The sequence below is a fragment of the Pinus tabuliformis genome, chromosome 3_1 (assembly GCF_031772625.1).
Source record: "Pinus tabuliformis cultivar Carrire ecotype Pingquan chromosome 3_1, CPIR1, whole genome shotgun sequence".
NCBI classification, from domain to species: Eukaryota; Viridiplantae; Streptophyta; class Pinopsida; order Pinales; family Pinaceae; genus Pinus; species Pinus tabuliformis.
In genome coordinates this window covers 602,966,422-603,110,600 of record NC_142301.1, presented here as the reverse complement: position 1 = coordinate 603,110,600, position 144,179 = coordinate 602,966,422, and the positions used below count along the sequence as shown (strand labels likewise).

Sequence of the window (144,179 nt, the reverse complement as noted above, 5' to 3'; positions counted from 1 at the left end):
AGTCCACAGCGATTTCGGGTGAACAAGCTATGCGAGGGTTAATGCACTTTTTGGATCCGATAGGGAAAAACTCCCAACTTATAAAAGTTCGGGTCCGCCACTTACGATTAACGCCCGATCAACTTACAGCTCGATATCCCTTGGATGATGAGGTCTTTAGATCCTACGGTTTAGATCGATAACCATCTTCTCTCTCTGCTAGTACTTAGATTGAATCTCCACCATTGATCTTCTTCCTGATCCGACGGTCCACACTTGATATCGCTTGATCGCAATTGGGAATTGCTTAAGGCCGAGGTTCGTTCACTTAAAAATTTGCGATGTGTATGGACGTCGCGATATGATCCTGACCATTGATCAATAAGATCTAACGGCTACGATGCAAAAATTGTTCATCCTTTGTCCACCTCTTTACTTTGGTTTTTATGCCATTTCTTGAGTTTTCTTTGGTTTTGGGTTTTCTTCAGGGTTTCGGCCCTTGGCTCTTCCGCTGCTTCATTAACTTCTGAGTTTGACTTATGCATCTTCTCCTTTGATCTCTTTCTCTACGGAGCTTTACCTTGTCTTCTAATGGATTCAAAGATCCATCGTGATCCTGTGTCATGCTCTCCTCTTCTCTCTGTGTTTCGCTAAATTCCGCCTACACACATCTATTACAGAATTACGATTCACTACAATTCAACACTCAAGCACACATTCGAACTCAGAATTGAGTTGATTATATTAGTAAATATAAACAATGATTACAGAATGAGATCTCTATCTCTCTGGCCTGACGTTCTAATATCAGTGGCCTATGTTTACACTTTGCCCGTAGGCTTAAAACCACACTCTAGCTATCTATCTAGCATGTCTAGCTTCTTACTTTCTAACCCTTGTCTTTGCCTTTTACATTTACATTTATACAAAGGGATTCTAAAACCAATTTTGGTTTAGATCCATAAATTCCTTAACAAAATTCCTAAATCACTTCCTCATTCCTAAAACTCCTCTCTAATCCATAAATTCATGAACTGACTCCTAATCTAAGATTTACAATCAATTCTCAAATCCCTCAATCTCTCAACTATCCTAAATCTCTCATGTTCTCCTAAATTCGAGAACATTTGCAATTATGCCTCACAATATTCAATTAAATTCTATTCTCATTAAAATCACTCAAAAGCCTAAATAATTACATTAATTCACACTTAGGAGACCAACTCCCTTGAAAACACAATACCCCTATGTCTACTAAAATACAATAACATTATTGGGTTGAATTCTCCTGCATCAAACTCCCAAAGTAGAAAATTTTCATGATCTCCTGATCATGTTTCGTCATAAGTTGATAGAAAACCTCGAGGGTCCCAAACTTTAATTTGTAGCTGCCCAAATGTCTTGCACCTTTTCTACAGTTGTACTTTTGTTGTCTTCTACTTCATCTTCCTCTCCTTGTCAATTAGGTTCATACTCTGATTGATCATGCTTTCTGCTGCTATCATTCTCCTCCATATGGAATGCTTCATCATTAACTGCCATAATTCTTCAATCTCTATCTCCAACTCATCCTTGGACTGGTCCATACTCTGCCACTTACTGCTATTTCTTTCTTTTTGTTTCAGGTTGCTGCTCCTGTCCACTAACTCTTCAAATATTGTTGGTTACTTTCACTTTGTAGTTGCTGGTTTACTTTTTCTTCACTTATTTCAATTGCCTCCCTTTCATGCTTACCCTATTTCATGATTATTTCTTTCTACATGAAATCTTGACTGTCCATCACTCTTTCTAGCAATTGAACATCTATCTTCCATGGATTGAATTCTTCCATAGAATCTTCTTCTTCAATTTTTATTTGGCTGCTCATCTGTGCCAAAATTCCTCCAGCATCTGCAACTAAACTTGCACTCATGAAACAATTACTAAAATAAGAACCAAAAGGCTTTTGCGCCTTTTCCTCCTTTGGCAACAATTCAGTTTGCTGCTCTGCCTCCTCCTCCTCTATCAGCACATCAGTATGCTGATTTGAATTCTCAAAAGAATTCATGAGACTACCAACTAGTCTTTCCTCCAAATCATCTATTCTTATGATGTCTTTCTATCATTGTTCAATGTAGTGAACTTCTTCATTCTCATTCAACTCTGATTTTACAACCTAAACACTTACTTTTTGGTCTTCTAGCCTTTTCTCCAAAAGTCTTAACTCCTACCACAAATTTGCCATCTCACTTGGAATTTGTCCCAAAAGTTCTGTACAATCCTCATTATCTTCTCCTTTGTCATAAGCATAACTTATGTACACTATTTCCTCATTCTTGATTAGAATAAAATTTTGATCCTCCATCTCTTTTATAGTTTTAGATGTTTGTCCATCACTCTCCTTTTGATCATTTAAGAAAATCAATTCCTCGTTATTCTCTTCAATAGCAAATTTCTTATCATAGGACATAACTGTCTCATCCCCACTCAAGATATTTCCTCCATTAAGCATGGAATTTATGAACTTCTTCTGTTGTAATAACTCAATTTTATCTTCATTTGAAAGGGAGTCATCATCATACTTTACCTGGCAATTTTCAGCTTCATTCAAGACATTTCCATAAACGGTTTTTCTTCTGCAATACCTGCATTCATACACAACCTGTCAGTTGTAAAACTACAAGACCTCATGACTTCATTTGATGATTCAATCACCAATTCCTCCAGCTGTTCCAAGTCCTTTACATGACTTAGAAATATTTCGATGGTCTTCTCCTCAATCTCATCAAGTCCTTTACTTGATTGCTTAATATCCTTCTTTACTTCCTCTTTTAAAACAAAATTTAGATTATGCGTGTCTTCTTCCCTCTTTATGACAATATCAACAAATTTTCCTTCTTTAGATGTTTCACCTATAAACATTGTTATCGGGAAATCTAGTGTCCACTCGGAGCTGCTAGTCCCACTAAGACTAGTAGCTATCTTAGAAACAAACAAACTAAAACTACTTTCGTTTTCCTTTAAGATAAGTAGATAAGAGTGGAATGAAGGACACCTACCTCAGTCATGCGCTTGGTTCCTTGCTCGGTTCCTCTCCCTTCTGACAGATCCTTGCCGCTTCTCCTTCGTCTACCCAGCTTCAAAGAGAACCTGCGGAATCAAAGTAGCATAATACTATCGAAGAACAAAGATCTACAATCATAAACAATATAGGACCAGATGTATATTTACCACACAAATGCATATATCATCAAACATACAAGAATGTGGAGGAAAACTTGAATATCTTTATTAATATCAAGAATATAAAAGAGGATTACAACCAATTGTTCTGACCCAGCGTCATCCTCCAGCATGAAATCCCTTCTTTCACCTCATGAAAAGCTTAGATCACCCAACACTATGATACTCCAACAAGAAACCAACAACACTTCCTTACAAGATACAAAATTCTAGCCTCTGGATCTCTGGGATGAGGGATCCATATATAGATGATTGCAGGGGGGTGATTCAGCTTCTGGGATTTTGATTAGTGTCCTATCTCTGAAAGTTATTGATTCCACTTGGAGATTGATGATCTCTTACTCAACCCTGGGTGAATTCAGAGAGGCAAGTGTCACAGGAGAAGTTTCTGGAAGATTCTGTGAGCATCCACGTTGCAAACTGTCTCTGCCATTTGTCCACTCTCACCCATCACACCCCATAGAAGGGATTTTCAGTATGCATCGCACCTCCTGTGTGCATTAGGTGGGATGCATCTCACTTTAACCATGGAGCAGGTGAGATGGTCCAGCTTTGACCAGTTCTGAGTAGTTTTTCATGGAGAACTTCTGGGAGATGATGTAATCAGCTGACCTTGTTCTTTTAGGGTATGGAACAATAGTTTTAGGGACTTAGGAGCCCTTGGTTTATGGACATGTTTGATTGGGGTTGCAGTGCCCAAAAATGTCTTTAACAGTTTCCCCCTAAAGCATGAGGTCGTTAATCTTTTGATGTCGGGTGAAATGCTTTATCATGAGGATCCAAAGTTTTTTCGAGATGGAAGGCAACCTGTAATAAGATACAATACAATACATTATCTTCATAAAAAATTTCATGATCTAGCTGAGGCGGGCATTCCCATGCTCAACTTTATAAATTCATTTTCATGTACATAAGATAGACAACCGTCTATGTGAGAGACTGATGATTCTAATAGTGTCATCATCCTTTGATTTGGATCATCATCTGTGCAACAATAATGTACATTTGATGTCTTTATTTTCCTAAATATATCGCAGCCCGGATGGATGAAACTAGATCCAGGGTCTTCAAACTTGTTCAATCTTCACTCGGAGTATAAGTCAATCCATGTGAAAGATGTTCTGGAGTCGAACATGGAAAGACATTTCCTGATTACTAGCCAATGATGTAAGCTATTAATAGGCGCAAGAGTAATCACCGATAATGATGATGGCCCTCAAGGTACTACAATACAATTCGCATGGTTTGAATAAGGGACTTGGCGTCGAAAACCACGCAAAATGTTTCGGTCGAAGGCCATTGATGTAAACCTATCGCCGGAAGTGAGAAACTTGCCATTGAGGCATGCAAGCTTCAAAGTACTGAAAGGGTTGTTCCTAAGTCTACTTCTTGGATAATGAGTTGATGTCGACAAGAAGCGACCCCACATAGGAGGGCCTTAATGAATCCAACATCTACGACATCGAACGGAGTAAATGATTTTGGAGGTGAAAACAATATGATGATACAGGGTTCAAGGTGGCAGTCATGAAAGAATGGAGCGTGAATGTATTGCAGTGGATGAGACACAGGTGAATTCTCTGAGTGACTTCTCTTAAACATACCAACGACAATGGCATGGATTGGTAGCGTTAACCCAAAATATGTATGGTGTGATGGACCAGTGGTGATATCACCAGTGAACGGAACAACCCAACCCGACTTGGATGTGGAGTGAAAGTGTCATGGTCAAAAGCGACTTGCTACCAATAAAGTTTCTTCAAGTTTTCTTCCGAATTTTTCCCCAGTCATTGCTGACCAGTACCTATTTATTTTTGTCAAGCTTGAGGACGATAACATATGCTTGTTCTATAATTTGCCCTTCGGGTAAACCTGTCGCTATATTTTAACGAGCCTAGCAACAGTGAAACTCGTTCTTGCCTGTATGGACAAGTTTGTCGATATTCGGTTTTAACGAGTTTAACGACAAAGATAACTCGGTCCTTTTCAATTTTAGAGAGTTTGAAAGGGACGTAAAGGAAACTCCAATAATCCTTTTTCGTCATATAATCCCTTAAGTCCGAAAAAGTATAAAATAATACGAAAGGGATGAATTTTCAATAATTTTAACAAGCTGAACAAGACAACCGCTTGATCTTTTTGTGTAATAATTCCTCAGTTCCAAAAAGACCAAAATCTAGAGGAGGGATAACACTTCTGTTCGCTTTAATGAGCTGGAGAGGCCAATCGCTCGGCAATCTTTTCATATTTTACGAGTCAGGTGAAAAGAGCTTAAAGGAGACTCATTTTTTAGGAACGAGTGATAATTTCAGGTAGCATCTAATTCCAGGTAAGGTTTGGAATTTTCCAGTCACGGCAGTGTCACAAGAATGGCTTACAGGATCACTCTTCGCAGCTGTTCCTCAAAATGGGTAAATAATCTAATGGAAGTGAATGATCGGCTAAAACAGAGTGGAGGTGATGATGAGAACACAACTAGGGCTCAAAAGTTGATGATAATGCATTCACAATGGTTATTTACCAGAAATTTGTTCATTTTTTAATGAGCTTAAACTTGGGGGCAACGTTTGCTCATTGCTTATGTTTATTTTTTAACGAGCTTTAACTCCACATAAAAAATGCTTGTGATAATGGTCATCGATTTAATTTCATCATTAATCACCTTGTTCCTTCAAAGGTTGTACCGCCTGTTCAATTGCTTCATCAAACTGATTAGAAATGAACAATATATGTTTCAAAATGAGTTAAAACAGTAATATTTTACTCGAATTACATGAAAAGTAATTTAAAAGTGGTTTTTTACCCCTCATTTACCATTTCATTTGAACTTTGGTTTGTTGGAGCTCTGGAGGTGCTTTTCCCCCTTTATTTTCACCAGCTGATTTTGGGAGATTCTATGGACGATTCTCGGCGTCGTCTGGACCAGCTAGGAGCTAAACCTGAGCTATTCAGTTGCATTCCTTCCTTTTTGAATTTTGTGCATGTTTCCCTATTTTTCTGAGCCTCTGGGGTTTGAAAAATTCACCCTCGCTCCATTGCACCCTTGCTATATCGAAAGGTACGATGCATACTAGCTTGGCCATTGGCCAGTCAGTATGCATCCTACCCAATACACTGTTGGGGGTGCGATGGGCGCAAAAAGGGAAATTTTTTCACTGTTTTCTCATGGGATTTTTGCCTGTTTTTTTCCAAATCAGGATCCTGACTCTTCTCTTGCTTGTTTTTCAGAGATTTATCGGAGCAAAATGGTTGTTACATGGCGAGAACACGAGGATGAAGAAGAGGACATGCTTGCTTTACGTGATCTGCTTATGGTAACTACATTGTGGAACTGTGGCCTGTTCAAGTTTTTCCGTATCTCTAGCATGAGGCAACAAATCAACTTGTTGCAATATCTTCTCGATGCATGGGATCCCACCAACTAGGTGTTTCAGATCAGATGCAAATCTATCCCCTTGACTATCGTGGACATCTATTTTTTGACCAGTTTATTGAGGCGTGGTGCCCCTCTTTCACTATCAGGTTTCGCCTGTGGGGGAGAATCCGTGAGAGATTATATTAGCCAGTATTGTAGAAAGGGATCTTAGCCGAGTAGGGATGGCAAGATCAACATCCGAGATGTCAATGACCGGTCCTTGAGGACCATTCTGTTCACTTTTGCTAGACTGGCTAGTAGTGTGGCTCCTCACGTGGCTAACAGGTCTTTATATGCAGTACGCCTTGGAATGCCTTGAACCAAAGGTGTTCAACTGGTGTGACGCAGTACTCCCTGTGATGAAAGAACATCTGACCAAGGTAAAAAAATGGAAAATTGAATAACTTCGGCTATGGTTCTATTTTGACCGCTTTCGCCTTGGAAAAGATCCCACTGATGCAGCCACAACACATTTCACTTGGCTTACCTTCACCGACTGAGCCACGGATGCAGAGATGGGTCTTCCTTATGGCCCGACATGCTGGTCAGTCCCACATTTCCTTTTCTGATACCTTTTTCGAGTGGTTCAACCATCATGAGATGGTTTTTTCCCAGTATGCATATGCTGGTATGGATTTCCGAGGTGACCCGGATTTGGTGTTGCCAATTGGTGAGCAGTGGGGTGCTATCGGTAAATTCTCTGACCATATCTTTGTTCATCGTTTCTTTTTATAATGTTCATGTGCTTTCTTCTATCAGGACTAATCAAATCTCATGTGCTCATGCATATATTGGACCATTTCGGCCAGCAGTACGTCTGAGAGTACCATCTGTCGCTCCAGCAGGAGAGGCTGTGGGGAGAGCTATCCTTCGCGACCTTGATGTGGCCGAGACTCTTTCAGCATTGCAAGATCATGTCGAGGGCCTCACTCTTGGTATTCCGGACGTGAGGATTGACGAGCTACCCCTGAGGTTACAACGACATACTACTGGCTTGCCGAGTCGATGGACTAGGCTTTTACGCATGATTGCACAGACGGTGACTTGTTATCACCAGCATCATTAGACTAGGGTGCCCCCTAGAATTTTGAGTTTTGGGTCATTTAAATGATTTTTTCCTGGTTACAGAACATTATGTATGAACCATAAACAGTGATATATATATTTTTGATTTTCGAAGCCTTATTTTGGTTGAGTTACGTGATCTTGATGCAAATATTTGATGAAATGCTTCTTTTATAAATGTTGCAAATGTCTATCTATCACATAATTTTCCAACGAGTCTGTTAATGTGTTCAAGTTTCTGTAAATATGTTGATATTGAATACAATCAAACTGCCTTTCCAAAATCTTGACCCTTAGGAACATGCGATAGATAGTTGGATTCCATACGGAGTAGATACCAGTGAGCTATAGGATGACGAGTTGTGAGTCTAGCCTAACGATTGGTCGGCATATGCCACGCGTAATGGCATCAAAGAGGAGCTCTATCAACGCGTTGTATTCAGCGATATTGTTTGTTGACTGGCCAATACATACCCCTCTAAAACTTACTAACTCATCGCTTGGATCGAAGATGGCCCAGGCCGCAGAAGATAGGTTCCGCGAACTACGACTCGCTCCGTCAGCATATCCGACAAATGATTCCAATAGGTCCGACATCTGCAACAAATGTAAAAGTGGATCACTTAACCAAAGCAATTACCCTTAATGAAAACAAAAATGTAACAAAAGCATAGGGGTTACTATCTTGAGTCAAGCATAGTAACGCTTAAGGTACAACCCGTTGCGAGGTTGCGCCAGTGGAATCCCATCATAATCTACTAACTCATAGGCTCCTTTTGGCAATACACGTTTAATAATATAGGGGCCCATCCATAATGATTTGAACTTACCTGCTCCCAATTTGTCCGATTCCTGGTCGTAAAGTAAGACCAGGCCACCTTCTGAGAAGACACGGGGTTTGACATTCTTGTCGAACTGTGCCTTGACTCGTTTCTTATGGGCTTCGTTAGCCAAAGTGCCATTACAACAGGTTTCATCTAGTTGGATTAGCTCCAAGAAACGAGTCTCTTCTTCTGAATTTCGGGGAGAAGGTCGACTGCTAGTTTGAGGGACGAGATTTCACAATGAACCAGTAAGATTGCTTCTAGGCCATACACCAATTGAAAGGGTGTAAACCCGGTTGCATTCCTCACCGATGTTCGGTATGCCCACAAGGCTGAGTACAAGATTAGGTGCCAACTCCTTTTGTGGACTCCAATCATCCTTTGCAGCATCCGCTTCAGGACCTTGTTGATTGCCTCAACTTGTCTGTTAGCCTACGGATAATACGGAGTAGAGCTGTCATGGGACAGCCCTAACTTGGCAGCCAACTCAACCATCATGTGATTGCGAAAATGCGATCCATGATCTGTGACTATGGCCTGTGGAACGCCGAATATCGAGACTACACGATTGAAAAAGAAGAGGGCAGCTGTTTCGCTGCTGTTGTTTAATGTAGGCATCGCCTCAGCCCATTTAGTAAAATAGTCTACTACTACTATGATATACCCATGCCCCCTGGCTGAGGTGGGGTTACATGTCATGAAATCTATGCCCCATTTTGCAAATGGCCCAACAGTAACTACTAGTTGCAGAGGTGTGGGTGGTATTCTGGTTTTTCAATCAAATATTTGACATGCATGGCAACTTCTGACTACTGTTATACAATCTTTAAACATTGTTGGCTAGAAGTATCCTGCTCGTAAAATCTTTTGCGCCGTAGCGTAACCAGATTGATGCCCCCCACACGCGCTTGAATGGCAATCATTCAGGATTTTTTCAGCCTCCTCGTGGGTGAGGCACCTCCTTAGAACTGTATCAACACCACGATGGTAAAGTGTATCACTGATGATCATGTAGTCTTTTTCTTGGTATTGAATGTGTCGTTGTTCTGAGCGGGAGGTATTAGACCTACATGTTTGGGTTTGGAGATGGATTATTATGTCTCCATACCACAGATTGCTTGAAGATATCAAAAAAAAATATTCTTCCACGATTGCTTCTTCTGATGTTACATCATTGGACGACGATGGGAAATCGCATAGTAACTCCACGAAAACTAGGGATTTCTTCGATTTGGATTTTATAAATTCCAGATCAAACTCTTGTAGAATTGCTATCCATTTTGAATATTTCCCCCCAGCAGCTGTCGCCACAATATATAAGTCATGGGGTTGCAATCTGACATAATGGTAGTTTTTCGAAAGAGGATATAGTGTCGAAATCTTTGTATCGCTTGAACAACTACGAGAGCTAGCTTTTCAACGTAGGAGTATTTGCTTTCTGTATCATTTAAGTTTTTACTTAAATAATATATAGGATGTTCAATTCCATTTTCTTCTTGAACTAAAACCATTGCGATGGTTGTATCCGCTGTAGCTAGATACAGGTTAAAGTCTTTTTGATAATCAGGAGCGTACATTAATGATGCTTTTATTAGGGATTCTTTTAAAGCATCAAAGGAAGCTTGCGTGACCTGATCCCAGACGAAGGGTACTTCTTTTTTCAATAGACAAGTATAACCTTTAGCAAGTTCGGCGTAATTTGGAATGAACCTCCTCAGAAAGTTTGCTTTCCCTTGGAGTTTCTGAATCTAAAGAAAATTTGAAGGTGGAGGCAAATTAATGATTGCCTGAACCTTACATGGGTCGAGACGAATCCCGTCCTTTGAGATAACAAAGCCAAGTAAATGACCAAAACTGACACAGAATACACATTTGTGTGGATTGAGTCATATCGTGTAGTGTCGGCAACGTTGAAATATCACTCTCAAATGCTGCGGATGATCGGTCCGCTTTCTCGAATGAGCTGGAAGATCATCGAGATATGGTTGAATGATGTTTTGGATGTCATGGAAGGCATAATTCATTGCCCTCTGAAATGTTGTCCCTGCTTTCTTTAAACCAAAGCGTAGCTTGCGATATGAAAATGTGCCCCACAGACAAATAAATGCAGTCTTTGACTGGTCCTGTGGGTGGATATTTATTTGATTATACCCGAAAATCCATCCATAAATGAGAAGATTTCACATCTGGCGCATTCATCAATTATCTGGTCAATGAAGGGTGTAGGGTAGTTGTCTTTCAGACAAGCTTGATTTACATCCCTGTAAATGACGCACACTCTAATCATTCCTTGTTTTTACATTACAGGAACAATATTCGATATCCAATCGGTTAGAGGAACCGGGTAAATAAAACCAGCATGGAGAAGTTTTTCAACTTCTGCCTTCATGGCAGCGGCTTTCTTGGGATGCACCTGTTGTAGCCGTTGTTGTACCGGTTGACATCTGGATACATCTTAATTTTGTGTTCAACTATGCTCGAGTTAATGCCTCACATTTCATCATATGACCAAGCAAAGACATCTCTGAATTCATGAAAAAGAGCGTTATATATTTCTAGTTCTCAAGGAGAACAAGATTTGCCAACATGAATATTCTCTACAACATCTGTTTTGGTCGAGATATTTATGGCGATAGTCTCTTCAATATTGGACAAGTTTCACTCGGAATCCACCGTGTTTACAGTATTTGATAGAAAATCAAGAACTGAGGGATGATGAAGGTCATTAGGAGTATCTTCTTTGTAATCTAGAAGATGGGAACGATGGTGGTAATCTTCCCATGGTGCCCCATCAATCATCATTGACTGAACAATTCCTTCATCTGTATAATGTACTTGCGACCAAGAATCTGAAGGGGTACCATATTCCTTAGACCTATCTATCCAAATACTTGATGAGCATTGATTTGGGTTTGCCTCCCATGCCAAAAACATTGATTGCTACAAGATTTCTATTGGGCTTGGAGGCAATACCTTCAAATGATCTGTTTTAATATCGTTTTCAAAGATTTTTTGAATAGAAGATATCATATTGCAGGTTCCCACTGTTTCCACTTCCACCAGATTGATTGGAGGCGGTAAGGAAAAAGTCCCCATTAATATACGTTCTTTTAGTAGTCCTACTTCGATATTTTGAAGTGAGTGAGGGCTTCTGTGGATCATCGGAATGGTTCCCGTAACTTGTGAACTGTTGGGGAGAAATGTCTATTGGTCGACGATTGTAATTCCTCCTTGAAAGGGAAATGCAATCTTCCTGAAGTAGGTCGACACAACGGCTACGATAGCATATATCCAGGGCCTTCCCAGTAGGATGTTGTAATCGAGGTTTCAGTCAATTACTTCAACATCTATTTCTACTGGTTTCCCCTCCAGTTCGACTTGCAAGTTACGTCAAAATCCCGTATGGGGTGTATGTTCATCTATCAAATGCTTTTAATGTTGTCGAAGATCGCGACAAGGGTGGAGATCCTAATGTTTTCCAGCAACTCATCAACATAATACATGTAGATGCCCCCTCATCAATAATTGTTCGATGAACAATTTTGTTGAGGGCTTTCACTTGAATAAGGAAAGCTAGTTGAGTTGGTAACTAAGGGTCATATCCTTTGTGATTAAAGGACACAAGATTGGAATCCGTTGGATCAATCCCACCTATCGGTGATAATAAAGCCTACTTTTGAGAGGGGAAATTTTGCAGTACCTCAAGTGTCGACATAGCGGATGGAGATTTGGCCAGATCCTCCACTATATTATAATGCTGTGTCGCTCTGGCATGAGGATTAAATGTCGATTTGTGTACTACTCCCTTTAGCGGCTTTATCATTAGTTCAGGGATGATGGGTGGCACAACTTCGGTTGAAGTTGTTGTCGAACTACTGGGTTGATCATTGGCCTTGTTGTCCGACAGGTTTGGATTCTCGTAATCTTTATTCCTTGTTGATATCAAAGCATTGTTTTGTTGCTTTCAAACTGACAACATTAGCACGTGGGACGGGGAAGCATTGTCAGTAGCAACCAGATTTGTTCCTGGATTTGGAAATGGATCAGTCAATAGTGCCGAGGTTTTTGAATTCTTGAAGAATTTTCTAAGCTCAGCTTTATATGGACACTCTCTTGTCCAATGATCCTCATCACATATTAGGCATGGACGATTTGGTTTCCTATCTCCAGAAGGGTTTGCAGAAGATTTTTCAGGGGACGACTCTTCCTCTTTCTTCTTCTTCCCTTTCTTTTTATTCTTGCCTCTTGGTTGCTTGGTTTCTTTGCCTTTGTCAGTCGATACAACATTTACTTCCGAGGTGAGAAGTTCTTCATTTGCATTTTGACCTAAACCCAAACAGGATTTATTCGACTTGGCCTTTACAGTTTTCGTGCTAGTCATTCCTATCACGCCATCCCCAGCATGAGAATCTTTGTTTGCTTTAGGAGATGGAGGAACAGAAAATTCCGGTCTAGGAGCATCAGGGATTTTATCGTAGAGCGTGCCAGACTGAGTATAGATTAAGTCTAAATATTGCGCATGAGAAATTACTTGCTCTTCAGTGACAACGCGTCCCTTTGCCACATCTTCCGTGATAGAAGGTAACAACAACTTAATAAACCATTCAGAAAATAGCTGATCAGGAACATATGTTTTTACCATTCTACGATGACGTCGCCACTCATGAATATGATTGGATATGTGAGTGGCCATTGTTTGCTTGAAATTGGTAAGAAGCTCTATTCCCGTTTCATACCTTATGGGTAACTGAAAATGGGTTAAAAAGGTTGTGGTTAGGGTACTGAAGTTATCAAATGAAGCTCTAGGTAATTCAATATACCATTTTGCTGCCAGACCAGTTAACGTTCACTGAAAAAGGCGAAGCCTGATCGAATCATCATTTAGAGTGTTAGATGAACACCACAGGTGAAAGGTCATCACATGATTCAACGGGTCTTCACTCGGATTTCCATTAAATTTAGGAATATCTGGCGGAAGTTTATGAGGAATCGCTAGCCACCAAGGGGCGTAAGCGATTGGATCATTTGTTGGCCAGTTTAGATCTGGTAACTCTAAAGTTGCCATGAAGGGCAACAGTTGATTCAGGTTCAGCGAAGCGTACCCAGGATAAGATGGGATTGCCTTAGCAGTGGGTCTTTGCATACCAGCATAGTGCATTTGATGCTGATAACTTTGATAAGGTTGATGGGCATAACCATTTTGAAATGGTTGATGTTGTCCACTTTGAATATACGGCTGCCCATCACTTGCAAAGACTTGGTGCTTAGATCCTTGGTAAACTTGTTGGAATTGTGGTTGTTGATATTGCACTAGCCATGGTTGTGAGACCATGTGTTGTTGCCCAATACTGGCTGTTTGACTGAGATGAGAGGTAATGGTACCCGTTTGAGCTTGGGTCACTCTAGTTAAGGAGCCACTAACCGATGATTGTGATGGCGTCTCAGGGACAAGGGGTTGTTGGATTGCGACCTGAGAGACTTGAGGTTGGCATACAATAGGTAATGCTTGTACTTGTTACATCGTCACAATAGCCAGTGTAGTGGGAATATTTGACATATGCATACTTTGTTGCATTGAGTATACAACTTTTGGTTGTTGAGGCAGTATTGGTATCCAACCACTGGATGTAATTCTAGCACAACCTGAATTATGTTGCGAACTCTCGTATGTTTGACCTCCCGGAGGCAACAATGAAAGGGCATATTGCCCTACATACAGCGGTAATATAGTGCTTAAAGGAATTATTTGCCTTTGAGGACCGGACTGCCCAGATTGACATTGCGAAGGATCAATTTTCTGAGACTCAACATAAGAGATTCCCGATATCATTCTAAACGAACAAACGGGAACAGACCATACCGTCAAAATAGCCCCTGGGTGGATCCCATCCAGTGATTGAGAGCTAGTTGTGATAGATGGTATGCCGGCAAACATTGTCGGAGTAACAGCAGGAAGTTCTGTCGCTGCTGTGTCAGATGACACAGTCCTAGATGTGGACGGTTGTTCAGACATATCTAGTCTATCCAAAAGGTTTCCTAGTGATTCTACAGGAACTTATGATAACAGTAGACTAATTTCTGATGAAGAAGGATTTAGAGTGACCCCTACTCCAAATTGTGATGGAGTACTAGATGGTGGATCCTCCACAATATCTTCTATAGCAATCAGACCAGGTGGAAGAGGTAGACCGTGAGGTCCGTAAAATATTTCCGGTGCCGAAGAAGGTATATATTATGCAGCGACTGATGTTTGGGGAACAACACCTTCCGAATCAGCTATGGATGGAGCTGGTTCATGTATAGAAGTTTTTACCCTCACACTAGGATCAGTTCTACTATCCTCTAGTGGCCGCGGAACTTCTTTTGTAAAGGCAGGGGTACTAGAAATGTTTGGAGTAACCGGAGTCTCTGAGGGTGTTGGAAGACTTGTTCCAACCCGACTAGGGGACTTTGAGCCGGTTAAACGAGTTCGCTTTGTCCAGAATAGTTTTGATTCTGGGGACAAAGACGGTCGACTTGTAAGTCTCCATGAATGATGGGGTTTCAATTGAATTTCTGCCATGATTGCGGATTACTTGATCAATTAAAAATAAAGGGGAAAATGTTTTCGAATTAAATGAATTTTAGATGCTTTGACACAACTTGTTTTTCAATTTTTAAGAGTCGAGAAAAAACAAAAGATGACTCTAGTCGCCTTCAATTTTTAATGAGCCTGAAGTGACAAGTGCTCAGATGGACTGTTCCTTTTAAGGAGTTTGAAAAGGAACGAAAGAGACTACTCTGGAAATTTAGACATAGGGATTACCAAACCAATCGCAAAACTGCAGAATACTTTTTACGGTACAACAATCAATCTTCCCGAATGTTGTGTCCAGTGCATTGCGATCAATATATCAGCAGACATGGCTTCATATGGATAAAGGATATAGCCTATTGTGGTCTCCCAATATATACTTGACAGTACGTGGGAGCACAAGTCCATACTAGCACTTGTCGTCTCAAAGAGGAGGAATCACCCAACCAACAGTGAAAGCGATAGTTACCAGGCTTTACGACGCCGGAATACATCTCTAGCCTAGACTTCTAGATGTTGTGCATTAGGTTCCAAAGTGTTTTTAGGTTCATTAAATTTATTTTACAGTTGATATTTCTTAAGAAATTTGCCTTTTAGGTTCACCGCCTGATGTAGATGTAGAATTCCTAAAATGAAATCTAAGATGATAAACAATCGTTTAATATTCTTTTTGCAATGAAAATCCTAGCTACTAAAGAAAGAGAGATTATATTCTTTCAACATAGAACAAAGAGCACATACTAGATGCACTGTCCCAAATCAAACCAACAAGCAGTCGAAATGAAAATGCACATGCATGCATTTTTTTTTCAGCTTTCTTAACATGTGAATGACAAGAAGAATGCTAAGTACAAATCTGAATTATCTTTTAAAAGCGACAGTACTAACAAATTTCTCTTCAAAAACGAAAGGAAGATAATGACGACACTTTACTATTTTGAATTGAAAACTGCTTTCGACACTTGAAAAAATACTAATTCAAATCAAATACAAGAGTAACTATATAATCGACCATCAAGAACAACAAAATTCTTTTCTTTGACTGAGAATGACACTTGCGACACCTTCAAATCAAAGGACGACAGTTCGACTATGCTACTACTTTGTAAAAGAGAACTGAAAATGGCAGAAAATACATAAAAACATTCACAGTTCTTTGAACAATGGAGGCGGATTGATGGAAAGGAAGGGGGTATTGACAATGGTATACTGATCATAGATAGCAAAACTCCTGAATAGAGCTGAAGAGAGTGAACACAGAAACCAAAATCTGAGAGCAGAAGAGGTCTTGTCTGATCAGCGCACCTGTAACACAGGGAAAGTGCGATGCAGCGTACCTACTTCACACGGGAAGTGTGATGCATCCAGATTCCAAAGAGTAAAAGGTGCGATGGTCCAAGGACGAAACTTCAACTGCATCCAGATCCCAAAGAGCAAAAGGTGCGATGGTCCAAGGACGAAACTTCAACTAGGTTCCGGGTCACAGTTTGCAACTCAGTCAGGGATTTAGGCTGCGCAACTGATGTACAGTAAATAGAAATCACAGGGGCTGATCTAATGAGGTTACTAGAGCCACCACTAGGGCAATTAGAAAGTTTGCAAATCGATTGTTCAATTTATAAACAAAACTCGGAGATAGACTGAAGCAGCATTGATCTACTTTGCACTTGCATAGCAAATGCAGTTCGAAGGCTAGCTGGCTTGACTTCAGGCTCCATCTGTAAGTTTATAAAACAAACAAATATAGACAAACAAACAATCTATTCGCTCCCCAGTGGAGTCGCCATTTTGTTATCGGGAAATCTAGTGTCCACTCGGAGCTGCTAGTCCCACTAAGACTGGTAGCTATCTTAGAAACAAACAAACTAAAACTACTTTCATTTTCCTTTATGAGAAGTAGATAAGAGTGGAATGAAGGACACCAACCTCAGTCTTGCGCTTGGTTCCTTGCTCGGTTCCTCTCCCTTATGATAGATCCTTGCCGCTTCTCCTTCATCTACCCAGCTTCAAAGAGCACCTGCGGAATCAAAGCAGCATAATACTATCGAAGAACAGAGATATACAATCATAAACAATATAGGACCAGATGTATATTGACCACACAAATGCATATATCATCAAACATACAAGAATTTGGAGGAAAAATTGAATAGCTTTATTAATATCAAGAATATCAAAGAGGATTACAACCAATTGTTCTGACCTTGCGTCATCCTCCAACATGAAAGCCCTTCTTTCACCTCATGAAAAGCCTAGATCACCCAACACTATGATATTCCAACAAGAAACCAACAACACTTAATTACAAGATAGAAAATTACAGCCTCTGGATCTCTAGGATGAGGGATCCATATATAAATGATTGCAAGGGGGTGAGTTAGCTTCTAGGATTTTAATTAGTGTCCTCTCTCTAATAGTTCTTGATTCCACTTAGAGATTGATGATCTCTTACTCATCCCTGGGCGAATTCAGAGAGGAAAGTGTCACAGGAGAAGTTTCTGGAAGATTCTGTGATCATCCACCTTGCAAACTGTCTCTTCCATTTGTCCACTCTCGCCCATCACACCCCATAGAATGGATTTTCAGTATGCATCGCACCTCCTGTGTGCATTAGGTGGGCTGCATCGCACTTTGACCATGGAGCATGTGAGATGGTCCAGCTTCGACCAGTTCTGAGCAGTTTTTCATGGAGAACTTCTGGGAGATGATGTAATCAGCTGACCTTGTTCTTTTAGGATATGGAACAACACTTTTAGGGACTTAGGAGCCCTTGGTTTATGGACATGTTTGATTGGGGTTGCAGTTCCCAAAAATGTCTATAACAAACATACAAAAATTACCAGTTTTAAAATCATTAAACCTTTTGGTCTCACTTGAAGTTTCAGACTTCAAGTCTTAATCTTCACCCTGCTCTGGTTCATAAACGGACACTTCCATTTCCAAGTTATCTTCTCTGAGTTTTTCCATCAGCCACCTTACTTTCCTTTGTTGTAGCCTTCTCTATAACTTATGCCACTTTACTGGCTTCTTCTTTAAAACCCAACCATGTCGCTAACTTTCCTTTAGTATGCTCACCAATACATCAAGTTTTTCTCTCATTTTTGCAATTTCCTTATCAATTTCCTTGACTCATCCTCTTGCCATTTGCCTTGGAATTCTCCTCCTTCATCTTTCTTCTATTGTGGTCTTCCTTAGAACCTCTGTTATGAATATTAGTAGCCATCTTCTTCTCCATCTCTATGAGTTCCTCACTCATTCATTATGAGCTGCACTAAAGCCTCTACAACAATAAGTCCTCCTTGTTGCCACTTACCTCACCAAGCTTTCCTTTGTACTTGGTATGTTGGCAAGCACTTGGTTCTCTATCTCTAGAACCTCTTTTGAGCACTCTTCTCTACTGCCTCTAGGATTCAACTCATCTGCACCTTCTCAAGAACACAATTGTCCTCTTGTATTTCAATCACCATGAAATACTTGGTTCTGACCACTTCTTCTTTCACTTAGAAATTCTTACTAGCTTCCTTCATTACCTTGGAAATTCTACCCACATCTTTTATGGAATTACCTTTGTGATATGCAACAATACCTCTCTAGTAACAAGTCTCCTCCTTGCTACATATGCCTCACTAAGCTTCTCTCTTCTAAGCTCAGTCTTTCAACATTTCTCTGGTTCTTTCCTTTGGAACCAATTGAGCACTCCTCGCTCTAGATTGCTGCAACATTCTCATCTGCTTATGATGTTATCTGTGCATCAATATCAAACCCACACATTCTCCACTCTACAAATCAAATCAAACAAAACATGTCATCTCACCTTCAAGATCTCTGGATGATCTTGTTCCACCATTCCACCTATACTTTGAGTGGATTGTCCTATATTTCTTGCATTTGCTACACATCACCTCTGTGTACCTTCTATTTGTCAGATGAGAACATGATCCCCTCTTGCCTGGATACACATCTTAACACACATAACTCTGTTCTAATTCTTTCACATAGCAGTTGTTTAACAACAATTGTTTCAATTACAATTCTGCTCTGATACCAAATGATGCAGGGTTACCCCTGCTTTCACCCACAATATGCATGTGCCTATGCATATAGCTATTTTTCCCAGGAATTTTAACTCCCAAATGAGTTATTCCTCATTACCTCAGGTTAAGGCCCCTTTCATAAATCCCTATGCGGAATGTTTTATTAAACCCAGCATAGACTAACCCTTAGTCACATTCACTTATCGAGACTTTAATCAACCCTTATAACCCTTCATTAACTTTATGCCCACATATATATCCAACTCCACTCTATAACTATGGTAATTCATGGACTTACCAATAAAACCTCATATCACACTTTATTTCATTTATGAACTATTTATAATAGAAACCTAATAAAACATACATAACATACCTTTCTCGCACTTTTCAAAGCTTCTGCACAGTTCTCTAGATTACCTTTATCACTATCGCAATATCGGGTCTCCACAGGGTTTCGTTAACACTGGGCTCTACCGCATCCGATATTTCATAACGTAATATCAGATCTCAAATACCATTAACCCCGCCATATAACCTTATCGGGTCGCCATATCGCTTGTTGCATTCATTCACGTCAATACAACACCATTTAACATTTGCAATGCGAATAAATCTCCATCGTTGATCTTCGCTTAGTGGAACCGACGGTCGACAATGATTTTGGGTGAACAAGTTACGCGAGGGTTAATGCCCTTTTTGGATCTGATTGGAATTATAAACTCCCAACTAATAAAAGTTTGGGTCCGCCCCTTACGGTTAACACTCGTTCAACTTATGGCTCGATATCCGTTGGATGACGAGGTCTTTAGATCCTACGGTTCAGATTGATACCTGTCTTCTCTCTCCACCAGTACTTAGATTGAATCTCCACCGTTGATCTTCTTCCTGATCTGACGGTCCACACTTGATATCGCTTGATTGCAATCGGGAATTGCTTAAGGTTGGGATTCGTTGACTTAAAAAGTTGCGATGCGATATGAACGTTGTGATATGATCCTTGTCGTTGATCAATAAGATCCAACAACTACAACGCAACAATTCTTCATCCTTTGTCCACCTCTTTACTTTGGTTTTTACGCCATTTCTTCTGTTTTCTATGGTTTTGGGTTTTCTTCAGGGTTTCGGCCCTTGGCTCTTCCGCTACTTCATTCACTTGCGATTTTGACTTCTGTGTATTTTCCTTTGATCTCTGTCTCTACAGATCTTTAGCTTGTCTTCTAATGGATTCAAAGATCCATCGTGATCCTCTGTCACACTTTCCTCTTCTCTCTGTGTTTCGCCAAATTCTGCCTGCACACATCTATTACAGAATTCCGATTCACTACAATTCAACACTCAAACACACATTCGAACTCAGAATTGAGTTGATTATATTAATAAATATAAACAATCATTACAGAATGAGATCTTTGTCTCTCTGGCTTGATGTTCTAATATCAATGGCCTCTGTTTACACTCTACCTGTAGACACTCTGCATGTAGGCTTAAAACCACACTCTAGCTATCTAGCTAGCCCATCTAACTTCTTACTTTCTAACCCCTATCTTTTCGTTTTAGTCTTACATTTATACAAAGGGATTCTAAAACCAATTTTTCTTTAGATCCATAAATTCCTTAACAAAATTCCTAAATCTCTTTCTCATTCCTAAAAATCCTCTCTAATCCATAAATTCATGAAGTGTCTCCTAATCTAAGATTTACAATCAATTCTCAAATCCCTCAATCTATCAACTATCCTAAATCTTTCATGTTCTCCTACATTCAAGAACATTTACAATTGTGCCTCACAATATTCAATTAAATCCTATTCTCATTAAAATAACTCAAAAGCCTAAATAATTACATTAATTCACAGTTAGGAGACCAACTCCCTTGAAAACAAAATACCCCTATGTCTACTAAAATACAATGACATTATTGTGATGAATGCTCCTACATCACTAGATCAGTGTTAGGAGGTCTCGGGTTCACATCAATGTTATTGTTGATTTGAGAAGCCCGCTGTGTAAATCAATCTTGTTGATGTAACTTAAGATTGTTGGTATTTGTTGTTTCATGCATATTTGACTCTATGGTAGATTTATGGGTCAATAAAGGAGACTCAAACTCTCTTGGAGAGAATTGAAACAAGTGAGGAGAAAGAATGAAATGGACATATTTGTAGAAGAATATGAAATGCTTCAACCAAATGTAGATCTGAATCAGATAGAAGATTTTGAAGACACTGATGCAATACTGAAATGATTAATGCTAGTTTTGCTAATTTTCTCAGTTAAAAGTTTTAAACTTTGGGAAATAAAAATGGAGGTATTGCTTGGTTCAATAAATTTATGGAAATTTGTTCAAGTAATTTCAATAAATTCCATTGATAAAAGTAGAGCTACAGTAGCATTTCTTCTCTTCATATCAACTTTAGATGAAAACATTTTGTCTAGTATTTTGTATGAATTTGGTGAAATGTGTGATGCAAAAATTTTGAGATATTCTTGAAATGAAATACAGTATGGAGTGGAGTGAGAAAGCTTAAGTTGATGAAGGTGTTTTTTCTAAAGGTGATTATGTTGAAAGCATCATAACTAGGATTAAGGTTGAAAGTATGTTTGTAGCTGACAATAGAGTAGCATGTGATATTAAGGAAACTCCCTGTGATGCAAAGACTTATGAAGTCAAATTTGATGAGAATTATGTATCCCATGAAGATTCGTTGAATATGATGCATAAAGAGCATCTTATTGATGAGTTGTTGTTTGGTGAGAAGAGTTTCCTACCTCCATACACAAATCAAATGGATGACAACATGTTTGCAACAACAAAATTGACTAAAGAGGTTGAAGACATGAATCAAACAACTATGTCAGCAAAGGAAAATGAAGGAAGCAAAGCTCTCTTCAAAGAGCAAGATGATAAGAATCAGCATGGTTCTTTTTATGAATCTAACATTGTTTTTGAGTGTGCAGATATTGACAATTAGGAAGAAGTAGCAAAACTTGAAGAAATTGCAAGCATTAAGGACAATTATAAGTCCCAAGAACCACGGAAATGTTGAATACAAAGAACGTTAATCTGTAATCAACAAAGGAGAAGCTCCATCACTATCTTATGGAAAGAAAAGTGAAGATGAAACTACACCAACAAATGATCAAGCATGGACCCTTTAGCAAGAAGGAAAAAATGACATGTTTTGTTGTAAGCCTAGCTGAGACTTAGAGCAGCAGATAAGTTAAAGTATAGGTCGTGATTAAGGATAGGTACTAGAACATTAATCACGCCTAGACCAACAGGAAAGTTAAAGTATAGGTCGTGATTAAGGGGAGGTGTTAGAACATTAATCACGCTTGATCGTATGACAGTGATGGTTGGCGAGTCAGCGATGTCAGGTGGCAGTAGTCGGTGAGTGTTGGTGAAAAATAAATGACAGTCAAACTCAATCTATGTACAAATCTATGTTTCTGTGAATGTAATGAATAAGCTCTTTCATAGCGTCTTCATTCTTCAGTCTATTTATGTCATTACCATGTCACGTGAGCTCCAAGAACTAGTTGTCCATTTAGCCACGAAACAGGAGGAAACAAAAATAGAGAAAGGAAGATATGGAAATAGCCATTGGAGGTAACCTGTAGACACCAACATCCTTGCAGATAATCATGGAAGAAACCCGAGTGGAGTGAGGATTTGGTAGAGAGGCCCTTCTAGGTGCTTGAAGTGAACAAATAATAGGCTGTGAGAGCCATAAAACTGGGTAGTTACCTTTACCAACCTAGAATCTCTAGGCGTTGTCACTCGTAAAGGTAACTACCCAGTTTTATGGCTCTCACAACTTGTTATTTGTTCACTTTAGTCACCCAACCTAGAATCTCTAGGCGTCATATATCAATGGTGATGAAAGGACAAAATGTCTCTTTGTCTGTGTGGTAGAAGGGTCAAAAAACCTAGGAATGTCGGCAAGGCATTAATGCCCAACTGTGTTCAACCCTTATTAAAATTTAATCAAATGTAATTTTCAATATTTTGGAAGGAACGGTCCATGTACAGTGATTTTCGATAAAATCATGATATTAACCAAACCACTATTGTAGATATGTAGTGAGGAAATAAACAAAACTACTTAAGATTATATATATATATATATATATATATATATATATCTATATATATATATATATATATATACACATATATTAATTAACTTTGTTACCTTTACTCATTCAGTATATATATATATATATATATATATATATATATATATATATATATATATATATATATATATATATATATATATATATATATATATATTGTAGCTTAAATATATATGACAATTTGGCAAGAACAACTATCCTTTAAAATATATTTATCTATGCTTTAGACATAAAATAGAAAGCCTTCTAGACATTCTTCTCAACAAGAAGATTATCACTACTTTAAGCCATTATTATTTTCGCTGGGTAGGATTGGATTATCACCACCACAATGCAGAACTACAATTAACAAAATATTATCACTACTTTAAGCCATTATTATTTTCACTAGGTAGGATTGGATTCTCACCACCACAACACAGAACTACAATTAACAAAATACCTCAATATACCAATCAATAAAACTTAAAGTGATTGGATTATAAACCTTAACACTAGCTTGAATTCCACATTTTACTTTAATTTAGCTATATTTAAACTAAGATGTAGGTACTAGATACTATGCACTATTTGTCAAAATAGAAATATCAAATTAGTTATTGGGGAATGGGAAGAAATGACACCTTCCACTTCATATGAGATTGTTTGTAATATCCCTAGAACCTAGACATGCATATTAATTTTGAAGTCAACCTAAACACGCATATTAATTTTGAAGTCATGACAAATGATGTTTATTTTTTCAACCATTTAAATTTATCTTCACTGACTTTAATTTTTTTTAGTCATTCAAGGCTTTAATTGAACAAACAAATTGTTCTATTTTCGTTGATAGAGATAAATATATTATCCTTATTTGTCATTTTAATTTGAGCAACCACATATATAAACTAATTTTGGATGTATAATGGTTGATTTTAGAATCTTTAACATATTAACTTATACATAAAAGACCCATTACACAATCCCTTGATTCATTTCACACGTTAACATGTATTAGTTTTTAATTTCTTATTTTCACTTATTTTTGTGACTGTAAAGTAACGTACAATATGGCAAAGAGATTGGCATTAAATATCCTTATGAAGGATTTACTTGACGTACAGTTATACATGATTATTTTCAAGTCAACTCACAATGTTTTTGATGTTATCCTGAAATTGTGTTGATTACATGAAAATTCCATATATCACATCATAGAGTCCACAATATCACGGTCATTTTCATTTTATTTATTTTAATAATGAAGGGTGGAAAGCCTACCATCAAATATCATGAAGGAAACAATTCCTACTACCATCCCCACATGGAAAGATGCGAGCAAATTAGATACACCAATTTAGATTGTAGACTTGTTGAACATCCAGCTTTAGCTTCATTTACTTAGCACCAAGAATAAGTTTAAGAAACCCCCTTCTTAGTTCTGGAACGATTTTCAACTACCGATTCAAGGAATATATGAGGAAGGAAGGATTCCCTCGCTCGGTGATTTCAAGCTTTTACTCATTGCCATTGCATTAACATCCTTTGGATTTTTTTCCTTTTCTTGTTCCCACAATAGAGATGGAGTCTCAACAGCAATGGGATACTCCCAATAGCTCTTGAAGGTTGTGAAGGATGAGATTGAATTATTTAAGTTCACAAAAAGGAGCATTCACAAGTACCTACAACTGTGCTTTAAGGAATGAAACACTAATTCTCTAATGGAGCATTCACAAGTACCCACAACTGTGCTTTAAGGAATGAAACACTAATTCTCTCATTAGAGGGGAGTTGGACATAATGAGGAAATCATATGTGACCAAGTTTGTGAATGCCTACAAAAATTATGGATATCAACTTACATGTTGAATACATTTTTCATTTTCAACATTATCATTGTTATTATTATACGATTGCATTGCATTTTTCAAGTCTTAGGTTATTGAATTTGAATACATTGTAGATGAAATTTCTTAGGGGAATTAAAATGTTGATGCCAATTTTGTTTATGATTTCATGCAGCGATGTATTATTGTATCATATGACATGGTACCAGTATCACATCATATGCTAGAAGGAAACAATGTATTCAGGGACTAGGCCATCAATATAGAAGTGAGTTTATAATTATTTGTACACTTACTGTTAAAATGTACAACTGTAGTCAAATTTCACTTTGGAAATATCATTTAATCTTCAAGAGGGAGATTATCACCTGTCATTGAAGATAAGTCTTTTTTGACTTATGAGGCTCTTTTATATATTTTCTTTTGACTTATGGATCTAATTATTATTTTGATTATTACTTACACCTCCTGCATGTATATTTGAGTATTTGTATGCTTCTAACCTCTTGATGAGTTGTGATAAGTGGATCCTTCTTGAGGATCATGGCTAATGTAGGAAGATAAGAGATAGTAAAGATAACAAAGTGCTACAAGCTGCCTATCTTAAATAAGAAGGTGCATAGTTTGAATACTACAAGGTATGGATGGTATATTATTCCAATGTTATGTTTCAGCTGCAATACTGATGGCAAGGTAGTCCCTAAGGTTTGATAATAATTTTCCCTTGACAAATGGTCCGTGCATATGAAAATGATTTGGATTCATGATTCTTATGATGAAATGGTACAGTTGGTATTGAACAAGTTTCTTACTTCTTAAATATGATGAATTTCTTGATTCTATGAAGCTACTTAATATTTATCTTTGATATAGTGGTATATTTGATGTTTTGCTAACATCTATCTTTTTGAATATCCTGATCCCATAAAGAAGGCTAGCACCTTCATTCTAGTAAATAGTAAGTTGACACTGTTGATATTTTTTGTGAAAAGAATGGTAGCCATGATGATAGAAGTATAACAATGAGATTGATATTTAGGATCTTTTGTTGACCATGGTTATGTTTTGATGTATTCAGTGATTATGGAATATGGTTAATTAAATTTCTTGACATGATGGATTGAGTTATGTGACAAAGAAGTAATGGCGTGATCATGACTCTTGAAGTATACTCCTATTATCTATTTAACTCGAAACCATAATGTAAGATTGATGTCATGATTTAATGATGAAATAGGTGATTCTGTCATGTTACAACCATGATGGATATATGCTTCAATTTATTTTTAGCCTCTCTCATAAAACAATAATAAATCCAAAAATAAATTAATTAATTAAAAATTCCAAGTTAGGAATTTGTGCCTAACTCTTGGGTTGTTCCTCTAAGATAGGAGTTAGTTTAGGTAACTCCTATATTGGTGTGTCTGGGGAGAAATTATCTCAACCAAAGGTGTCTAAGATAGCACACACTATCTTGAGAACACTATATCTCATCTATTTATTTGTAACACTATATTCAATTATTTTTGTAATGTGTAATGAGAGAGAATACCTGAGGAAGCATGAGGCTTCAATGTTTTTCCGCCAATATTTTGTGTCTGGGTTTTTATGTGTGCTTTACATATTTTCTGAGTTAATTTCATTTTCATTATGTGGTATCAGAGCTATAGAGTCAGAGGCTTGTGTGTTGTCTTGTGATAAAATTCCTAGAGCTGAGATGCGCTTGCGTTCAAGAGATGTTTGCTCTGCGTTCTGGACAGCGTATTCTCCATTTTTTTTAAAATTGCTGCTAGTGAGTACATTTGAGGCACTGTGTATCTACATAAGCCCAGTAAACTGATATTGCAGAGGGTAGAGTCAGTGTAAAGACATAAATTGTTGCCGCTGTCCATTGAGCTATGTGTTCCATAACGTGTTTTCAGCTTCAGTCTTAAAATCTGCGAGAACACTATTCAGTTACAGCTCAATTCAGATTGACCAGGAGGGATTTCTGTATCGGGGAGGCTTCATTTATCTTCGCAATCTTTGATTTTTTTTATTCCATGAATCGTCGCCATGCCTGATTGTTGGCCGCAAGACAGTTCGAGTTGACGTAAGAATCGGAGCTATCCAAGTCCCCACCCTGATTTGCATTTACAGTCTCTATTATTCGCTTAATTTGTTCTCCCATCTGCTCCATTTCTCTTTCAATATACTCTGCCTGTTCATACATTAAATCTCTAACTGATGCAGCTTCATCTTCAGTAATGGATGGCCGCTCCTCCTTGTATATCCTCTCAGCCTCTTCTTCCATGCTTTGTAAGGCCTTTTCTACCTGTTGTTGATGAGTCTCAATCAGCTCAAGTTGTCTTTCCAAGCTATGTTGTGACTCTACCACTTTAGCAACTTCACTCTCCAGCTTTATAAGTACATTTCGATTCCGTAAGATCCTCCGATCCCATTCTGCTAAAGCCTCAGCTTGCTTTCGGAATTTTGTAGTACGCTCTTGTAACTCAGAATTCCAATCTTTGATAATCTCCTCAACAGTTTTTCCAGTTATTTCAGAGGGAATTTGAGGTGTACGAAGCGATGAAGCTATCACTGCAGATCCTGTGTTTCCTGAAGTTGTTCCAGCAGTAGCAGCAGATGACACTTGGACCGCACTAGATGCAGTAACTCCAGCAAAACCAGAAAGTGGCGTACTAGTTGTAGATGCAGTTGTTGTCGCTGATGAAGTAGATGCAGTACTAATTAACAACGGTGCAGATGTTATTCCTGTTGTGAAGACATCTATAGGAGGCACCAGGATTGTTGGCCGTCTTTGTGCTGGGAACAAAGATGGTCTTTTGCTGCCAAACACAACTACCGACCAAGAGCTTCAACACCTGAGGAATAGTTTGCCTGATGAAGTTGTGGTGCAACGTGTTGAAGAATGACTATCTGCGCTTGGCAATTGTGTGATATGCCAGAGTTCCTCTCCTTAATGACCCGAACATGGCGTAGAGGACCCCACTGTGCCAGAGCCTTCTTCTGTATAACAATTCGATAACTGTCTCCAGATTGAGTCTCAAACCGAGGATCAACCTTCCGCTGTGTCTGACTTCCAAGACTTTTCTCTGCAGGCTCCACGTCTAATAGACTGTCTGCAGCAGACGATGATCCATAAAGAATACGCTTTTCTGCTGCTCTATCTCTATAAACTGATTGGGGAGTTTCAGAAAACCTGCGTTTTGTTCCAGCCATTGGTCCATAAGAGCCTAACGCAGATGCATCTGTTTTGAAAGGAGTTGAAACTGTACTAGCCTCCGGAACCACGCTTGGTCCAGCCATTGACGATCCAGATAGTGCAGCTCCAGTAGATCCTGAAAAGTTCACATCTGTTCTCACCACTCCTCAGCTTCATCATCATCAGAACTATGAGATGGGCGATCCCTATATGATTCATTGAGAGACCTGAAAGAGGCCATTGAGGCCGGATTGAGAACCAGCTCGGGATCCAGAGGTTCACTGTGAAGGAGCAAAAGATTCCTAAACTCTTCCTCCAAACGAACCATTGCAATCTGAAACACATTTTGTGCCTTATGAACATCGGCCTGGGGCAGCAACACGTCCAAATGGAGTAATCTTTTTAAAGGTTTTACGCTTGGGAAATTGGGCATTTCCAAAACGTGAGTTTACAACCTTTTACTTATATTTTTCTTAAGCCCTATGCACAAAAAAGGATGAGTGGTGTAATGTGAAGCAGAGTTTTTATTATGTTTGAGTTTTAAGTGGGCATGACTTAGTTAAAGTGTTTTTTGGAGAGATAAGGAGTGGATAATATTTTTTAAATTTTTTGTAATGAGGTATGCTATTTAATGTGTAAAAATGTTTTTTTTGGAGTGCTTTGGGGAGATATAAGGAGTGACATAAGAAAGAAGATGAGTGGATAAGGTGCATTACATTTTGTAAATTTGAAGAATATTTTGTGGAGATATAAGTGTATTATTTTGTATTTGGAGTGATAAGGGAAAGTTGTTGTAATTCAAAGTATTGTTTTACTTTGAGAGGGATCGTGTCACTATCCATTCAGATTTTGAAGGCGAGTTGTTTCAAAGGGTTGTCAGCTTGGCATTATCATTGCTTCAGATGTACTCAGTGATTAATAAAGATATCATTTTTTAGTGTTGATGTGTCCTAGATCCGCCCGAAATTGAATAAGGGGATCTAAGGTACACTATGTGTGCTTGATGGCGCATGTGTTTTATGGATTCATGTTTTTGCTTTTCGATCTGTGTCTAGTTGTGACACATCAATAATTTCATCGCATACATAAAGCAAGCACAACACATAGCTGCAAGAACAACACTACAACAAATAATCAAAGTTTTCAACATCGACATTCTACCTCAAGAAACAAATTCACTCAATACAATCAAGTTCATGAATCTGTAAACTTCAACGTTTCAACACACAGTCTACATCAACATTGTTGAACTTGTAATCAAACTCAAATTACATTGAATTTTAAGGGTGCATTCTCGGTTGAAACCGGCACCCACATCTTGAATTGAGTCATTGTAGTGAATCATTGAAATCATTGTAAGCTTTTTTGGGTGCATTTTAGATAGTGTTCGACGCCCTTCCTTTAAACCACAATCAAGTGAGTCCATGAGTTTTAACTCCTTGAAAAAACCATCACAGCAACCACAACAAGTTCAACTCTAACACCAATCAAGCAAGTTGAGATCAACAAATCAAGCGAGCGTGCCATTCAAGTCCCATAGCAAGCGAGCCTGTCATCCAAGTAACAAAATCAAGTGCAACAGTTCAAAGCACGACATCTACAACAAGAGAGCCTGATTTCAAGTGAGCAAGTTCAGATGGCGCAACATATTCAGTTGTTAAACATTCTTCACAGTTTGATCATCTCTAGTGATGAAGACATGGTGCACATCAACAAAGAAACTCTTGCTCATATTTCACGGCATCTACAACAAACACATGAAACCATTGAGTTTCTTCAACTTGAGTCCCAACTTCAAAGGAATTAATTGCAAGAAAAGAGTGATACTTTCAAGTCTTTGAACCATCCAGATGATAAGTCATTCATCCCAACTACTTCAAGTGTCAAAGTTGTTCATGATCAAATTCCAATTTCTTCCACACCCCTCATCAAGCCCTGGGAAGAAATTAAAAATAACAAGAATAGATGAGGCTTAGGATATGTCACTGATGCCACCAACTTACATATCCCGGATTATTCCAAGCCAATTAAGTTTGTGAGTGCAGGATTTCTTGAACAACTCACCTCAGCAGGTTTTGAGAAAGTAGTAGTCAACCCGAATTGCACGAAACCTGAAGTTCATGTTCAACCGAAATGCTCTCATTGTCAAAGAGACGGTCATATGGAAGATCAATGTTTTGATCTCCATCCATGTTGCCATTGTGGCAAGCACAATCATTCCTCAGAAAAATGTCACAACCAAAATAAATCAGGCAGATTGAAGATACATTATGAATGGATCGATCCTTGGGAATGGTCATCCACAGTCAAATGGTTATCTCAGTTCTACAACCGACTACAATCACACATAGTGTAGCCAGCAGTGAACCGATGATGGTACTCTCATGCAATTAAATGAGGGAGTACAACAGTGAAACTCTCCTACACCTGAAGGGGGGGAGTTCAGATATATTTTGGAGAAGATTGTCTCTCCTTTCAGTTGACAAAGGGGGGAAAATGTCAATGAAATTGACAAGTGGTTGTCAGACTGAAAGTCTCGACAACATCAGCGAAGCAACCAGTGGGCATCTTCATCAGCCAATGGGCATTTGTCATCAGCAGTGAGCATTAGCAAATTCGCCAGTGGGCGATCGACAGCCAAAGCAGCAGTGAGCAGCTTTCTTCATAGCAAAAGCAACATTGAGTTGTTTTTCGACATCTTCAGCCAGTGGGCAATCATCATCAGCAAACACGCTAGTGGGCGTTCATCAAATTGTGTTAGTGGACACCGGATGCTGTTTTCAAACAAAGGACAGTTGGATCCTTTTGCGGCTTGGCACGTGATGGAGTTGTCAAGCAACATTCAGAGATGAATCAGGCATGCAACTGATTCATGTTCTCTTCAGATTTGAGTTTTTTCTAGCATCCAGTTTTGGCGGTTTTTTTCAGGCTATGTTTTTGAAGATCAACATGAGAACTTGGAAGATGGTTCCTCGTTCTTATTTGGGATTTATCATTGAAGGGGGGAATGTTATCCTCTCTCATAAAACAATAATAAATCAAAAAATAAATTAATTAATTAAAAATTCCAAGTTAGGAATTTGTGCCTAACTCTTGGGTTGTTCCTCTAAGATAGGAGTTAGTTTAGGTAACTCCTATATTGGTGTGTCTGGTGAGAAATTATCTCAACCAAAGGAGAAATTATCTCAACCAAAGGTGTCTAAGATAGCACGCACTATCTTGAGAACACTGTCTCTCATCTATTTATTTGTAACACTATATTCAATTATTTTTGTAATGTGTAATGAGAGAGAATACCTGAGGAAGCATGAGGCTTCAGCCTTTTTCCGCCAATATTTTGTGTCTGGGTTTTTATGTGTGCTTTACATATTTTCTGAGTTAATTTCATTTTCATTATTTATGGTCTAAAAGATCTGCTGATAGATAGATTGATGACTTGAATGAATATGACTAAAGTGGCTTCCCATTTAGAGGGACAACCTCTCCATAAGATCCTTACTCCTACTATAATTTGAACTATACGTATATAAGGCTCTTTACTGCTGAAATATGATTTATGGGCATGAATAGACAAGTATCTAATAGTGTTGGTCTGCAACAAAGCTTTGACTTGAGAAGAGAGATTTTTCCCTTACTCTAAGATTCAGTCACCTGGAACCAAGCTTAAGGGTGCGACTGAATCCTCTCAACGCTCAGAGGAAGGCCTATGGCTATGACTATGCATATAGGATACAACAATAAAGTTGTGTGCATAAAATCAGATGTTCGCCTGAAAGACGTCAGTCCCACAGACATGGATCATACAACAGAAATTTCTATGAGAAGGGAATTTTGAATTACTATAACATGAATATGTTGGTTAAACTTTTGTTTGCAGGTGATCGGGATATGCATATTGTCATTTATCCATTGAGGCTAATATATGAAAATATTTTATAATAATTGCAAGAGTTTGACATGATTTATTTGATTGATGTGGATAAGTAGTGTTTGGAGATTTCACGTGATGCTTGTTAATGATTTAGATCTTTGATTTGAAGATTGAGATAGGTTTTGGGCTATAGCTCTCACTGTGATAGAAAATTTGGGATTTGACCTATGACTAATGATTTTATTTGATGACTAATGATTTTCCTTTATAAGAATGCTATATGGAATTTCAGTGACTTCTATTGACTCACATCATTAGATTTGACACAATTATTGAAGTATTGATAGTTATGATTCAGTATGAAGTAATCTCACAATAAATGGATGGAACCTGCATGACTTATTCTCGGTGTATGTATTTGCATCTATTGACTTATATTATGATCATGAGGATGAGTTGATGAATTTTGGATTGATATTTCTTGCTAGATGACGACTTGGTGACATGATAAAGTCATAATTTGATATTTGGATGTGAGATTTTCTAGTCACTTGGTCCAAAGTATGTGTTACAATGATATTGATTATTTTGATATTTAAATTGCATAATATTGATCTATGTAAGGTTGAACATGTTGGTTTGGTAAAGTGTTGTTTTTATAGAAAGAATTTTATGAAGCAAGCACCTCGATCATGATCTATCTGCATTGATAGTTATCTGGTGAAGCCAGGATGATGTGTCGATATAAACCTCTACCTCAAAAGTGGTCCAAGGTAAAACTTTGATTTTGATTTTATATACTAATGGTCTACTCTTAACAACTAATGAGCCTCTCATGATCAAAGTATGAGGGGGATGGCTTCCAAAGTTACAAAAGATGAATCATGGCATGATGTATCTCATCGTGAAGTTAGGAAAAAAAAATCTATTGTGAAGCTATTGAATAGTTTTTGGAAAGTGGAAATGCAAATCCTTGGAATCTCTGATTTAATTTCAAGAAGTTGATTTGACAATTGACAATTGATTGTTCAAGCATTGATGTTCCATCTGTGTCTAGTTGTGACACATCAATATTTTCATCGCATACATAAAGCAAGCACAACACATAGCTGCAAGAACAACACTACAACAAATAATCAAAGTTTTCAACATCGACATTCTACCTCAAGAAACAAATTCACTCAATACAATCAAGTTCATGAATCTGTAAACTTCAACGTTTCAACACGCAGTCTACATCAACATTGTTGAACTTGTAATCAAACTCAAATTACATTGAATTTTAAGGGTGCATTCTCGGTTGAAACCGGCACCCACATCTTGAATTGAGTCATTGTAGTGAATCATTGAAATCATTGTAAGCTTTTTTGGGTGCATTTTAGATAGTGTTCGACACCCTTCCTTTAAACCACAATCAAGTGAGTCCATGAGTTTTAACTCCTTGAAAAAACCATCACAGCAACCACAACAAGTTCAACTCTAACACCAATCAAGCAAGTTGAGATCAACAAATCAAGCGAGCGTGCCATTCAAGTCCCATAGCAAGCGAGCCTGTCATCCAAGTAACAAAATCAAGTGCAACAGTTCAAAGCACGACATCTACGACAAGAGAGCCTGATTTCAAGTGAGCAAGTTCAGATGGCGCAACATATTCAGTTGTTAAACATTCTTCACAGTTTGATCATCTCTAGTGATGAAGACATGGTGCACATCAACAAAGAAACTCTTGCTCATATTTCACGGCATCTACAACAAACACATGAAACCATTGAGTTTCTTCAACTTGAGTCCCAACTTCAAAGGAATGAATTGCAAGAAAAGAGTGATACTTTCAAGTCTTTGAACCATCCAGATGATAAGTCATTCATCCCAACTACTTCAAGTGTCAAAGTTGTTCATGATCAAATTCCAATTTCTTCCACACCCCTCATCAAGCCCTGGGAAGAAATTAAAAATAACAAGAATAGATGAGGCTTAGGATATGTCACTGATGCCACCAACTTACATATCCCGGATTATTCCAAGCCAATTAAGTTTGTGAGTGCAGGATTTCTTGAACAACTCACCTCAGCAGGTTCTGAGAAAGTAGTAGTCAACCCGAATTGCACGAAACCTGAAGTTCATGTTCAACCGAAATGCTCTCATTGTCAAAGAGACGGTCATATGGAAGATCAATGTTTTGATCTCCATCCATGTTGCCATTGTGGCAAGCACAATCATTCCTCAGAAAAATGTCACAACCAAAATAAATCAGGCAGATTGAAGATACATTATGAATGGATCGATCCTTGGGAATGGTCATCCACAGTCAAACGGTTATCTCAGTTCTACAACCGACTACAATCACACATAGTGCAGCCAGCAGTGAACCGATGATGGTACTCTCATGCAATTAAATGAGGGAGTACAACAGTGAAACTCTCCTACACCTGAAGGGGGGGAGTTCAGATATATTTTGGAGAAGATTGTCTCTCCTTTCAGTTGACAAAGGGGGGAAAATGTCAATGAAATTGACAAGTGGTTGTCAGACTGAAAGTCTCGACAACATCAGCGAAGCAACCAGTGGGCATCTTCATCAGCCAATGGGCATTTGTCATCAGCAGTGAGCATTAGCATATTCGCCAGTGGGCGATCGACAGCCAAAGCAGCAGTGAGCAGCTTTCTTCATAGCAAAAGCAACATTGAGTTGTTTTTCGACATCTTCAGCCAGTGGGCAATCATCATCAGCAAACACGCTAGTGGGCGTTCATCAAATTGTGTTAGTGGACACCGGATGCTGTTTTCAAACAAAGGACAGTTGGATCCTTTTACGGCTTGGCACGTGATGGAGTTGTCAAGCAACATTCAGAGATGAATCAGGCATGCAACTGATTCATGTTCTCTTCAGATTTGAGTTTTTTCCAGCATCCGGTTTTGGCGGTTTTTTTCAGGCAATGTTTTTGAAGATCAACATGAGAACTTGGAAGATGGTTCCTCGTTCTTATTTGGGATTTATCATTGAAGGGGGGAATGTTATCCTCTCTCATAAAACAATAATAAATCCAAAAATAAATAAATTAATTAAAAATTCCAAGTTAGGAATTTGTGCCTAACTCTTGGGTTGTTCCTCTAAGATAGGAGTTAGTTTAGGTAACTCCTATATTGGTGTGTCTGGGGAGAAATTATCTCAACCAAAGGAGAAATTATCTCAACCAAAGGTGTCTAAGATAGCACGCACTATCTTGAGAACACTGTCTCTCATCTATTTATTTGTAACACTATATTCAATTATTTTTGTAATGTGTAATGAGAGAGAATACCTAAGGAAGCATGAGGCTTCAGCCTTTTTCCGCCGATATTTTGTGTCTGGGTTTTTATGTGTGCTTTACATATTTTCTGAGTTAATTTCATTTTCATTATTTATGGTCTAAAAGATCTGCTGATAGATAGATTGATGACTTGAATGAATATGACTAAAGTGGCTTCCCATTTAGAGGGACAACCTCTCCATAAGATCCTTACTCCTACTATAATTTGAACTATACGTATATAAGGCTCTTTACTGCTGAAATATGATTTATGGGCATGAATAGACAAGTATCTAATAGTGTTGGTCTGCAACAAAGCTTTGACTTGAGAAGAGAGATTTTTCCCTTACTCTAAGATTCAGTCACCTGGAACCAAGCTTAAGGGTGCGACTGAATCCTCTCAACGCTCAGAGGAAGGCCTATGGCTATGACTATGCATATAGGATACAACAATAAAGTTGTGTGCATAAAATCAGATGTTCGCCTGAAAGACGTCAGTCCCACAGACATGGATCATACAACAGAAATTTCTATGAGAAGGGAATTTTGAATTACTATAACATGAATATGTTGGTTAAACTTTTGTTTGCAGGTGATCGGGATATGCATATTGTCATTTATCCATTGAGGCTAATATATGAAAATATTTTATAATAATTGCAAGAGTTTGACATGATTTATTTGATTGATGTGGATAAGTAGTGTTTGGAGATTTCACGTGATGCTTGTTAATGATTTAGATCTTTGATTTGAAGATTGAGATAGGTTTTGGGCTATAGCTCTCACTGTGATAGAAAATTTGGGATTTGACCTATGACTAATGATTTTATTTGATGACTAATGATTTTCCTTGATAAGAATGCTATATGGAATTTCAGTGACTTCTATTGACTCACATCATTAGATTTGACACAATTATTGAAGTATTGATAGTTATGATTCAGTATGAAGTAATCTCACAATAAATGGATGGAACCTGCATGACTTATTCTCGGTGTATGTATTTGCATCTATTGACTTATATTATGATCATGAGGATGAGTTGATGAATTTTGGATTGATATTTCTTGCTGGATGACGACTTGGTGACATGATAAAGTCATAATTTGATATTTGGATGTGAGATTTTCTAGTCACTTGGTCCAAAGTATGTGTTACAATGATATTGATTATTTTGATATTTAAATTGCATAATATTGATCTATGTAAGGTTGAACATGTTGGTTTGGTAAAGTGTTGTTTTTATAGAAAGAATTTTATGAAGCAAGCACCTCGATCATGATCTATCTGCATTGATAGTTATCTGGTGAAGCCAGGATGATGTGTCGATATAAACCTCTACCTCAAAAGTGGTCCAAGGTAAAACTTTGATTTTGATTTTATATACTAATGGTCTACTCTTAACAACTAATGAGCCTCTCATGATCAAAGTATGAGGGGGATGGCTTCCAAAGTTACAAAAGATGAATCATGGCATGATGTGTCTCATCGTGAAGTTAGGAAAAAAAAATCTATTGTGAAGCTATTGAATAGTTTTTGGAAAGTGGAAATGCAAATCCTTGGAATCTCTGATTTAATTTCAAGAAGTTCATTTGACAATTGACAATTGATTGTTCAAGCATTGATGTTCCAACACCCATTCATATATATATATATCTATATATCTATATATATATATATATATATATATATATAGATATATATATATATGTATGTATGTATATGTATATATATATATATATATGTATGTATGTATGTATGTATATATATATGTTGTGCATAACCTAAGTGAATTCGTGATTGAGGCACTTCATACATATTGAGTTTCCCCCAAGCACCCTTCAAGATATTTGCATGGGATGGTTTTTCTTTGGCATTCTTCCTATAATATGTGACTACTCGAATGTAATGATGATGATTGGGATCGTTATTGACAAGATAACCACATCTGAGTTCTACTTTAGTATGAGATATTCCATGATGTTTTTGGATGGGACGTCCATAACTTTAAGCGTGACTAAGGTTGAGTACGATGTTTCTAGCATGGCTAGCTATACGACATGATGAAGAAGATCTTTGGAAAGATGTTTAAGCAAGTTCTAGATATGACATAGATACATTATGATGGAAAAGAGTGGGTAGTGGTTGGAAGATAATCATGTATATAGTTGGTAATGAGATACCTTCATTGAGATAGTGTTGTTGTACAAAAAATTATCAAGCTCATAGTTGGCACCTCCTCGAGAGGGAGGATGACTATGTTATCATTTTTGTGATATATATATATATATATATATATATATATATATATATATATATATATATATATATATATATTCTAACATGATATTTGATTTGATGTCCTGAATGAACAAGAGACTGCTCCTATTGCAACATGATGATTAATATAATACCAGATATGGGAATGATTATATGTTTGTGATCTAGATAGAGCAAGACTAATTGAGAACACTGAGTTGACTCTCCCCCCTTGTATGAGCTCCTAGGGCGAGGAATTGAGATGGAGGGATCCTTGGGTTGATGGATATTTGGAAAGTAGGGTCGTAGATGTTTCTCCCCTATTTGTTATCCATAGTGTTGGAGATGTTTATCCCCTATCTTGGTCTTTGCAGAGTATATCCCAGTTGGCATCATACCCACAAGCTAGGCTTGTTAGAAATACCACTCCCCGTCTAGCTAACGGGTTGAGAGTGTACTTGCAAGTGTACAACCGAAGATGATTATGATGCAGGTATTCTACCACATGAATCTTGAGGGTCATTGTTGGGAAGATCAGTAGGAAATAGAATGGGTTGATATGTTCTCCCCTATATTGCTTGTTGCTTGATATGGGGTCATAGATGCTTAGCTCCCACATGAGATTATGGGTTGAGATATACTCCCCAATGTGGTTCCAAGTTGAGATGTGCCCCACTATGATATGATATTTGATGATGATACGTGTCATATATTTGTCTCCCCATTGATATTTCCTCAATGGTAGCATTGGGCTCCCCACTGGAAAAGATTATGAGTGGTAGCAGTGCCTCCCCGATGGATTGAGTGTGGTAGATTGAGCTCCCCTCCGATGTCAAATTATTCTTATTTTATATTCGAGAATGTTCAACATATGAGAAGGGAAAATCAAGAGATAAGTATGAATAAGTAATATATGAATCAATATTAACAATGACGATATGTAATGATGAGATACTTGAGATTGGATATGATCCGATGACAAGATACACATGACATAATGCAAGTGGAATTCTCCTTAGTTGAGAGGGAGTGTTGAAATATTAAATTGTGGTCCAATTCCACTTTGGACATCTCATTTGATGAAGATAATGATTGCATTAAATTACTATTTTCGAGAGGACCAAAATTGACCTACATTTCACTCAAATCAAATAAGGGAAAGTGTACTCATGAATAAAATCTTACATATGCATATTTGATAAGGTCATCCCTATCGAAAGTTGGACACCCTTGGAAGGGTATCAATACAAGTGACCTCAACCTTGTTTGGACATCATCATTAGACATTATTCTATTCTCTTTCTTGGTTTTTGGCTCGCACAAGTCTAAGGCATGTCCATGGAGTAATGGGTTCGCTCAAAGACGAAATTGCAGTGTTCGAAGCTTGAATCTTTGATTTAGGGTTTTGGGCCCTAATCATAGGCATGACATATGAATAAATTTACCACAGTCGCTCACTAGTCAAATCATCCATGTGACATAGGCATCTTAGTCGCATGCACAACTCATCCTCTGTGCGACTGACATCTAGGGTTTTTGAGATTCAGTCGTAGACTATAGTTGTTAGCTTATAGGCTCCAGGGAGTAGCTGGAACCTTCCCAGTCCCATGCATGACTCCTCCTCCATTCAATAAGGACCTAGATGATGAAACTTCAGTTGTTTGAATATTTTTCTTAGTGACCATAGTGTTTGGAAGTTGACTGTAAACAACGACAATTCATTCGAGACATTAGAATATTTTGAGTATAAACTTGATGTTTTCATTTCATGGATATTATGTAGTTGTTTTTGCTGGATAGTCGTATGGATGAAGATATGGATCATTGTACTCTATTTTTCTAAATTATTCAATGACAATCTAATAAGAGGAACAATTTCAAAGGTTTTCCCCAAGTGGGTTTTTCCCTAGTCTTCACCAATCCTTGTGTCTCTATGCGTGAATTCTTTTCTTCTATTGCTCCTTTATGTTTCATTGCATTGATGATGATGATATTGTTCTTTCTATATAGTTGCATATGTTGTTGAATAATTATGTAAATATGAATAATCTTATGATGTTATGGGGTGAACTTAATGTGTTAATGAAGAAATGCAATTATCAAAGCAAAGGACATATAGCCCTAAGAAAAAGTAACACTTACAACAATAGTATAACCATGAATGTAGACAACTAAAATAGTTTTGTTTTACATTATTTTTCAAATGTTATTTCATTAGTAATGAAAAGAATGATTTAGTAGTAAAAGAGATAAATAGATTTATACCCATGGTTTTGCATCGAAGAGAGTAGTTGGGAACTAATACCATGGTTTTGTGAATTTATACCCATGGATTTGCATTTTTTAAATGGAATAATAGTATGGTTATTTTAAAGTAGTATTTATCTTATAATACGTTAAATGAAATAATAGTTATGGTTATGTATTTGATAATACATTTATAAATAAAAAGGTTAGATGTGGTTATAGTTTTTCTTTTATTTATGTATTTACAAGATATTTCGTTCATACAAAGATGTATAATACTTAGAAGTTATTAGTGATTTTAACATGAACGGATAGTCAATAGAGATTCAATTATTGAGATAGAAATATCTAAATTCTCTCGCATTTTGTTTGGATGAAAATTTATAATCTTTTGTGTTTTGATAATTTGATATTTTAGGAATTACTAGTAATCGTGACATTAGAGATTTTGCTAAAAATAGTGTTTTCAGTCATGAAATCATGAATTTTACAATGACTTGAGTGATAATTTTTAAACTAATATCTAGTGCAATGATTGAATGATGTTCTATAACTAATACTATTGTAGGTGATGAGAGCATTATATATAACTAGTGCTACATGCATAATGAAAAATCGTTCGATGCATATTTACAATGGGAAACTTGGCTTACTGAGATATATTGCTAACAGGTTATGGTTTGAAAACTATGATGCATAATGCATAAGAAGATACTATATTGAAAATTCATGCCACGAGGATATTGTTCCCTAAGAATAGTTGGGCAATATGTTTGAGAAACATGACAACATGTCAAATGTATGAGAATCTAGTTAATCAGGTTTAAATGATAGTTTATGTTTCTTTTGTAAAATATCAAAAATGAACGAGGGATGGACTCCCTCATTGTCATTGAGTTGAACTCCCTCACAAAATTTTTTTAATAAAGATTTTTTTTTAGGTTTTTCCCTTTGGGGTTTCTAGGGAAACCTCAGTGTTAATTTGTGTGGTTTCCTATTTGGGTAATATTAATGTTATTTTCACCTTGAATAACATTGCTAATTATATCATTCATCATGTTTTTAATAAGCCCTGATTATGTTCTAGCATTCCTATGATACCAACATTATCCAAGACCTTTTCTTCGGTTGATGTTAGCAAAATTACATAAAAGAGCATGTAAAAACCATATGGGTGTACACTTAATGATGAAGTAATATAAGGGATACCATAAAAGAAACTCACACAATAGTTTTATAATAGAGTTCATCCAATGTGGACTACATCTCATGGTTGTGTTTCAATAGTGGGAAGACTGCTTCATTCATCTCGTGAAAAGGAAAGGCAAGTACATTGTGTTAAAATTTTGCAACTCAAGGATGAATTTCTCCTAGAAGAAATGACATCTTTCATTTATATTTGAACCTCCTATAGTAAAATTTCATTTTTAACAATCCTAATATGACTTTCCTAAAATGGTAATACACATCTCAATTTGGAAGTGACTTTCCCAAAATAGAAAGTCATGTCTAAATGATCAAGGATAATCTTGATATATGGAATCCACCTTAAAATCAAATCAATCATCATTATACAAGTCAAGAATTAATATTTTATTGTTACTAGTATTATTATTATTATTATTATTTATAAAATAGTCTAAAGACATTCACCTTTAATGGATTAATAAAAACAAATTCTCAATAGTCTCATGGAATACATCAACTAAAATGAGAATCTATTACATGGAAAATCGAACCTCTCTCTTGGAATAAAATTGTAACTCCATGCTTAAGAAAATGTAACTCTCCCTAACTAATTCGATGTATGGAAAGAATGTAACTTCTCACTAAATGCACTTGTAACTCCCTCACTCAATTTGATTTGTAACTCTCAAAAAATATTCTCTCATGTCTAAGTGTAACACTCTCTCTCCCTATTTCGAATTGTAACACCTCAAGCCAGGTGTACCTCTCTCTCTATTCTTGGGATGAGTTACACTTCTCCTCAAATAACTCCTCCCTCATGGAATTTGATTCTCCTATTGTTGGCTCAAGGCATGAATTCATTTTATAATTCCTCTCCTCTCTAAACTATTTAAGAAATAGGAAGTTAGAGTTGAGAGTAGCATGTTCACACTGAAGAAGGAGAGCAAGTGTTTAGTGTGTGAAATATAAGTTTGAGATAAAGAGAAGAGCAAGAGCAAAGGAAGAGTTGTTGCAAGCATAGGAGTAGAAAGAAAATATCAAGAGCACTTTAGCCGCAAGTTGATCAGAAATTGCCTACTTTATTCATTCTCTCTCTCCCTCTCTCTCTGCGTTTTTAATTTGCTAAACAATTGAATAAATCTAATAGAAGAAGAATGATTTGGGTTTTCCCCCTTGAGAGGTTTTGCCTAGGTCATTGGACCTAAATCTCAATGTCTCATATTTGTGCTTCGATGTCTTCATATGATACTTAAGTTTATGTTTTATCTACAATTGTTGATTTAAAATTTTTTGAAATGAAAATATGCATTCTAAGTAATTGTAACAGCATAGAACATTTAGTTTTCTGTAAATTACTTTCAAGTCCCAACATAGAAAATTTGATTTTTTGTAAAGTACATTTAGTTTTTTGTAAAGCACTTTTAGTTTTCTGCAAAGCGAATTTATATTTATGCAAATTATATTCAACTTTTGGTAAAGTACATTAAGTTTTTTGCATAGAACTTTCAAGTTTCTGCATAGAACATTCTAATTTTAACATGGTATCAGACCCTTAGTGAATACAAGTCCAAGGTGACCAGAGATCACCTGAAGAGACCCCACTTTCTGCCAAAGTTTTTTGGTCAATATGACTCCTTCCTACTTCATGGTAGAGGAGAAGCTAAATGATGCTTCAAACTTTGGTCCATGGAAAACAACATTATATCACTCTTTGAGAAAATATCTTTTGTTCTATCCTGAAGGAACAATAGCTAATCCACAAAAGAATACAAGTGTTGCTTTTAAATCCAAACGTAAAAATGGTGAAATCAAAGCTAGGAAAATTACCTTTGATTCTCTTCGTCAAGTTCTGTTAATATTGTTTGAATTGGGAGCTTGTCACTTATAACCGTCTTTAAGGATGAAACATGGAAAACTAGGTGCACTCGGGAAGCTACAGGGAGCTCCAATTTGTATGCCATAGTAATAATCCTTTTCAACACCTTGTATGGACCATAATACTTTGGTGATAATTTATTATCCTTCTTAGCTTGATTGAGGGGAATTTGTTTGTATAGTTGTAGCCGTAGAAATACCCAGTCATCTACATCAAAACTTCTTACATTGTGATGTTCATCTGCATGTTGTTTCATTTTATTCTCCGCCAAAGTGAGGTTATTGTTTAAGAGTTGGAGAACTTGTTGTTGATGCTCGATGTGATCTTCCACTACTTGAACCTTAGAATTTTCTCTTAAATATGATGTGACGGATGGTGGATGAAATCCATAAAGTGCCATAAATGGGGTTATTTTTTCTTCATTATGGAAGGAAGCATTACACCACCATTCAACCAGAGGCAACCATTTGACCCGTTGTGTATGTTTATCAGATACAAAGCAAAAAATATATGCTTCCGAGAATTTGTTTATTATCTCAGTTTAGCCATTATATTGAGGATGATAAGATGAGCTATGAGCTACCTCAGTACCCAGCTAAGAAAATAATTCTATGAAAAACTTTCCAGTGAAAATGGGATCTTTATCGCTTACAATAATCTTTGGGTTTCCATGTAGCTTCTGACTTGTTTCCATAAATGCAATAGCAAATATATTGGCCTTAAATGGATGAGATAATGCACAAATGTGTGTATACTTGGTAGTTCTATCAACTACCACCATGATGACACTCTTTCCTTCAAAATTGGGTAAACTTGCGATAAAATCCATTGAAACCTGCTCCCAATGTTGACTTGGAATGGATAAAGGTTGTAATAGACATGTGGTCATAATTGTTTCAACTTTATTTTGTTCACAAACAAAACATTCCACCACAAAATTTTGAATATTAGATTTAAGGCCATCCCAAAAAAATTCCTTCTTAACCCTATGGTAAGTTTTTAAAAATCTTGAGTTCCCTCCTAAGGGAGAGGCATGCAATTCCATAAGAACATTTTGTTTGAGTTTGTAATTCTTACATAGGTATAAGCGATCTTTGTACCATAACGAATCATTTTTCCAACTAAATGTATCCAATGTACTGGGATATTGTTGTAACTCTTGAATGAGTGCCCACAATTTTTCGTCATTCTTCCGTTCATCCCTTGCTTCATTTATCCAATCTGGTTGCATAATAGGAATGGCACAAAGCAATGCTTCCACCTCCTCATCCTTTATGGAGAGTGCATCTCCAACAACATTTTGCTTCCCTTTTTTATAGATGATTTCAAAGTCATAACCCAACAACTTTGTGGCCCATTTTTGCTGCTCTTCTGAAGATAATCTTTGTTCTAAAAAGTATTTAAGACTATCATGATCTGTTTTTGCGTTGAAGTGTCTTCCCATTAGGTAAGGTCGCAATTTCTTAAGTGCATGTAGTATTTCTAACATTTCCTTCTCATAAGTATCTCTGTGTAAATACTTTCCTTTAATTGGATGACTTTCGAAAGAAATGGGTCTTTCTTATTGCATTAAAACAACACCAATTCCATTTCTCGAGGCATCACATTCCACAATATTTTTTTTGTGAAACCTGGTGTAGCTAAGACAAGTGTTTGGCATATTTCCTCTTTAAGATGTTCATGAAAATTCATCTTTCTTTAATAATGTTGTTAGAGGTGTTATCACTCAGATTTTCCTTAGAAGTTATCGAAAGAAGGAAAGGATCCAAGGTAACTACAAGCCAACTTTTAGACTTAGCTGCTAGCCTGCCTTGTCCAGAGAGGGCTCTTTCTTTATGATTTAGCTATGTTTGAAATAATTTTAGGCCAGTATTAATGTTCAATGAGGTTGTTTTGTTTTAGATTGGTGGAATTCTAAAAAGAAATGGGCAAATTAGGCTTTTAGGCTATTGGGCTACGGAGTCAATCAGAGATAATTCACTAGATTAAGTCAAATTGTTGAGGTATGAGTTCAATAGGTAGGATAACATAGTAAAAATAAACTTTGGGGCTTGAATGGATGATATTTCTACTCAAAACTAGAAGGAAATAAAGAATCCTCAAATTAAGATTAGAAAGAGGAAGGGAAGATAGGTCACCTAGCAGAGGGCAATTAAGAATCTTATACTAGGGACTTATTAGAGAAAAACTACAGGGATAAAGGAGCAATGAAGAATTCCTTTATCGAGATAGTTTAGGAGAAAAAATTTAAATGGTAGACTGTTGATAGCAGAGATCAATAAAGCTAATTCTGATATACTTTGACTATTTTACCATTTAGATTTGAGATTCATGAAACATTGAAACATATAGAAAGCACATAAAATAACAAGGATAGAATACTTATTTGTAAATACACTGCACATGAATTTGATGAAATGTCCTCAACTTTCATTCATTTTCCAGCAAAATCCAAATTTGATTACAAAAGTTTCCTCGGCTTGACAGCATAGATTGTTAACCGGAAAAGTGTCTACTCAGAACGCCCCTATCCCACTAAGATGTGAAAGTACCTTAGAAACAAACAAGGAAAAAACTACTTTCGTATTCTTCTTTATGAACTATAAACGAAGAGGAATAGGATGAACCAACCTGTGTCTTGCGCTAGTCCTTTGATCCAATTTCTCTCCTCTTTGACAGCTTCCAGCTACCTGCTCCCTTACTTGCTCAGCTTCACCAAGTTCCTGCAAGATCACAGAAGAAGAAACCTACACAAAGACATGGATTTATATTCATAAATAGCTTAGGATCAGATTTAAGCTAAACATGCAAATATAACAAAACATCATTGATACAGAAGCATGTAGGAGAAACTCAAATAGTTTTATTGATATAACAAGAAGGTCCAGGAGGAGTTACAATCGATGATTCCTGATCCAGCATTAACCCCCCAGCAAAGGAATCCCCTCTTCACCTCCAACAAAGCATAAATCACCCAATGCACTGATCTCTATCTCAAAACCAACAGCAATTCTCTGCAATGTACAAAATTCCAGCCTCTTGGATCTCTGGGATGAGGGATCCATATATATATGTATGCAAAGAGGATGAGTCAGCTTATGATTTGACTAGTGGCTTCTCTCTGAGAGCCTCTTACTCATCCTTGGTCGAACTCAGTGAGGCAAGTGTCATTGGGGAAGATTTTGGAAGCTTCCATTGTCTGTCAACCTCGCGGAATGACACTGCCATTTGTCATTTCCTGCTCAACCTACCCTGGTAGTGCATTTAGGTGCATTGCAACGCACCTAGCTAGTGTACTGGGGTGCTATGCAATGCAGCTAGCTAATGGAGCAGCTGAAATGATCCTGATTTGACTGATTCTGAGCAGTTTCTGGTGGAGAACTTCTGGGAGAAGCCGTAATTGGTTGACCTTGTTCCTCTAGGGGTAGGAACAACACTTTTAGGGACTTAGGATCCCTTGGTTTTATGGACATTTCATGCTTAGAGCTGTAAGGCACAAAAATGTCTATAATAGTTGCCCCCTAAAGTATGAGGTCGTTTATCGGGTGAAATGCTTTATTAGGAGGATCTGAAGTTCTTTCAATGCTGGGAGGAGACCTGTAATAAGATACAATACAATACATTATCTTCATACTGTTTTCATGATCTAGCTGAGGCGGGCATTCCCATGCTCAGCTTTATAAATTCATTTTTATGTACACAGGACAGACAATCGTCTGATGGTAGACTGATGATTCTGATGAAGTCATCATCCTTTTGGTAGGATGATTATATGTGTTGCAATGTTGTACATGTCAATGTCTTTATTTTTCCTGAATACATATCGCAGCCCGGATGGATGAAACTAGATCCGGGGTCTTCAATCTCGTCCGATCTTCACTCGAAGTACAAGTCGATCCATGTGAGAAATGTTTTGAAGTCGAACATGGAAAGACATCGCTTGATTACCAGTCGATGATGTAAACTGTTAACAAGCGCGAGAGGAATCACCGATAATGATGATGACCCTCAAGGTACTGCAGTACAATTCACGTGGTGTGAATAAAGGACTTGGCGTCGAACACCACGCAAAATCTTTCGGTCGAAGGTCATTGATGTATACCTGTCGCCGGAAGTGAGAAACTTGCCATTGAGGCATGCAAGCTTCAAAGTACTGAATGGGGTGTTCCTAGATCAACTTCTTGGATAATGAGCTGATGTCGACAAGAAGCGATCCGTCAAAGGAGGGCCTTGATGAATCCCACATCAATGACACGGAACAGAGCAAATGATTTTGATGGAGGTGAAAATGATCTGATGATATATGGTTCAGGATGGCGATCATGAAGGAATGAAGTATAATGTATGGTAGTGGATGGGACACAGGTGACTTCTCTGGATGACTTCTCTTGAACATGTCGGCGACACTTATGTGGTGGATCGGTAGAATTTACCCCAAATGTGGATGGTATGGCATGACCATGGTGATGTGACCGGTGAATGAAACAACCCAACCCGACTTAGGCACGGAGTGGAAGTGTCATGTTCAAGAGCGACTTGCTACCAATAAAGATTCTTTGAGTTTCTTCCCATTCTTTCCCTAGTCATTGCTGACCAGTACCTCTTTATTTTTGTCAAGCTTGAGGAGGATAACATATGCTTGTTCTATACTTTTCCCTTCGGGCAAACCCATCGCTATGTTTTAACGAGCCTAGCGATAGTGAAACTCGTTCTCGTCTAAAGACAAGTTTGTCGCTATTAATCTTTTTAACGAGTTTAACGACAAAGATAATTCGGTCCTTTTCATTTTTAGAGAGTCTAAAAAGGTACGTAAAGGTAACTCCAAAATTCATTTTTCGTCATCTAATCCCTTAAGTCCGAAAAAGTATAAAACAATACAGAAGGGATGAATTTTCGATAGTTTTAACGAGCCGAACAAAACAAGCGCTCGATCGTTTTGTGCAATAATCCCTCAGGTCCAAAAAGATTAAAATCTAGAGGAGGGATAGCACTTCCGGTCGCTTTAACAAGCTGGAAGGCCAAAACTTGGAAATCTTTTCATATTTTATGAGTCAGTTGAAAAGAGCTTAAAGAAGACTCGTCTTTTGAGGAATGAGTGATACAATGGGTAGCAGCTGATTCCAGGTAAGGCTTGGAATTTTCCAATCACAGTAGTGTCACAAGGATGGCTAGTGAAATCACTCTTCGCAGCTGTTCCTCAAAATGGGTAAACAATGAAATGGAGGTGAATGATCAGCCAATGAAAAGTGGAGGTGACGGTGCAAACACGACCAAGGCTTTAATGGCTAAAATGCTACATTCACGGTGGTTATTTACCGGGGAATAGTTCATTTCTTAACGAGCTTAAACGCGGGTGGAAAAATTTGCTCAATCTGGGTTTATTTTTTAACGAGCTTGAACCTCGCGGTAAACACTGCTCGAGGCGGGTTTATTTTTTAACGAGCTTGAAACCTGCAATAACACTGCTCATGGCAGGTTTATTTTTTAACGAGCTTGAACCCTACAGTAACACTGCTCGTGATAAGTTTGCATGCCCCCAGCATAATAACATAAATCGAGGTGCATGCCCCCCAAGCTTCATTGCATTCAACTTGGCGGTTGGAATGACGGTTTACCTTTGAGATTTGGAAAGGGGATTGTTTCATTTTTTAATGAGGTTTACAGAGTAAAAGAACTATCCTCATGACTCCTTGTTTCATTTTTTAACGAGGTTGACATGAGATAAGAACCGTCCTCAGAGTCCAAATCCATTAGATATAGAAGGTTTCATATTCCACTGTGGCCACTTCGGCCAGATTACTCGGAGGCGGTAGGGAAAAAGTACCCATTAAGGCAGGGTCTTTTAGGAGACCTACTCCGATATTTGGGAGCGAATGATTGCCTCCATGAATCATTGGAATGCTTCCAGTAACTTGAGAACCATTGGGGAGGAAGTTTTGCTGATCGACGATTGTAATCCCTCCTTGAAAGGGAAATGCAATCTTTCTGAAATAGGTCGACACAACAGCTGCCATGGTATATATCCATGGTCTTCCTAGTAGGATGTTGTAATCAAGATTCCCATATATGACTTCAACATCTATTTCTACCGTTTTCCCTCCTAGTTCAACTTTCAAGTTATTTAGGATACCATATGGGGTATATGTCTTTCCGTCGAATGCTTTTAATGTCGTCGCAGACTGCGACAAGGTTGGAGATCCTAAAGTTTTCCAGCAACTCATCGACATAATACATGTAGATGCGCCCTCATCAATAATTGTTCGATGAACAGTTTTGTTGAGGGCTTTCACTTGAATAAGGAAAGCTAGTTGAGCTGGTAACTGATGGTCATATCCTTTATGATTAAAGGCCACAAGATTGGAATCCATTGGGTCAATCCCACCTATTGCTGATAATAAAGCTTGCTCTCGGGAGAGGCAATTTTGCAGTACTTCAAGTTTCGACATAGCGAACGGCGATTGGGCCAGGTCCTCTATTATATTATAATTCTGTGCTATTTTTGCATGAGGATTAAATGTCGATTTGTGCACTACTCCCTTTGGCGACTTTATCATTTGTTCAGGAATGATGGGTGGCACAACTTTGGTCAAAGTTGTTGTCGAACTACTAGGTTGTTCATTAGCATTGTTATTCGACACCTGTGGATTCCCGTAATCTTTATTCCTTGCCAAACCATCATTTTGCTACTTTGAGATAGACAACATAAGCACTTGGGATCGGGAAGCATTTTGATTAGCAACCAGTTTGGTTCCCGGGCTTGGAAATGGATCAGTCAATACTGCTGAGGTTTTTGAACTCTTAAAGAGTTTCTTAACTTCAGCTTTATGTGGACAATCTCTCGTCCGATGATTCTCATCGCATATATGACACCCCGCAGGGGGTTTCCTTTGCCCAGAAGGGTTTGTAGAAGGCTTTTCAGGAGATGACTCATCTTGCTTCCTTTTTCTCCCTTTCTTTTTCTTCTTGCCCCCTGGTTGCTTCAGTTGTTTGCCCTTGTCGGCCGACACGGCATTTACTTCCGAGGCAAGAAGTTCCTCATTTTCATTATGACTAGAAATCTTACATGCCTTTTTAGATGTAGCCTTTGTCGATTTCCTGTCTGTCGTGCCAATCATGCCATCGTTGGTATGAGAGTTATTGTTTGATTTAGGAGGAGGAGGAATTGAGAATTCCGGTCTAGGGGTGTCAGGTATTTTGTCGTAGAGCGTGCCAGACTGAGTGTAAATCAAGTCCAGATATTGCGCACGAGCGATAAGTTGCTCTTCTATTACGACTCCCCCCTTTGCCACATCTTCCGTGATGGAAGGTAGTAATGACTTGATAAACCATTCAGCTAAAAGCTGATCGGGAACATACGTTTTTACCATTCTATGACGACGTCGCCACTCATGTATATGATCAGATATGTGAGTGGCCGTCGTCTGTTTGAAATTGGTAAGGAGTTCCATTCCCGTTTCGTACCTTATCAGTAATTGAAAATGGGTTAAAAAGGTTGTGGCTAAGGTACTGAAGTTGTCGAACGAAGCTCTAGGCAATTCGATGTACCATTTTGCTGCCGGACCAGTCAACGTCCTCTGAAAAAGGCGAAGCCTAATCGAATCATTGTTTAGGGTGTTTGATGAACACCACAGATGAAAGGTCATCACATGATTCGACGGATCTTCACCCGGATTTCCATTAAATTTAGGAATATCTGACGGAAGTTTATGCAGAATCGCTGGCCACCAAGCGGCATAAGCAATTGGATCATTCGTCAGTCGGTTTAGATCTGGTAATTCTAGAGTTGCTACAAAGGGCAACTGTTGATTTAGGTTAGGCGAAGCATACCCAGGATAAGATGGAGCCGCCTGAGCAATGGGTCTTTGTATACCAACATAATGTATTTGATGTTGGCAACTTTGACAAGGTTGATGGGCATAACCATTATAATATAGTTGTTGATAACCGCTTTGGAAATGCGGTTGCCCGTTACTTACAAAGACTTGTTGCTCAGGTCCTTGATATGATTGCTGGAATGCCGGTTGTTGAGATTGAACCAGCCCTGGTTGTTGGACCATTTGTTGTTGTCCAATACTGGATGATTGACCAAGATGAGGATTCATAGTACTTGTCTGAGCCTGAGTCACTCCAGATAAGGAGGCACTAACCTGAGGTTGTGATTGAGTCGTTGAGACAAGAGGCTGTTGTATTGCAACCTGAGAAACATGGGGTTGACATACAACAGGTAACGCTTGTACTTGCGATGCAGTCACCGTAGCAGGTATAGTGGGAATATTCGACACAGGGTGGACTGGTTGCATTGAATATACAACCCTTGGTAGCTGAGGCAGTATTGGTACCCAACCGCTGGATGTAATTCCAGTTTGACCTGAACTTTTTTGTAAACTCCCATATGGTTGTTCTCCGGGAGGGAATAATGAAAAGGCATACTGCCCTCCATATGGTGGAAATCCAGTACTTAAAGGGTAGATTGTCCTTTGAATACATATTGGATCAACTTGTTGAGTTTCAACATAAGAAATACCAGATGATAATCCAGATGAAGAAATAGGAACTGACCATGTCGTCGAAACAGTCCCCGATTGGACTCCGACTTTTTGTTGATAACTTGCCAGGACAGTTGGTATACCATCGAACATCTTTGGAGTAGCAGCAGGAGGCTCTGCCACTGCTGCGTCAGATGACACCGTCCTGGATGTTGATGGTTGTTCAGACATATCTAATCTATCCAAAAGATTTCCTAGCGATTCTACAAGAACTTCCACTGGTGGTAGACTAACTTTTGATGAAGAAGGATATAGAGTGACCCCGACTCTAAAGTGCGTTGGAGTACTTGTTTGAGGATCTTCTACAATTTATTTAATCGCAATCAAACCAGGTGGAAGGGGAAGACCGTCAGGTTCGTAAAATATTTCTGGTGCCGAAGAAGGGGTGGAATCGACAGCGACAGATGTTTGAAGAGCAAGACTCTCCGAACCGGTTGTAGATGGAACTGGTTCGGTAACACAAGTGTTTACTATCAGACTAAGATCAATATCACCGTCCCTTTGTGGCTGTTGAACTTCTTTTGTAGAGGCAGGGTTTCCAAAAATGTTTGGACTAACCGGAATCTCGGATGTTGTTGGAACACTTGTTCTAACTTTAATAGGAGATTTCGAACCGGTTAAACGAGTTCGCTTTGTCCGTACTGGTTTCGATTCCAGAGACAAAGATGGTTGACTCGTAAGCCTCCGCGAACGATGGGGTTTCAATTGACTTTCTTCCACGATTGCAGATTACTCGATCAACTAAAATAAAAAGGGGAATTATGTTCCCGAATTAAATGAATTTTAGACGCTTTTGACACAACTTGTTTTTTCAGTTTTAAAGAGTCGAGAAAAAACAAAAGATGACTCTAGTCTCCTTCGATTTTTAATGAGCCTGAAGTGACAAGTGCTCAGATGGACCTTTTCCGTTAAGGAGTCTGAAAAGAAACGAAAGGGACTGCTCTGGAGATCTAGGTAGAGGGAGTACCAAACCAATCGCAAAACTGCAGGATACTTTTTACGGCACGGCAGTCAATCTTCCCGAATGCTGTGTTCGGTGCATTGCGATCAGTAGGGCGGCCGACACAGTTTCCTATGGATAAAAGGTTTTAAGCCTATAGGGGTCTCTCAATATATACTCGATGGTACGTGGGAGCACAAGTCCGTACTGGCACTTATCGTCTCAAAGTGGAGGAATCACCCAACCATCAGTGAGGACAACAGTTACCAGGCTTTACGACGCCGGAATACGTCTCTAACCTAGACCTCTAAATGTTGTGCGTTAAGTTCCAATGCGTTGTTAGATTCATTCAATTTATTTTAAGTTGATCTTTCTTAGAAGTTTGCCTTTTGGGATCACCACAAGATGTAGATGTAATTCCTAAAATGCAATCTAAAGATGATAAGCAAACTTTTATCTCTTTTCAGCAATGAAAATCCTAGCTACAAGGGGAAAAGAAAGACACAATCTTTTCTCAAAGAGAAAAGAGCACACTGTAAATGCACTTTTCCTAAATCAAGCCAAGCAGAATATCAATATGCAAATGCACATATGCATGTATTTGTTTTAACTTTCTTAATATCGATGCCTAAAAAGAAAGTTGATGTACAAATCTGAATTTTCTTTCAAGTGACAAACACAAACAAGCTTCTTTTCGAAATCAAAAGGTAGAGATGATTACGACACTTTATGATTTTGAAATAAATACTCGTTTCGACACTAAAAGTCACAAATTCAAGCCAAAGGCAAAATTAAAAGCATAATAGACTGTCAACAACAAATAAACTTTCTCCTAAGATCAAAATCGACACTTACGATAGATCTAAATCAAAGGACGACAGTATGACTATTCTACTTTTTCAATGGAAAACTGTAAATGATGTAACAAACACACAAAGAACATCTACAGTCTTTTTGTACAAAGGAGGCGGAATTAAGTCAAAGAAAAGGGGTTTTTAAACAGACACACACTGACCACAGGCTGCAAAATCAGAGACAAAACTGAAAAAATGAAGCAAAGAACCTCAGCTGCACAGGGCTAGGCTGATCAGCGCACTTGTTACACAGAGAAACTGGATTGCAGCGCAGGTATCCCTCTTGGGAACTGCATTGAAATGTAGAATCTCTTCACACAGCTTGCGCTGGGGCAGAAACGAGAATTCCTTCCGGGTTCTGGGTCACGGTTTGCAGTTTAATCTATGGATTTTGGCCGAGTAAAAGCAATTAGTAATGCACACTCAGAGGGTGGATTTAAAGGAGGTCTAAGAGCTATCACAAAGGGTAATCAGATCATTTGTGAATCAGATGTTCAAATCATAAACAAATCCAGTGAATGGATTGATGTAGCAGGTGTCTACTTTGCATTTGATAATGGCAAATGCAGTTCGATTGCTACTTCTGTGTTTATGAAACAAACAACAAGAGAAACACAAACAAACTAACTAGACACGATCCCCAGTGGAGTCGCCATTTTGTTAACGGGAAAAGTGTCTACGCAGAATGCCCCTATGCCACTAAGGTCTGACAGTACCTTAGAAACAAACAAGGAAAAAACTACTTTCGTATTCTTCTTTATGAACTATAAACGAAGAGGAATAGGATGAATCAACCTGTGTCTTGCGCTAGTCCTTTGATCCAATCTCTCTCCTCTTTGACAGCTTCCAGCTACCTGCTCCCTTACTTGCTCAGCTTCACCAAGTTCCTACAAGATCACAGAAGAAGAAAACTACACAAAGACATGGATTTATATTCATAAATAGCTTAGGATCAGATTTAAGCTAAACATGAAAATATAACAAAACATCATTGATACACAAGCATGTAGGAGAAACTCAAATAGTTTTATTGATATAACAAGAAGGTCCAGGAGGAGTTACAACCGATGATTCTTGATCCAGCATCAACCCCCCAGCAAAGGAATCCCCTCTTCACCTCCAACAAAGCATAAATCACCCAATGCACTGATCTCTATCTCAAAAACAACAGCAATTCTCTGCAATGTACAAAATTCCAGCCTCCTCGATCTCTGGGATGAGGGATCCATATATAGATGTATGCAAAGAGGATGAGTCAGCTTATGATTTGACTAGTGGCTTCTCTCTGTTAGTTCTTGCTTCCACTTGGAGACTGAGAGCCTCTTACTCATCCTTGGTCGAACTCAGTGAGGCAAGTGTCATTGGGGAAGATTCTGGAAGCTTCCATTGTCTGTCCACCTCGCGGAATGACGCTGTCATTTGTCATTTCCCGCTCAACGCACCCTGGTAGTGCATTTAGGTACGTTGCAATGCACCTATCTAGTGTACTGGGGTGCTATGCAACGAAGCTAGCTAGTGGAGCAGCTGAAATGATCCTGATTTGACTGATTCTGAGCAGTTTCTGGTGGAGAACTTTTGGGAGAAGCCGTAATTGGTTGACCTTTTTCCTCAAGGGGTAGGAACAACACTTTTAGGGACTTAGGATCCCTTGGTTTTATGGACATTTCATGCTTAGAGCTATAAGGCACAAAAATGTCTATAACATAGATATACAGAGATGTTTTAGAATCCACCCACAATAATTCAAATGGAGAAGTATTTATACAAAAATTACATAAAAAATAACTCATAACTACATGAGATTTATTCTAGGGAATACAAAATATCTTTTACAAAAAGATAGAGACACATGTAAAATTTATTATTGCTGTCCCTTTATTTATGGAAGAGCTAGAAGTTGAAACTCGAATTCGCCTCTTGTTGTTTCTTTAGTAATTGTGTGCTGGATCTTTGCTTACTTTTCCCTACTGATACTCTTTACCTGTTCGTGATACTCTTTACCTGTTTACCAGACTTTACCTTAGTAAGTATTTTCTATTTACCTCAGAGTTACCATAGTAAATTATAGGATATCGGTCATACTGATCCACCATTATTCATTTGGTATCTTCAACCTGAATAATTTCCTGTACACTTCGTCAGCTTGAGTGTATTTTGCAAAATTGGGCTGGACTGTGAACAGGTGCTTAACTTCATGCTCAATATATAAAATATTTGCCAAAACATCATACAACACTTTTCCTGTAGGTAGTTCTTTCACTGTGGAAGAACTGACTTGACTTTTGGCTTATTTGTGCAGTTCATCAGTGTAGTCATCATGAATCATCAGTTTGTCATTTATGACTAGTGGGCTTGGAAGTCCTTTATTCCTTAGAATGTCATATTTTAAAATAAAATCATCTATGTCCTCTTGAATACTTTCACATCTTATTTCCAGGTTAAGCATCAAGTTCTTTTTAGTAAGAACTGTCTTAATTTCAGGGATTGTACCAGTTCAATCCTCAATATCCTATTGTCCCAGCTATTTCTTGCTTTTGCTATTCAAGAAGTTGATCAATTGGGTTACCTATTTAGGATTCTCTCCTAATTCTTCCCTATTCTTCTTTATAGCCTCTGTAGCTACTTTAACTAACTCAGTATATTCAAAAATGATTTGAATAGCAGACCAAATATCATTGATAGAATCAATGATATTGGTCAATAAAATCTCTCAAATATCTCTCAAATGCTTTTCCAATGTTAAGTCCTTCTCTAATGTTTCAATTCTTTTAGTCATCCTTCTATTCTTTCTCTCTTCTTCAGTGTAATTAATCTGTGATAGCTCATATTTGTTTTCCAAGCTGGCAACCGTTTCTTTTAGTTCCTTTATTTCAGTTGCTTGGATTTTCATTTCCTCCATGGAATTTATTAAGTCCTCTGTTTGCTTTTTTGAAGTTGTTGCTGCTTCTGATGTACTTGCTATTGTTGTCACTAGTAGATCTCTTGCTGGAGGAATGTTGGGTGCCAAATATGTTGCAATAGTAGATGGCACTACTGTAGAAATTACGGGTACTACAGTCTAAGACATGGTGGTTGGCTCACCCTATTTGGACTACAAAGATTTTTCTAGTTCTTGCTCTGTTTCTTTCAACTTCTCATTCAACTTAAGGATCAAGTCCATAAGTTCTTCCTCATTTTGTTTCTCAATTACTTCTGCAGTTTGTGGATGTATGAGGGGAGGGAGTTTAAGTTGTTTCCTGAGTGCAATAATGTCCTCATTCTTTTTCTTTATCAAACTTTCAGTTGCTTTAACATGTTTTAGATCATGTCCCAACTCAATCACTAGGTCTTCTAATGATTTTATCCTAGTGTTTTTATCTTGAGAAGAGGCTTTTTCTAACTGTAACTGTGTTGTAGTATGACTCAAAGAATTCTGCAACTGATGTGTAGTGATGGCTTTACTGGTCAATGTGGAATAGACCATCTCACCCGTTTGCTTATGGAGCTCAATCTAATCAATTGGGTGGATTTCTCTAGCAAGAACTTCAAAATTTGTTTTTAAATAATCAACCATGGATTTTGGTTGTTGTATTGTTGGCTTCAAAAAGCTCATCTGCATCTTTCCCTCTTTGATGTCAAAGGCTGACATCAACCTTGTCTGATTTGTAGGAGCCATTTTGAAATATTTGGCATAGGTTTGAGCTTTGAGCTACTCATTCCTAGCCTTAATCTCTTTGTACTTTTCTTTCAAATCCTAGCTCTGCTCTGAAGTTGTCCGTAGTGATCACACTTTTACACTGTGTTGCCTGCTTAGTGCCTGTGTTTGAGAGGTAGATGGTGTCTCCCTTGCTAGTGTTGTCTGCACTGTGTCACTTCATGCCTCTCCATATTCTTGATCAGACAGAGGATTCAATCTCTATCTCTTTAAATATACTTGGTCCAATGGCACTGTAGAGGGTCTAGTATCATTCCTGCTTCTTTTTTGAATTCGATCCTCATTAAGAGGAGTCTGCAATACTGGAGGGTTGCCCATGTTTGCATCCGTTTGGGTCAACTCCTTAGAAATGCTTTGTGATCCTGAATCTTTTCCCTATCTTGAAGTCTCTCGTTGCCCTGATGTCTGTGCACTATGCTCCTGTGTTGGTCTCTGTGAAGATTCTTCAGGCACCTGTACAAAGGAATCTAGATCAAGTCTTTTCTCCAAATCTTTCATAACATTTTCTACTTCAACTTGTGTACTATCTTGTTCTATAAGTTTTACCTCCACCTGTTCATTTTTATTTGCATATTGTTCTATCTCTAGAATTCTATGATGGATGTAGGGGTATAGCTTATGATTTTGCCTTCTGTCACAGATGAAGCTATGAGGATCATAAGGCCAGATGAAACTCTTTTTCAATCTCAATCTCTCAAGGATTTACTCTGCCTCTTTCCCTGCTTTTCTGTTGCTGCAAACAAATGGCCCTTGGTGATCCTTTATCCTTAGCTAAGCTTTATTCTTACTCTTCATAAAGTGGATTTCATCAGAGTTGATCATTTTCCTGTAGTACTCCAGGGAAAATAATCGCATGGGGAAGTATTTGGGCAGTTTAAAGGGAGGCAACTCACACCCATAAATTTTGATCTCGGTATGGTTCTGGTACAAGTACTAGTCCCCAACCTTGTATTTCTTGGATAACTAAAGAATTCTATTAATATCATCACTGATTCTAGGAGGGAGACTTCCTATCAACATGGTAGATACTAGATGCACAAATTGATTAATAAAATTTGTATAAGGATGGGGAGAAGAATGTGAATAGTGAAAAATGGAAGTCCAGAAGATGACTAGCTTAGGGTTCCCTCTGGTGTCAAGCTTTTGTACAGAGAAAGGGAATTTACCAGCTTGGTAGTGAAGGAAAAGATGATACAGGATTGAAGAATATTTAAATACTCTCTCGTTATCTAATCTCATGAATTGGTCATGCATCTTATCAGAAATGAATGCAACATAGTCATATTTGCATGCAAGAGGTTGGCCAGGGGAAAAAATAGTCATGTAGGAAAAGGTCATTTCATGTACATACTCACTAGTGGTAAAACCCATAATGCAAGCAAACATGGTGACAATATTCTTGCCTAGACCAGTAAAGGCACATGACATGTAAGGAAGGGGGTATTTTGATCTATATTATTATTCAATGAAAGTCTGACTGACTTTGTTAGTTTTGGAACTGGATAGCCTTGAAGATTTATCAAGTAAATCAACAATGGAAAGGGGAGTGAGGTCCTGGCCAGGCTGTAACTGCAACATTTCATTTATAGACTCAGTTGTAATGGTGAAAAGGACTTGCTAGTTAGGGGAAATTACAGCTCTCAGATTGGGGTTGTAATTTGCATGGCATTGGTGGATAATATCTGGGAAAATATGGACAGTGGGGAATTGATATTTAGGTAGGTTTGACTCCCAAAGACCTATTTTATCCGCATTGTTCAGATAATTGTCCTGATACTTACAGTATAGCTTCAAGGGGGTTTCCTCAAAAGTAAGGTCCTTGATTTGAAAATCTTTATCGACCAAGGGAAAGTGGTCCAAATCCCTGTGGGGAATAGTGATTGGTGTGACATTTAGGGCGACAGGAGCTTCCATCCTTGGTTCTTGTGTATTCAATGTTATGAAACTATCTCACAAAAAGATAGAAAATATAGATCAACACCTTAGAATTAAGCCTCTTTGAGGGGACAACCTCCTTTACATTACACAAATGGATGATTCTTTGATGACACAAATGAAAATACCTCCTTTCTATATATAGGAGTCTAGAGGGTCATAATATAATCACAACCGACATAACAATAATAATGTAAGGGCATAATAATAACTATAGTGGGCTTCTATGGGGAACAATAGTAACAATATGGGGACTACATGGGTACAAAAATATGATAAGGGGGTTGTACTAATAAAAATAAGGGGTTACACTAGTAGTATAGGGGCCTAACATGCCCCTCTCCTTCAAAGAGTGTTTTCCTCAACGCTTGAGTAGTTTTTGATGCTTCTGTATAAAAATTTTGTCCTCCCATGTGGAATCTTCAGCAGGTAAATTCTTCCACTTGATGACATACTTTGAAATTGATCGATTTCCTAGCTGTCAAGTTATTGTTTCTGTGATTGCTGCAGGTTCTAATATGATTTTTCCTTCCTCTTCAAGTTCTAGCAATATTGTTTGAATTCAGATATTCTGCAACTTTTGAATGAGTGGCCACATTTTTTTTTCCTTCTTCCATTCATCCCTTGTTTCGTTTATCCAATTTGGTTGGATAATAGAAATAGCACAAAACAATGCTTCCACATTCTCATCCTTTCTTGATAGTGCATCTGCAAAAACAAATTTCTTCCCTTTTTTGTAGATAATGTTAAAGTCGTAACCCAACATATTTGTGACCCATTTTTTATGTTCTTATAATGATAATATTTTTTCTAAAATGTATTTAAGACTATCATGATCCATTTTTACCTTGAAGTGTCTTCCCATTGGGTAAGGTTGTCATTTCTTAAGTGCATGTAGTATTGCCAACATTTCCTTCTCATAAATAGCTTGCTTGAGATGTAAGCGTAAAAATACCCAATCGCCTACATCAAAACATTTTTCACTACGATGTTGATCTACCTATTTTTCCATTCGATTCTGCACCAAAGTGGCGTTATCCTTTAAAAGTAGGTGAACTTGTTGTTGATGCTCGATGTGATATTTTACTGCTTGAACCATTTTCTTCTTCATATTTCCTTCTATCTTGAGAGTTTGAGGAGTGGTAATTTCTTCCAATGCTTTACAAGATATGGTCGGATTCATTTCTTGATGCTCGATGTGATCTTTCACTTCTTGAAGATTTTTCTTCTTGATATGTCGTTCTATCTTGATAGTTTGAGGAGTAGTAATTCCAGCTAATGCATTACAAGATATGGTTGGATTCATTTTTTCTTTCTCGATGTGATCTTTCACTTCTTGAACCTTTTTCTTCTTGATATGTCTTTCTATCTTGAGAGTTTGAGTGGTAATTCTTGCCAATGCTTTACAAGATATGGTCAGATTCATTTCTTCTTTTCCTAGGGTCGGGACTTGGCATATATCCTCTTCTTTTGACGTTTCTTCATCCTTTTCTTCCTCCTATTCATTCTCTATGCAAAATAATTTCTTCTTAGCACACTTATGACCTTTAGTGCATTTTCTATCACAATTGTAACAAAGCCCTTTTTCTCTTTTTTCTTCCAATTGTTGCGGTGTAAGCCTTGTAGGTTGTGGAAGGCTAGGAGAAGAAACAATTCCATAATTGTAGTCATGAGTGGTGGGATTCCTTGTTTTAATAATTTCGCTTTCAATTTTTCTTGCCAACTCGAATGCCTCCTCCAATGAATCAGGTTCCAAAAATGAACCTCATGTTGAACGTTATTCTTTAAAGTCCCTATGAAGACATCAATCCTTTGCTTCTATGGAATATAATTTACCCTTCTATTCAATTTTTTAAAGTCTTCAATTTGCTCTTCCATTGAACCCTTTTGTTTGAGATTTATCAATTGGCTAAAGAAGGAGTTTCTCTTTGTATCCTCATAATGTGTTATCATTTCCTCTGTGAAAATTGACCACGTGACAAGTGGTTTACGAAAACAAAGCCATTTATACCATAAAAATTGATTCAGTTCTAAATAATTAGATGTAATACATACCTTTTGTAACAGTGGTGCACCATGTAGATCAAAATATTTCTCCATCTGTAGTATCCACTTTACCGGATCCTTGCCATCAAACCTACTCATCTCGCTTTTTCTTGATTTTAGGAGTTCTCTCTTGAAACGACTGTAACTCTGTAATTTCCTATCTTCCAGTTTTGAAATTGTGATCTACACTATCCCTTTGTGTCCTCTTTCCAATGCCACCAGTCTGATCCAAATTGGATTCTCCAAGGAATAGTTATGCCAAATCTCCCATGGTGACCTGATTATAGACTAGTTCAGTAGAGAAAACTTGTACGACATGCCATGTTTCCTTGTCTTGACCTTTTGCTCTAAAAAATATATACAAGAAACTACAGTCCATCCTCTTTCTATACCTTCTTCTGAAATTTCAATCCGATGCTCAGAGAGAAAGTTATGACAATTTTCCCCAAGTCACTTGTTTTGAATGTAATTTAGGAGTCTGCAAAAAGACCAACTTCCTCAGATCATATCTCCGCAAATATAGCACGAAAAGCTCTGAAATTCTGACTGGATGTTCAGTGTAATTTCATCTAAAATGGGTTTTTTTCTTAGCTTCTAAAACTTTGTAACGAAATAGTTATAGCGACAATCCCACGATGACCTATTTGGAGCAGCGGAACCCTAGAATCCACATATCTAATACCAAATGTTATGAAACCATCTCACAAAAAGATAGAAAAGATAGATTGACGCCTTAGAATTCAGCCTCTTCGAGAGGGCATCCTCCTTTACATTACACAAATGAATGATTCTTTGATGATACAAATGAAAATACCTCCTTTCTATATATAGGAGTCTAAGGGGTCATAATATAGTCAAAGCCGACATAACAATAATAATGTAAGGGCATAATAATAACAATAGTGGGCTTCTATGGGGAAAAATAGTAACAATATGGGGACTACATGGGTACAACAATATAATAAGGGGGTTGTACTAATAACAATAAGGTGTTACACTAGTAGTATAGGGGCCTAACATTCAAGGAAGAAAGTTGGGGGTTTTCAAGGATTTTTGATAAAAAAGGTGCTTAGGGAAGCCTTGGGGCTAAGAAACAGCTTAATTGTACTGAATTACTTGAGTTTAGAGCAAGTTGGTGGAGGTTTCAGTACAAAAACATGGTTTCTAAGAAGGAAATGTGGTAAATACCTGTGTATGGTTGACTGAAGGGGAAAATGGTTGTGGTGAATGCTTTGTTGGGTGCGCAGAGTAGTCTACAGTGGCTTGGAGTTCAGCAACTGATGGTTGGTGGTTGGTAGTAAGTTGCTGGTATGGACGTACTATGTGCATGCATAGAAGGAAGAAGTTTCTTTTCTTGGTGGAAAGGGATAACAATGAATATTTTTTTTTTATGTAGAAAGTCAATGTCTTTTGGTGGGTGAATGGGAAAACGAAAGTTAATATCAACTAACCGATCGGACACTTTGTCGTTTAGCAGAGGCGGTAAGCGGGAGCGGTAATGGTTTTCATCGCATAGCTTTTCAGAGGTTGGTGGTTTTGGCAGAGGGTCGCGCAGTGCCACAAATTGGATGACACATAGCATCGACGAAAAGTCAAAACAACTTATATTGCATGGTTAACGTTCTACCAAAAGGCTCGCGCGATATGAAGGAGAGTCATTGGATGTGGGAAGGTAGATCGAATGGTGATCGGCAGTGGAAAGTGTTAGGGAGTTAATGGAGAGGGCCCGATGGCATAATCAACATAATTAAATTGACTTTAATTATATTGGGGATGGTATGATTGGAAAAATAAAGGTTTAATAACTTTAATGATATCGGTAGTGGTGGTACTAGCAGAGAAGTTATTAATTGATCCGGGTGACTAATTAATCCCTTTTTAACAAGTATGGGGGTTTTGGCTCTTAATTAATCGCGGTTCGATTAATTAATCCAATTGGATTAACTTTATTTATGGTTTATTTTTCAAACCATCGGGAAGGGATATTTATTTATTTTGGGATTTTATTAATAATATGGGAAAGGGTAATTTGTTTCGGGAGTTAAACAAATAATAAGAATTAAGAGTTAATATGATCATGGAAAAAGAAAATGCGCTAAGTAAGTGTTTCCAGAAATATATTCATCATCCAACATTATGACTTAGGCTAAAATATGTTTCAGGAGGGGTTTAAAACCATTTATTTTTCCTTAGTAAAAGAGTGATTTTACCTTAGGAAAAGGATTTGAAGGGGAATGAATGAATTATGAAGGGCGTGAATTTTGATGAAGGGCTCTAGCACTTAGGCCTTGCAAGTTATTGGGATGAGGGTCCGGTCCCTCCAGAAGTCAGAGAAATGCTCTGAGCCCCTTTAACTTTCAGGTTGTTGGTGCCTTTAGTACTTATGGGAAATTAGTAAAATTTAGGGAAAAAATGAGTGAGGAGGTTAATTAGTTTGACTTTTGTCTGTGATGTAAATATCTCCATTGTCATCCATATCTTTAAGTTCTTTTGATGATGAAACTATATGACTTGATATCTGGATAATCATTCATCATACATAATTCTGCAACCAATCATCTACTTACCCTACCTACTTATCCTACCATTTTTTCTTCTTTTATTAGGGTGCACTTAAACTGGAAAACCCTTATCAAAAACTTTTTTTTTTTTTATAATGGAAATCTATCTAAGTCTATCCTTATTACATCCAAGGGCTTAGATTAAACTATTGAGCATCCTCTTATTCCCTCTACCTATCTAATTATCTGTCAAGATTAAACAGTTTGGTCAGATTTTATTCTCTATCTCTAAGCATGAAATTCAAAACATGGAATAACCAAGATTAAACTGTTTGGTTACCATGGATTGTGGCATAAGTAACATGTTGCACACAATCATTTACTCAAACAATAAAAAGTAGTGGCATTTGGACTTGCACACTTTCATGATCTTTTTCTTTTATTTGGGTTCAGTTTTTATATTTTCTAACCTTTTTCATTCTTTTCGCCCTTTTATTCTTTTTCTAGGACATACCTTCTTTACATTTTTGAATTTTTGATTTTGAATATGGAAACCATTTGCAACAAGCAAAGGTATGTACATATTTCAGAGCTAAACCAAGTCAATCATGATATATGACACCTATTGGTATAGGAACACAATAGTGGCTCCACCTGGGGATGGCCTTTCCTGGTGGAATGTCAAGAACTGTAAATCAATGGCCTTTGAAAGACTTTGATTGTGCTCTGCAAATTTCCTTTTCCTTGCCGATTTATCTGTATGTATAACATTAATACTTCTGAACCTTAGGGCCTTCTCTTCAGGATTCAACTTCAAAACATTTACCATCCAATCAATACTAAACATTATGAAGGATATAGTATGTACAACTGAATTGGTAAAATTAGTAAATTGGGTCAATGTAGTGCTTTAACATTTGACCATTGGCTCGTACTCCTTCAATCTCTGCACCATCCAATTCTTTAATAAAATATGAATTATTTCATCTGAAATCATATATTATGTATGGTCCTTTCCACAAGAAGTCAAACTTCCCATGTTTCCCTTTGTCCTCTCTTCTTGAATCCGACTTTAACACTTTGTCTCCCAGATAGAAGTCTTTTTCTTTGGTCCTTTTTTCAAAAATCTTCTTAAGTTTTTCTTGTAGTACTTGGGCTTTGTTCTATAATTCCTCCCTAGTTTGCTGTAAATGGATAGTCTGATTAATTCTCCTCTTTATATCATTTGGTTCCACTTGGGATTCTTGAAGTAATTTCATGACTTGAACTCCTAAGGATGAGGGGAAAGTTGTCTCCATACCATATACTAGCTTATAGGGACTGGTTCCAATGGATTTCATAGTGGTAAGACTATCTACCCACAAAGCATTGGTTAATTTCTTGTTCCAAGTTTTCTTATTGTCTTCCAATAGTTTTTTGATAATATTCATTAGAATTTTATAGGAGGATTCTGCAAGTCCATTCCCTTGAGGATAATAGGTTGTGGAATGACCAAGTGTTATATGATACTTGTGAAAGAAATCAATCATTTTCTTTGACTTAAAGGCTGCAGCATTATCTGTGATGATTTTGTTAGGACAACCAAACCTAGATAGAATATTAGCCTCTAGAAAACCTATTATTACAATATCAATGGCATGTCTAGAGGGAATAACTTCTATCCATTTGGTAAAGTAATCAGTTGCAGTGAGTATCCGTTTATGCTGAGTAGAAGAGGGTGGATGGATTTCTCCAATGAAGTCAAGATCCTATTGTTGAAAAGGTTTTTTTGTGGAAATAGGTTTCAAAGGCAAGGGTAAAAGTTTTCTTTTGCCTTCAAAGATTTGGAATTTATGGCAGGAAGTTACAATTTTTTTAACATCTGAAAAAAAGGTTGACCAGTAAAATCCAGCTCTTAGAATTTTGTTAGCAGTTGACTTGAAGTAGAGATGTCCACCACAATCCCCTGCATGAAATTTTTGGAGTACTTTGTCAGATTTTTCATTTAATAAATAGTTCAACAAAATACCTTCATGATTTTTCTAAAACAAAGTATTATCCATAATGCAAAATTTCGAAGCTTTCATTTTGAAACACCTACTTTTAGTTCTGGATAACCCTGGAAGAGCATGCAGGTTGTGTAGAACATATATAATATCAGCATACCAGGGGGAATCTAGAAAGGGTTGGCTGATTTTTGGAGTTGCATCTCCTGATCGTTATCCAGTTCTGCAATAAGATTTATGTCTAGGGCTTGGAAATTTGTTTCTGCCATAAGTTTGGCCAACCCCTCACCTTTAATTAACTTGGTAGGTTTTATCTCTATGTCATATTCTAAAATAGTAGCTATCCATTTTCCCCTCTTGTCATCAACTCCATCCTGTGTCAGGATGTCTTTGACTACAACATTGGGAACATAAGCTATTACATGAGAATACAAAATATACACTCTGAAATCCTTAATAGCTTTTACCAAAGCAAAAGCTTGTTTCTCCATTATTTTATACTTTAATGAGGCATCTCTAAGAGCTTTACTAAAAAACGCTACTGGTTTTTCATATCCTTGATCATCCTTTTGTAGTAAGACTGCAACTATGGTGTGTTCTGATGCAAAGGAAAAGATAATGAAGTCTTTGTCAAATTTTGGGCTTGTAAGGACTGGTGTTCAATTTAAGGCTAATTTTATTTCTTCAAATGATTGTTTAGCCTCTACTATCCACTTAATAGCTAAATCTTTTTTCAACATGTTATTCAATAATCTAATTAGTTCAGCTAAATTAGAGATGAATCTTCTTAAAAAAATTATTTTCCCTAAAAATGCCTGAAGTTCTTTAATGTTTCTTGGGTGAGGTATTTGCAAGATAGCTTCAATCCTGGTTGGGTCAATCCAGATTCCATCTTTAGAGATAATGTGGCCTAATATTTTTCCTTCTTCCAAACCAAATAAAGACTTCTTTGGGTTCAGAGAAATGCCATATTTCCTGCATTTAAGAAAAACTTGCCTGAGATGATCCAGGTGTTGTTGATCTGACTTCGAAAAAACTGTTATATCATCAAGGTATATAACTAGGAAATCATGGATTTCCTTTGCAAAGGAAATATACATTGCCCTTTGAAAGGTGGCTCCTGCATTTTTTAATCCAAAGCGCATTTTAACATACATGAAGGTGCCCCATGGTGTTGTGAATGCAGTTTTTGCTTCGTCATCAGGATGGACTAAAATTTGGTTGTAACCCGAGAATCCATCTAAAAGTGAAATCCTTTGTTAGGCCCCTATACTACTAGTGTAACCCCTTATTGTTATTAGTACAACCCCCTTATTATATTGATGTACCCATGTAGTGCCCATATTTTTACTATTGTGCCCCATAGAAGCCCACTATTGTTATTATTATGCCCTTACATTATTATTGTTATGTCGGCTCTGATTATATTATGACCCCTTAGACTCCTATATATAGAAAGGAGGTATTTTCATTTGTATCATCCAAGAATTGCTCATTTGTGTAATGCAAAGGATGTTTCCCCCTCGAAGAGGCTGAATTCTAAGGTGTTGATCTCTCTTTTCCATCTTTTTGTGAGCTGGTTTCATAACATTTGGTATTAGAGCTTTGGATTCTAGGGTTTCGCTGCTCCAAACAGGTCATCGTGGAATTTTCGCTATAACTTCTTTTCTGTGACGTTTCAAAACAAAAAAAAAAAAAAAATCCATTTGAGAAGAAATCACGCTAAATCTTGGGTCCAAATTTTAGAGCTTTTTGCATTATATTTGTAGAGATATGATCTGAGGAAGTTTGTCTTTTTGCAGACTCCTGAATTACATTCCAAACAGGTGACCTAGGAAAGATCTTCATAACCTTATCTCTGAGCATCGGATTGAAATTTTGTAAGAAGGTACAGAAAGAGGACGGACTGTAGTTTCTTGTATATATTTTTCAGTGACAAAGGTCAAAACAGTGACACGTGGAACTTCATACAAGTTCGCTCTTTTGGAAAGGTCTATAATCAGGTCATCTTGGGAGATTGTGCATAACTCTTTCTTGGAGAATCCAATTTGGATCAGACTGGTGGCATTGGAAAGAGGACACAGAGGGATACTACAGGTTACAATTTCAGAACTTAAAGATCCGAAAGTAGAGAGTTACAGTCATTTCAAGGTCGAGCTCCTAAAATCAAGAAAAAGAAAGATGAGGAAGTTTGATGGCAAGGATCCGGTAAATTGGATACTTCAGATGGAGCAATATTTTGATCTACATGGTGTACCACTGTTACAAAAGTTATGTATTGCATCTTCATATTTAGAATTGGATCAATTTTTATGGTATGAAGGGCTTTGTTCTCATAAACAACTTATTACGTGGTCAATTTTCACGGAGGAAATGATAGCACATTATGAGGATACAAAGAGCAACACCTTCTTTAGAGCAACACCACAAAAATTGGAAAGAGTAAAAGGGCTTTGTGACATAGTCGAAAGCAAAATTATGGAAACCAAGAAGCATACCCCTCACAACTATAAAGATGGAAGTGTTGTTTCTCGTAGCCTTCCACAACCTACAAGGGTTACACCAGAACAATTGGAAGAAAAAAGAGAAAAAGGGCTTTGTTACAATTGTGATAAGTGTGCTGAGAAGAAATTATTTTACATAGAATATCAAGAGGAGGAAGAAAAGGATCAAAAAACATCAAAATAAGAAGATATACGGCAGGACCCCACCCCAAAGAAAGAAGAAATGAATCAGACCATATCTTGTAAAGCACTAGCAAGAATTACCACTCCTCAAACTCTCAAGATAGAAGGACATATCAAGAAGAAAAATGTTCAAGAAGTGAAAGATCACATTGAGCATCAAAAAATGAATCCAACCATATCTTGTAAAGGATTGGAAGAAATTACAACTCCTCAAACTCTAGAGATAGAAGGACATATCAAGAAGAAAAAGGTTCAAGCAGTGAAAGATCACACCGAGCATCAACAACAAGTTCTCTAACTTTTAAAGGATAACGCCACTTCAGTGCAAAATCAAACAAAACAACAGGTAGATCAACATCATAGTGAAAAATGTTTTGATGTAGGTGATTACGTATATTTACTGCTACATCTCAAGTAAGCTATTTATGAGAAGGAAATGTTGGCAATACTACATGCACTTAAAAAATGGAAACCTTACCAAATAGGAAGACTCTTCAAGGATGAGGATGTGGAAGCATTGTTTTGTGCTATTTCTATTATCCAACTAGATTGGATAAATGAAGCAAGGGATGAATGGAAGAAGGATGAAGAAGTATGGCCACTTATTCAAAAGTTGCAAAATATCCCCATTCAATCAATACTTCCAGAAATTGAAGAGGAAGGAAAAATCATATTAGAACCTGGAGCAGTCACAGAAACAAGAACCTGATAGCTACGAAATCGATCAATTTCAGAGTATCTCATCAAGTGGAAGAACTTACCCGCTGAAGATTCCACATGGGAAGACAAGAATTTTATACATAAGCATCAAGAACTACTCAAGCGTTGAGGACAATGCTTTTTGAAGCAGAGGGGCATGTTAGGCCCCTATACTACTAGTGTAACCCCTTATTATTATTAGTACAACCCCCTTATTATATTGATGTACCCATGTAGTGCCCATATTGTTACTATTGTGCCCCATAGAAGCCCACCATTGTTATTATTATGCCCTTACCTTATTATTGTTATGGCGGCTCTAATTGTAGTATGACCCCTTAGACTCCTATATATAGAAAGGAGGTATTTTCATTTGTATCAACCAAGAATTGCTCATTTCTGTAATGTAAAGGAGGTTGCCCCCTCGAAGAGGCTGAATTCTAAGGCGTTGATCTCTCTTTTCTATCTTTTTGTGAGCTGGTTTCATAACATCCTTGTGGAACCTACTACCCTTCGTAGTATGTGATCCATTTTAGGTAACGGATAGTTGTCTTTGAGTGAGACTTTGTTCAAATTTCTAAGGTCAACACATAGTCTGATTTCCCCTATGTTCTTTCTTGTAGGGACAAGATTAGATACCCAATTTTAAAACCTAATGGGGGCAATGATTCATACTTCATACATTCATTTGATATCCTTTTCAATGGAAGGTAATAAAATAGGAGTGATTCTTCTTAGCTTTTTCCTAAAAGGTTTCTGATCTTCTTCCAAAGGGATAGTGTGTTGTATAATTCTGGTATCATAGGATCTTAAGTCTTCATAATTATAGGAAAAAACATCCTGGAATTCTTTCATTAGATCAATATATTTTAGCTTTTCATCAAGGGGTAATGATTTAGACACTTTTATCAGCTTAGGATTCTCTTGAGTTCCTATGTTTCATTCTTCAATGTCTTCTTTGAAGGGCTCCATCTTAGGCTTTTTAGGAATATCATTGGAGTCAAATAAGTCCTCCAAAGGAGTCAATCCCTTGGGTGATTGGTTATCTTTGAGATTTATGACTTCAGTTTCGTCATCAATTATTTCATCAATATCCATTTGCTTTAAGTCCTGAATATCTTTTTTTTATGAATTTAGTACAGTGAAGCATGTTTATTGAATTTTCTTCCAATTTGTTAATGTCTAACTCATCAGTGTGATCAAAATCTGAAACTATGTCTACATCTATATTCATGCTAGAAAATTCTTCATCTAATGTCAGAAAGTGATTAATCTTCTTATTGTTTTCAAAAACTTTCCAGTTCTTAAGATTATCAGGTATAGTTGTCCAGTGCCTAACCTCAGCAGTATACTGGTGATTGGGCTGAAAAGGCAATTTGCAGGTGCTCGCAAACATAGCCAGACTATGAGCTTGCATGTTATGTTTTCTAGGAATGGTTGCAAGCTTGGTTTCTAAAAAAGTGCTCATGATTTCTACAACTATACCTCCGTAAAGTCCTAATCTAGGGTCTCTAGTTGTGTAAACTCCATTAATTTGTTTAACTATTAGTTCGGAATCTCCCATGATTGATAACCTTATAGCTCCTAATCCTTTGACTAACTTGAGGCCTAGCAGGAGTGCTTCATATTCTGCCATATCGTTTATACATTTGAAATTTAACCTATAGGCATTTCCTTCTGCATGATCATTTTCTAAGTTATAGATCCATATCCCTGGACCTGCACCTAGTTTTTTTACCGAACCATCAAACTCTAAATGCCATAAAATTTCATGTTCATACTTTGTATCTGGAGTAATGGAAACTTTCTTATCTAAGGTATCTAGATTTTATTTTTCATCTGATATCTCTTGAATTTGGACAATTGACTTTTCTTTTACAATTTCTTTTGGTTCTGCAACTATATCACTCGGAATATCTTCTGGTTTAGTTTCTACATTATAGAGAATGAAGGAATCCATATAAGAATGCACTGAGTAAATAGGAAAGTTTTGTTGGCATTATGTTTCTGGTATGGATATATGTTACAGATGTTGTACTTGATGGCAACACTCGTGGCAAGGCTCTCAATTTGTTGAAAATTAAGAAGTACGCAGGAGAACAGTTCAGAAGATGCGTACCCGCAAGTACATTGTGAAGGGACTGCGGCCAGACACGCAGGTCAGCCGTTCAGGAGGTGCGTACCCCCAGTGCACTCACTTCAAGGCAGAGAAAAGCACACGAGGGGTTTCTTATGTTTAACCCTTGGTAGTTAGCCGACGGTATTTGTGTTATTATGGTTTTGGCTCGTGGTATTGATCCATGATTTTAGGAGGAGCTTGCCTATATAAAGCAAAGGAGATCACTTGGCTAAGTATATTTTGCAATTGAATATCTTAAGATCTGAAATATTGGGTTAAAAGCTTGATCTATATGTAAGAGAAGTGGAAAGCGAATCTGTGAAGGGTGATCTCTTGAGCGCATGATCAGATCTGGGCATCCGACTAACTGTGCCACACTGGTGGTCTGCCAATTCGGCCCTAATCCGAAGTACACAGGTGTTTGACGGTACAGCTGCGTGGGTACGCAGGGCAGAAACAGGAGAGTTGCGTGGGTACGCAGGGCAGAAACAGGAGAGCTGCGTGGGTACGCAGGGCAGAAACAGGAGAGCTGCGTGGGTACGCAGAGTAGAAGAAGGAGAACTGCGTGGGTACGCAGAGAGACAGAGGTTCAGGTGCGTACACACAGCTAAAGTGCGCGGCGCGATAGTATCCTTGAGTGCGTGGTTTCAGTAATGGTACGCGGCGCGATAGTATTTCTGGGTGCATACCTACAGTAACAGTACGCGGCGCGATAGTATTTCTGGTTGCGTACCTACAGTAACAATACGCGGCGCGATAGTGTCTCTGGGTGCGTACCTACAGTAACAGTACGCAGCACGGTTGAAGAAACAGTGCATGGGCACGCAGTGCGGCAGAAGGGTCTCTGCGGGTATACGCAGGGGAGCAGAAGGTGAAGTGCGTACGCACGCAAACCAGAGAAAGAAAAACTGCGTATCTGTCTTAAGACCTTTTGTTTGGTTGTACTTTTCTATTGATAAGGTGTTCTGGGTTTAGTTCTATTATTGTTGATCTGGTTACTACAGTTAACTGGGTGATTTTATTATACTTGATTATCATTTGATGTCTATGGATCCAGTTTGAAAATTTATGAAAAGTGGTCCTTGTAAGAAAAGAAGTAGGGGGTTGTAGCTCCCTTCCAGGAGAGACTGGAAAACGAGAGAGAGTTGTAGCTCTCTGCAGGTTGCATCCTACCTACTGGTAAAAGACTGCACCAGTACAAAACCATTGTAAAAGGAGTTTCTAATTTGAAAGAAGATAGAGACATATTGCAGCAGGTGGTTTTCACCCACATTGGGTTTCCACCTTATATCTGGTGTTCTTTGGTGTGACTATCTGTTTTTCTTGTTCATGCTCATTATTTTACGGTACTGATATGCAAAAATAATTCAAAGTATAAATAAGGAAGATTTGTTAAAAGAACTTGATAATACTGATTCACCCCCCCCCTCTCATTATTATTTCCAACAATTGGTATCAGAGCAGGTCCTTCGGAGAAGCTTGATCGCTTGAAGGAAGATCATTCATCATGAGCAACTACGAGAGGGAAGCATCAATCAGGCCATCAATTTTTGATGGGACAAACTTGAATTATTGGAAGGTAAGAGTTACTGCCTATCTTCAATCTCTTGGTACAGAAGTTTGGCATATCATAGATACAGGCTACGCTTTTCCTTCAGCTACACCTATAGATGCGACCGAAAAGAAGAAATATGAAACAAATGCTAAAGCAGTCAATACTTTGCTGGGATGCTTATCTCAAACAAAATTCGTAAAGGTTATTCAATATAAATCCGCAAAACAAATATGGGACAAGATTTTCTTGAGCTATGAAGGAGGTGAACAGGTAAAGCGTGCTAAACTTCAAACTCTCAGGATTCAGTATGAGAATCTCAGGATGTATAATGATGAAACTGTGGCTAACTATTTTCTTCGGGTTGATGAGATTGTTAATTGCATGAAAAATTTGGGTGAAGAAATAAAAGAGGCTATTGTGGTTGAAAAGGTTCTAAGATCATTGTCCCCCAAGTTTGAATCTAAAGTATCTGCAATAGAAGAAAAGGAAAATCTACGAATTCTTAGTATGTCTCAGCTACATGGAATTCTAACTGCTTATGAAATGAGAAAGGGAGGTCCATCAGACAGAAAAGAAGCTACTTTCAAGGCGTCAGGCAAAGGAGATTATTATGAAGCAAGTCACGTACCAGAAGAAGAAGAAGAAGAATCAAATTTTGTCAGAAATCTTCAAAGGGGTTCTGCAAGGTTCAGAGGTAAGTTACCTTTTAAATGCTTTGCTTATGGAAGAGTAGGTCATTATGCTGCAAAATGTCCTTATAAGGATAAAGGAAAGGAACCTGCTAGATGGAACAAGAAACATGGTGCAAATAAGAAAAGCTACTACACTCATGAAGATAGTGATGGTCTATCAAATAGTGATGAAGATGAACAAGGTAATGAATATAAACTGTTAATGGCATTTGAAGATGATGATTATATGGATGCTATAGATGTGGATAACCTTTTTGAAGAAATTACTAGACTCAAGAGATGTATAGAAGAAAAGAATATGATCATTGATACTCTACAATTTCAAATTGATGAAAAACAAAAACATCTTGAAAAATTAGAAGGTGAAATTGTTGCTCTTAGAAAAGAGATTGAGAAAACAAAATCTATTAATCTTAAGTTTGTTAAAGGATCTGAAACTCTGGATGAGATTATCAATGTACAACGTTCTCCTCTAAACAAGACAGGTCTGGGCTATAATGGAGAAACTTCTCAAGCATCCACTTCAAAAAGTTATCTTGATGCAGCAAAAAGAAATGAGCAAAAGCTCAATGGAGACTATCAGGTAAAGCAGGGACGAATTGCAAACAAAGACTATCAGGGGCAATCCGTCTTAAGAGTGAACAAAGGCTGCAACCAGCCACAGGTAAAATCTTCTCAATTTGGTTCAAGAATGAATCACAATAGAGATTACAATCACTTGGCCGGTAGATTTGATAACCACAGAAGTTTCTTCAATGGACAATGTTTCTCTTGTCATAACTTTGGTCACAAAGCAGCTCAATGTGTTGCATATAAAACAATCATGACTAGAGAAGCTCAAAAACAAAGAAGTATGACCGGGATTACAAAAAGGACCTATAACAACTTTTCGGCTCTTGAAAATGAAGTTGAATGTTCTATTTTCAATAACTTTGGTCATGAAGATTCTGAATGCAGGAGCAGGTTTCAGCAGAAAAAGGAACAAGCCTCAAGCACCAAAACATGGAGAATAAAGGAACCACAAACAGAAAGATGTGGGATAGCATTTTATGCAGAGGGACAGGAAAATCTATGGTACATTGACAGTGTATGTTCGAAGCATATGACAGGTGATAAAGAAAAGCTTGAGTCATATTCTGCTCTAGAAAAAGGAAAGAAAGTTTCTTTTGGAAATGATACTCCTGCAACTATAAAAGGAAAAGGCATTGCTCAGTTAAAAGAAAAGGTCAAGGCTAGAAATGTTTTGTATGTTGATGGATTGAAGCATAATCTTCTAAGTGTCAGCCAGATGTGTGATCAAAGAACCGAGGTGATATTCAGATCAAATGGATGTCTTGTTCGTGATCTTGATACAGGTAAAACAGTGATCAAAGGCAAAAGAACTCCAAATAATCTGTACATATTTGAAGAAGGACAACAACAATGCTATCTGAGCAAGGATGATGAGCACTGGTTATGGCATCAGAGGTTGGGGCATCTAAGCTTTTCACAAATAAGGAAAGCATGCAAATATCAGGCAGTTCGCGATCTTCCAGATATCAAAATTCCTAACAACACCATATGCAAATCATGTCACTTTGGAAAACAAACTAGAACTAACTTTCCAGAGAAGGAAGGATCAGCTAGCATGCCTCTTGAGCTAGTACATACAGATACATGCGGTCCATTCAGGAAAATAACACCTTGAGGAGAAGAATACTTGATATTATTCATTGACGATTTCTCCAGGTTTGTCTGGTTAGGACTTATGAAGCACAAAGATGAAGCATTCGAAAAATTCAAATCCTTCAAAGCCTTGGTTGAAAATGAATCAGGTCACAAAATTAAGTGCCTCAGATCCGACAGAGGTGGGGAGTTTACCTCAAATGAATTTTTCGATTTCTGTGAAGAACATGGGATAAGAAGAGAATTCTCTACAGCCAGAACTCCTCAGCAAAATGGAGTTGTGGAAAGAATGAACAGAACAGTCCAACAAATGGCTCGTGCTATGCTTGATGAGTCAGGAACTCCCGCAACTTTCTGGGGTGAAGCTGCACATGCTACGGTTGTTATTCTCAACAAAACAAATGTCCGGGTGAACAACACTCAAACTCGTCATGAGCTCTGGAGTGGTAAGACTCCTTCGGTAAAGCACTTCAAAATCTTTGGGAGCAAATGCTATATTAAGAATACTGATGAGCAGCTTGGCAAACTTGAACCTAGAGTAGATGAAGGCATTCTTCTTGGTTACTCTCCACATAGCAAAGCATACAAGTGCTACAATAAAAGACTTGGCAGAATTGTTGACAGCATTGATGTAGTGGTTGATGAGAAGGGATACATTCCTAGGCAAGTACATCATGAAGACATCGAAGAAGATGAAGGTTACCCTCAACGACAGAATGATGAAGAACCTCAAGAAGAACCTCAAGAAGAACCAGAGGAGCAGACAAGAATAGAAGCAAAGACTCCATCCAGATATGTTCAGAAGAATCATCCAGAATCTCAGATTATGGGGTAGAAAGAAGCAGGTGTACAAACAAGAAGAACAGTTGCAGAAGCCTCAAGCTATTTGGCATTACTCTCCTCTACTGAACCACAAAATGTGAAAGAGGCATGCAAAGATGAATGTTGGGTGAAAGCAATGGATGAAGAACTTGAGCAGATCGAAAAGAACAACACTTGGGAGCTGGTTCCTAGACCAAAGGATAAGAATGTTATCGGAACAAAATGGGTCTTCAAAAATAAATTGAATGAAAATGGAGAAGTAATTAGAAACAAGGCCAGACTTGTTTGTAAAGGGTATGCGCAGGAAGAAGGAATAGACTCTGAAGAAACCTTTGCTCCTGTTGCAAGACTTGAGGCCATCCGAATGTTCCTTGCTCTCTCAAGTTTTCAAAACTTCAAAGTATTTCAAATGGATGTGAAATTAGCCTTTCTGAATGGAGACTTGGAAGAAGAAGTATACATTAAGCAGCCAGATGGGTTCATTCTTGGAAATGATCCAAATCTTGTATGAAGATTGAAAATGGCTCTCTATGGTCTCAAACAAGCTCCAAGGGCTTGGTACTATCGTTTGGACAAATATCTTCATCAACAAGGTTTTTCAAAAGGATCAACAGATAGCAATCTTTATATAAAAGTTGAAAATGACAAATTGCTAATACTTGTTGTGTATGTAGATGACATTATTTTTGGTAGCAATGAAGAAGCTATGAGTCAAATCTTTGCCTTGGTCATGCAGAAAGAATTTGAAATGTCCTTGCTGGGAGAACTAACATATTTCCTTGGTTTGCAAATCCAACAAAAACAAGGAGGAATCTTTTTATCTCAAACCAAGTATCTCAAACAGATTTTGAAGAAATATGGCATGGAAGATGCAAAACCGGTAAGTACACCCATGGTCACAGGATGTAGCCTCAGTGCAAATGATGAATCTGCAGCAGTACATCAACCAACCTACAGATCTATGATTGGAAGTCTACTTTATTTGAGAGGTACCCGACCGGACATCATGCATGCAGTAGGAATAGTTGGAAGATTTCAGGCAAATCCAAAGGAGACTCATCTTCAGGCAGTGAAGAGAATTTTCAAATATCTTCAAGGGACACAAAATTATGGCTTATGGTATCCTAGAGATACAGATCTCACACTTCATGCTTATACAGATGCAGATTGGGCCGGAAGCGTGGATGACAGGAAGAGCACAAGTGGTGGTGCGTTCTTTATGGGTTCCAGATTAGTATCTTGGTTCAGCAAGAAACAGAGTTCAATTTCCTTGTCTACAGTTGAAGCGGAATATGTTGTTGTTGCATCTTGCTGCACTCAACTCCTTTGGATGATGCAGACCTTGCAGGATTTTCAAATCACTTGTACACCACCTATCTCCATCTTATGTGATAACACAAGTGCAATCAGCATCTCAAAGAATCCTGTCATGCATTCAAAAACCAAGCACATACCAATCAAGTATCACTTTCTCCGGGAACAAGTGCTTGAACAGAAAGTCAAGTTGGAGTATGTTCCTTCTAAGGAACAAGGTGCTGATATTCTCACCAAACCATTGCCCAGGGAGACTTTTGAATACCTCAGGCAAAAGCTGGGGGTTGTTGATGCATCATCTTATTGTTGAAACTCTTCTGATTGATGGTTGTACGCATGGTTCATCTGGGGTATATGCGTACATGTACTGGGTTGCGGCACAAGTTCAGGGGGAGCATATAATGCATTGTTGTCATTATGCAGGATGTATAAAAGGAGATCATGGAAGCTGGTCTGAATATAGCTGCAATATGTCTCTATCTCTTTCTTGATCATTGATGGTGTCTGGTGGATTATGGTTCTTCTTTGCAGATCTAGTTCATATTCAGGGGGAGCATGTTCTTAGGGGGAGCATAACCCTTTGCCCTTGATGTCAAAGGGGGAGGATGACGCTGAAGTTTTTGAGGTTGCCATCAAGTCCAAAGGGGGAGATTGTTGGCATTATGTATCTGGTATGGCTATATGTTACAGATGTTGTACTTGATGGCAACACCCGTGGCAAGGCTCTCAATTTGTTGAAAGTTAAGAAGTACGCAGGAGAACAGTTTAGAAGATGCGTACCTGCAGGTACATTGTGAAGGGACCGCGGCCAGACAAGCAGGTGAGCCGTTCAGGAGGTGCGTACCCCCAGTGCACTCACTTCAAGCCAGAGAAAAGCACACGAGGGGTTTCTTATGTTTAACCCTTGGTAGTTAGCTGACGGTATTTGTGTTATTATGGTTTTGGCTCGTGGTATTGATCCATGATTTTAGGAGGAGCTTGCCTATATAAAGCAAAGGAGATCACTTGGCTAAGTATCTTTTGCAATTGAATATCTTAAGATCTGAAATATTGGGTTAAAAGCTTGATCTATATGTAAGAGAAGTGGAAAGCGAATCTGTGAAGGGTGATCTCTCGAGCGCATGATCAGATCTGGGCATCCGACTAACTATGCCACACTGGTGGTCTACCAATTTGGCCCTAATCCGAAGTATGCAGGTGTTTGACGATACAGCTGCGTGGGTACGGAGGGCAGAAACAGGAGAGCTGCGTGGGTACACAGAGCAGAAGAAGGAGAACTGCGTGGGTACGCAGGGCAGAAACAGGAGAGCTGCGTGGGTACACAAAGCAGAAGAAGGAGAACTGCGTGGGTACACAGAGAGACAGAGCTTCAGGTGCATACACACAGCTAAAGTGCGCGGCGCGATAGTATCCTTGAGTGCGTGGTTTCAGTAATGGTACGCGGCACGACAGTATTTCTAGGTGCGTACCTATAGTAACAGTACGCGGCGCGATAGTATTTCTGGGTGCGTACCTACAGTAACAATACACGGCGCGATAGTGTCTCTGGGTGCGTACCTACAGTAACAGCACGCAACGCGGTTGAAGAAACAGTGCGTGGGCACGCAGTGCGGCAGAAGGGTCTCTGTGGGTATACGCAGGGGAGCAGAAGGTGAAGTGCGTACGCACGCAGACTAGAGAAAGAAAAACTGCGTATCTGTCTTAAGACCTTTTGTTTGGTTGTACTTTTCTATTGATAAGGTGTTCTGGGTTTAGTTCTAGTATTGGATATCTGGTTACTACAGTTGACTGGGTGATTTTCTTATACTTGATGATCATTTGATGTCTATGGATCCGGTTTGAAAATTTATGAAAAGTGGTCCTTGTAAGAAAAGAAGTAGGGGGTTGTAGCCCCCTTCCAGGAGAGACTGGAAAACGAGAGAGAGTTGTAGCTGTCTGCAGGTTGCAGCCTGCGTACTGGTAAAGGACTGCACTAGTACAAAACCATTGTAAAAGGAGTTTCTAATTTGAAAGAAGATAGAGACATATTGCAGCAGGTGGTTTTCACCCACATTGGGTTTCCACCTTATATCTGGTGTTCTTTGGTGTGACTATCTGTTTTTCTTGTTCATGCTCATTATTTGATGGTACTGATATGCAAAAATAATTCAAAGTATAAATAAGGAAGATTTGTTAAAAGAACTTGATAATACTGATTCACCCCCCCCTATCAGTATTATTTCCAACAAGTTTTGAGGTCCCTCTTGACTACTCACTACATACTTCATTAAAGTTTCTCTATATAGCTTCTTTGGTTGTCCAAAAACAGATATGGTAGCATATGACATGTATAATTGTAGAGACCCCTGAAGTTTGGCACCCCAGGATCTGGACAACAACATGCCATACTTGGGTGGGATATTTGCTACAACAATGTCCATGAGCATAGTCTTGGTAGGGTATTGGACCAGAGAAACACATATATCCTTTATAAGCCCTAAACACCTCATTTGACTTGAATCAAAGGAAAATAAATCCCTATAGGGTCTAGTGATGTCTAAGTTAAGTTTCCCCATAACAGACTTGGGCATGAGATTGTGCGAAGCATCAGAGTCAAACATGGCATTATGAAAAAACTTGTCATGGATATTGAGACTGACATAGAAGGGTGGTATCCCTCCTTCCATTGGTTTCCCATTTACCTCAGGGCCAAAAATTAACTCGGGCTAGTCATCAAAGAGATTTACAGAATCTTCATTTTCAGTGATTTTCAATGATTTGCTTATCTGAGACCTGTAAGTATCATGTTTTACCAGTTCTGTCAAAGGAACAAAAATTTTAAGCTTGGCCACCTCTGCTCCAAGATTAAAGGGCAGGATTACTTTGTCTGTTTGAACTTTTGGGTTTCTGGCAGTAGTGTTTTCTATGTTTTCTTCTCTTTCACAATTTGGGACATTCTTTGCTGATTTTTCGAATTTGATCTTTGGAGACTCTTCCACTGTTTCCTTGGAGGGAAGTGAAGTGGAAGGTTGTTCATTGTTAGGTTGATTATCAGACACATCTTCTATGGTGGGGCTGGAGGGATTTTGATTTGTTCTTGAAAGGATTTGAAGTGTTTTTGTCATTGGAGCTGTTTTATCCCTTTTAGGTTGATTAGGACTTGTTTTCTAGTTTGGTTCTGGGGCATTAGTATTTTTTCTACTTCTTAAATTATATTGCTTATGTACCTCAAAAATAGTAGAGTTATATCCTTGTCTAAAATGAAATGACTCTGTTGTTTGGGTTTGGAATTGTTCGTGTACATGCGACTCCTGGTCATCCTGAGTTGGGAAGACATCTTCCTCATCATCTAGATCCATTAAATTTATCTGAGTGTCTTGTTCAGGGTCTTCTGAGTGGGAAGCCTCTGCATAGTTTTCTTGGAAAGGTGGTCTGATATTTTGGTCAGGAATATACTTTCCAACATTTTGTTTCTAATTCTTTCTAAAATTAGGATTTCTCCCTGAATTAGCTTGTTGGCCATCCCAAGGAGATTTCCTTTCAATAACAATCTATCCATTCCTTTAACTATAGCATCCCTCTTTTGTTCAAAGGGTGTATTCTCTTCTTTTGCAGCTATTCTTCTCTCGTTCCTAGCTTTGGCTCTTTTGGAAGGTAGGTTAGCCTCAACACTTACTGCTACGCTCTGCATTTCTTCCAGAGTGGGGGGTTTCCTTTCTCTTAACTCGAAAGCCATATCTAAATCAAATCCATAAGGAAATTTGATCAGGGCTAAACTAGGTGGGGGTCTAAGGTCGAGTGGAATGGCACTATAAACACTATTGAACCTAGTGAAATAGTCCTAAATGGTTTCATGAGGTCCCCTTTTAAGGTTCTCATATTTAGATAAAATCTACAGGGGGTCCTTCCTTTTCTCCCACCTATTCAAGAATTTTTGGTAGAGAATTCTTAAACTATCTATAGTTTGAGGGGCTAAATATCTAAACCAAGTTCTAACTTCCCCAGTCAGATTCTGAACAAAAATTCTCATTTGAACGTCAAGTGTGTCAATTTCATATATCTCAAAATAGTTGGTCATTTTCTTAGTGTGTTTCTGAGCTGTGTAGGTTCCAGTGCGATCAAAGTAGTAATTTTGCTCTGATAGTCCTGAGGCATGGCTCCTAGAGGAGCAGGCATCACAAGGGGAGCATATATATCAGCCATGATTCTAGGTTGGGTAGTAGTATGAATAGGAGTTGGGGTAACAGGAGGTGTTTGGGTTGTGGAGGAAGAACTGGAGGTAGTGGTGGGATGTTGGGTGATGATTGACTAGGGTGGAAGTGAAGGGATGAAGGGAGGGGTGGAATGGATTTCAGAAGAGTGAGGAAATAATTATGAACTATCAGAAAAGTAGTTTCAGATAGTTTAGGTGTCCTATCGGTGGTGAGATATGACTGAGTGGAATTCTGCAGATATTGTTCAATTGACAAATTGGCTCATTTGGTTTCAAGTTCTCTGAGGAATTTTGGATCTTGGACTAGGTAGAATAGTTCACTGTCAGATATGGTTCTAAAGACAGAGAGTTCAAAATGTTAGTCAAAAGGGAGATCTTCTAGGAAAATCCACTCAACGGGACAAGAATTCGATCTGAACAAAGGTCTAGGACTCAATGAACTTTCTTGCCTTCTAGTGATTCTTGGAATCAGGTTAGGATTTTCAAACATAGGGGGAGGATTTGGATCAGGGTTAGCCTTGGTGTAATGAGTTCTTCCTGAAGCCATATTTCAAGTTTTTCAATGATATTCTTTTATGGATTTTTCAAAATAACTTCTAATAATCCTTAAGATATTTCGAATCAAGCTTTTTAGGTTTCTTAAAGGTTTGTTTCAACTGAGGATTAGTTCTTCCCTAGTATGGTCGCCACTATGTTATCACTCAGATTTTCCTTAGAAGTTATCGACAGAAGGAAAGGATCCAAGGTAACTATAAACCAAGTTTTAGACTTATGTGCTAGCCCGCCTAGTCCAGAGAAGGCTCTCTCTTTATGATTTAGCTATGTTTGAAAGGATTTTAGGCTAGTATTAATGTTCAATGAGGCTGTTTTGTTTGAGATTGGTGGAATTCTCAAACAAATGGGAAAACTAGGCTTTTAGGCCATTGGGCTATGGAGTCAATCAGGGATAATTCACTGGGTTAAGTCAAATTGTTGAGGTATGAGTACAACATGTAGGATCACAGAGTAGAAACAAACTTTGGGGCTTGAATGGATGATATTTCTGCTCAAAACTAGAGGGAAATCAAGAATCCTCAAATTAAGATTAGAAAGAGGAAGGGAATATATGTCATATAGTAGAGTGCAATTAAGAATCATATACCAGTGACTTATTAGAGAAAAACTACAAGGATAGAGGAGCAGTGAAGAATTCCTTTATTGAGATAGTTTAGGAGAAAACATTTAAATGCTATACTGTTGATAGCAGAGAGCAATAAAGCTAATTTTGATATACTTTGACTATTTTACCATTTAGATTTGAGATGCATGAAACACTGAAACATATAGAAAGCACATAAAATCACAAGGATAGAATACATATTTGTAATTACACTTCACGTGAACCTGATGAAATTTCCTCAACTTTCATTCATTTTCCAGCAAAATCCAAATTTGATTACAAAAGCTTCCTCAGCTAGACAACATACTTTTCCAAAGATGTTATAGAATCCGCCCATGATACTTTGAATGGAGAAGTATTTATACAAAAATTACATCAAAAATATCTCATAACTACATGATATTTATTCTAGGGAATAGAAAATATCTTTTACAAAAAGATAGAGATAGATGTAAGAATGATTGCTAGTGTCCCTTTATTTATGGAAGAGCTGGAGGTTGAAACTCGAATTTTCCTCTTGTTGTTGCTTTAGTAATTGTGTGCTAGATCTTTGCTTACTTTTCCCTACTGATACTCTTTACCTGTTCCTGATACCCTTTACCTGTTTACCAGACTTTACCTTAGTAACTATTTTCTATTTACCTTAGAGTTACCCTAGTAAATTATAGGATATCGGTCATACTAGTCCACCATTCTTCATTTGGTATCTTCATCCTGATTAATTTCCTGTACACTTCGTCAGCTTTAGTGTATTTTGCAAAATTGGGCTCGACTATGAATAGGTGCTTAACCTCATGCTCAATAGAAAAGATTTTCCAAACCATCATACACCACTTTTCCTGTAGGTAGTGCTTTCATTGTGGAAGAACTGACTTGACTTTTGGCTTGTTTGTGCAGTTTATCAATGTAGTCATCATGAGTCATCAATTTTTCATTTATGACCAGTGGGATTGGAAGTTCTTTATCCCTTAGAATGTCATATTTTAACATAAAATCATCTATGTCCTCTTGAATACTTTGACATCTTCTTTCCAGGTTAAGCATCAAGTTATTTTTAGTAAGAAATTTCTTAATTTCAAGGATAGTACCAGTTAGATCCTCAATATCTCATTGTTCCAACTATTTCTTGCTTTTTCTATTCAAGAAGTTGATCAATTGGGTTTCCTCTTCAGGTTTCTCTCCCAATTCTTCCCTTGTATTCTGTATAGCCTTTGTAGCTAGTTTAACTAACTTATTCTATTAAAAAATGATCTGAATAGCAGACAAAATATCATTGATAGAATCAGTGATATTGGTCCATAAAATCTCTCTAATATCTCTCAAAGGCTTTTCCTATGTTAAGACCTTCTCTAATGTTTTAATTCTTTCAATCATCCTTCTATTCTTTCTCTCTTCTTCAGTGTAATTAATTTGTGATAACTCATATTTTTTTTCCAAGCTGATAACCATTTCTTTTAGTTTCTTTATTTCAGTTGCTTGGATTTTCATTTCCTCCATGGACTTTATTAAGTCCTCTATTTTCTTTCTTGAAGTTGTTGCCACTTCTGATGTACTTGCTGTTGTTGTTACTGGAAGAGTTGTTGCTGGAGGAATGTTGGGTGCCAAAGATGCTACAATAGTAGATGGTACTGTTGTAGAAATTATGGGTATTATAGTCTAAGACATGGTGGTTGGCTCACTCTGCTTGGACTGCAAAGATTTTTCTAGTTCTTGCTCTGTTTCTTTCAACTGCTCATTCAACTTAAGGATCAAGTCTATAAGTTCTTCCTCATTTTGTTTCTCAATTACTTCTGCAGTTTGTGGATGTATTAGGGGAGGGAGTTTAAGTTGTTTCCTTAGTGCAACAATTTCCTCATTCTTTTTCTTTATCAAACTTTTAGCTGCTTTAACATCTTTGGGATCATGTCCCAACTCAATCACCAGGTCTTCTAACGATTTTATCCCAGTGTCCTTAGACTGAGAAGAGGCTTCTTTTAATTGTAACTATATTGTAGTATTACTCAGACAATTCTACAACTGATGTGAAATGACGGCTTTACCGGTCAATGTGGAATAGACCATCTCACCTGTTTTCTTATGGAGCTCAATCTAATCAACTGGGTGGATGTCTCTCGCAAGAACTTCAATTTTTTTTTAAATAATCAGTCGTGGACTTTGGCTATTGTATTGTTGGCTTCAAAAAGCTCATCCGCATCTTTCCCTCTTTGATTTCAAAGGCTAACATCAACCTTGTCTGATTTGTAGGAGCCATTTTCAAATATTTGGCATAGGTTTGAGCTTTGAGCTACTCATTCCTAGCCTTAATCTCTTTGTACTTTTCTTTCAAATCTTGGCTCTGCTATGAAGTTTTCCTTAGTGATGACACTTCTACACTGTGATGCCTGCTTAGTGCCTATGTTTGAAAGGTATATGGTGTCTCCCCTGCTAGTGTTGTCTGCACTGTGTCACTTCTTGTCTCTTCATTATCCTGCTCGGACAGAGGATTCAATCTCTGTCTCTTTACATATACCTGGTCCAATGGCACTATAGAGGGGCTAGTCTCATTCCCAATTCTTTTTTTGAATTCGCTCCTCATTAAGAGGAGTTTGCAATACTAGAGGGTTTCCCATGTTTGTATCAGTTTGGGTCAACTCCTTAGAAATGCTTTGTGATCCTGAATCATTTCCCTGTCCTGAAGTCTCTGGTTGTCCTGATGTCTGTGCACTATGCTCCTATGTTGGTCTCTATGAATATTATTCAGGCACCTATACAAAGGAATACAGATCAAGTCTTTTCTCCAAATATTTCATAACATTTTATACTTCAACTTGTGTACTATTTTGTTGTATAAGTGTTCCCTCCACCCATTCATTTTAATTTGCATATTGTTCTATCTCTAGAATTCTATGATGGATGTAGGGGGATAGATTATTCTTTTGCCTTCTGTCATAGATTAAGCTATGAGGATCATAAGGCCAGATGAAACTCTTTTTCAATCTAAATCTCTCAAGGATTCCTCTACCTCTTTCCTTACTTTTCTATTGTTGCAAACAAAAGGACGTAGGTGATTCTTTATCCTTAGAAAAGCTTTCTTCTTACTCATTAAAATGGATTTCATCAGAGTTGATCATTTTCCTATAGTACTCCAGGGCAAATAATCGCATGGGGAGGTATTTGGGAAGTTTAAAGAGCTATAGCTTATACCCATAAATTCTGATCTCATTATGGTTCTGGTACAAGTACCAGTCCCCAACCTTGTATTGCTTGGATAACTGAATAATTCTCTTAGTATCATCACTAGTTCTAGGAGGGGGACTTCCTATCAACATGGTAGTTATTGGATGCACAAATTGATCAATAAAATCTATATAAGGATGGGGAGAAGAATGTGAATAGTGAAAAATGGAAGTCTAGAAGATGATTGGCCTAGGGTTCCCTATGGTGTCAAGCTTTTGTACAGAGAAAGGGAATTGATCAGCTTGGTAGTAAAGGAAAATATGATACAAGACTGAAAAATATTTAAATACTCTCTCGTTCTCTAATCTCATGAATTGGTCATGCATCTTATCAACAATGAATGTAGCATAGTCATATTTGCATGCAGGAGGTTGGCCAGGGGTAAAAATAGTCATGTAGGCAAAGGTCATTTCATCTACATACTCACTAGTGGTAAAACCCATAATGCAAGCAAACATGGTGACAATATCCCTGCCCAGACCAGTAAGGGCACATGACATGTAAGGAGGGGGGTGTTTTGATATATATTGTTCCTTAATGAAAGTTTGACTGACTTGGTTAATTTAGGAACTGGACAGCTTTAAAGATTTATCAAGTAAATTAGCAATGGAAAGGGGAGTGAGGTCCTGGCCAGGCTGTAATTGCAACATTTCATTTATAAACTCACCTGTAATGGTGAAAAGGAGTTCCTAGTTAGGGGACATTATAGCTCTCAAATTATGGTTGTAATTTGCATGGCATTGGTGGACAATATCTGGGAAACTATGGACAGTGGGGAATTGATATTTAGGTAGGTTTGACTCCCAAATACCCATTTTATCAGGATTGTTCAGATAATTGTCTCAATACTTACAATATAGCTTCAAGGGGGTTTCCTCAAAAGTAAGGTCCTTGATTTGAAAATCTTTATTGGCCAAGGGAAGGTGGTCCAAATCCCTGTGGGGAGTAGTGATTGGTGTGACATTTAGGGTGACAGGAGCTTCCATCCTTGGTTCTTGTGTATTCAAGGAAGAAATTTGTGGGTTTTCAAGGATTTTTGATAAAAAATCTACTCACAGAAGCCTTAGGGCTAAGAAACAGCTTAATTGTACTGAATTACTTTAGTTTAGAGCAATTTGGTAGAGGTTTCAGTACAAAAACAGGGTTTCTGAGAAGGAAATGCGGTAAATACCTGTGTATGGTTGACTGAAGGGGAAAATGGCTGTGGTGAATGCTTTGTTGGGTACGCACAGTAGTTTGCAGTGGCATGGAGTTCAACAACTAATGGTGGTTGGCGGTTGGGAGTAAGTTGTTGGTCTGGACGTACTCTGTGCGTGCATGTGAGGCAGAAGTTTCTTTTCTCTATGAAAAGGGGAAACAACGACTATTTTTGTTTTATGTACAAAGTCAATGACCTTTGGCGAGTGAAGGGGAAAACGGCAGCTAGTGTCAACTAACCGATGGGACAATTTGTCGTTTAGCGAGAGCGGTAATGGTTTTCATTGCACAACTTTTTGGAGGTTGGTGGTTTTGGCAGACGGTCGCGCGATGCAAAAAAATTGATGACACATAGCATCGGCGAAAAGTCAAAACAACTTATATCGCGTGGTTAACGTTCTACCAAAAGGCTCACGCAATATGATCGAGATTCATTGGATGCAGGAAGGCAGATCGAACAGTGGTCGGCAGTGGAAAGCGTTAGGGAGTTAATGGAGGGGGCCGACGACATAATCAACATATTTAAATTGACTTTAATTATATCAGGGATGGTATGATTGGACGAATAAAGGTTTAATAACTTTAATGATATTGGGAGTGATGGTACTAGCAGAGAAGTTATTAATTAATCCAAGTGACTAATTAATCCCTTTTTAACACGTAGGGGGGTTGTGGCTCTTAATTAATCATGGTTCGATTAACTAATCCAACTGAATTCACTTTATTTATGGTTTATTTTTCAAACCATCGGGAAGGGATATTTATTTATTTTGGGATTTTATTAATAATACGGGAAAGGGTAATTTGTTTTGGGAGTTAAATAAATAATAAGAATTAGGAGTTAATATGATCATGGAAAAAGAAAATGCGCTAAGTAAATGTTTTCGGAAATATATTCATCATCCAACTTTATGACTTAGGCTAAAATGTGCTTTGCGGGGGGGATTTAGAACCATTTAATTTTCCTTAGTAAAAGAGTGATTTTACCTTAGGAAAAGGATTTGAAGGGGAACGAATGAATTATGAACGGGGTGAATTTTGATGAAGGGGCTTTAGCACTTAGGCCTTGCAAGTTATTGGGTCGAGGGTCCGGTCCCTCCAGAAGTCAGAAAAATGCTCTGAGCCCCTTTAACTTTCAGGTTGTTGGTGCCTTTAGTACTTATGGGAAATTAGTAAAATTTAGGGAAAAAATGAGTGAGGAGGTTAATTAGTTTGACTTTTATCTGTGATGTAAATGTCTCCATTGTCATCCATATCTTTAAGTGCTTTTGATGATGAAAGTGTATGACTTGATATCTGGATAATCATTTATCATACATAATTATACAACCAATCATCTACTTACCCTACTTATCCTACCATTTTTTCTTCTTTTATTAGGGTGCACTTAAATTGGCAAACCCTTATCAAAACCTTTTCTTTTCTTTTACAATGGAAATCTGTCTATGTCTATTCTCCCTACATCCAAGGGCTCGGATTAAACTGTTGAGCATCCTTTTATTCACTCTACCTATCTACTTATCTACCAAGATTAAACAGCTTGGTCAGATTTTATTTTCTATCTCTAAGCATGAGATTAAAAACATGGACTAACCAAGATTAAACTGTTTGGTTACCATGGATTGTGGCATAAGTAACAAGTTGCACACAATCATTTATTCAAACAATAAAAAGTAGTGGCATTTGGACTTGCACACTTTCATGATCTTTTTCTTTTATTGGGGTTCATTTTTTATTTTTCTAACCTTTTTCATTCTTTTTGTCCTTTTATTCGTTTTCTAGGACGTACGCTCTTTACATTTTTAGATTTTTGATTTTGAATATGGAAAACATTTGCAACAAGCAAAGGTATGTACATATTTTATATCTAAACCAAGTCAATCATGATATATGACACCTATTGGTATAGGAACACAACAGTGGCTCCACTTAGGGATGGCTTTTCCTGCTGGAATGTCAAGAAATGTAGATCAATGGCCTTTGAAAGACTTTGATTGTGCTCTGCAAATTTCATTTTCGCTGCTGCTTTATTTTTATGTATAACAGTAATACTGCTAAAGCGTAGGGCCTTCTATTCAGGCTTCAACTTCAAAACCTTACCATGCAATCAATACTGAATATTATGAAGGATATAGTATGTATAACTGAGCTGGTAAAATTAGTAAATTAGGTCAATGTAGTTCTTTAACATTCGATCATTGACTGGTCCTCCTACAGTCTCTACACCATCCAATTCTTTAAGAAAATATGAATTATTTCATTTGAAGGCATATATTATGTATGGTCCTTTCCACAGGAAGTCAAAATTCCCATGTTTCCCTTTTTCCTCTCTTCTTGAATCCCACTTTAACACTGTCTCCCAGATAGAAGTCCTTTTCTTTGGTCCTTTTGTCAAAAATCTTCTTAAGTTTTTCTTGCAGTACTTGGGCTCTGTTGTATACTTCCTCCCTGGTTTTCTATAAGTGGATACTCTAGTTAATTCTCCTTTGTATATCATTTGGTTCCACTTGGGCTTCTTGAAGTAATTTCATGACTGAAACTCCTAAAGATGAGGGGAAAACTACCTCCCTCCCATATACTAGCTCATAGGGACTGGTTCCAATGGATTTCTTAGTTGTAAGCCTATCTACCCACAAAGCATTGGTTAATTTCTTGTTCCAAGTTTTCTTATTGTCTTCCAATAGTTTTTTGATAATATTCATTAGAATTTTATTGGAGGATTCTGCAAGTCCATTCCCTTGAGGATAGTAAGCTGTGGAATGACCAAGTGTTATATGATACTTGTGACAGAAATCAATCATTTTCTTTGACTTGAAGGTTGCAGCATTATCTGTGATGATTTTGTTAGGACAACCAAACCTAGACAGAATATTAGCCTCTAGAAAACCTATTATTACAGTATCAGTGGCCTGTCTAGAGGGAATATCTTCTATCCATTTGGTAAAGTAATTAGTTGCAGTGAGTATCCATTTATGCTGAGTAGAAGAGGGTGGATGGATTTCTCCAATGAAGTCAAGACCGCATTGTTGAAAAGGTTTTTTTGTGGAAATAGGTTTCAAAGGAAAGGGTAAAAGTTTTCTTTTGCCTTCAAAGATCTGGCATTTATGGCAGGAAGTTACAATTTTTTTAACATCTGAAAACAAGGTTGACTAGTAAAATCCAACTCTTAGAATTTTGTCAGTAGTTGACTTCCTGTAGAGATGTCCACCACAATCCCCTGCATGAAATTCTTAGAGTACTTCGTCAGATTCTTCTTTTAATAAACAGTTCAACAAAATATCTTCATGATTTTTCCAAAACAAAGTATTAACCATAATGCAAAATTTCAAAGATTTCATTTTGAAAAACCTACATTTAGTTCTGGATAACCCTGAAGGAGCATGCAAGTTTTGTAGAACATATATAATATCAGCATACCAAGGGGAATCTAGAAAGGGCTGGCTGATCTGTGGAGTCCCCATCTCCTAGTTGTTATCCAGTTCTGTAATAAGATTTATGTCTAGGGCTTGGAAATTTGTTTCTGCCATGAGTTTGGCCAACCCCTGACCTTTAATTAACTTGGTAGGTTTTCTCTCTATGTTATATTCTAAAATCGTAGCTATCCATTTTCCCCTCTTGCCATCAACTCCATCCTGTGTCAGCATGAATTTGACTACAACATTGGGAACATAAGCTATTACATTAGAATACAAAATATACACCCTGAAATCCTTAATAGCTTTTACCAAAGAAAAAGCTTGTTTCTTCATTATTTTATACTTTAATGAGGCATATCTAAGAGATTTACTAAAAAAGGCTATTGGTTTTTAACATCCTTGATCATCCTTTTGTAGTAAGACTGCAACTATGGTGTGTTCTGACGTAAAGGAAAAGATAATGAAGCTCTCTATCAAATTTTGGGCTTGTAAGGACTGGTGTTCAAGTTAAGGCTAATTTTATTTCTTTGAATGATTGTTTAGCCTCTACTGTCCACTTAATCGCTGAATCATTTTTCAACATGTTATTCAATAATCTAATTAGTTCAGCTAAATTAGAGATGAATCTTCTTAAGAAATTTATTTTCCCTAAAAATGCATGAAATTCTTTAATGTTTCTTGGGTGAGGGATTTGCAAGATAGCTTCATTCCTGGTTGGGTCAATCTGGATTCCATCTTTAGAGATAATGTGGCCTAATAGTCTTCCTTCTTCCAAACCAAATAAAGACTTCTTTGGGTTCAGAGAAATGCCATATTTCCTACATTTAAGGAAAACTTGCTTGAGATGATCCAGGTGTTGTTGATCTGAATTCGAAAAAGTTGTTATGTCATCAAGGTATATAACCAGGAAATTGTGGATTTCCTTTGCAAAGGAAATATCCATTTCCCTTTGAAAGGTGGCTCCTAGATTTTTTTGTCCAAAGGGCATTTTAACATACATGAAGGTGCCCCATGGTGTTGTGAATGCAGTTTTTTCTTGGTCATTAGGATGGACTAAAATTTGGTTGTAACCCGAGAATCCATCTAAAAGTGAAATCCTTGTGGAACCTACTACCCTTTGCAGTATGTGATCCATTTTAGGTAAGGGATAGTTGTCTTTGAGTGAGACTTTGTTCAAATTTCTAAGGTCAACACACAGTCTGATTTCTCCTGTTTTCTTTCTTGTAGGGACAAGATTAGATACCCAATCTGAAAACCTAATGGGGGCAATGATTCCTACTTCATACATTCGTTTGATCTCCTTTTCAATGGAAGGTAATAAAATAGGATTGATTCTTCTTAGCTTTTGCCTAAAATGTTTCTAATATTCTTTCAAAGGGATAGTGTGTTGTATAATATTGGTATCATAGGATTTTAAGTCTTCATAACTCCAGGCAAAAACATCCTGGAATTCTTTCATTATCTCAATATATTTTAGATTTTCATCAAGGGGTAATGTTTTAGACACTTTTATCAGCTTAGGATTCTCTTGAGTTCCTATGTTGCATTATTCAACGTCTGCTTTCAAGGGCTCCATCTTAGTCTTTTTAGGAATATCATTGGAGTCAAATAAGTCCTCCAAAGGAGTCAATCCTTTGGGTAATTGGTTATCTTTGAGATTTATGACTTCAGTTGCATCGTTAATTATTTCATCAATATCCATTTTCTTTAAGTCCCGAATATCTATTTTTATGAATTTACTAGGGTGAAGCATGTTTATTGAATTTTCTTCTAATTTGTTAATGTCTAACTCATTAGTGTGATCAAAATCTAAAACTATGTCTACATCTATATTAATGCTAGCAAATTCTTCATCTAATGTCAGAAAGTGATTAATCTGCCTATCGTTTTCAAAAACTTGCCAGTTCTTAAGATTATCAGGTATAGCTGGTTGGTGCCTGACCTCCATAGTATAATGGTGATTGGGTTGAAAAGACAATTTGGAGGTGCTGGCAAACATGGCCAGGGTGTGAGCTTGCATGTTATGTTTTCTAGGAATGGTTGCAAGATTGGTTTCTAAAAAAGTGTTCAGGATTTCTACAACTGTACCTTTGTAAAGTCCTAATCTAGGGTATCTGGTTATGTAAACTCCATTAATCTGTTTAACTATTAGTTCAAAATCTCCCATGATTGATACCCTTATAACAACTAATCCTTTGACTAACTTGAGGCCTAGTGGGAGTGCTTCATATTCTGCCATATTGTTTGTACATTTGAAATTTAACCTATAGGCGTGTCCTTCTGCATGATCATTTTCTAAGTTATAGATCTATACCCCTACACCTGCACCTAGTTTGTTTAGTGAACCATTGAACTCTAAATGCCATAAAATTTCATGCTCATAATTTGTATCCAGAGTAATGGAATCTTTCTTAGCTAAGGTATCTAGATTTTATTTTTCATTTGATATCTCTTGAATTTGGATAGTTGACTTTTCTTTTACAATTTCTTTTGGTTCTGCTGCTATATCACTTGGAATATCTTCTGGTTTAGTTTTTGCATTATAGAGAATGAAGGAATCCATATCAGAATGCATTGAGTAAATAGGAAAGTTCTGAGGTCTCTCCTGACTACTCACTACGTACTTCATTAAAGTTTCTCTTTATAGCTTCTTTGGTTGTCCAAAAACAGATATGGTAGCATATGACATGTCTAATTGTAGAGACCCCTGAAGTTTGGCACCAGAGGATCTGGACAACAGCATGCCATACTTGGGTGGGATATCTGCTACAACAATGTCCATGAGTATAGTCTTGGTAGGGTACTGGACCAGAGAATCACATAAATCCTTAATAATCCCTAAACACCTCACTTGACTAGAATCAAAGGAAAATAAATCCCTATAGGGTCTAGTGATGTCTAAGTTAAGTTTCTCCATAATATACTTGGGCATGAGATTGTGCGAAGCACCAAAGTCAAACATGGCGTTATGCAAAATCTTGTCATGGATATTGAGACTCACATAGAAGGGTGGTATCCCTCCTTCAATTGGTTTCCCATTTACCTCAGGGCCAAAAATTAACTAGTCATCAAAGAGATTTACAGAATCTTAATTTTCAGTGATTTTCAATGATTTGTTTATCTGAGACCTATAAGTATCATGTTTTACCAATTCTGTCAAACGAATAAATTTTAAGCTTGGCCACCTCTGCTCCAAGATTAAAGGGCAAGATTACTTTGTCTGTTTGAACTTTTGGCTTTCTGGCAGTAGTGTTTTCTGTGTTTTCTTCTCTTTTAGAAATTGGGACATTCTTTACTGATTTTTCTAATCCGATCTTTGGAGACTCTTCCACTGTTTCCTTGGAGGGAAGTGAAGTGGAATGTTGTTCATTGTTAGGCTGATTATCGGACACATCTTCTATGGTGGGGCTAGAGGGATTTTGATTTGTTCTTGAAATGATCTGAAGTGCTTTTGTCACTTGAACTGTTTTACCCTTTTTAGGTTGATTAGGACCTATTTTCTGGTTTGGTTCTAGGTCATCAGTACTTTTTCTACTTCTTAAATTACACTGCTTATGTACCTCAAAAATAGCAGAGTCATATCCCTGTCTAAAATCAAATGACTCTCCTGTTTGGGTTTGGAATTGTCGGAGTACATGGGACTCTTGGTCGTCCTGAGTTAGGAAGACATCTTCCTCATCATCTAGACCCATTAAATTTATCTGAGTGTCTTGTTCAGGGTCATCTGATTGGGATGCCTCTGCATAGTTTTCTTGGAAAGGTGGTCTGATATTTTGGTTAGGAATATTCTTTCCAGCATTTTGGTTTTGATTTTTTTTAAAATTAGGATTTATCCCTTAATTACCCTGTTGGCCATCCCAATGAGATTTCCTTTCAATAATTTCAACTCTGTCCAACAATCTATCCATTCCTTTAATTATAGCATCCATCTTTTGTTCAAAGGGTCTATTCTCTTCTTTTGGAGGTATTCTTCTCTTGTTCCTAGATTTGGCTCTTTTGGAAAGTAGGTTAGCCTCAACACTTACTGCTACACTCTGCATTTCTTCCAGAGTGGGGGGTTTCCTTTCTCTTAACTAGAAAGCCATATCTGAATCAAATCCATCAGGAAATTTGATCAAGGCTAAACCATGTGGGGGTCTAAGGTCGAGTGGAATGGCACTACAAACACTATTGAACCTAGTGCAATAGTCCTGAATGGTTTCATGATGTCCCCTTTTAAGGTTCTCATGTTCAGATGAAATCTGCAAGGGGCCCTTCCTTTTCTCCAACCTATTCAAGAATTGTTGGTAGAGAATCCTTAAACTATCTATAATTTGAGGGGCTAAATATCTAAACCAAGTTTTAACTTCCCCAGTCAGACTCTGAACAAAAATTCTCATTTGAATGTCAACTGTGTCAATTTCATATATCTCAAAATAGTCAGTCATTTTCTTAGTGTGCTGTTGAGTTGTGTAGGTTCCAGTGCCATCAAAAGTAGTAATTTTACTCTAATAGTGCTGAGGCATGGCTCTTAGGGGAGCAGGCATCACAAGGGGAACATATCTATTAGCCATGCTTCTACGTTGGGTAGTAGTATGAACAGGAGTTGGGGTAACAGGAGGTGTTTGGGTTGTGGAGGAAGAACTGGAGGTAGTGGTGGGATGTTGGGTGATAATTGGCTAGGGAGGAAGAGAAGAGATGAAGGGAGGGGTGGAATGGATTTCAGAAGAGTGAGGAAATAATGATGAACTAGCAGAAAGAGAAGTAGTTTTAGACAGTTCAGGTGTCCTATCGGTGGTGAGAGATGACTGAGTGGAATTCTGCAGATATCGATCAATTGACAAATTGGCTCGTTGGGTTTCAAGTTCTCTGAGGAATTCTGGATCTTGGACTTAGTTCATTTTCAGATGTGGTTCTAGAGAGAGAGAGTTCAAAATGTTCGTCAAAAGGGAGATCTTCTAGGAAAAGCCACTCAACAGGACAAGAATGTGATCTGAACAAAGGTCTGGGACTCAATGAACTTTCTTGCCTTCTAGTGATTCTTGGAATTAGGTTAGGATTTTCAAACACAGGGGGAGGATTTGGATCAGGGTTAGCCCTGGTGTAATGAGTTCTTCTTGAAGCTAGATTTCAAGTTTTTCAATGATATTCTTTTATGGATTTTTTAAAATAGCTTCTAATAATCCTTTAAGATATTTCGAATCAAGCTTTTTAGGTTTCTTAAAGGTTTGTTTCAACTAAGGATTACTTCTTCCCTAGTATGGTCGCCACTATGTTATCACTCAGATTTTCCTTAGAAGTTATCGAAAGAAGGAAAGCATCCAAGGTAAGTACAAACCAACTTTTAGACTTAGGTGATAGCTTTCCTAGTCAAAAGAGGGCTCTCTCTTTATGATTTAGCTATGTTTGAAAGGTTTTTAGGCTAGTATTAATGTTCAATGAGGTTGTTTTGTTTGAGATTGGTGGAATTCTCAAACAAATGGGCAAGGTAGGCTTTTAGGCCATTGGGATATGGATTCAATAAGGGATAATTCAATGGATTAAGTCAAATTGTTAAGGTATGAGTTGAATAGGCGGGATAATAGAGTAAAAACAAAGTTTGGGGCTTGAATGGATGATATTTCTGCTCAAAACTAGAGGGAAATCAAGAATCTTCAAATTAAGATTAGAAAGAGGAAGGGAAGATCGGTCACCTACCAGAGGAAAATTAAGAATCCTATACTAGGGCCTTATTGGAGAAAAACTACAAGGATAGAGGAGCAGTGAAGAATTCCTTTATCGAGATAGTTTAGGAGAAAGCATTTAAATGGTAGACTATTGATAGCAGAGAACAATAAAGCTAATTCTAATAGACTTTGAATTTTTACCATTTAGATTTGAGATGCATGAAACATTGAAACATATAGAAAACACATATAATCACAAGGATAGAATACTTATTTGTAATTACACTACATGTGAATCTGATGAAATGTCCTCAACTATCATTCCTTTTCCAGCAAAATCCAAATTTGATTACAAAAGTTTCCTCAGTTTGACAGCATAGATTTACAGAGATGTTATAGAATCCACCCACAATACTTCAAATGGAGAAGTATTTATACAAAAATTACATCAAAAATATCTCATAACTACATGACATTTATTCTAGCGAATAGAAAATATCTTTTACAAAAAGATAGAGGCAGATGTAAAACTGATTGCTACTGTCCCTTTATTTATGGAAGAGCTGGAGGTTGAAACTCAAATTTTCCTCTTGTTGTTGCTTTAGTAATTGTGTGTTGGATCTTTGCTTACTTTTCCCTACTGATACTCTTTCCCTGTTCTTGATACGCTTTACCTGTTTAGCAAACTTTACCTTAGTAAGTATTTTCTATTTACCTCAAAGTTACCATAGTAAATTATAGGATATCGGTCATACTGGTCCACCATTCTTCATTTGGTATCTTCATCCTGATTAATTTCCTGTACACTTCGTTAAATTCGGTGTATTTTGCAAAATTTGGCTGGATGCTTAACTTCATGCTCAATATAGAAAAGATTTTCCAAACCATCATACAACACTTTTCCTGTAGGTAGTGCTTTCACTGTGGAAGAACTGACTTGACTTTTGGCTTCTTTGTGCAGTTTTTCAATGTAGTCATCATGAGTCATCAGTTTGTCATTTATGACCAGTGGGCTTGGAAGTCCTTTATCCCTTAGAATGTCATATTCTAACATAAAATCATCTATGTCCTCTTGAATACTTTGACATCTTCTTCCTAGGTTAAGCATCAAGTTATTTTTGGTAGGAACTTTATTAATTTCAAGCATGGTACCAGTTCGATCCTCAATATCCCATGGTTCCAGCTGTTGTTTGCTTTTTCTATTCAAGAAGTTGATCAATTGGGTTGCCTCTTCAGGTTTCTCTCCCAATTCTTCCATAGTCTTCTGTTAGCCTCTGTAGCTAGTTTAACTAACTCAGTCCATTCAAAAATGATCTAAATAGCAGACCAAATATCATTGATAGAATCAATGATATTGGTCCATAAAATCTCTCTGGTATCTCTCAAAGGCTTTTCCAATGTTAAGTCCTTGTATAATGTTTTAATTCTTTCAGTCATCCTTCTATTCTTTCTCTCTTCTTCAGTGTAATTAATCTATGATAGCTCATATTTATTTTCCAAGCTGGTAACCGTTTCTTTTAGTTTCTTTTTTGAAGTTGCTGTTGCTTCTGATGTACTTGCTGTTGTTGTTACTGGTAGAGCTGTTGCTGGAGGAATGTTGCGTGCCAAATATGCTGCAATAGTAGATGTCACTACTGTAGAAATTATGGATATTACAGTCTGAGACATGGTGGTTGGCTCGCTCTGTTTGGATTGCAAGGCTTTTTCTAGTTCTTGCTTTGTTTCTTTCAACTCCTCATTCAACTTAAGGATCAAGTCCATCAGTTCTTCCTCATTTTGTTTCTCAATTACTTCTGCAGTTTGTGGATGTATGAGGGGAGGGAGTTTAAGTTGTTTCCTGAGTGCAACAATGTCCTCATTATTTTTCTTTATCAAACTTTCAGTTGCTTTAACATCTTTGGGATCATGTCCCAACTCAATCTCCAGGTCTTCTAATGATTTTATCGTGGTGTCCTCAGCCTGAGAAGAGGCGTTTTCTAACTGTAACAGTACTGTAGTATTACTCAGAGAATTCTACAACTGATGTGCAGTGATGGCTTTACTGGTGAATGTGCAATAGACCATCTCACCCGTTTGCTTATGGAGCTCAATTTGATCAATTGTGTGGATGTCTTTGGAAAGAACTTCAAAATTTGTTTTTAAATAATCAACTATGGACTTTGGCTATTGTACTGTTGGCTTCAAATCTGCATCTACCCCTCAGGCTGACATCAACCTTGTCAAAGGCTGACATCAACCTTGTCTTATTTGTAGGAGCCATTTTCAGATATTTGGCATAGGTTTGAGCTTTGAGCTGCTCATTCCTAGCCTTAAACTCTTTGTACTTTTCTTTCAAATCCCGGCTCTACTCTGAAGTTGTCCTTAGTGATGACACTTATACACTATGCTGCCTACTTAGTGCCTGTGTTTGAGAGGTAGATGGTGTCTGCCCTGCTAGTGTTGTCTGCACTATGTCACTTCTTGTCTCTTCATATTCTTGCTCGGAAAAAGGATTCAATCTCTGTCTCTTTATATATACCTACTCTAATGGCACTGTAGAGGGGCTAGTCTCATTCCTACTTCTTTTTTGAATACACTCCTCATTAAGATGAGTCTGCAATACTGGAGGGTTGCCCATGTTTGTATCAGTTTGGGTCAACTACTCAAAAAGGCTTTGTGATCCTAAATATTTTCCCTATCCTAAAGTCTCTGGTTGTCCTGATGTCTATGGACTATGCTCATGTGCTTGGTCTCTGTGAAGATTCTTCAGGCACCTGTACACATGAATCCACATCAAGTCTTTTCTCCAAATCTTTCATAACATTTTCTACTTCAACTTGTGTACTATCTTGTTCTGTAAATGTTCCCTCCACCCATTCATTTTGATTTGCATATTGTTTTATCTCTAGAATTCTATGATGGATGTAGGGGGATAGCTTATTATTTTGCCTTCTGTCACAAATGGAGCTATGAGGATCATAAGGTCAGATGAAACTCTTTTTCAATCTCAATCTCTCAGGGATTTCCTCTGCCTCTTTCGCTGCTTTTCTGTTGTTGCAAACAAATGGGCCTTGGTGATCCCTTATCCTTAGCTAAGTTTTCTTCTTACTCTTCATAAAGTGGATTTCATCAGAGTTGATCATTTTCCTGTAGTACTCCAGGGAAAATAATCGCATGGGGAGGTATTTGGGCAGTTCAAAGGGAGGCAGTTCACACCCATAAATTCTGATCTGGTTCTGGTACAAGTACCAGTCCCCAACCTTGTATTTCTTGGATAACTGAAGAATTCTCTTAATATCATCTCTAATTCTAGGAGGGGGAATTCCTATCAACATGGTAGTTACTGGATGCACAAATTGATCAATAAAATCTACATAAGGATGGGGAGAAGAATGTGAATAGTGAAAAATGGAAGTCCAGAAGATGACTGGCCTAGGGTTCCCTCTGGTGTCAAGCTTTTGTATAGAGAAAGGGAATTTATTAGCTTGGTAGTAAAGGAAAATATGATACAGGACTGAATAATATTTAAATACTCTCATTCTCTAATCTCATGAATTGGTCATGCATCTTATCAGCAATGAATGCAGCATAGTCATATTTGCATGCAGGAGGTTGGCCAGGGGTAAAAATAGTCATGTAGGCAAAGGTCATTTCATCTACATACTCACTAGTGGTAAAACCCATAATGCAAGCAAACATGGTGACAATATCCCTACCCAAACCAGTAAAGGCACATGACATGTAAGGAGGGCATCTTTTGATCTGTATTGTTCTTCAATGAAAGTCTGACTGACTTGGTTAATTTCGAAACTGGACAGCCTTGAAGATTTATCAAGTAAATCAACAATGGAAAGGGGAGTGAGGTCCTAGCCAGGCTGTAATTGCAACATTTCATTTATAGACTTAGCTGCAATGGTGAAAAGCACTTCCGGTTAGCGGACATTATATCTCTCAGATTGGGGTTGTAATTTGCATGGCATTGGTGGACAATATATGGGAAAATATGGATAGTGGGGAATTGATATTTAGGTAGGTTTGACTCCCAAATACCTATTTTATTAGCATTGTTCAGATATTTTTCCTGATACATACAGTATAGCTTAAAAGGGGTTTCCTCAAAAGTAAGGTCCTTGATTTGAAAATCTTTATCGGCTAAGGGAAAGTGGTCCAAATCCCTGTGGGGAGTAGTGATTGTTGTGACATTTAGGGCAATAGGAGCTTCCATCCTTAGTTCTTGTGTATTCAAGGAAGAAAGTTGGTGGTTTTCAAGGATTTTTGATTAAAAAAAGGTGCTCAGGGAAGCCTTGGGGCTAAGCAATAGCTTAATTATACTGAATTACTTGAGTTTAGAGAAATTTGGTGGAGGTTTCAGTACAAAACAGGGTTTTTGAGAAGGAAATGTGGTAAATACCTATGTATGGTTGATGGAAGGGGCAAATGGCTTTGGTGAATGCTTTGTTGGGTGTACACAGTAGTCGACAGTGGCCTGGAATTCAGCAACTAATGGTGGTTGGCGGTTGGGAGTAAGTTGCTATTCTGGACGTACTCTGTGCATGCATGGAAAGCAAAAGTTTCTTTTCTCGATGAAAAGGGAAAACAATGGATATGATTGTTTTATGTGCAAAGTCAATGAATTTTGGCGGGTGAATGGGAAAATGACAGTTAGTGTCAACTAACCGATGGGACACTTTGTCGTTTAGTGGAGGCGGTAAGCGGGAGTGGTAATTGTTTTCATCGCACAACTTTTGGGAGGTTGGTGGTTTTGGCAGAGGATTACGTGATGCCAAAAATTGGAGGACACGTAGCATCGGTGAAAATTCAAAATAGTTTATATCGCGTGGTTAATGTTCAACCAAAAGGCCTGCATAATATGAGCAAGAGTCATCGGATGCGGGAAGGCAGATCGAACGGCGGTCAGCAGTTGAAAGTGTTAGGGAGTTAATGGAGGGGGCCTGATGGCATAATCAACATAATTAAATTGACTTTAATTATATTAGGGATGATATGATTGAACGAATAAAGGTTTAATAACTTTAATGATGTTGGGAGTGATGGTACTAGCGGAGAGGTTATTAATTAATCCAAGTGACTAATTAATCCCTTTTTAACACGTAGGGGGGTTGTGGCTCTTAATTAATCACGGCTCGATTAATTAATCCAACTGAATTAACTTTATTTATGGTTTATTTTTCAAACCATCGGGAAGGAATATTTATTTATTTTGGGATTTTATTAATAATACGGTAAAGGGTAATTTGTTTCGGGAGTTAAATAAATAATAAGAATTAAGAGTTAATATGATCATGGAAAAAGAAAATGTGCTAAGTAAATGTTTCCGAAAATATATTCATCATCCAACATTATGACTTAGGCTAAAATGTGTTTGTGGGGGGGGTTAGAACCATTTATTTTTCCTTAGTAAAAGAGTGATTTTATCTTAGCGAAAGGATTTGAAGGGGAATGAATGAATTATGAAGGGGGTGAATTTTGATGAAGGGGATTTAGCTCTTAGGCCTTGCAAGTTATTGGGTCGATGGTCTGGTCCCTCCAAAAGTCAGAGAAATGCTCTGAGGCCCTTTAACTTTCAGGTTGTTGGTGCCTTTAGTACTGATGGGAAATTAGTAAAATTTAGGGAAAAAATGAGTGAGGAGGTTAATTAGTTTGACTTTTGTCTGTGATGTAAATGTCTCCATTGTCATCCATACCTTTAAGTGATTTTGATGATGAAAGTATATGACTTGATATCTGGATAATCATTCATCATACATAATTCGGCAACCAATCATCTACTTACCCTACCTACTTATCCTACCATTTTTTCTTCTTTTATTAGGGTGCACTTAAACTGGCAAACCCTTATCAAAACATTTTCTTTTCTTTTACAATGGAAATTTGTCTAAGTCTATCCTTATTACATCCAAGGGCTCAGATTAAACTGTTGAGCATCCTTTATTCACTCTACCTATCTACTTATCTGCCGAGATTAAAAAGTTTGGTTAGATTTTATTTTGTATCTCTAAGCATGAAATTCAAAACATGGAATAACCAAGATTAAACTATTTGGTTACCATGAATTGTGGCATAAGTAACAAGTTGCACACAATCATTTATTCAAACAATAAAAAGTAGTGGCATTTGGACTTGCACACTTTCATGATCTTTTTATTTTATTGGGGTTCATTTTTTATTTTTTCTAACCTTTTTCATTCTTTTTGCCCTTTTATTCTTTTTATAGGACATACCCTCTTTACATTTTTTAATTTGTTATTTTGAATATGGAAAACACTTATAACAAGAAAAGGTATGTACATATTTCATAGCTAAAGCAAGTCAATCATGATATATGACACCTATTGGTATAGGAACACAACAAGAGGTGCTGCTATTCTCCCATAATTCTTAACAGATGTAGCATAATACCCTGTCAACCCAATAAATCCTCACAGATGCTTTATGGATGTGGGGATTTTCCATTCCTTAATGGCTTTAATTTTGATAGGGTCTACCTTAACACCTTCATGAGATACAATATGACCCAGATATTCGACCTCATGTACTCCAAAGAAATATTTGGAGGTTTTTGCATATAATTGTTTCTCCTCCAATACTTTGAGCACGCATTCAACATGTTGAACATGATCCTTCCAAGACTTGTTGTAGATTAGTATATCACCCAAAAATACTAACACAAATTTTCCGAGGAACGGTTTAAAAATGGAATTCATCAAACCTTGAAATGTAGAAGGTGCATTAGTAAGGCCAAAAGGCATGACCAAAAATTCATAATGACCCTAATGAGTTCTAAAGGTTGTTTTCAGAATGTCTTCAATTTTAGTTTTGAATTGATGATATCTTGAATGAAGATCCAACTTGGTGAAGTAAATTGATCCATGCAATTCATCCAATAATTCATTAATAACAAGAATGGAAAATTTATCTTTAATATTGATCTTTTTGATCTCCCTATAATATGGATACATGTGTCATGATCCATCCTTCTTCTTCACCAATACTATTGGAGCATAGAATGAACTTTCACTAGGTTGAATTTTACTAGCCTCTAGCATTTCTACCACCATACGTTCAATTTCACTCTTTTGGGCATAGGGATATCTGTAAGGCCTGATGTTTCGAGGAACACTTCCTGGAATAAATTGAATAGCATTATCATGATCACGAATAGGTGGGAGGCCTTTTGGAGTCTGAAATAACTTGGAGTGGTTGTACAAGCCTTTTTGGAGATCTAGAGAAATAGATGATTTTGATGTGGGAACCTCTAGCGAACATAATTGCACAATTACGCCTCGTTGTTCTTTCTTAAGAAGCTTTGTCATGCCATTATAGTTGATTATCTTTCTTTTTTTTCCTGTGATACCCTTAATTAAAATTCCTTTTGATGAGCACCAGTATTGTAGCAAGGATGTTGCAACTCCTGGGCTACTAGCTTTAATTATCAACCCGGGTTTCATAGAAACTTGGAGGTGACAGTGCTATATGCACAAGTAAAAGTGAAGTTCCTTCCTATTTCACTGTTCTTCTGGCGAGAGACCCCAAGCGTTTTGAGCCAGACTTCTATAGTGTCATAAGAAGCTTGATTCTTTGATGGAAGAAGATAAAATCTATTCTAAGAGATATACTCTATTGCAGTAATGAGGAAAACAACATGTAATGCTAAATCACACCATATCCTAATTAACCATCTAAACAACTATGCTAAGCAGAATTGCTAAATCAACACTAACCTAATGCTACTATCTAAGTTATAGAAGAAAATAGCATCAAACCATACTAATGTGTGAGAAAGAAAACTAAGCTAAATCTGTTTTCACTTTTTTAGGTTTTTTAGTAAAATCAAGCATGCAATTTAATTGTTCTTGTGTGTGTGACAGGTGGATGGAAGGTGATTGAGGATGGCTAAAAGGCTTATGGAGTGATTGGCTAGGGTGGAAGGATCCTAGGAGACTTTTTGTGAGTTCCTAGAGGTTCCCCATAAATTTTACCATCAAACAAGTTGTTTCAGGAAAACCTACAGGATGTAGTAGAAACCTACAGGGTGATCCTATAGGAATTACAGAAAACCTATAGGATACTTCCAAGGGCTAATTGTGAGGTGTTGGAAAGCTGGGAAAAGGTGTGGGATGAGTGGGATAGGGTTTTAGAAGGTCTATGAATACTCAGGAGTCAATATCTAAGAGAAGAGGTGGCTAGGTTCACTCATTGTGTCTAGGGGGATTTCAATGAAAAAGAACAAAAAAACTAGTGAGGGTGATGGTTGAACAAGAGATGGGTAAGGTTGATGAGGTGGAAGATGGATGCTGGTGATGAAGTCTAGACATCCTCCTAAAGTACCTGCAATTCTTAAAACATGTGCGTCTTTCAAGAACTATGCAACAAGATACATCTTCATAAACTAGAAAAGCATGAGTCAATTTCCCATATTATGCATGAAGAAAGTGTCGAAGGAAATGAGAACATGAGTGAGATCTTATTGCAAAAATAGAGTAATGGAAAAATATGACAATGAAATGAAGCAAATGGTGAATCAAGAAAACAAACTCCAAAGCTCTGACATTCCATGCCTCCACGATGGTCTCTTCTTCTTGTTCATAGAAGCCTACATTATTTTCTACTTCTTCCCATTGCCTCTTTTCCTCTTCTTCTTTTCTCCCTTTTAGCATTGCTAGGAGTAGTGGTGGACTGATTTTTAGGCCTATCCAATTGATATTTAACCTTTGCATTGATTTCTTATACGTAGGTGTCCTGTTGAGTGCCTCTCTCAACCTTTGAGTGGAGTGATATTCCCTGATCTTCAAGTTGTGTGGTAGTGTGTTCCATCTCCTTAGGTAGGCATGTATACTATCATCTCCTAGCAGCCTAAACATATCCTCAAAATATTAAATTGCTTGCTCCTGGGCATCAAGATATCTAGGTGCCAGCTGAGGATCATTTGCAATCAAATTATGGGTGTTGATTATGGCCATGGGATTTGATTGTTCAACTCTGATGAAAAGAAGTTAATTTTTTTCTTTGGCCAATATTATTTGCATCTCTGCAACCCTTGACTCCTCATGGTTCATTCATGATTCCAAAGCCATTAATTGTAGATCTCCTAGCTTGGCATTAAGATCCCAAACGTTCATGTCTGTGAGTGCCATGTTGTGCAAATAAAACTTAACCATGTTGGCATTATTCTCTAGTGTACTTTGATAACAAAGATCAATAAACTGCCTGTAGTCCTAAAATGGCATGGTGCCCCTTTTTCCTACTGTTTTAATCTGAAACTGTAGCCATTGTTATTAGAGGTAAATAGCATAGGATTTAGTTGGCATCCTACACAGGAAGGCCTCCAAGGAAAGGCTGGCCATACATGCTAGTTGGTTCTCAATTTCCTGCAGTTGTCCCCTTAGACATGCATTTTCTATATCCCTTAAGTGACTTAACTCTTTTCTCATTTATTTGAGCTTCTCTTCCATGTGCCCAATGTCTTCCACCCCTTTTGGCTTGGCAATTTGCATCCATCGGTGGGTTCTATCCCTCTCCTTCTCAAGTTCGAAAAACAATGGGATGGAAATTTTTTGAGGTATCACCCTACCTCCTTAAATAAACCAGTAGTATGAGTCTAGGTTAGCTTGGGGGCTTGGTTCCTTTGTCTCAGGGTCTTCTTCCTTTGTTTCTTGCTTCTCCCCTACATTTCCTTCCAATTTATTGGCTTCCTGTAGTTTTTGCAGAGTATCCAGTAAGACTATTTTTCTTCTTGTAGGTTTTGTTGTGGATCCTGTAGGATGGCCTTACCCCTTAAGGAAGTTGATCTGGTACTAGGCCTCCTTACATAGGTGATTGATGACTTAGGGGAAGGCATTTTATCTCTTAGTGTCGGGGAATCTTCAATCTCAATAGGAAATTTTGTTGATATTTGTGGCTTCCCTTGTTTGATTCTTGTGCTCTTTCTTGTTCTAAAATATAGTGGGGCTTGCTTCCTTCTTTTCCCTTTTTTCTTGACTGGGGTACTGAGAGGAGTGAGGGTAGCTACTGCCTCCTGATCACTAGCCTCTGGAGACACCCTAGGTGACTCCTCTTTGTATTCTTCCCTTTCTGTTTCAATGCCTTCTTTCTCTCTATTTTTCTTATCTTCTTCCTCATCTCCATCAATTTCTTCCTTATTTTCTTCCTTAGTTTCCTCCTACATTCCATCATCATCCTCCTCTTCTCCCTCTTCTTCTTCTGCTTCATCATGTTCCTCTGTATCAGTTTCTTCTTCATCCATCTCATCCTTATCTTGCCCTGTATCTTCCTCTTCTTGTTTTGTCTCCTCCTCACTAACAGAGGGACTAACATCATGAGTGAGGGTTTTGATGTCATCCTCTACTGGCAAGTCTCTGAAGATTGACCATGTTATAGGGATTCTGAGGTTTTGGAGGGCATTCTCAATGAGGATCCTGATCAACCCATGGTGAGCCAATTGTTGGGAATTCCATTCCTTTACCTTGTTGTTGGAGTTTATGAGTGATTACATCAAGAAATAGGGTATGCTGAGTCTTTGGTGAATTGGTGTTTCTACCCCAAATCTTAATTCTTCAAGGATCATAAAATGGTAGCCATAAACAACACTATATCTACCCTCACATGAGATATATTTGATGAGTTGCTAGCCTACCTCATTCCATGGGTATGACATACTGTCCCTCCTTACTCCATTTTTGTCCTCTGTGGGTTCTTCACCTTCTAAAAAGAATTTCCTTTCTGCCACCTGGTTGTCTCCTTTGTCTTCTTTTCTCCATGGAATTCCTAAGGGAAGTGTGGTGACCCTACTAATGAGCTTTAGTGTGAGATCTATAATGAGGCCTCTGACTAAAATAGTGGCATGGATTCTGTTGTGTGGAGTGAGGGAATGAGAAAATTCTTGAGCCACCTCATCATCATACCCTGTGAATTTTTTGAAAAATCCCATCCAGTTGTGTCTTGTAAATATTTCAAGCACTTAGGGGTGTTGTTGTATCCTCACAGTGTTTGTGGGTTCTCTCTTATTAAACCATACTATCATCTTGCTTGTGAGGCTTAAGGAGAAAATGAGAGGGTTGGCACAAAATTTTTAAATTCAGGAGGAAAAGAGAGTTTACTGTGTATGTAATTCACCTCCCACAGTTGCTAAATTCACTAGATTTTAGAGAATTTCTAGTTAATTTTCTTGTAATTGGGGATGGATTTTTATAGCCTACCTCTTTAGAATGGTGGCAGTGGGTAATCCCCATGATATCCCCTCTTGAACTCTTCTCTGCCTATCCTGTAGACTACCTCTGTGTATCCTGTAGACTGATCCTGTAGACTATATCCTGTAGACTCTTCCTGTAGGAATTCTTATGCATGCTCCTGTAGAAATTCTCTTGCAAAATGATCGATCCTTTCTTCTAGAGGGTGGCCAGAGTTATGAGAGTGACTTGAGTGAGGGAGTTTCGAGGAGGTGAAATTCATGAATGCATGCAAATGATGTTTTATTTCCCTTTATGGTGTTTCGGGGTGAGGTGGTGTGTTGGTAGCAGAGGTACGTTGCCATTTTTGGACCATTGGTCCCCACTACCACCTCATCATTTCCCACTCCTCATAATCAGCTCCCACCTCGTAGATCCGTAGTTAACCACTTCTTGTCCTACTCCTCCTCTGTCTTTGAGTTGACTGCAGCCACGTGTGAGAGGACACCTAGTTTTGCATGTGATGACTGAACGAAGGTGGCCAAGTTAACTGGCCACCTTTTCACTTATAAACCAACTATCTCATAACCTTTACAACTTTTGATTAAATGATGCATATGAGTGAGTGAGCAGGATACTTACTTGTGGTTTTGATTCCATGTTGTAGTTGTCGAAGATCAGAGGTGTTGCATTGTGTATTTGTTGCATGGTTATTCTTCTTCTTCCTCTATTTTCTGTTGATGTTTTCTTGTCTTTTGCAAGTATCTGTGACTAAAGATCTAATGCTGCTACTGCTCTGGAGCTCCTGGATCATCCTAGTGAAGATCTGTAGCTGATGATTGACATTCCGTGGGATAGGCTACTACAAGATTTCCTACAGGATGTCCTTTAGCTGCTTCTCCCTCAAAATTCCTTAGTCATGTTATTGGTTGTGGCTATGAGTATGGTGCAATGAATGGACAGAGGGAGTAGGATTGTGTGTGGAGTAAGGGACATTCAAGTAATGCTCTTACTCTCCTCTGTTTTTCTTTTTTTTTTTCTTTTTTCATAAAAGGAAGAAACTGATCTCTTTTTGTTTTGAATGGTGAGTGCAGGGATGATGATAATGGACGAGGTGAGGTGTTAGATCATGTCTACGATGAATTTTAGGGACCTAACAAACCTACCATGTGCCCTCAGATTGCTTCCTGTAGGATTTCTAGGATGCTGTAATTCCTATAGGATCATCCTGTAGGTTTTCATGGGATCCTGTAGGAATACAGGGGATCCTGTAGAAAACACAGTCTTCGCATAAATTGAAGCATTGGAGTGGGAAAATGATAGAAATGATGGAGGGATGCATGGTAAGGAGTGGAGGAGATGGATGTGTGTGAGGTAGGGTTCCCTTTGGATACTCTTTTTTCTCCTTGAATGTCTTTCTCGCCCACCTGCAAATAATAATTATATCTTTTTTCTCTCCTTTTTTTTTTTTTTTGAAAAACACCTAGGCTACCTCATAGAGGTTTTCACCCTAGATGTTTTCCCTAGCCACCTCAAGGAAGGTTTTAACTGAGGGATCTTATTATTCTTCTTTTTTTCTCTTTTTTTTTTTCTTTTCATCATTGGGACACCTCACGAGGCTTTCAACCCAGCGATAGGACTCAGGCGCCTCATGGAGGTTTTCACCCGAGTCATTATTCTTTTTTCTTTTTCAGTGACCTGATGAGGGATGTTGGGTCCCTATAATACTAGTGATTACCCCATTACTATTGTAGTTATACCCCTTATTTATATTTTTGTGCCCCCATTTCCCCCATATTGTTATTAATGTGACCATAGAATCTCTATATTGTTATTTTTATGGCTTTATATTATTATTGTTAGGTCGACTGGATTATATTGTGACTCCTTAGACTCCTATATATAGAAAGGAGGTTTTGTCATTTGTATCATCCAAGAATTGTTCATTTATGTAATGTAAAGGAGGTTTCCCCCTCGAAGAGGCTGAATTCTAAGGCGTTGATCTTTCTTTTCTACCTTTTCTTGAGCTGGTTTCATAACATTTGGTATCAGAGGTTTGGATTCTAGTGTTTCGTTGCTCCAAACAGGTCATCATGGAATTTTCGCTATAACTTTTTTTTTGTGACGTTTCAGAAGTCGTAAAAACAACCCATTTGAGAAGAAATCACGTTGAACCTTGGGTCGGAATTTCAGAGCTTTTCGCATGATATTTTCGGAGATATGATCTGAGGAAGTTGGTCTTTTTGCAGACTCCTGAATTACACTCAAAACAGGTGACCTGGGGAAAATCCTCATAACTTTCTTTCTGAGCATCGGAATAAAATTTCATAAGAAGGTACAGAAATAGGACAGACTGTAGTTTTCTTTTATATATGTTTCAGAGTCAAAGGTTGAAACAGTGACACGTGGCACTTCATAAAAGTTCGCTCTACTGAACAAGTCTATAATCAGGTCACTGCGGGAGATTGTGCATAACGCTTTCTTGGAGAATCCAATTTGGATCAGACTAGTGGCATCGGAAAGAGGACATAGAAGGCTAATACAGATCACAATTTCAGAACTGGATGATTTGAAATTACAGAGATACATCAGATTCAATATCAAGCTTCTACAAAGTAAAAAAAAGGTGTGTAGTTTTTTTTTTTAAATTTTTGCATAAGCTTGGTTTGAAGGAATTCAAAGGTCATTTTAAAGCATTATTATCGGTAACTGATGCGTCGAGGAAAGAAAATGAAAACACCTAGTAAGGAACCTGAAAGCTCTAGCATGACTCATGAAGAAGAGGAAGAGATGCCACATGATATATCAAAATTACAAGAACAAGTGCAACAAATGTCACGCTCACAAAAGCTAACAGATGCTAAGATAAATGGCATGGAATCTAAGATAAAGGGCATGGAAGCTAAGATGGATGATTTGAAGACAAATTTGAGGACAGATTTGAAGACAGACATGGCAGATTTGAAGACAAATTTGACAAATTTTCTACAAGAAATACTTACTAATGGTGAAAAGGTTGTAAAGGAAACTCATGATGTGAACAAAAGAAATGTTAATCATGATTCCATAGAATCTAATGTTGGATCGAAGACCCACGATATTCCAAAAATCGATATGAGGAAGTTTGATGGCAAGGATCCTGCCACATGGATATTACAGATGGAGCAATTCTTCGATCTCAATAATGTGCAAAACACACAAAAGGTACGTATGGCAACTTTATATTTGGAACCAAATCAGTTTGTATGGTATCAATGGCTTTGCTCTCGTAAACAATTTATCACTTGGGCAATTTTTACGGAAGAATTGATAGCACATTATGAGGATACAAAAAGCAACACTTTTTTTAGCCAATTGATAAGTCTCAAACAAAAGGGTTCAATAATGGAGCACATTGAGGAGTTCCAAAAATTGAACATAAGGGTAAAAGATATTCCAGAGCAGCATAGGATTGATGTGTTCATAGGGTCTTTAAAAGATAATATCCAACATGATGTTCGACTTTGGGAACCTGATTCATTAGAGAAGGCATTCAGGTTAGCAAGAAAAATGGAAAGCAAAATTATGGCAACCAGGAAGCATACCACTCACAACTATAAAGACGGAAGTGCAGTTGCCCCTAGTCTTCCACAACCTATAAGGTTGAAACCACAACAATTGGAAGAAAAAAGAGCAAAAGGGCTTTGTTACAGTTGTGATAGCAAATACACTAAAGGTCATAAGTGTGCTGAGAAGAAATTATTCTACATAGATTGTGAAGAGGAAGAAGAAAAGGAGCAAGAAAGGTCAAAAGAAGAGGATATGCTCCAGGAACAAAGCCTAGATGAAGAACAAATAAATCCGACCATATCTTGTAATGCATTGGTAGGAATTACCACTCCTCAAACCATCAAGATAGAAGGACAAATCAAGAAGAAAAAGGTAATAGTGTTGATTGATTCAGGAAGCACCCACAATTTTATTCATTGTAGGGTAGCAAAAGAATTGAATTGCTTCCTATATCCAGCACCAGAGTGTCAAGTGATGATTGCAAATGGAGGAACAATAAATTGCTCTGGAAAGTGCCATAATATCAAGCTATCCATGGGAGAATATGTATTGACTAGCCCAATGCTTTCCATTCCAATGGGAGGTGTTGATGTTGTACTAGGAGTCCAATGGCTACAATCCTTGGGTACAATAGCTTTTAATTTTCAAGAACTTTTCATCAAATTTTCTACGGAAGGAAAGGAAGTTGAATTAAGGGGTATTGCAGGGAAACCAGGAAAGATAATCAGCTCTAATGGTATGAAAAAGCTTCTAAAAAAGGAGCAAAGGGGTGTAATTGCACAATTATGTTCGCTAGATGTTTCCACATTAGAATCATCTATTTCTCCAGATCTCCAAAAAGTCCTGGACAATCATTCCAAGGTATTTGAGACTCCCAAAGGTCTCCCACCTATGTGTGATCATGATCATGCTATTCATCTGATTCCAGGAAGTGTTCCTCCAAACATCAGGCCGTACAGATATCCCTATGTCCAAAAAAGTGAAATTGAACGTATGGTTGCAGAAATGCTAGAGGCTGGTATAATTCAACCGAGTCAAAGTTCTTTCTCTGCTCCAGTAGTATTGGTGCACAAGAAGGATGGATCATGGCGCATGTGTCTGGATTATAGGGAGCTCAACAAGCTCACTATTAAAGATAAGTTCCCCATTCCTGTCATTGATGAATTACTGGATGAATTGCATGGATCAATTTACTTCACCAAGTTGGATCTTCGTTCAGGATATCATCAAATCAGAATGAAGATTGAAGACATTCCGAAAACGGAATTTAGAACTCATGAGGGTCATTATGAATTTTTGGTCATGCCTTTTGGCCTTACCAATGCACCTTCAACATTTCAAGGTTTGATGAATTCAATTTTCAAACCATTCCTTAGAAAATTTGTGTTAGTATTTTTTGATGATATACTTATCTACAGCAAGTCTTGGAAGGATCATGTTGAACATGTTGACAGGGTGCTACAACTATTGGAGGAGAAACAATTATATGCCAAAAGATCCAAATGTTTCTTTGGAGTCCAGGAGGTGGAATATTTGGGTCATATTGTATCTCATGAAGGAGTTAAGGTAGACCCTAGCAAAATTAAAGCCATTAAGGAATGGAAAATCCCCACATCCATAAAGCATTTGCGTGGATTTCTTGGGTTGACAGGGTATTATCGCAAGTTTGTTAAGAATTATGGGAGAATAGTAGCACCTCTAACGACATTATTGAAGAAAGATGCATTTTCATGGACTCTGGAAGCAACAAAGGCCTTTGAACATCTTAAAGAGGCAATGTGCCAAGCACCGGTCTTAGCTACACCGGACTTCACAAAAACCTTTATTGTGGAATGTGATGCTTCAGGAAATGGAATTGGTGCTGTTCTAATGCAAGATGAAAGACCCATTGCTTTTGAAAGTCGTCCAATCAAGGGAAAGTTTCTAAGCAAAGCTATTTATGAGAAGGAAATGTTGGCAATACTCCATGCACTTAAAAAATGGCGACCCTACCTAATGGGAAGACACTTCAAGGTAAAAACGGATCATGATAGCCTTAAATACTTTTTAGAACAAAGATTATCCTCTGAAGAGCAACAAAAGTGGGTCACAAGGATGTTGGGTTATGACTTTGAAATCATACAAAAAAGGAAAGAAAAATGTGGTGGCAGATGCACTCTCAAGGAAGGATGAGGATGTGGAAGCATTGTTGTGCGCTATTTCTATCATCCAACCAGATTGGATAAATGAAGCAAGGGAGGAATGGAAGAATGACGAAGAAGTGTGGGCACTTATTCGAAAGCTACAACAAGATTCCAGTACGTCTGATACATTTAGCTGGAAAACTGATTCGTTATGGTACAAAGATCACTTATACCTCTGTAAGAATTCCCAGCTAAAACAAAAGATTCTTATGGAATTGCACACTTCTCCCTTAGGAGGGCACTCAGGATTTTTAAAAACTTACCACAGGGTTAAGAAGGAATTTTTTTGGGATGGCCTTAAATCAGATATTCAAAAGTTTGTGGCAAAATGTTTGGTTTGCTAACAAAATAAAGTTGAAACAATTAAGACACTGGGTCTATTACAACCTTTATCCATTCCAAGCCAACGTTGGGAGGAGGTATCAATGGATTTTATCACAGGTTTACCCAAGTCTGAGGGAAAGAGTGTCATCATGGTGGTAGTTGACAGACTTACCAAGTATGCACACTTTTGTGCATTATCACATCCAATTAAAGCCAACACAGTTTCTACTGCATTTATGGAAACAATTCAAAAGCTACATGGAAACCCAAAGATTATTGTAAGTGACAGAGATCCCATTTTCACTGGAAATTTTTGGACAAAATTATTTTCTTGTCTTGGTACTCAGTTAGCTCATAGCTCATCTTATCATCCTCAATCTGATGGGCAAACTGAGATAGTAAACAAATTTTTGGAAGGATATCTTCGTTGCTTTGTATCTGATAAATAGACACAATGGGTCAAATGGTTGCCTTTGGCTGAATGGTGGTATAACACTTCCTTTCATACAACAACAAAAATGACCCCATTTATGGCACTTTATGGGTATCAACCACCATCCATCACATCATATTTAAGAGAAAATTCTAAGGTTTAGGCAGTGGAACATCACATCGAACATCAACAACAAGTCCTCCAACTCTTAAAGGATAACCTCATGTTGGCACAGAATAGAATGAAACAACAGGCAAACCAACATTGCAGTGAAAGAAGCTTTGATGTAGGTGATTGGGTATTCCTATGGCTACAACCATATAAGCAAATGTCCCTCAAGCAAGCTAAGAAGGATAATAAACTATCACCAAAGTATTATGGTTAGAACAAGGTGTTGCAAAAGATTGGTACTATGGCATACAAATTGGAGTTTCCTGCAGCTTCTCGATTGCACCCAGTTTTCCATGTTTCATGCTTAAAGAAGGTTATAGGCCACAAGTTCCCAGTTCAAACAATATTGCCAGAACTTGACGAGGAAGGAAAAATTATATTGGAACCGGAACCAGTTATAGAAACAAGGACTCGACAGCTACGAAATCGATCAATTTCAGAGTACCTTATCAAGTGGAAGAACTTATTCGCTGAAGATTCCACATGGGAGGATGAGAATTTTATGCAGAAGTATCCAGAACTACTCAAGCATTGAGGAAAACACTTTTTTGAAGGAGAGGGGCATTTTTGGTCCCTATAATACTAGTGATTACCCCATTACTATTGTAGGTATACCCCTTATTTATATTGTTGTGCCCCCATTGCCCCCATATTGTTATTAATGTGCCCATAAAATCCCTCTATTGTTATTTTTATGGCTTTATATTATTATTGTTAGGTCGGCTGGATTATATTGTGACTCCTTAGACTCCTATATATAGAAAGGAGGTTTTGTCATTTGTATCATCCAAGAATTATTCATTTATGTAATGTAAAGGAGGTTTCCCCCTTGAAGAGGCTGAATTCTAAGGCGTTGATCTATCTTTTCTATCTTTTCTTGAGCTGGTTTCATAACAAGGGAGGAGATGGAACTTTCCCTACCATCATCATTTTTTTATTGATATTGTTAATGAACTCTTGCTTTGAAAAAGTCCTCTTGTACATTTTCAATCGATGTCCATTGACAAGCAATGGAATGGCTTCTTCATCTATAGTTCTGATTTGCACTGAACCATTATCATGGCATCTATCCACCACATAAGGTCCGAGCTTGCCCTTGAAGTATTTATACCTACAATCATATAAAAATGTCCAATCGCCCTCCTGAAATTGCTTCTCCTTAATATGTTTATCATGCCAGATATTCCTCTGAAGTTGAACTATCTCTGTATGTAGGAGGGCTTGCATTCTAAATTCATCCAAGCCATTTAATTGGAACAATATTCCTTTCTTTGCATGACTGAGATCCAAATCTAGTTGGGTTTCCATCCTCAATGTGTTATATTCAAACTCAATGGACAACAAAGCCTTTTTCCCATAGACTAGCTCATAGGGTGTAAATCCAGTGGTGGTCTTCCATGTGGAATTATAGGCCTCGGTGGCCTCAACTAGTCTCTCTGCCCAATCCTTCCTGTTGCTGCTCACTATCTTGGTGAAGATACCCTCTAGTGCCCTGTTGGTCACCTCCACTTTCCCATTAGCTTGTGGATGATAGGGAGTGGAGGTCCTATGCTTGATTTTGTGATGGCTCAACAGTTCTTCAATCATGTTGGAGGTAAACTGGCTGCCTTGGTCTGTCACTAGCTCTCTAGGGTATCCAGATTTGTAGAATACATTCTCCCTTCGGAACTCAGCCACCTTCTCTTTTGTTGTTGCCTTAATTGCCTTGGTTTCAACCCACTTAATCAAATAATCAGTGCACACAATAATGTATTTTTTTTTTATTTGAAGGAGGGTTGATAGGCCCAATGAAGTCCATGCCCCACTTGTTAAATGGCTCGAAAGTCACTTGATGCTATAGGGGAATTTCATCTCTTGCAGTAGGATTTCCCATCCTCTACCACCGATCACACTCACTAGTATACTTTTTCACATCCTAATGAAGAGTGGGCCAATAATAGCCTGCTTGTAACACTTTGAACTCTGTCCACTTTGCTACAAAGTGACCTCTGCTAGGCCCATCACGATAGGTCAAAAGGATGTCAAAAACTTCCTCTTCCCTTACACACCTTCTCAAGATTTGATCTGGGCCAAGTTTGAAAAGATTTCCCCCAATCCAGGTGAGGGGGGCGCTTTTCTTGACTATGTTGATGTTTTATTTTGAGGGCAATTTTGGTTGGAACTGTGCTAATACCAAATAGTTTGTTATATTAGCCAACCATGGAGAGAGAACTGAAATAGCAAACAAGTGCTCGTCTAGTAATTGGTCATCCACCATTCCTTCTTCACCTGCAGGCAGATTCACCCTAGATAAAAATCTTGCAACAACATTTTCTTTACCAGACATATCAACAATGGTTAGATCAAACTGCTATAATAAAAGCAATCACCTTATAGTTCGAGCATTCACATCTTGTTTGTTCATTAAATATTTGATAGCGGCATGGTCAGTATGCACAAATGTTTGATAGCCTGTAATGTAATACCTAAATTTGTTTACTGAATGCAAAACAGCCAGGAGTTCCTTTTCGGTCACTGTATAATTTAGCTCAGCCTTTGACAAGTTCTTACTTATAAAATAGATGGCATACGATAGTTTCTCCTCTACTTGACCTATGGCTGCTCCTATCACTTTGTGTGAGGCATCAGCATTAATATGAAAAGGAAGGGCCTAGTTTGGGCCTCGGAGAATTGGTGCATTGGTTAACCTACCCTTTAGAATGTCTAAGGCCTCTTGACAGCTTTTTGACCATATAAACTCAGAATATTTGGCCAACAACCCAAATAAAGGAGAGGCCAACTTGCTGAAGTCCTTTATGAACCTTCGGTAGTATCCAATTAACCCCAAGAAACTCCTGACATCTCTTTGCTTTTGTGGAGGTGGGACCCTTTGGATGATTGTTGTTTTGTTTGGGTCCATCTGGAGTCCTTGTTGAGATATTGAATGACCTAGCACGGTCCCTTCAGTCATTAAGAATTCACATTTTTCTGAAATGAGAGACAAGTTCATTTGTGCAATACTTTGCCTAGGTTAGTCAAGGCTTCTTGAAAATCATAGCTATAAGGTGGAAAATCATCCATATAAATTTCCATCACATCATGTACTAATTCGGCGAAAATACTCAAGACTGTTGTCTGGAAAGTGGCAAGAGCATTGCATAAGCCAAAAGGAAGGACCCTGTAGGCAAAATTACCCCAAGGACAGGTGAATGTGGTCTTAGCCAGGTCCTTTGGGAAAATTTCGATTTGGTTGTACCCACTGAATCCATATAGGAAAGAAAAAACCTTTTTTCGTGCCAGGGTGTCTAGCATTTGGTCGATGAAGGGTAGGGGAAAATGATCCTTCTTTGTGGCTTTTTTCAACTCCCTGTAATCGACACAAATGCTCCACTTACCATTTTTCTTGGGAACTAACACTAAAGGAGAGACCCACTCACTATCGGATATAGGGTAAATGAATCTTGCATCTAATAGCTTTTTGTATTTCTTATTTGACTATATCTTTAAGAGCTGGATTCATCCTCCTTTGTGGTTTCTGGACCGGCTTGCAACCTTCTCTGATGTATATGTGGTGACTACACACTGAGAGGTGTACTCCCTTCATTTCCTTATAACTCCAAGTGAAGGCTTCTAGGCTTTCTCTCAACATGTTGCATAGGTTTTCCTCTTCGAGAGAAGAAAGAGATGGATTGATTTTAAAGTTTTTCTCTGGGTTGAATTCTATGGTTTTGACACAGAGTGGGTTGGAATCGGCCAAGAATAAGTCAATTGGATGATTTTTCTGGGTTTCCTTTACTTCGTTTTCTAATGGTAACAAACCAAAAGTTGGACTTTGGAGCAGGTGTTCAATTAATTCATCCTCATCTTACTATCCTCCTCCTATGGTTGCTTCCAAAGCATAAAGCTGGGTGGAATAAACCTCATCTTCTTCCTACTCCTCCAACCATAAAGTTAAATCATTCTCTAGAGAAGGTTGAGCAGGAGGGTATAGGACAAATTGTTTGGACATATGCCCATTCTTGATGGTCATATTCCCAACTCTGTAGCTAATGTAAGCATCAGTTGTGGCCAACCATGGCCTCCCAAGGATGAGAGGATAACGAGTAAGTTTAGCCTTAGGCTAGAGAAATAGAAAATATGTAGGGTAATCCCAGGAGTCAATGGAGACCATCAAATCCTCCACAATTCCCTCAGGGGTGACTATGGAATGGTCTGCAAGTTGCAAAATTATTGTGGTCTTCCTCAATGACCCTTGGAGGTTGAGCTTGAGCATGGTGTCCTTGGTCATCACATTAATGTTAGCCCGAAGATCAATCAGAGTGTGTGGAATGATGGTGGCATTGATGTGCACATCTACTACAGGGCTTCCAGGGTCTAAATATTTTGGACATATTACCTTCCCGAGCATTAAGTCGGACAGCTGCCCAATGACATTAATGGTAGGGGCATCCCTTTTTCTTCTTCCTGGATGCTTGAAGAATTTCTCCTTAATCAACTTATTGTAAACGGGAACATCTTTTATTTCCTGGAGAAGGGGGATCTTTACACATAGATTTTTGAATTCTCCCAGAAGTTCAATTTCTTCTGGGGTAGGCTGGAGCGATTGGGCTAATATCTTAGGAAAGGGTAGATTTACTTTAAGATTTCTTTCCTCTCGTTCTTCCTCAACCTCCATATGTGGAGGGGGAGGTTGGTTATCTGGGAGAATTCTCCTAGATCTTAGGTTGATCTCCTAGATTTCTACAACATAAGCTAGGTATGATGTCTCTCCACTGTATACTAGTTCAGCCTGCCTATTGTGCGGTTTCAGATTTGGCTGGGCAGGAATTTTGGGTTGCTTGGGTGGAGCACAGTGTAGGAGTTGTTGTTGGGTAGGTGGTAGAGGCCTCCACCCCTAGAGTGGTGTATTCCACTGAGGTTGTGGTGGAGCTTAAAGTTGAAATGACTATCTGGCTGGCTGGGAATAACATTGAGATGCATAGGAACAAGGAGGGGGTGTAGACCAGGAAGGATGAGCAGGGGGTCTACATGAAGGTATAGTTGTGGTTTTGTTGGGGTGGTAATATGCATGGGATGACCCTTGCATGCCCTGCTGGTATGGTCTAGGCCCAGGAGGTCTCCTTTTTTTTATGTAATAAAGCTACTCAGTGACCCCTTCAGCTCCTTGATATACTACTTTGAGTTTGCGTAAATAAGGGCACTTACCTGTGGAGTTTTCTTCATAGACCGAGAAAATCTCAATACAGTTCAATGGACATTCATTCCCAGCATGCCTCCTAGTGCATCTAGGGAAAAAGATGGCCAAGGCTCTCTGTACTTCCTTTTGCTTCCTTTTGATGCTCATGGTGTCTAATTGCAAGGAAAGGGTTTGCATCATCTCACTTTTGAAATCTTTGAGCTTGTTTCCAATTTCACCCTTGATGGATGAGTTGGAAGATGATGTACTGGCCATAGGTTGACTACTCCTACCCTTTTTCCTGGCTGCCCTAGAATGGTTTCTAAAGAAAGTCATGATATCCTCATAGAGTATTTGGTATATATCTCATCCTGCTAACAAATTTAAGGTATCCAGAAGATATTCCCTTACTCCTCTGAGCAAGACTAGCTTTAGTGACTCAGGGTCAAGTGTGCACCTGGCCCTTTTGTAACTAAGTTGGAATCTTTCTTCGTAATCTTCTAAGGATTCGTCCTAGCGCATGGTCAACTTGAAAATTTCTTCTTTAGTATCCTTTGACCTACAATAGTCCCGATATTTGTTGTCAAATTCCTGTTGCATATGAGTACAAGTTGTGATGTTATCTCTAGGTAAACCCATGAACCAGCTCAATGCTGCATCCTTGAGGGTAGATGGAAACAATTTTAATTTTTGTTCATCATCTCTATAGTCATAGGTTCAACATATAACAAGAAGCTCAAGTAGGAAAGTGTCGAGGTCCTCTATGGTTAGGCCATGGAAATGAGCTAGGGCGGAGGGGTTTATATTATTCATCTTAGTGTCCCCGTTGGTTTCCCTGATGGGGAAGGCACCCTCAAATCTCTCTTTATTCCCTCTATCAATTCCGTTTTTAGCCATTGGTTCAATAGGAATGGGTTCTTCTTCTTGTTCTTCCCCTGTAGGTTCTTCAAATATGTTAGATTGCTCACCTAAAGGTTCCTCCAGCTCATAGCCACCGAAGAAGACAGAGGGTTGGCTGTTGGATGCAGTGGGGCTATTTGGCAAGAATTACCCTAAATTTCCCCTATTCCTATGAGGCATGAAAGGAAATGTTTTTGGGTTGGTTTTTGTAAGATTGTTTTAAGCTGGAAAGTAATTTGCAAAAATGAAATTGACGACTGAATGAAAAATCACTGAAGGAATGAACAAGCTACTTGTTGAATTGAAATTCTACTTGCAGAATGGAAAGGAAAGCATATAATGAAATATGAAATAAAGGAACCTACTAGATTACTTTTGTAGAATAAACTAATGGAAGAAAATTGAAGACAATAAGTAGAAGAAAAGAAGGTAGTAATCACATTCTACTCAGACACCTCCCCGGCAACGACGCCAAAATGTGATGAGCACCAGTATTACAGCAAGGATGTTGCAATTCCTAAGCTACCAGCTTTACTTATCAACCAGGGGTTCATACAAACTTGGAGGTGACAATGCTATAATCTCAAGTAAAAGTGAAGGTCCTGTCTATTGTAACTGTTCATCCGGCGAGAGACCCCAGGGGTTGCAAGTCAGACTTATATAGAGTTAGAAGAAGCTTTATTCTTTGATGCAAGAAGAGCAAATCTATTCTAAGAGAGCTACTCTACTACAGTAATGAGGAAAACAACATGTAATGCTAAATCACACCATATCCTAATTAAGCATTTAAACATCTATGCTAAGTAGAATTTTTAAATCAACACTAACCTCATGTTGCTATCTAAGTTACACAAGTAAAGAGCATCAAACCATACTAATGTGTGATCAAGAAAACTGAACTAAATCTGTTTTCACCCTTTTAGGTTTTTTGGTAAAATCAAGCATGCAATTTAATTGTTCCTGTGGATGTGACAACTGGATGGAAGGTGGTTGAGGATGGATAAAAGGCTTATGGAGTGATTGGATGGGGTGGAAGGTTCATAGGTGGTATTTTTTGACTTCTTAGAGGTTCCCCATCAATTCGGCCTCGAAACAAGCCGTCTCAGGAAAACCTACAGGATGTACGAGAAACCTATAGGATGATCCTCTAGGAATTACAGGAAACTTACAAGATACCACCAAGAGCTAATTGTGAGGTGTTGGGAAGCTGATAAAAGGTGTGTGATGAGTGGGATTTGGTGTTATAAGGTTTAGGAACACTCAGGTGTCAACATCCAATAGAAGAGATGGCTACATTATCTCAATGTGTCTAGGGGGATTTCAATGAAAAAGGACAAAAAAACTAGTGAGGGTGATGGTGGAACAAGAGATGGTTAAGGTTGATGAGGTGGAAGATGGATGTTGGTGATGAAGTCTAGACCTCCTCCTGAAGTACCTGCAGTGCTTAAAACATGTGTGTCTTTCAAGAACTATGCAACAAGATACATCTTCATAAACTAGAAAAGCATGAATCAATTGCCCATATTATGCATGAAGAAAGTGTTGAAGGAAATGAGAACATGAGTGAGATCTTATTGCAAAAATAGAGTAATGGAAAAAGATGACAATGAAATGAACCAAATGCTGAATCAAGACAACAAACTCCAAAGCTCATGCAAGAACTAGAAATCTGTGTTTTTGGGGCTGTTGAAGGGTCTCTTCCTTAGGTCATGCTCCCAGAGGGAGGTAGTGAGGCCAATGCACCTGCTAAAAACCTTGTGATAATCCTTTTCCTCCTTGCTATCTTGCTAACTGAAAGAAGGAACAAATGGAAGCAAACTAACATACAACCAATCTAATCTACAATGTTGTAATGGAAATGTAGCTACTTAAGAAAATGAACAATCAAACTATGAATCTATGTTAACATACATGTAAAATAAAGAGGATCCTTCGCTGCTAGCGTTAGGCCCTAACCCAAGAGCTTCAGTCCTCTGAGATAACTCAGTGATGTCTCAAAACAAAACTCATTCTTATTATCAAAACAATGGATTACATCAAAAACTATCACAAGTCTTGCAGCTCGAAAATAGAGTAGAGTTTTACAATCAAAAATATGAATCCTACTGAGGTCCTAGGCCTCTCTTCTTATACATCTGAAGTCTCCAACAAATTCCTTAAAATTAGGGAGGCTAAGCTCCCAACTTCGAGATAAACTGGTGCTTTGTCTTTCACTTTCTTGGCTACCTTCTAGTCCCCTTGATTTGGTTGTTTGCACTCCGAGCTGATGGAGGAAATATTCGAATGGAGGGGTAGTAAATGAGGAGGATTTAGCTCCTATAATTCCTCTCCCTTTTCCCATTCGAGTTTTGACCAAGGTCTTTGCCAAAATTCCTTGCTTTTATCTTTTAATCCTGCATTAAATGCACATTAGACCACAAAGCAAAATATCCAACTCTAACTCATCTCATAAACAAAATATAATCAAAAGTATGCAATAAGTTGTGAGAATAGTTGCTTTGACTAGGTTAGGAGGTGAATTAAGGCCCATATAATTACATAATGATGAGGCTCATCACCTTTCCTTCCGAGGAAAATTCAAGAAAATTTCTTGAAATTAAAAGCTATCTTACTCAAAGATTGTAGCCATTGGACTCCTAGTACAACATCAGCACCACCCATTGGAATCGAAAGAATTGGACTATTAAATACATATTCTCCCATGTATAGCTTGATATTATGGCACCTTCCAGGGAAATTTATGGTTCCTCCATTTGCAGCCATCACTTGACACTCTGGTTCTAGATATAGGAAGCAATTAAAATCCTTGGCTATCTTACAATGAATAAATCTATGGGTACTTCTTGAATCAATCAACACTATTAACTTTTTCTTCTTGATATGTCCTTTTATCTTGACAGTATGAGGAGTGGTAATTCCAGACAATGCATTATAATATATGGTTGGATTCATTTCTTCTTTCTCTAGGTTTGTTCCGTATGTATATCCACTTCTTTTAACGTTTCTTGTTCCTTTTCTTCCTCCTATTCACAATCTATGTAAAATAATTTTTTGTTAGCACACTTATGACCTTTAGTGTATTTTCTATTACAATTGTAACAAATCCCTCTTGCTCTTTTTTCTTCCAGATGTTGTGGTGTCAACTTTGTAGGTTGTGGAAGGCTAGGGGAAACAACACTTCCATCTTTATAGCTATGAGTGGTAGGCTTCCTTGTTGCCATAAGTTTTCTTTCAATTTTTCTTGCCAACCTGAATTCCTTCTCCGATGAATCAGGTTCCCAAAGGAGAACCTCATGTTGGATGTTATCCTTTAAAGTCCCTATGAACGCACCAATCCTATGCTCCTCTAGAATATCTTTTACCCTTATATTCGATTTTTGGAAGTCCTCAATGTGTTCCACCATTGAACCCTTTTGTTTGAGATCTATCAATTTTCTAAAAAAGGTGTTTCTTTTTGTATCCTCATAATGTGCTATCATTTATTCCATAAAAATTTCCCAAGTGAATTTTTTTTTTATGAGAGCAAAGCCATCGATACCATACAAATTGAATGGGTTCCAAATATAAAGTTGCAATGCGTACCTTTTGTGTGTTTTACACATTATGGAGATCCAAATATTGATCCATCTGTAGCATCCATGTTATAGGATCATTTTCATCAAAATTCCTCATATCGATCTTTGGAACATGGTGGGTATTCAATATAAAATTAGATTCTATGAAATAATGATTAACATTTCTTTTATTCTTATCATGAGTTTCCTTTACTACCCTTTCGCCAATAGTAAACATTTCTTGTAGCAAATTTGTCAAATCTATCTTCAAATATTCCATGTTGCCTTTAAGTTTTTCTTCTATACCATCCATCCTAGCTTCCACACCATCCATATTAGCTTCCATGCCATTCATCTTATCTTCCATGCCTTTCTTTAAACCATCCATCTTAGCTTCTGTTACATTTTGTGAGAGTGAAAATTGTTGCACTTGATCTCGTAATTTTGATATATCATGGCGCATTTCTTCCTCTTCTTCATGAGTCATGGTAGAGCTTTTAGGTTGCTTATTAGGTGTTTCCATTTTCTTTCTCTGAGGCATCAATTAATGATAATTAAGCCTCACTATACCCTTTGAATCACTTCAAACTAATTTTTCAAATCAAACTTATGAAATTTTAAAAAAATACACATCGCACTCCATATTCAATCTGTTGTATCTCTATAATTTTGGATCTCCAAGGTCTAAAATTTCATCCTATGGTAGCCCTCTAAGTCCTCTTTCTAACCCCACCAGTCTGACCAAAATTGGATTCTTCAAGAAATAGTTACGCCAAATCACGCAAGATGGCTTGATTGTAGATTAGTCGAGTAGAGTGGACTTGTACGACCTGTTGTGTGTCATTGTTTCAACCATCGGACCTAAAAAATATACAAATAAAACTACCGTCTGTCCACTTTTTGTAACTTCTTACGAAATTTCAATCTGATGCTCAGAGAGAAAGTTATGACAATTTTCCCAAGGTCACCTGTTTGGGATGTAATTCGGGAGCCTGCAAAAACCCTAACTTCCTTGGATCATAACTCCAAAAATTTAGCGAGAAAATATCTGAATGTTGGACCCGAGGTTCATCAAGATTTTGGCTCAAATGGGTTTTAATTTCGGCTTTGTAGAAAAAAATTATAGAAACAATTTCACAATGACTTGTTTGGAGCAGCGAAACCCTAGAATCCAAAATTGTGATACCAAAGGTTATGCAACCAACTCATAAAATAGAAGAAAAGATAGATCAACAACTTCAAAAGCAGCCTCTTAGAGGCGGAAACCTCCTTCACATTACACAAATGAACAATTCTTGGATGATACAAATGAAAATACCTCCTTTCTATATATAGGAGCCTAAGGGGTCACAATATAATCAGAGCCAACCTAACAATAATAATTTAAGGGCACAACAATAACATTAGTGGGATTCTATGGGTCACAATAATAACAATATGGGGACAACATTGGCACAACAATAAAAATAAGGGGCTACAATGACAATACTAATAAGGGAATACCCTAGTATTATAGGGATCTAGCAACCTATGATAGGAGAAAGAAAAGAAATAAAGTCTCTCATCATGTTTCAAGGAAATACACTCTCAAATCAATTGGTTCCTTTAAATGGAATCCGAGCATGTCAAAAGTTAGATGATTTAACTCTCGAAAGCATGGACACTTTTCTCATGACTGTACAAAAAGAAGAAGAGAACCTAGATTCGAAAAAAAAAATGATTATAGAAAAGACACTTCTGAAAATCAAAGAAAAGGTCATTCAAAGAAAACAAAGAAATCCAAGGTATAGAAAAAATTAAGCAAAAACTCAGTGATAGTATTTTCTTGTTTTTTCTATTTATAGTTCTTATTTTGTAGATCCATTTGATAGTTGGTTAGTTTATAATGGTGCTTCAAGACCCATCACACTCACAAAGAATCACTCTCTAATATAGGTGTGAGAGAGACTAATTTAAATGTTATCCTTGGAGATAATTTTACTCACCAAGCTAAAGGTTAAGATGACGACAAATCTTTTTTCTGCAAGTTTTGTATGTACCTAATTTGAAAAAGAATCTTGTATCCATATCTACTCTAGAAGATAAAGGAATGAAAGCTGATTTTAGTAATGGAAAGGTTATAACATGGACTGTAAACTCAAGTATGAATGAAGCCTTCACTCTTGGCTCAATATGTGAAGGGGTTTACAAAGTCAATGGTAAACCCATTCATGCACTGGTCCATGATAGTGATCTTCAGTGTGAGCTATGGCATGAAAGATTCACTTGCCTACACTAAAAATCCTTAAACAATGTAAGGAAGATTGTTTTCATATTTCCTAAGATATAAATGGATCATGAAGTATTCATTCCAGGATGTTCAAGTGGAAAGCATGTCAAGGGACCATTCGCTTCAAGCATAACAAAAACTAGCCAGGTACTTCATCTCATACAGTCTTAGTTATGTGGACATATGCATGTTACTTCTCTTGGTGGCTACATGTATTTGATTATTTATATTGATGATTTTTATCGTGAGTCATGGATATTGCTTTTTAAAAGGAAAGGGGAATAATTTCACATGTTCAATGTTTTCATGGCTCTGGTTGAAAATCAAACTTGAAAGTTGATCAGAACTTTAAAATTTGATAACTGGGTAGAGTTCACCTCCAATGATTTTAATGTTTTATGCAAAGTTACCAAAATAAATAAAGAAACCACTATGTTGTATAGTCCACAACAAAATGGTGTGGCTAAGAGGAATACCAAAGCCATTATTGAAGCAGTGAGAGCCATGCTGTATGATCATGCTAGAAAAATAGAACTCTTCATCAAGCCTTAGGTAATAAGTATCATGAAGAAGTCTTCATTGGTGAAAGCCCTGAAGTGATTCATTTGAGAATCTTTGGCTATCGTGTGCAATTCCATGTGCCAAAAGAGAAAAGGAACAAACTTGAAGCTTTAGGTAAGAAAGGTATGTTTGTTGGTTATTGTGATAATTAAAAATCTTATAGAATTTATGTACCTGGTTAAAGAACCATAGATTTTAGAAAATATGTAACATTTGATGAAGATGCAACTCTTGGAAAAGCAAGAGTCTCTCCTCCTCCTACCATTGTTAAAATAATTTTTTTTTAATGAAAAAGAGCATGCATCTAAGTCTGAATTGGAACTTGAGGATGAGCTTTTTTATAATCCCATGGGTTGCATGGATCCTTTAGATCCTCCACCACCTAATCCTCCTACCAAAAAGAGAACACTATGGGTGTGAGATACCTTACAAGATGTTTATAAACATGCTTCCCCAAGAGGATTTTTCAAAGAAAGTAAGAATCCAAATCCATTTCAATGGTATGTTGCTTCCATGAGAAAAATTGTTCAGGTAAAACCATGTACCTTTGAATAATTGTCAAAAGAAGAAGTCTACAAAGATTCCATGACTCAAGAATATGATTCCATCATCCAGAATGATATCTAGGAAGTGGTTCCTAAACCTTAAGGTAAATATGTTGTCTCCTCAAAATGGTTGTTTAAGATTAAACATGGTGCATATGGTAGTATTGAAAAATATAAGGCTATATTTGTAGCTAGACGTTTCTCTCAAAAAGAGGGAATAGTTTATGATAATATTTTTTCACCTGTAGCTAGATATACTACTATTTGATATGTTGTTTCCTTAGCTACTAGGTAGTAATGGAATTTTCACCAAAGAGACGTGAAAACTACTTTCTCTCGTGGCTTCCTCACGGAAGAGGTGTTTTTGGAATAGTCACAATGATTTGAAGAACATGACAGGGAAACTAATGTACGCAAACCGGAGAAAGAATTATATGGGGTAAAGCAAGCTCTAATAGATTTTTATGCTAGCATTTATATCTACCTCATGAATCTTGGTTTCATTAGAAGTAGTGGAGACCCAAACCTCTACTTCAAGAACTTCCAAAGTATACCTCTGATTTTGGTATTCTATGTTGATGATTTATTCTTTGTAGGAGGAGAACCTCTTATCCTCTAGTGTAAGATGGATTTAGCTTCTAAATTTAAATTAAGAAACCTTGGTTTGATGCATTAATTTTTGGTTCCATAGGTCTAGCAAAGACCTGGTGAAATTTATCTTTCTCAAGGAAAATATGTTGTTATGATTCTTGAAATATTTTCTATGGTAAAATGTAAGCCCATACACACTCCTATCGAAATGAACTTTAAGAAATTATGTGGCAAAGTTGCATGAACTAATTTGGCAAATACCATGGAGTATAGATAGTTAATTGGTGAATTTTTGTAAACACTTTAATTCAACATATGATTGCTCCCTTTCATGCCCACTGGATTTCTACAAAACATATACTTAAATACTTACACAAAACTGTCAATCTAGGATTGAAATACATTGTGAAAAATGTAATACTTCATGTATATATTGATGTTGATTGGGTTGGTAACTTTGTTGATAGAAAGAGTAGTTTTGGGTGCTACTTTAGCTTGGGATCCAGCATGATCTCTTGGATGAGCAGAAAGAAAACATTTGGTACGATGAGTATAGCTGAAGTTAAGTACATTGCTGCCATCATGGCTAGCTGTGAGGCATTTTGGATGAGAAAGATTTTTGGGGGACTATTTGAGCAAGTTCCAAACACAACAATTATATATTATGACAATAAGAGTGGGATTCATCTTACATAAAAAAAATTGGTTCATGACAAGTCCAAGCATATTGAGATCAAGTATCACGATATATGGGATATGATGAAAAGAGAAGAAATGAATCTCCATCACATCTCCAATGACGATCTTATAATTGAAATTATTACTAATCCTTTACCAAAAGGAAAGTTCTTTTTTTTAGAGAGAAACTTGGAATTATGGATTTGACCGTTCCAAGAAGCGATCACAACTAATATAGAACATTGAACTACCTTTACTCCCCTGTCAAATCTCACAGGATTAGGGAATGATGTCAGAAAGCTCCTTACGATGAGGGACCTCTTGGGTAGTGTGTTCCACAATAGAAGGCCTTAGTATGCATCAGACACATAGTCTAGGACATGGGAAGAGCCACCTATGTAGCCAATAGGTGTAGCGAGACTTGTGTTTGTGACTTTCTTAGGATGTAGGTGTTCCACCCCTTGATGTTTAACGAAACTTGATTGTGTTTCATGTTTCATTATTTTATGTGTGACTTGTTTGTGCCTTGTCTATGTGTTGCATGTGAGACAAAAATTGGTTGAGTGTAATCCTTGTCTATGTGACATGTCATGATCATTTCCTTTCCAAATTTATGTCAACTAGATTATTCTTCTTTAGATTGTGACTTCATTGTTACAAATGTTACAAAGAAGAGTTGAACTGAGATGAATGAAAGAGATCAGAGGAAGAAGAGATTTTTTATGCAGAAAGAAATTCCTCCATACCTGAGAGGGAGTGTTAAAATTTGGCAACTCGGGATAAATGTCTCCTAGAAGAAATCATATATTTCAGTTTTATTTGAACCTCCTTTGATAAAATTTCATATTTAACATTCTAATATTACTTTCCAAAAATAGAGAGTCATGTCTAAATAATTAATGATGATCTCGACATATGGAATTCACTTTAAATGCAAATCAGTCATGATTATGCAAGTCAATAATTAATATTTTTTCCCTACTAGTATTATTATTTTTATGATACTATTATTTATAAAATAGTATAAACTCATTCAGCTTTAATGGATTAATAAAAATGAATTCTCAATAGTCTCATGGAATAAGTCAATTAAATTGAGAATCTCTTACTTGGAAAATTGAACCTCTCTCTTGGAATAAAATAGTAACTCCACACTTAGGATAATGTAAGTCTCCCTTACTAATTCAATGTATGGAAAAAGTGTAACTCCTCCTCATTAAATGCACTTGTAACTCCCACACTCAATTCAGTATATAACTCTCACCAAATATTGTCTCATTTCTTAGTGTAACTCTCTCTCTCCCTATTTCGAATTGTAGCTCCTCAAGAAAAGTGTACCTCTCCCTGTATTCTTGGGATGAGTTACACTTCTCCTCAAATAATTCCTCCCTCATGGAATTTGATTGTCCTATTGTTGACTCAAGGCATGAATTCATTTTTTAACTCCACCCCTTTCTCATTTATTTAAGCAAGAGAAAGTGAGAGAAGAGAGTAGCATGTTCATTGTCAAGAAGAAGAGAAAGTGTTGAGTGTATGCAAGAGAAGTGTGAGAGCAAGTGAAGAGGAAGAGAAAGGGAAGCGTTGGAGAAAGTGTAGGAGGAGATATTCAAGAAAATAGAAAGAGCACTTCAGTTGCAATTTGATAAGACGTTGGTGACATTATTCATTATCATTCTCTTTCTCTGTGTACTTTGTTGAATAATTGAAGAAATCTAATAGAAAAAAATTTATTTATGTTTTCCCGCTTAAGGGGCTTTCCCCTGGTCATTGGACCTAAATCTCATTGTTTCATTTTTGTGCTTGGCTATATTCATATGATCCTTGATTTTATGTTCTATCTACAATTGTTGATCTTAATATTTTTGAAGCAGAAATATGGATTTAGAGAATTCTAATAACATAAAACATTTAGTTTTCTTCAGAGAAAATTTAGTTTTTGGCAAAGTATGTTTAGTTTTATGAAAAGCACATTTATATTTCTTCAAAGGACATTTTTTTCTTTTCATAGAGCTTTCAAGATTCTACAAAAGATTTTTTTTAATTTATGCATCAAACTTTCAGGTTTTAACACATAGAAAATTACATCATTATACCTCCAATATTGGTAGTGAATTGAAATTCGAGTGATCAAAACACAACAATCATAACAATCACAACACCAATAGGTCTATCTTTTCCTCTTGCTACTTTTGACTGTAAACATGACCTACCTCTAAAAGGTGCATAGTTTTCTCAAACTTCATTCCTAATAATTAATGAAACATGTGTATTTCTTTGATGACCTCTAAGATTTGTTTCTGAAATGCAAAAACAGACTGTACCAGTGTGATCCTTGCGAAATTATGGTTAAAATGTGTATAAAATTGGCTCCATTCTAACAATGACAATTTAGGCCCCTCAAGGAATATTTTAGATTCCTCACATATTTTTATAATAATATTCCCTCAAAATATTCCCTAGAATATGCTACAAAATATTCTTAAGAATATTCTCATCTCTACACCTGGCTCCAACATGCAAAGTTCCCTCCGCCTCTGGTTCTATCTGCTGTCAATGTTTCACTCCTCCCTCAACACATGTCTAGGTAGGAGTTTAAGTAATGTCCAACTAATGGACTTTTCAAAATTCTACTAGCTGGTGGATGGGCTGGTGCAATGGTGTTAAGTTTTTTGACTTGGCGGGTTGTGTGTTTTATACCTGCTTGTGGCTATATTGCATATCAAGCATTATTTTTGGTTTCTAAACATCCATCGATGGTGCCAACCGCTCGCCAAATATATATATATATATATATATATATATCTATATATACATATATATGCCATATTACATATCAAGTAGTATTTTTTGTTTCTAACCATCCGTCAATGGTGCTAACCACTTGCCATATATACATATATATATATATTGACTATCAATGTCATTCATATCTGGGTAGTCATATACCGTGACTATAATACAAAACTACCGAGCAATGATTTACAAAATTGTTCCCCATAACCATCAGTTGACCAGGTCAAAATAGCTACCACAATGGTGTCATATGATTCCATTTCATTGGGCCATGTGACATCACCTCATTAGCCAAAGAATTCCATGTGGCATATCCCTTAAGCCAAAAATTGACACCTCCTATGGCTGACCTGATGTTGATGTGGTGCTAATGGGGCTGTTGACGGGGATGCCAAGTGGAAGACTATGGGAGTCTCACATTACATCCTATGGGTCCCACCTAATTTCTTTTATGTTTTCCTTAAAATTCATATCAGCATAATTTTCACATACCGGAGTCGGATTGAGGTTTCTTTTACGTCATTGGATTTAATACAATGAGATCTTCTATTTGGTCCACCTAGATATTTCCTCCCCACTAAAGTAATTTTGGTCCTCTAAAAGTATAAACATGACTGCAATCTTGGTCTACATAATAAATTTCTCTCACAAGCCATGCTTTCTTCTCCTTCACCTTTGTACTTTAGTGTCAAAAGTGATGAAACTGGCACCTATATCCATATGCAAATCTATAGCTTCCAATACATGTCTAGTATGAAAGTCCACAAGCAATACCATACTTTCCAAGAGTTTATAACACACTCATGGTCAAGTTTTACAATAGAAACCATATCCTTTACAATCTGACTAAAGGGAAAAATATCACTATTTTGCATATACAAGTGATTTTATACATTCATCACTTTTACAAACATTTTCGCAACATGTGATATACAATGGTGGGCATGATAAACTACTTAAAAAGGCTACAAATTTCTTACCTAACTAGGCTAATGGGCTTTCTTTCTGAAGCTGGCTTCATTATCCAATTACCTCATTGGTTTGTTCCTTCACAGGTGCTTTCACATGATTCTTGTCATTTTTTGGGCATAGCTTTGGATGGAGCTTGTGAGATGTGACTCTCTGATATCTATCCTTGTTGCAATGGCTGCAATGATTTTTCTTCCTCGAAACTTTTTTAACCGTGTTTGAACGATCATCTCTGGTGTGACTTTGGAGAGGATACATTGCCTTAGCTCTTCCTCTAGAATTATCACTATTACTGGAATTTTTTGATGTGCTCCCAACATCCTGCATTCTATTAGACTTTTCCCTTGAATACTCACTTATCTCCATGAGTGTGGAGTGCCTTTCATTGGTGGTCTTGGAGAATGCCCTGTCTTACTTTCTGACATAGCCTAGTCTAACATATTGAGGTAGTTCCACCACTTGTATGGGACTCACAATACCTTTCTAATTAATACCTAGTCTCTTTCTTTGATAACCTATCTTCTTCACTAGTTTCTACCCAATTCTTATATTGTGCTTTTAAAAAGAAACAAAATCATGATAATAATATGAAACTGAAGAATTAGTGACACTATTTACCTCAATAGTCATTCCTGAAGTGGGTGATGATGGCTTTGTTGAGCCTTTTCTACTCTTGAACTTTCCCAATGCTTCTTTCATGGCTTAAAGCTCAAGCTACAATCCATGGTTCTCCTCTTTTTCATCTTGTAGAAGTCTTCTTAGTTCAACATTTTCTGCTTGAATGCTTTGGTTGATCTCCTTAAGTTCTTAGATCCATGAAATATTTGGTGCTTTTATCATATTGGGTGCAACACCTACTACAATCTACATCTCATTTCCTGAATTAGAACCCGAGTCCATTGGTCCATCACTCGCAATCCCAATAGTTGAAATATTCATCTCATCGCCTTAATCGAATTCATGGTCTTGTTGCATGGAACAAATTATCTTCTGATTCCCCTTTCCACCATTCCTCTTTGGCTTCAATTCTAGATGAAGTTTCCAGTAATGCTTTTCATCATGCCCTTATTTCTCACAATGATTTCAAGAGGGATTTTCTTCCTTTTTCTGTGTCATTGATGTCTTATTCGAATGATTGACCCGTTCATACTTTCCCCTACTTCCAAGGTGGATGGGTTTCACACTAGCCACATCAAGCGTAGTGGGTTCAAACAACAACAAAAAATGCAGGAGATAATTATGTAAAGAACCAACATATTTCATCAAAGTAGCAGGTAAATCTAAAGGAATGCCCAATGCCAAAGCTTTCTTTCTAGATTCCCCTATGAAAATTTGAACATCTTGACCTTTTCCTTGTTTCAAATGTTATTATTCTATCATGGTATTCTATGGGTATCTCAATGAATAAAATTTTCCTTTTAAAGCATAAATAAATTTTGACAAAGAAGAAAGAAGTTTACACACATTCTTGCGATATTTCTGAAGTTTTCTCTCCACGATACGAGATCGGTACCTCCTAGTCGAATAAATGCTAATTGGATCTTTTCCTCATGTTCATCTATATGATGTATACGACAATAGAATTCAATATTTTTGATCCAATCATTTAACTTTTCTATGTTAGACTCTCCATTAAACATGGGAAAATCAAACTTTATATCCAACTTAAAAAAAAAGGGGAAGCATTTCTATGTAGCCTATTAGAATGATGAAGAAGAAGAACGTTCAATTAAATATGGAGATGGAGTTTCAAGAGTTTCTCCTCCATTTTCTCTATTTACCGAAGCATTTTCCATTTCTTTCTCTTCCTCCTTTTCCTTATTTGCCAATTTCTTCTTATAATATGCAAACAGTTTTTCTATATTATTTTCCACAGTGTAGAAAGCTTTACGGAAAGCTTTCTCCTCCTCATCATCAACATCATTGTCTGTCATTTTGCTTCTTCATATTTCACGTCCAATCTCTGGGTCAAATGAAATGAGCCTTCCTTCTTGATGTTTGAGTTTATTCCTGATTATCATGCACACTCTCAATTCACATCAGCAAGAAGACCGCTCCGATACAAAACTCGATCTAGTATTTTGTTGATACCAACATTATCCAAGATATTTTATTTTTTTGTTTTTAGCATAGTTTCATCAAAGAGCATATAAAAACAATATGTGCTAAACTTAAAGAAGAAGAAACATAAATTATACCATAAATACTTTGCAAAAAAAGGTTTGATAACAAAGTTCATCTAATGTGGACTACATCTCCAACCCCTGCTTCAATAGTGGGGAGGATGCTTCATTCATCTCATCAAAAAGAAAACCAAGTATATGGAAAAATACACCATTATACCTCCAATCCTAGGAGTGACATGAAACTTGACTACTTAGAAGACAACAATCACAACACCAAGAAGTTCACCTTGTCCTCCTTAGACTATTGACTGTAAACATGACCTACTTCTGAATGGTGCATTGCTATCTCAAACTTTGTGCCCAAAAATTAATGGAAAAGGTGACTTGTCTCATCCTCCTAAGAATTTGACTATAAACATGACCTACTTCTGAAAGGTGCATTGATGTCTTGAACTCCATGCCCAACAATTAATGAAAAGGTGGGTTTCTCCCATGAACCTTGAGATCCACTTCTTAAATGAAAAAATAGACCACACCATTGTGATCCTTGCAAAATTATACGTAAAATGAATATAAACTTGGCTCCATTCTAACACTGTCAATTTTGTGTTGAAGAAAAGAGTAACTAAGTTTGGTATTTGTGAATGTAATTTTGATCTTTGTACTTGTCAAGAAAAAGAATTATTATTTTTATAAATTGTATGAATTATTTTCTTGCTCATTCTATAGGTATAGGAAAGTCAAAGAGTTAAAATTGTATTGAAGAGATCTTCTTGAGCATTTATGTAATGAACTTGAGTCAACCTAGTGTCAAGCAGCCCTCCAAGACAATCACCACCATTCAAAGAATAAGCCTACAAACAAACGATGAAAAGACATCATGTCGGTCTGTAAAAATATATTAAATAATGACATGCCAGTTCACCTGAATAACTAAGCTCAAACTGGAGACATAACCTCTATATATACCTAGCTTGAGTATCCACAAAACACACAAAAATCTTGGATTCCTCTCAAACTTCAGAGGTGCAGGACAGTGCAGTATCGATGATGATTACAATAAAGAATCTTATATAGGTCTGCAATCTCGGATGGTTACAGGAAGGCACAAAATCACGGTGACAAGTACAGTGATCTCACTACAACCTCAGCCTAGTTACAGGGTTACTATAATAGAACCTCGATATAGTTGCAGTTGACCTCGGTGCAAGGAGAACATGGATAGAATCATGGTGAAGATCATAGTAAAGAAAAATATATAATCATAATCTCGGCATTCCTGATAGAGAATTAATATCAGTGTAGTATACATATCCTAGACACAACATGTCCTCGACATTACTATGAACATGATAATAGTCATGATCCTAATGAAGATGAATATTTCAATACAACTATATATATATATATATATATATATATATATATATATATATATATCTATATATACATACCTTTAAGTGGAGATATCATTGATGTTATAATATTCTTGGTGAGGGTGAAGTAGTGGTACATCAAGTTCTCAATGAAGGTGTAGCATTGGCACAACAGTGATGAGGGTCTAGATGAAGGATTAGCCATGGTGCAATAGTGATCTTGATGAAGAAGCAATCATGGTATAACAATGATGATGATGATATCAACAATAACAAAGAAGAGGATTGGTGTCTTGGTCTTGGAGTGGCCTAGTAGGTCAAGGCCAAGGTCTTGGTATTCGTCAATTTGAATCTATATAAGAATAATTTTGTGCAGGTTTTCCTCTCCAAGAGGGAGAGGTTTTGGCCCTAACAGAATGCCAATATCTTGTGTTCTTGTCTCTTTCTATTGATATCTATTTGATGAACTAAAGAAGACACACTCTAATAACACTAAGTGAATATTGGAATAAGAAGAAAATCGAAAACACCTCACAAATAGTTATCATGCTAAGAAGAATCACATTAACTACATTTTCCCTAGATTCTTCAACATGGTCCTAGAGATAAGGTGTTGAAGTCAAAGGAAGGGCAGCAAAAGAGACATACAAGGATCTGTCTTCAAGGACATCAAAGAAGAAGTAATATATTTCAGAAGTAATCCAAGGAATACCTCTCAAAATCTATGTTACATCACTGCCTCAATATAGTTATTACATCAAGGAAGTTTTGGTGATGAGACAGTCTCTCTATACAGTGCCACCCATAGTTTAGTTATGTTATTAAGTAACAAGTTTCGTCTCTCTATACATTGCATCTCTACACAACTCTATGCACATAGACATCACTATCTCAGTGTAGTATCATATCAATATACTTGTCATAGTCTTAAATTATGTCTATGAGTATGATCTCAATAGCGTGATGATCAGATCAGAACATAGTATCACTAGCATGTCAACAATATGTTGAAGTAAAAAAAATTACCTTAAAGATGAGTTAGGAAGGTCATGAAGCAGTTTTAGGGATTTGAAGACCACTAATGTGATGGTGCTACAAGGTCTCCAAGGAAGTCTTGATGAAAGGATAATAATGATGGGTAGCTCAAGCAAAAGAAGGATCAAGGTGAAGATCTTCTCTTCACACACTAGGTAAGTATATTTCAATTTTTATAATTTGATTTTGTTAAATTATTTCATGATTGCAAGGGGATTTCTAAATCGGTTAGATAATCGTAATTCCTTGCATTAAATAAGGAGGATTGTCATAATCCTCATAGAAAAGAGAATTCATTGATATCTATTAAAAGTTATATGAAGGTCAATCATTGTTTGAATCCATCAATAGATTCATAGGATTCATATGATATCACTCAAAATTTGTCTCATACCTAAATAGCAGAAGAGGAGACATAAAGAGAGATATATGAAATACTAGATATACTCTCAGAAATTGAAGTAAAAAAGGTCACTTAGACCTACACAATAGTAAAGGTATCAAAGAATGAAGGAATAACTTCATGAAGATCTAGGAAATATGATAAGAAGATAGTCATCATTGATGAGTAAGGCAACAAATATCAATGAACAGATTAGGTTACCTCACCTGGAAATTTGTGGTCTCTATGCTAGACACAGAAATTCAGGTTTCAGTTTACAGTTTTAAAGGATAAAATAATTCAACCATGTGTAGAAAGGAAAGGAAAGGTTGGTCCTCAAGCAAAGACAAGTTGATGGAAAAATTATTCAAGGGTAAAGGAATAAATCATGTAAGGGAAATTTTGTCCTCAAACAAGGAAAAATAGGTATAGCTAAAATAATGGAAGCTCGTATCACTGGGTATCACAAAAGGGGTGTTATGAAACCAGCTCAAGAAAAGATAGAAAAGATAGATCAACGCCTTAGAATTCAGCCTCTTCGAGGGGGCAACCTCCTTTACATTACATAAATGAACAATTCTTTGATGATACAAATGAAAAGACCTCCTTTCTATATATAGGAGTCTAAGGGGTTATAACATAATCAGAGCCGACATAACAATAATAATGTAAGGGCACAATAATAACAATAGTGGGCTTCTATGGGGCACAATAGTAACAATATGGGCACTACATGGGTACATCAATATAATAAGTGGGTTAAACTAATAACAATAAGGGGTTACACTAGTAGTATAGGGGCCTAACATGCCCCTCTCCTTCAAAAAGCGTTGTCCTCAATGCTTGAGTAGCTCTTGATGCTTCTGTATAAAATTCTTGTCTTCCCATGTGGAATATTCAGTGGGTAAGTTCTTCCACTTGATGAGATACTCTGAAATTGATCGATTTCGTAGCTGTCGGGTTCTTGTTTCTGTGACTGCTCCAGGTTCCAATATGATTTTTCCTTCCTCTTCAATTTCTAGCAATATTGCTTGAATTGGGATCTTTTGCAACTTTTGAATAAGTGGCCATACTTTTTCGTCCTTCTTCCATTCATCCCTTGCTTCGTTTATCCAATCTGGTTGGATAATATAAATAGCACAAAACAATGCTTCCACATCCTCATCCTTGAAGAGTCTTCCCATTCGGTAAGTCGCCATTTTCTAAGTGCATGTAGTATTGCCAACATTTCCTTCTCATAAATAGCTTGCTTGAGATGTAGTAGTAAAAATACCCAATCACCTACATCAAAACATTTTTCACTACGATGTTGATCTACCTGTTGTTTCGTTTGCTTTTGCACCGAAGTGGCGTTATCCTTTAAAAGTTGGAGAAGTTGTTGTTGATGCTCGATTTGATCTTTCTCTGCTTGAACCTTTTTCTTATTGATATGTCCTTCTATCTTTTGAGGAGTGGTAATTTCTTCCAGTCCTTTACAAGATATGGTTGGATTCATTTCTTGATGCTCGATGTGATCTTTCACTTCTTGAACATTTTTCTTCTTGATGTGTCCTTCTATCTTGATAGTTTGAGGAGTGGTAATTTCGTCCATTGAATTACAAGATATGGTTGGATTCATTTCTTCTTTCTCGATGTGATCTTTCACTTCTTGCACCTTTTTCTTCTCCTTTTATCTTGTGAGTTTGAGGAGTGGTAATTCTTACCAATGCTTTACAAGATATGGTCTGATTCATTTCTTCTTTTTCTGGGGTGGTGTCCTGGCATATATCCTCTTCTTTTGATGTTTCTTGATCATTTTCTTCCTCCTCTTCATATTCTATGTAAAATAATTTCTTCTCAGCACACCTATGACCTTTAGTGCATTTGCTATCACAATTGTAACAAAGCCCTTTTTCTCTTTTTTCTTCCAATTGTTGTGGTGTAACCCTTGTAGGTTGTGGAAGGCTAGGAGAAACACACTTCCATTTTTATGTTTTTGAGGGGTATGCTTCCTGGTTTCCATAATTTTTCTTTCCATTATGTCACAAATCCCTTTTAATCTTTCCAATTGTTGTGGTGTTGCTCTAAAGAAGGTGTTGCTCTTTGTATTCTCATAATGTGCTATCATTTCCTCTGTGAAAATTGACCACGTAACAAGTTTTTTACGAGAACAAAGCCCTTCATACCATAATAATTGATCTGGTTCTAAATATGAAGATGCAATACATACCTTTTGTAATAGTTGTACACCATGTACATCAAAATATTTCTCCATCTGAAGTATCCAATTTACCAGATCCTTGTCATCAAACTTCCTCATCTTGCTTTTTCTTGATTTTAGGAGCTCGACCTTGAAACAACTGTAACTCTGTACTTTCAGATCTTTAAGTTCTGAATTTGTGACATGTAGTAGCTCTCTGTGTCCTCTCTCCAATGCCACCAGTCTGATCCAAATTGGATTCTCCAAGAAAGAGTTATGCACAATCTCCCAAGATGACCTGATTATAGACCTTTCCAGAAGAGCGAACTTGTATGAAGTGCCACGTGTACAATTTTTGATCTTTGGTTCTGAAAACGATATACAAGAAACTAAAGTCTGTCCTCTTTCTATATATTATGATGAAATTTCAATTGGATTCCTAGAGAAAAAGTTATGATGATTTTCCCTAGGTCACCTGTTTTGAATGTAATTCAGGAGTCTCCAAAAAGACCAACTTCCTTAGATCATATCTCCGCAAATATTGCGCAAAAATATCTGAAATTCGGACCCAAGGTTCAACGCGATTTCTTCTCAAATAGTTTTTTTTTGCGACTTCTGACACATCACAGAAAAAAAGTTATAGTGAAAATGCCACGATGACCTGTTTGGAGCAGCGAAACCCTAGAATCCAAGGCTCTAATACCAAATGTTATGAAACCAGCTCAAGAAAAGATAGAAAAGATAGATCAACGCCTTAGAATTCAGCCTCTTCAAGGGGGCAACCTCCTTTACATTACATAAATGAACAATTCTTTGATGATACAAATGAAAAGACCTCCTTTCAATATATAGGAGTCTAAGGGGTTATAACATAATCAGAGCCGACATAACAATAATAATGTAAGGGAACAATAATAACAATAGTGGGCTTCTATGGGGCACAATAGTAACAATATCGACACTACATGGGTACATCAATATAATAAGTGGGTTATACTAATAACAATAAGGGGTTACACTAGTAGTATAGGGGCCTAACAAGGGGCCTATCATAAGCTTCTATTCTAAGATATGACAATGATAATATGATGCATCATGGCATCATGGAATTATTAGAAACAAGAGCTCGTAGCATCACCATGGGAGTCATGAAGGACAAAATTCATGGTAGAAAAACATGAAGGATATAGATCTTGGAAAATTCAATGACCATTGAACGAATTGGAATAGTTATCTAGGACAAGGCTCACCATACATCAACTCAAAAAAGAAACATCTTCCATATGGGGATATGCAAGATCCTCAAGATTCTCTGACAGAATCGTCATTCAAGGGTTCAATAATCTAGAGAAGAAGCAATTGTTTCATCATATACTACAAATTATGGAAGTTGTTGGAACAAGCCTAGATGACACAAAGTTAAAATAAGGTATGTATGCTTGTGTTTAATATTATAATGTCATGTTGTATGGTTGCAGGTAACGAGGATCATTAGTTCTATCCTGAGAAGAATGATCAAGAGAAAAAGCATCTTCCCCTAATGTAGGAAGGCATAAGTCACACTAGATGAAATCAACATAATATGTCCTCATATGAAGTATGTGGTAGTTGACTAAGAAACTTTAATTAAAAGCTCTAAGAAATGGAATGTGTGAGGAAGGAAGAGATTGTGAGATATGAAACCATGATGAAGGAAATCAACATCCAAAAGACCATGAAATTTTGACCAGGAAATCTCTCAGAAAGATATAAAGACTGATGAAAGTCTGAAAAAGATGAAGACCCTTGACAATGGATATCTTTGGAATATATGTCAATAAGTGTGCAGGATGATGATACCTACAAGAAGATGTCATGATGAAGATACATCTCCTAAGGTATGATTTAATTTAATATGATGTTTTGATTTCTTGAATAATATCTGGATGATTTCATGTAGGGCTACTAGAACAAGACTTGTAAGTACAAGTACAACCAACATCCATGTGATGAATTGGAAACTCCTAAAAGAAGTAGCCATATGAAGAAAGTTCCATATGTATTCAAATAAGGCCACTTTCCCTGAAGAAATAAATGACAAGATGGATTAATAAGGAAAGTGGTCGATGCTTGTTTCCCTACAAGGAAGAATCTCACCTAAATTTCATGACATCAAAGAGAGAAGATGATCAAGGAGTTGAATAACCCACGAAGAAGAAGTTTTTTATCAAGAGGGAGTTTGAATTTGATCACCCGTGATTAAAAAGAGTGACAATTGTGTTTTTCCATTTCATGTGTCATGCACTAGACCAGCACTAATAGTCGTAAGTCTAGATGAAGGCCATGAATGGAAATGTAGACACATGATAGACACAACATTCTTGTATTCACTTGGGAATAAAGAATGGGAGGATTGGATAATCATATGGCATCTGATACTCTTTGAGGATGTGTAGGGCATCCAAGATTCTTAGGCAAGAGGAGTGATTTATCGAGGGTTGGGAACCTAAGATAAGAATAGTCGTAGGAAGCCATATGCAGTGAACACCCGAGTGGGTATGCACGTTGAGAGACAATGATGAAGGTGTCTATAGATCATTAGTCTCGTTGGCATTGTAGCTCATGGTCTCATCGAGAGATGGAGTTGTTAGTCAAGGCCTTGCACTCTGACAATGCTAATTGATATGATGCTATAAATATGGGATTACCAATCCTATTATTCTTATGAGAAATTATTAAAATTGAGAGTAACCAAGTACCATTGTCAATATCTCCCTAGTTAATAGGGAGTGTTGAAGAAAAGGGTAACTAGGTTTGGTATTTGTCAATATAATTTTGATATTTGTACTTGTCAAGAAAAATAATTATTATTTTTAAAAATTATATGAATGAATTTCTTTCTCACTCTATAGGTCTAGGAAATTCAAAGAGTAAAAATTTTATTGAATATCTCTTCTTGAGCATTTATGTAATGAACTTGAGTCAACCTAGTGTCAAGCAGCCCTCCAAGACAAGCACCATCCTTCAAAGAAGAAGCCTGCAAACAAAGCGATGAAAATAAATCATGCCAGCCTGCAAAAATATATTAAATAATGACATGTCGGTTCACCTCGATAAGTCAGCTCAAACTGGAGACATAACCACTATATACACCCAGCTAGGGTATTTGCAAAAGACACAAAAATCTTGGATTCCCCTAAAACTTTGGAGGTACAGGAAGGTACAGTCTTGGTGATGATTACAATCAAGAATCTTGGACAGGTCTACAACCTCAGATCGTTACAGGAAGGTATAGAATCGTGATGACAAGTACAGTGATCTCACTACAATCTCAACCTAGTGACAAGGTGATTGTAATATAGTCTTGGTACAGTTGTAGTTTACCTTGGTGAAAGGAGAATAGGGATACAATATTGATGAAGATCATATTACAGACAAAGATACAATCCTAATCTCGACATTCCTGATAGAGAAAGAATCTCGGTGTAGTATATATATACTAGACACAACATGTCCTTAACATTACTGTGAACATGATAATAGTCATGATCCTAATGAACGTCAAGATTTCGGTACAACTATATATATACCACTAAGTGAATATCTCATTGATGTTATAATATTCTCGTTGAAGGTTAAGCAGTGGCACATAAAGTTTTAAATGAAGGTGTAGCATTGGCATAGCAATGATGAAGGTCTAGATGAAGGAGTAGTCATGGTGCAAAAGTGATCTAGATGAAGGAGAAGTCATGGTATAGCAATGACGATGATGATATCAGTAGTAACAAATAAGAGGATTGGTGTTTTGGTCTTGGAGTGGATTAGAAGGTGAAGGGTAATGGCATTCGTAGTCGTCAATTGTAATCTCTATAAGAAGAAGTTTGTGTAGGTTTCCCTCTAAAAGAGGGAGAGGTTTTGGCCCTAGTAGAATCCAACATTTTGTGTTCTTGTCTCTCTGTTTTGATAGCTATTTGATGAACTAAACAAGACACACTCTAATAATAATAAGTTAAGATTGGAATAAGAATAATTTTGAACACACCTCACAAATAGTTATCATTCTAAGAAGAATCACATTAACTACATTTTCCCTAGATTCTTCAACATTCTGGCTCCTCAGGGAATCTTTTAGACTCCTCACAGATTTTGCGTAATAATATTCTTAGAATATTTCATTAGAATATTCCCTTAAATATGCTATGGAATATTCCTCAAAATATTCTCATCACAGAAATCGTGTCTGCACGAGGTTCTACGAGCCTAGCTTTTATGTGCAAAGTTCCCTTCGGCTCTGGTTCTGTCCCTTGTCAATGTTCTGCCCATCACCTATCATATTTCTAGGTAAGAGTTTAAGTAATTACTCAGAGGAAAACATTTCAAACTTCAACCAGTTGGAATATGGGTTAGCGTGGTGGTCTTAACTCGTTTGACCTGGCTGGTTGTGGGTTCAATACCTACTGGTGGCCATAAAATATATAAAACATATTTTCTGTTTCAACCATCCACCAACAGTAATAACCACTTCTAGAATATATATATATATATATATATATATATATATATATATATATATATATAACGGTTTAATAAATCGTTACCATATGTGTTAGGTTGTTTGGAACAATAGGTGCGTCTACCACATGGCACCAGTTCAAATCTGGTCAGTCATATACTATCATCGCAACACTAGACCACTGAACAATTGTTTAACAAAATGTTTTCCGTAACCATAAGTTGACTAGGCCCAACTGGTCACCACTGTGGTGCCACCTGGTGCCATTTCATTGGGCCACGTGGCATCATCTCATTGGTCAAAGAATTCCATGTGGCATGTCCTTGAAATCAACAAATGACACCTCCCAAGGCTAACGTTCCACTGACATCACATTGACGGGGTTGCTAACAGGGATGCCACGTGATAGCTTGTGGGAGTTCCATGTGCTACGCTATGGGTACCACCTAGATTTTTTTTTTCTTTAAACTTTAGCTAAGCATAACTTTCACATACCAAGTTGGATTGAGGTGTTGTTTGCATCATTAGATTCATAATGACAAGCTATTTGATTTGGTCTAGGCATCATTAATTTTTGAAGACTTAGATTTTTAGGCCATTATAAATCCACCTAGATAAGATTAATTGGATGATGCTAATGATGCAAAGCTGCAACATAATACATAATTTATGTTAAAAATTTGCACTAATGATTATTCGTTTAGGTAAATTTCTATTCCATTTCTATGTTTATGTCACTTAATTATTGTGATTATATCATTTGATGATCATTTAAAGAGTATGTGATAAGTCATTTGTGGGATGTTATGTGATGATAAAAACATGTAAATCAAGAAATCAAAATTTGAATCTT

At 37.4% G+C, this 144,179-nt stretch overlaps 1 protein-coding gene across 1 annotated transcript; it reads right to left on the bottom strand.

The window, feature by feature from the left end:
- Positions 1–27,119: 27,119 nt before the first annotated feature.
- Positions 27,120–28,393, bottom strand: LOC149188445 (uncharacterized). The gene is made up of 2 exons (XM_089409960.1): positions 27,934–28,393; positions 27,120–27,838 (listed from the first exon to the last, which is right to left on the bottom strand). The coding sequence occupies exons 1-2, from the start codon at positions 28,391–28,393 to the stop codon at positions 27,120–27,122; spliced, it is 1,179 nt and encodes a 392-aa protein (XP_089266086.1).
- Between the last annotated feature and the right edge of the window lie 115,786 nt (positions 28,394–144,179).

Bases quoted from the DNA above. Each gene is read 5' to 3' on its own strand.
- LOC149188445 (XM_089409960.1), bottom strand. From the start codon at position 28,393: ATGGCTGGACCAAGCGTGGTTCCGGAGGCTAGTACAGTTTCAACTCCT. The intron at 27,839-27,933 runs GTCGGTAGTTGT...TCTTCACAACAG, and splicing joins CTCAGGTGTTGAAGCTCTTG to GAATAACATCTGCACCGTTG.